Source organism: Petromyzon marinus, chromosome 38 (genome assembly GCF_048934315.1).
Source record: "Petromyzon marinus isolate PM22_M1 ecotype Great Lakes invasive population chromosome 38, UKy_Petmar_22M1.pri1.0, whole genome shotgun sequence".
NCBI lineage: Eukaryota > Metazoa > Chordata > Hyperoartia > Petromyzontiformes > Petromyzontidae > Petromyzon > Petromyzon marinus.
Window position 1 is genome coordinate 10,127,578 of NC_133704.1, and position 121,376 is coordinate 10,248,953.

A 121,376-nucleotide genomic window follows, 5' to 3' on the forward strand; every position below is an offset into this window, starting at 1 on the left:
CTTTCGGTAAAGTCACGTCGATAGGTTAAAATAAAATAATAAATTGTTATTTTCTTTCTGTTATTTTCTTTGAACCTATCTACGTGACTTTATCGAAAGACCCAGTGGATGGGGGACAGAAGGTGCAAGATCCATCCACTGCTTTCCCCAGCGGATGGTGGACAGAAGATCCATCCACTGCTGTCCCCAGCGGATGGTGGACAGAAGATCCATCCACTGCTGTGCCTAGCGGATGGTGGACAGAAGATCCATCCACTGCTGTCCCCTGTGAATGGGAGACAGAAGATCCATCCACTGCTGTCCCCAGCGGATGGTGGACAGAAGATCCATCCACTGCTGTGCCCAGCGGATGGTGGACAGAAGATCCATCCACTGCTGTCCCCTGTGGATGGTAGACAGAAGATCCATCCACTGCTGTGCCCAGCGGATGGTGGACAGAAGATCCATCCACTGCTGTCCCCTGTGGATGGGAGACAGAAGATCCATCCACTGCTGTCCCCTGTGGATGGGAGACAGAAGATCCATGCACTGCTGTCCCCAGCGGATGGTGGACAGAAGATCCATGCACTGCTGTCCCCAGCGGATGGTGGACAGAAGATCCATCCACTGCTGTACCCAGCGGATGGTGGACAGAAGATCCATCCACTGCTGTCCCCAGCGGATGGTGGACAGAACATCCATCCACTGCTGTGCCTAGTGGATGGTGGACAGAAGATTCGTAGCGCCTGTGACATTCTCACCGCGTATGTCAATCCAATACTTTGCGTAGAAATCGACGAGTTAATGTTCACGGAGGTTATAGGAGAGAACGTGAACATTACCTCTCGGCTAATGGGCACGCACGAGAAATAACTGGCCATAACAACATACGAGACGTAGAGTGAAATAAAAGAACACAGTTCTGTATATCCTTGAATCGTGATCCAGATGCTGATTTTTGAACACCCAAGCTATCGCGGAGGGTGATTAATCGTCATGGCTTCAATGGAAACCTCGTGCAGCAGAAACTGAAATCTCCACGAAACGCAATGATAAAGACAATGGACCCGTGAATGGATATCCAAGTAAATTTGGCAACATTGGTTCAACGGTTCCAAGCACATGTCAACGTTACGAATCGACCCACATCGTCACCAAAAACTCCCTCTGACCCTATGATGCACGCTCGTGTATCTCGGCGTGGAAACAAACCTAAAAATATGCTCACATGCTCGTCTCTCTGAGCAGCTCCGAACCAGCGGTGCATATCCCACGTTCCTATGACGAGGCCCAGTCCATTTGCAATATAGAGCTTGCTTATCTCCATGGGCCTTATCAGCTGAAATAAAGTGTTAAAGTCTGAGTCTGTATACAGTACTACGCTTATATAACCTACCCATTTCTAAATACCACTTCCCGAATTGGAAATCGCTATGAAGAAGAGCCATTGGCTGAAACGTCACGAATTATGTATTTTATATATATACTATATGTTTTCCTTTTATGGCAGTGTCATCGACGATTGTTCTTAAATTGTTATTTATGCTTGTGAAACCAGTGATAGTGCAATGTCACGCGAAAACTAGAGTATAGTATGCAATACCAAATGTAATTTACCCAAGACTTTGTCATGAGGGTCCTGCATCGGGATTATTGGCCAGTTTCAAGAATAACTGGGGGGGAGAGGGGGGGTTGGTGACATTGCTCCGCACAGATAGATTCAATAAGCCATTGCTGAACTGGCATTTCCTGGCATCTGTATTACCTTCACACACATACTATGATGTTACAAAGCAAGCAATCCGCCCATGGTCGAATCCGATCTGAATAGATCTCGGAAAAACAAGCAGGATTTTGAGCCTGGTTGGTGCTTTGCACCGATGAGTTATAGGCTACATGGTGGGAAGCAGAGGACGGTGTAGCAACATCAATTAATTGTATCATTGTATGTCTGTGCTCCGGCATCGGCATTTCCCGCCTTCATCCCGCTCTGGCCAGCGGGATGAGGTTTGATCACATTTTAAAAACACACGCAGGGTGTGCGTTTTGTTTGTATCCGTGTTTCATTGCTTCCTCTCTGTGTGTCACATTGTTTGGGGTGTCTACTCTCGTCTCTCTGGCCTTTCTCTCTCTCTCTCGACTCGATTGCTGCCCCCTGAGAGAGGCGGCGGGGCGACTTGATATGGAAGGAAACATAAAAACGGGAGAAGAGGCTTGTACCCTTGAGGGAAAGAACCGTGACATTTCATAAACAGCTGAGGAGAGAGAGAGGTCTGCACGACTTGCGAGTTGGCAAGAACCATCGTGCTCTGTGTGTGTTTGTGAGCGTCAAGTTGGCCAGTCTTGCAGAATGCCACGTGGCTGATGGGGTAGTTGCCCATGATCACACATGGGGGTGTGGGTGTGTTTCGCCCCCCCCCAGCTTCAAGGTCTTTATTCAAATGCACTTTTCACACGTATCCATCCATTGCTGCTGCCAGTGGATGAGGGCAGAAGATCCAACCACTGTTCGTGACTGGTTCACGAGGTGTAACTTGTAAAAAAAAAAGAGAAACTTGTCTCAATGGGCTTTGGGGCTGTCCATAAATGACGTCACGCGATTTTGGACGAATTTTGACCCCCCCCCTTTCGTCACACGGCGTTACAAAAAGTCAGACCGCCCCCCTCAAATATGACATCACAAAGCTCTGCCCCCCCCCCCAAAAAAAAATCAAACATGCTTCAAATTGCTTTAAACTATTGTCATTGTAGTGCGTATTTAATGTGGCGCTGCACTCTGATGTTGTAGGAGAAATTTTTTTAAAGTCTATTTAATTAATTAGAACGTGTTGTCTAAATTGATTTAGAGTTGCACATTTTTATGTGACGTCACATTTCTCAACCCCTCCCCCCCTCATCATCCATCGTCACAAATGTCTGACCCCCCCCTCCCCGAGGTGCGTGACGTCATTTATGGACGGCCTCTTTCCTCTGGCAGCCAATGTAAAGTTACATAACAAAAAAAGTCCACGGAACTTTATGTATGCATACGTGCACGTGGTTTACAATGTGGATTTCCACAGCTATTCGTTTTATTTGCGATATGGGAAATATAAATTTAGATAGACATATTGATATTCTTTGGGTCTTTCGGTAAAGCCACGGAGATAGAAAAAAAATAATAATATCACGACGTTTCGATCGCAACACACCTGATGACGATCGACTTCACGTCGCGTGACGTCACGCGACGTGAGTCACTCGGCGCGACGTCACCGCGCGACTTCCGCACAGCGTGACGTCACGCGGAGGAACCGCAGACCCCTCCCTCCCCCCCGCCCCACGTGTGAGGCGATCGCGCGCACGCGCACGGCGCTCGGCGTTTGTAAATCGCAGTCCGCACGCGCCGCTCGCGCCCCCCACCCCACCCCCGTCTGTGCGTCTAAGGCGAGATCACGTGCGAGACGACGGGCCAATGAAACGGCGTCGAAGCAGGGGCGCGCGCGCGCATGCCTATCCACGCTACGAGATTGGAAGGGGAGCGAGCGTGGCGGCGTCGTTGCCGCTGGGAGCGTGGAGGGAGTTCGTCGCTGCGTCCCGTGAGTGTTTGGGAGTTGTCTGGGGGGAGGGGAGGGGTTAAAGGTGGGGTGGGGGGGGGTTAAAGGTGGGGTGGGGGGGGGTTAAAGGTGGGGTGGGGGGGTTTAAAGGTGGGGTGGGGGGGGGGTAAAGGTGGGGTGGGGGGGTTTAAAGGTGGGGTGGGGGGGTTTAAAGGTGGGGGGGTTTAAAGGTGGGGGGGTTTAAAGGTGGGGGGGGGTGTGTTTAAAAGTGGGGGGGGGGGGTGTTTAAAGGTGGGGGGGAGGGGTGTTTAAAGGTGGGGGGGAGGGGTGTTTAAAGGTGGGGTGGGGGGGAGGGGTGTTTAAAGGTGGGGGGGAGGGGTGTTTAAAGGTGGGAGGGGTGTTTAAAGGTGGGGGGGGGGTGTTTAAAGGTGGGGGGAGGGGTGTTTAAAGGTGGGGTGTTTAAAGGTGGGTGGATGTTTAAAGGTGGGGGGGGGTGTTTAAAGGTGGGGGGTGTTTAAAGGTGGGGGGGTGTTTAAAGGTGGGGGGGGTGTTTAAAGGTGGGGGGGGGGTGTTTAAAGGTGGGGGGGGGTGTTTAAAGGTGGGGGGGTGTTTGAAGGTGGGGGGGTGTTTAAAGGTGGGGGGGGGGGTGTTTAAAGGTGGGAGGGGTGTTTAAAGGTGGGGGGGGGGGGGTGTTTAAAGGTGGGGGGAGGGGTGTTTAAAGGTGGGGTGTTTAAAGGTGGGTGGATGTTTAAAGGTGGGGGGGGGTGTTTAAAGGTGGGGGGTGTTTAAAGGTGGGGGGGGTGTTTAAAGGTGGGGGGGTGTTTAAAGGTGGGGGGGGTGTTTAAAGGTGGGGGGGGGTGTTTAAAGGTGGGGGGGGGTGTTTAAAGGTGGGGGGGTGTTTGAAGGTGGGGGGGTGTTTAAAGGTGGGGGGGGGTGTTTAAAGGTGGGGGGGTGTTTGAAGGTGGGGGGGTGTTTAAAGGTGGGGGGGGTGTTTAAAGGTGGGGGTGTTTAAAGGTGGGGGGGGGTGTTTAAAGGTGGGGGGGGTGTTTGAAGGTGGGGGGGTGTTGTTTAATAGTGTGGGGGTGTTTCATAGTGGGGGGGTGTTTCATAGTGGGGGGGGTGTGTTTAATAGTGTGGGGGTGTTTCATAGTAGGGGGGGTGTTTAATAGTGGGGGGGGTTAAAGGTGGGGGGGTTGTTTAAAGGGGGGGGTGTTTAAAGGGGGGGTGTTTAAAGGTGGGGGGGGGTGTTTAAAGGTGGGGGGGAGGGGTGTTTAAAGGTGGGGGGGAGGGGTGTTTAAAGGTGGGGGGGAGGGGTGTTTAAAGGTGGGGGGGAGGGGTGTTTAAAGGTGGGGGGGGGGGTGTTTAAAGGTGGGGGGAGGGGTGTTTAAAGGTGGGGTGTTTAAAGGTGGGTGGATGTTTAAAGGTGGGGGGGGGGTGTTTAAAGGTGGGGGGTGTTTAAAGGTGGGGGGGGGTGTTTAAAGGTGGGGGGGTGTTTAAAGGTGGGGGGGGTGTTTAAAGGTGGGGGGGGGTGTTTAAAGGTGGGGGGGGGGTGTTTAAAGGTGGGGGGGTGTTTAAAGGTGGGGGGGGGTGTTTAAAGGTGGGGGGGTGTTTGAAGGTGGGGGGGTGTTTAAAGGTGGGGGGGGTGTTTAAAGGTGGGGGTGTTTAAAGGTGGGGTGGGGTGTTTAAAGGTGGGGGGGGTGTTTGAAGGTGGGGGGGTGTTGTTTAATAGTGTGGGGGTGTTTCATAGTGGGGGGGTGTTTCATAGTGGGGGGGGGTGTGTTTAATAGTGTGGGGGTGTTTCATAGTAGGGGGGTGTTTAATAGTGGGGGGGGGGTGTTTAATAGTGGGGGGGTTAAAGGTGGGGGGGTTGTTTAAAGGGGGGGGTGTTTAAAGGGGGGGTGTTTAAAGGTGGGGGGGGGGTTGTTTAAAGGTGGGGGGGGGGTGTTTAAAGGTGGAGGTGTTTAAAGAGGGGTGGAGGTGCTTAAAGGGGGGATAATAATAACCCCGCACGCCGGGGCTCAGTGTTTGATGTTTCTACATCCATTGCGGCGGCGCTTGATATGTTGAGTGGTGGCGCTTGTTGTGGAATCCTGGAGAATCAAATGGCTCTGCCTGTTTTGGTTGCTGGCACCCAATCCCCTCTTGCGTGGAGGGGACGCGGCCCTGTGGCCTGTGGCCCTACCGACCGCCTGGTCCGCCGCTGGGCGTTATTGTTACGGTACTTCGTTTCTCTCTGTGGTGGTGGTGGGTGTTGTTGTTGTGAGCGCTCGCTCGCGGTGTAAATCGTCCCTGGCCCTCACCAACTCTCTTCTCCTTCGCCCTGCCCTGCCGTCTCGCGGTGTAGGGAGCGATGGCGAGCGAGGAGCGAAGAAAAATAAATTGGTGGTGGTGGTAGGGGGGGAGCTGTGGGTCCGTGTGCCGTTAAAAGGCGGAGGTGGGGAAAGGATTGAGGGCACGAAGGGGAAGTTTCTCGTCTGCCTCGCATTCATGTGGCTCCCTCCTCTCTCCGTGTGTCTCTCTGTTGTTGTTGTTGCTGCTGCTGCGTGGGACGAGAGCAATGCCATCCACGAGGCGAGGTTGCCGATGCTCGAGGTCCTCTGGCTCGCCACAACGAGAGAGAGGGCTTCTCGAGAGAGTGCCACGGGGTTTTTTGGGGTTTTTTTTGGACATTGCTCTGTTGAGGAAGGAGCAGGCTAGAGGGGGGTTTATACTCTTTGGTTCTATTCGGTAAAGTCACGTAGGTAAAAAAAAATACCTACGTGACTTTACCGAATAGAACCAAAGAGTATGGATCCTTGCAGTCACGAAAGCTTTAAATCTAGAGGGGGTTTAACTTCCGTGCGGGCCTGCAGTTTGGTTTGCATAGCCACAGTGGCACTCTTTTATTTTTAAGTTGTCACTTTGGAACCCCCGGCCACGCTTAACAATCCGGTTTTAAATACTGTGCAACAGGCCAGTACAAAGTATGAAAAACCTCTTGCAAGGAATCAAGTCCGCATTGACCACAGACAGTACTTGTTGTGAACATGCACACAAACATCGCTCTGATAATAATATATTGGCATTGTCTTTGAAACCGATTGGCCTACATCAGAGACAGCAACAGACTTATTTGGGGCCTTGTCCTCAGTACCAGTGTCAGACCAGAGAAGAACGCCAAAAGGCGAACAGCACAAAGACAGTGCCACTATCAGAGCGTATTTATAGCAGCTCCGACACGTTACCTTCTTGCCAGTATCAAAGTATAAGAATGGGTGTTTTTTTTACCCTTTATAGAAATAAAACGGGTGTTAAGATGTTCAAACACCAAAAGGTTTCTTATACTTTGATACTGGAAAGAAAGGTCCCATGTTAGGACGTAGTATAAACTCACAAGTGGTTTGAACAAATTATATATTCTTGGTTCTTTCGGTAAAGTCACGTAGAAGGGAAACAATAAAATAATATTAGAAGGGAAACAATAAAATGAAATTATTTTATTGTTTGATATTATTTTATTGTTTCCCTTCTACGTGACTTTACCGAAAGAACCAAGAATATGAATCCCTGCAGTCACGAAAGCTTTAAATCAAAATTTGACAGAATTAGTTCCTGTTTTGTGTTTACGCAACATTTTCTCAACCTTTGTTGGAGTAACGCTATTTCATTCGTAGTTGGATTTTTTTTATTGTGTACCTGATCTTAAATTAGGCCCTCACCCAGGCACTTTGCAACGTTGGTTGAGTGCCAAGATGAAAATATCCCTTCAGCCCCCAGTGTTTCAAAAGCAGAGGGCCGTTCGAGTTAACATATCTGCCTAGCCCTAATATACAGTACAGGAGATAATGGATTATATACAGTACGGTAGATCATCGATTTAATACAGTGTAGTAGATAATCGATTATCCGGCGACTTCGGGGCGGGAGGGGGCGCCGGATTTCCAAAGACGCCGGATAATCACTACATTATTTCTAGATTTGAAGCTTTCGTGACTGCATGGATTCATACTCTTTGTTTTTTTCGGTAAAGTCACGTAGGTAAAATAAAATAAATGAAAACAGCTAAATTAAATCACGACGTTTCAGAGGCAACATAAGCTTCCGTCTTCAGGTGGGACAGTCACATGATCATTGTACATACACAGCAGTGACTCCCACCTGACAGTCACAACTCCGAAACGTCGTGATTTAATTTAGTTTTCATTTATTTTATTTTACCTACGTGACTTTACCGAAAAAACCAAAGAGCACTACATTATTATTTAAAATTGCTTATTTTTGCACATTCTTGCCATGACATTTTTGTTGTTTAAAATTAGTTTACGACATGACATTGGCATAAATAAACTTACAAATGGACAAATATCCTACTGTAAAAAGTTGCTGTTTTTACTCCACCATACTCACCACTCCAATCTCTAAGACTCTGCATGGGGTGATGTATATACGTGCAGTATTTTAATTATTTAAGTTGTATGTCTGTAATATTTGACACTGAAATCAAGCGTAGCTACTTTTTTGTCACGCACACGGTGCCGATAGCCGGACTGGGTACAGCATTTCGAGTGATTTTGCCAGTTTCGCCGGATCAGCCCGGGACCACCAAATAAATGTTGGAAGCAGCCAGATAATTGCGCGGTGCCGGATAATCGATGATCATCTGTACATACTTGGTTCAAGTTAAATGTGAATTCCTGAAGTAATTGTGTCACGGTCTTCTCTTGCGCTCCTGAAATCTGTTTCGGGAGCTCTTTGTTTAAAGATAGTCTGACTCTGAAACCTCTTCCACTTTTAATATTTTCTGGGTCAGACGTCACCATTTCAATCAGTGTGGTCAGCATTCAACATAACATATGCATTTGTCTTTGCTATTTCCCCAACTTATACATTTTTAAGATGCCCTCATTGCTGATTACTAAAGCTTTTGTATGATTCTAGATTTGAAGCTTTCGTGACTGCAAGGATTCATACTCTTTGGTTTTATTCGGTAAAGTCACGTAGATAAAATAAAACAAAATAAAAGAAAACAATTGTATGATGGTGAGCCGGGAGGTGGGGGGGGCGCATGTATGTTGGCCAGAAATGTATGATTGTGGGTTAGTGGATCACTTAAATTTGCGAAACCTATTGTGTGCGTACATCATATCTCGCCAAATGTCACCATTGCATTCTTTATGGGGAAATTGTTTTCGCTCAACGCGTTTTTCACTTAACGCTGCACTTTTCAGGAACGCATCAACCACGTTAAACGAGGACTTGCTGTACTTTTAACCTATGCAGTTTGTTGCACCAATGCATGCGTCGCACAAGTTTGCCACGAGAGTTCACTACCATTGTGAGCGGCTTTCTGTGCAAAGCCTGGCTTGGTCTGAAGACCACTTTATAGTGCTGAGAAACAGCAATCCCCTTTGGTATGGGCCGTCGGTTATTCAGCATTTCATTTTCTTTGGCCTCCTTTGTCATGGAATGCTATGGCGACCTTTTGAAAAATTACAATACTGTATACCGAACCGGGTACAGCCAGCATGGTGCCGGCTCTACTGAAAAGCCTTCAGCAGCCTTAAAAGCACTGACCAAACACAGCCTCAGTGACAGAATTGAGTGGCGTGTACAGGCTACTTCAGTGTGAGATTATTCCACTTTGTCAAGGGGTTTTTTCCCCCGTAACCACTTCAGAGTATGCACAATAAACCTAAAAGGTGTACAAATTTGACACATCACGTTGATCCCCACCCCCCAGCCGCCATTTCATGTATTTGAGCTTCCTTTATAGTGGATTGCATACAAAACAACACTCCCATAGTCACGGTCATGTTAAATAAATAAATAAAGTGTCTCCAAAACATTGCCTGCTCTCCCCCACCAGCCCCTTAATGTAATGCATGTAGTTTCTTTGTGTCTGGATAAAAACCCTCTGGTCACATTACCACCTTTTGAATGCCCTTTGTTGAGCAAGGGTGGGGGGGGGGGGCATGTAAGGCGTTCAGTGTTAAACGTGGCTTCATATTTCTTTGCGATTTAAAGGTGACCTTGTTTCCTGTCTCCAGGCTTCAGCAATGGCGCTCAACAGGGATATGCACCCCCGCAACCGCTACAAGGACAAACCACCTGACTTCGCATTGCTGGCCAGCAGAAACCCCGAATTCAAGAAGCACGTGCAGACAGACCTCTCCGGCCGTGTGCGGTAATGATGCTGCGTTATCACAGCCTTAACTTTTCGTTAAACATTTCTTGTGTTTTTCTTGTTATCGCAGTTGTTACTTTTTGCCATTTGGACAACAGAGTTAAGCTTTTTTTTTCCTGCCCAATCAAAGTCCGCATTTTAAACATTTACAAGGTCACACATCGTCGGCCAATTGTCGGTTCCTCATTCCAGCACACACATGGTCAGAGTAAACTAATGATGAGGGACGAGACCCTTGGGTCAATGGTTTATAATTCATTGTGCAAAGCATGCTTCCCCGATTACTTAAGTAGTGCCTTCGCAATTGCACTAAATTATATGCCTTCCCAGCATCCAATAACGCAACATGCAGGAAATGCATGTTCCTGGGAATACAGGTTGGAGCTGTAAATCAAATGTTTATGTTGACACGGAGGATCTCTTTTTTTGCTCTAGCCACAGATAGAGCTGTTGAATGCGAGCCAATTGTAGCGACGGCACATTTGTAATGAATGTTGTTACCTCAAGTGTAGCTCATTAACACTTTACATTTTCAATGTCCATCTCTTGTAAAAAAAAGGGGACCATCTAAGTGGAAATTTACTTGATTATAAATGGAATTATTTGTTCTTTAATTAACCAGGAGACAATGATTCAAGGTGTTTAAGTTGCGTGTCGTTGAAAAAATGTGGAACTTGGAATTTGACAGCCACAAAATGGTCTATACGTGTGAGTGATGTTACAGGGTCTTTAATAGCCAGTTAAGTACAGCCTTGTTCCTATTTGTCTGCAGAAATTGTCAGCGTGCCATGAAAATGAGCAAACGAAGTGCATTCTGATGTTTGAGGGGGGAAAAAAACCCGTTTAATAAATCCATTAAACTACACATTGCAACTATAGGTGTTAAACGATAATTGGTTTGCCAGAAATCGTTTTCGGTCTCGATTACCGATTATGATGGTCAGGAATTGGCAATTTATTTCATAGGGAAGTGTTAAAACTGCTTGACCTGTAAGAGAGTGATTAATCGGTGGCAGCCGTAATAAAGTACCAGTGGCAGGCCGAAGTCATCGCATGGTACAAATGCACTTGTTTCTTAATTAAAAGGTCAAGATGCAGCCATGCAATTTATGGTTCACATCGATACTGGCGGAAGGGCTTCCATGAGTATAGGGAAGTCTAGCGGGTAATTGGTCTATTCTTTCACGTTGCCCAGGCACCTTGGAAGAGGTGGGTGTACCCCACATGTTACCCCACCACACTTGAACTACCAATTGACTAACTGTGGTTTATCCATGTATACTGCTGAGTGAATAGAGCTGGGGGGAGATTTAAGAAAATTGTCCCCATTGGTTCAACACCTTGGAGATCAAATCAGGCTGCCAACCTCTGAATTGCAAGTCCAAGTGTGTGAACCATTACACCACCGCAGCACCCTTAGTTTTTCAGTAAAAAAAATTGTTACGTTTACTGTGCGAAATCTGAATGTGCTTCAAGTCGGTAACCGTTTTTGCCTATTGTATGCGATTACCAGTAATTAAAAAAACATGTTTAACAACTGCAGTTGCAACTCTTTTTACATTTATTTTCATCGGTGGAACCAGTCACATGCGCTTACATTCACAGATAGCCGGATGCCGCACCACAGAGAATGTGCTATCTCTTCATGTCAGTTTCATTTCATGGAAAAAATTCGAATTTATAGGCTTCATTATTCAGTGACTTGTACTTTTATAAGGTTAATCAGGACTGCAAGACAGCTATTACGGTCTCTCCAACTGGTATTGTAAGGGAAATGCTTGGTGGCGGTTTCATTCCATTGGCAATCAGCTCCCATCACCAAGGGCACCTTTAACCTCACAAGGATGATAGAAATGAGCCCCCCGGGTATCATGAATGGTGTATGCCAGGTGTGGCTGATGCAGCCTCTGTAATGAAATAATTTTACATCTTCCACGCAGCTCACATTCAATTTATCTGCTACCTTCTGATGTAGACTCTCCGAGTAATCTGAGCTGTCTCATTTGGCTAATCGAGTTGGGGCTTGATTGTGCCTTGACTGCGTGTAATCGGTGTTCTCAAAGTACCATCGCATTGGCATTCATCCGTGGCTGTCAGTTTTATCAGGGTATTTTGGCATTCATTGGGACCGTACTGATTTTATATGTGCAAGCCAAACCAAAAGGGTCCCATGCTGAGATAAAATGATGAAACTCTTTTACGCGGAGTGGCAATCTTAAACACAGTGGGGCGTGTTGTACTGATGTCCTTGCAAGACACTTAATATTGTCATACAATTCTGGGATTGTTCCACAGCTCATTGTAAACACTTTTGTGCTGTGTGCACTTTTCGAGTTATTGTTTACTTTTAAGAAGGGTGTTTTATTATTAATCATTTTGGCCTGTTTTTGTCATATCACTGCTCTGATGTACTGCCTTTGAAGCATCCAATCAGGTTTATAACAGGAATAATGCCATGGGGAAGAAGTAGAACTCAAAATCGATGCGCAACATCAATGTTTTATCACAAGTGGGCAAATGTTATTATACACGAAACACCACATTCGGAGGTCGTGTAATGTCTGGCGGGTTACACTGCCATGTGTTTGATCTCGGTATTGTGGAGCGATAATGGGCTGCACGCTGGAGACGAGAAGCCGACAAGTTCCCCACTGTTTTTTTGTTAATGTAAATTGACGTGAGCGTTAATTGAAATATCATTATTCACAATATCCGTCATTTAATCAGATGAGGACTCGTTGATCTCAATATGCCCTCACATTGCCTCTAACCAAATTGTGCTAAGTTGTTACCGCCACTGCATAATGATATTTCTGAGATCATCCTTGCAAAAGAGACCAATTCACAATGGATTGTCACGTTTTTAAATGTGATCAAATGAACCTTATGGCGGGACCCCGGGGTCCCATAAGCCCCCGGCTCTCACATAAACTGTGTTGCGACGTCATTTTATGTCTGTCGAAGGCGAGCGATACGGCAATCTACTCCTCTCGACGAGCTCTACACGATGCGCTAATCAAAGTTTCAAAGTTTTGTTTCTTCTGCGCATTCGCCCTCGCTGCGCTTTGACGACACGACAACAGAATGATCCGTGGCAGGCGGGTCGCGGCGTTTATGTTGCGCGGTGGGACGGAGTCGCCAAAAATAATTAAATGAATTACGATTTAGAATTCTGCTTAATCGGGACCCTGGGGTCCCACCATAAGGTTAAAATAAGGAACACTAATGTGAATAAAAATAGCTTTAATTAAATGTATTGATGATTGAGATCACTTTATTTTCTCCATTTACAGGATTATTATTAATTAAATGCAGTGAGTATGGTTGCTCGGAGGCACGTCCAGTGTTGGTTGCATCTTGTACTCTGCCAGTGGTTTGATTTGGCACGTCTCTATCCCCTGTGCAGGTACTTCATTCCTAGGTTGCTACGATATGGTGATACTAAGATATGTCAATACTAAGATATGTCGTACGATGTACAATCCATGACCGTTTAAAATCCATTTTACTGAATATTGTTATATCATTACAGTATTTTATCAAATTTTTAACTCCTTACAACTGATTTGAAATGACAAATTAAATTATTGTAAATCAATTCCTATTAATCATGCAATTAGTCCTTTGCGATTGTTTTTCTGAACAATTAATGGCTTGACAATTGTATGACAGATATTTTTGGTTGATTCGAATTTTAATAACTTTTAGTGCAAGTAACTATGCATGATAATAATTAAATGTACTCATTATAATACTCGGGAGCAGACTTGGGTTGAGTGAACTGCAGTTGGTGAACTTTATTTACACTTAGTGAGAGTGCAGCAAACCACAAAAACAATACAATAAACATTTGACGTACAAATACAATTTCATAGGAAACTGATCATTGTTGTATCATGATATCGAATATCGTTTCGTCATGAAAAATGTAGATCACGGTAACCATAAGCTTTTCTTACTGTGTACGCATGAGGGTGTTTTTTTTCTGTGTGTGTGTATAAATGTAGTTTCTGCAGGGGGTGTCTGTACATTGAACTCCTTTCACACCGTACGCAGCCAACCGTGCTAATCGGAGGTGTGGATGAGAGAAGTTGTACCACGGAATATATTTGGAGGCCGCTTATTTGGTTCGCGAGAGGCTGGCGCCGGCTCGCGAGCTCGGGGTTGTTTGGCGCAGTGGTTAGTGCACTGCTACCAATCCGTTCGCCTGGGTTCAATTGTTGCTCATGAATAAAATAAGTGGCAATCGCTACCTAAGTCTAATCGGGGGGCCTCTCCAAGGTCAACCGAGGCTTAAATGATACCCTAGTGCGTTGTGCACACATCAGCCCCCCTAGAGAGACAAAAAATGTTCCATTTGTGATGGTGCTGGCCACATCACCCGTTGTGCGCAGAGCCCTTGTAGGTGCTCATTAACCCTTCCCCATTCCGGCGACGTACGCGTACGTCGTCAGCTTTTCTACCGATTCCATTCCGATTCCATACGTTTTACGTCATTGGAACGGAATATATACTCCGAACGGATTCAAATCGATTCTGAATGTGATTGGAAGCAAAAGGGCCATGCGGAAGGACACATGGCACGGTTTGGTGCCAGCTATCATCGAGTGCGGTCGTGTCGTTAAGAGCGGTGAACGAGACCCACCCTGCAACTTGCAGATGTCTTGGAACGGGAGAGCGTTAACAGCACGTTGCCTATAACGCACTGCAGGTTTAAACAGCAAGTCTTGTATTTTTGTACTCCTCCCCCATCGCCCACCTTTTGCAGGCTGAACTTCAAGGAGCCGGAAGCTGTGCGTGCACTCACCTGCGCCCTCCTGCAGGAGGATTTTGGACTGAGCATCGAAATCCCTCTGGAGCGCCTCATCCCAACCCTGCCTCTCCGCCTCAACTATATCCACTGGGTGGAGGATCTGCTAGGCAGCAGCTTGAGCAGGGACCCCGAGAAATCAGTGCATGGCATTGACATCGGTAAGCTAAGTTGTTTATGCACACTCTCGATTGAGTCTGTGTGTGTGTATAAGCGTTCGTTTTCCTCTCCATTCGTTGCCCGGCGATTTTATTACGGACAAAGTAACCAAAGTTTTCTGACTTGTGAATCGACATTATGAAAAAAACAGGCTACAAGAGGTCATTATGTGTCACTGACTTTTCCCGGATTCCACATTTAAAATGTTATTCAGGTCAAGAATGATTTGTCCAGCATTGGTATCACTTTCTCCTCTATGCTAGAATCCCACAGCTTTTGTACAATTGAAATACAGCGCTTAAAAAAGTCCACTTACAGTATTATTTGGCGTTATCTGGCTTCAGATATTCCCCTTGGTTGTCAGCTTTAAATGCCGCTCCAATGCCTGTCTTGGTAGCCTTCCCTCCCCCATATTGGGCACACATGTCACACTTGATTGAAAATTGCACCAACTGGGATCGCTGTTTTCTTGTAAGCGTGACTACACAGGTCTCTTGATAGTTTAACGCGTATGATTGAGAAACGTCTGATGTTTCATTGATGTCCAGATGTGTGGAGGTACACGATCATCTGCACTGTTCAAGAGCGCCATATAGTGGACTTGAGTAAAAGTTAAATTGAAGACGTGTTGTGGTTTGCCTTGGCATATAAATCAATCACGCTCATTTACAGGATTAAATGAGCCTGCCGACATCTGTGGCAATGCAATGACTTGTCAGAGGCCATGAAAAGAGTTTGCTAAATTTGACTATTGCAAGTAAGATATGGTGTAAATCCTCTAGACTTTCACTACTGCATTATGGCATAATTCGTCAACCTTTAAAAACGTATTAATTTTAAGCCTGTTTTATTTAATATTGTTGCTGTGCAATTAACTATATCCACTGTTTGTTAGGCTTACATGGTATTGTTGATTTGCCGTAATGCTGTGCAGCCTTAATTATTGTTATTTTGTCTCAGCCTGCACATTAGTACAAAATGTGAAATTGATGGCGGATAATTTTCTCTCCGTTTATTTTACTCTTACAAATAAAAAAAAATAGATGCTGTTGCTTTTGGATGTAATATCTAAATGACGAGGTTGTAATGTCGCTTATGATATGGCAGAATGCCTTGTGCAGTGAACTTGATTCCATTTTTATCTCTTTAAGTAATGTTTAAACATCATGATTATGAGGATGTAACATGCATAGTCATGACCCATTTGGTAACTTCCTGCTATGCACACAATTGAACATTTTTTTATAACTTTACGCAACATTTGTATTAAATGTATTTCAATATTGATATATATTTTACATTGCAATTTCTTTATGTTCAGTTATGTATTTGGTGTCCATTTCTTGTTGGATATATCTGCTGATCTAATTTATTCTATATTGACCTCGTATATAATGGCCCTCTTACCAGGGTCCTCTTTTCAATTGGCCATCTTACCAGGGTCCCCTTTGAATTTAGATGCCAAGCTCAAGTGTTTGCCCCGCTTAAATAAATGTTATTATTAATGATTAATGAAGCCTGCTGAGCACTCGCATTTGTCCTTGGCAGGCACAGGCGCCTCGTGCATCTACCCACTACTCGGTGCCACCATGAACGGTTGGCACTTCCTGGCCACCGAGGTGGACAACGTGTGCTTCACCTACGCCACCCAGAACGTGGCGCGAAATGGTCTGCAGGGGCTCGTGCGCGGTGAGGATGTGCAGTCCACGCCCCGTGGCCCTCCACGGCCTTCGACGCGGGCGTTAACTAATGGCATTGTTGACACAAGCGCCATCTTAACACTAGTCACATTCTAGTGTGTGGAAAGTATGTGTAAATTATACATCCATGTTTTAAGTTTGCAAGGCGTGTGATAGCTTCGGGGGCAGCGAGACTCGTGCTGTCCAGTCCGTAGGAGAGCAGGCGTACTATGCAGTTGTTCGCGATGTGGTGCGTTGTTTAGTTCGGGTGTCCACAGTCCCTGCACTGGGTGGGGGGGTCATTTCTAATTCCCCACGTGTGGACAGAGGTGTGCGCAGCAGCAGCATTGAGCGGCCACCGTTCTGTAGCGGTTGATGGAAGAGCCACCAAAGTTTTCCTGGCAGAACAAAGCCGTGCGGAGCAGTGGTGGGACACTCGATGAGGATTTTATTCGGAACCTCGGCAGCACAACTCCACAGTTTGTTTGCCAGCGGCCTTCAGTTGACCCCACTTCAGCCAGTTGGTTTCTGGTATCTCAGACGTGTTCGTGGAGGGTCGAGCAAGGCCTGGTGTAACAGGGGAGGTCTCTGCTTCCTCGTATTTTTCCCTGACGGTTTGATGTTACGGCATCCCCACAGAGGTTTGCTGGCATGATGTTGGCCAGAACATCTCATTGTGATGAAAAAAAAAGTGCTTTAAAAAAAAAAAGTACAATGAATATATTCAGTTATTATTCTGGCTTAGCAATCATTGGAAGGATTTGATAAACCATTTCAGGTCTTAATTGATTGTTCACGCTTATGGTGGCTTTCAGACAGCATACATTAATTTTTTGTCTCCCCCCTCCTCTTTTCAGAACATAGATGGACTAGTCCTTCTAAATAAATTGCCAAATCGCTGCGCGTGGCACTGACGTTTTTTAAATAAATAAATACACCGTTTAAAAATAAATTAATTAATGCAAACCGACACTTTTTCAAATGTTTCTTGCCGTTGGTTTTTTCACACCTGATGACGACCGTTTGTGTTATGGTCGAAACGTCGTGAGAATTTTTATTGTTTTATATATATTTTATAATTTTATTGTTTCCCTTCAACGTGACTTTACCGAAAGAGCTAAGAATAAGAATTACTGCAGTCACGAAAGCTTTAAATCAAAATTTTATTCAGTTATTGTAATGTGCGTATTGTTCATCTCCAAACAAGCTTATACTTACAAGTAACATGAACCACTCAAACCAAGTGATTATTTCCATTGAGCTGCTTCGATATATCTCTCTGCAGTCAGTTAACAGGTGGTGGGTACACCTCACATTTCATGATAACAGTGACAGAGGCAGCCTTCGTTCCATTTAGCAAATGCAGTTAATCCGCTCCTTCACAGCCGGTTACTTTTGACGGGAGGCAATCCTCTCCCAGACGGTGGTCATTACACGCCTCGAGGTTTCCGCTGGTCTCGAAAAGCAACCCTCAATATCGGGAGATCCGCTTGCCCGCCTCTCGCCACGCTTGGCTCCCAATGCGACACGGCAAAGGGGTTGTCCTCACTGCCACATGGGCAACACCCCTGGAGATAGCTCGCTCGCTGTTCGGGCAGGAGCGGCACAGCGATGCGTGACAAATTAACAGGCGACGGTGGCGCAACCTCTGCATTGGCAGTGAGGTGTCCTTTTTATTTAAAAGGGGCATCTCGAGGATTGTATTGGACCCCTTTGACTTGAGTGTTGTTGATGTTTTCATTGGGTTTACAACAGCTGGGATAAGGCAGTTGCGAGTGCAAAATAAATTGGCGAGTTGGTCTCTTTGAGCGGTTATTGCTGCGAAGGCCCGAAACTCAAAATCTCCCTTGACTGAGAAATAATTTTACATTTGGTAGTTGGCAAGACCTTAGCTCTTAAATTCTCTCTGTGCCTGCTCTATTCTGCAACACGACTATGAACTCATCCCTGGGCAGCCTTTTCCACCTGCCATTAAACGGCGCACTTGACTTCAGGGGTTCCTCTGCTTACGGAGGAGTTAGGTTCCAGGGTTCTGTTCGTAAGTCGATTTGTTTCCTCCTGTCGATTCCAAACATGTTGTATGGCATGTACACTAAACACGGGGAATGGCTTTAAAAGTTGTATATGCTCCGGTAGATGTAGATGCCACTGGTTCTTCATGTTCTGCAGATGTTGATGCCACCACCGCCATTTTTTGCGCGGCGGTTGAACTTACAACTCTCGGTCCGAACAGGCACCTGGACATACAGACAGGTTTGTTCGTATCTCTGAAAGATCATAAGTCGAATATTCGTAAGTAGAGGAGTCCCTGTGTATCAGACTTGCACAAAATTTGCATCGGTGTGTCTGCTAAGGGGTTCTTGGCACAGACAGGTACGAGGCATGTATGCCTTGCAGCCCGGTTTGTGAACTGCTGGTCGGCACGATCGCTGTGAAGAAACGGGATGCACTCATATCAGCATGACGTTTACAGTAACTCTCATAATGAATCCCATTTCGTCAAACCTTGCGCTCTCGTGCTGTTGCAGTCATGAAGGTGCCGCAGAAGACGCTGCTGGTGGAGGCGCTGAACGAAGATCCCGAGTTGGCGTACGACTTTTGCGTGTGCAACCCGCCATTCTTTGCCAACCAGCAGGAGGCCTATGTAAGATCGGCATCGCTTGGGTTGTAATTAGAGGTGTTTGGAGAGAGTTTTTTTTGGTAGGTGTGCATTCCTGTGAACCAATTTTCACAACAGAATGGTTTGGATTCTGAAGCTGCCTGTCAATTCCTGCTTCATGAATTGCATTAGCTTTGTAAAGTGGACGTCTGCTGCCAAGTAAGCATAATGACTCCATTACATGGTTTGATGTTGTTACAGCCCATATTTAAAGCTGATATCCACAGCTAAATTACTAAAAAACAACTAGACCAGTGACATATCAATAGATGACAAAAGAGTGTTCAAGGTCAAGAGGTCACTGTGGCCATTGCTGTTGATGTCACCACATCACTTTGTAGCCATCGCTTTCTTCTGTTAGATCTCAAAGTTGTCGCAAGTTGACACCTGACCTCCACGGTCTGTTGTTAGTGTCCCACAATCTGGCTTTAGGTCACTGACCCCTGGTTACTACTCCACTGTCTGTCTTGGTAACCTGCCATCCTTTATTATGCGCACATATCCCATCCATTTAAGCCTAACCTTCCTGGATACAATCGAATAACAGTTTGTTGGCGTGCCAACTGCATCCTAAAACGGTGTTAGCATTTGAAATTTCCCTTGCAAAGGTGGCAATTCATTTTAACGGGCCAACTTGCCTACCTAGATCAAGTTTATCCTGCGTTCATGTTGGACAAATCTACTGAACCAGTATGTATAACTGCCTCTTTATATGTGCCCCCCCCCCCAGCCCATCCCTAAGAGAGATTTTTTTAAATTATCTAATCGTTGATGGTAATTTCAAACTTGGCAAATGTCCACCGTGGTAACGGCACACAAAAGTCCACTTGCGCGCGCGCCGCTGTCTGTCCGTGAAGTCCGCCAGTGGCTATTTTTTAAAATTCCTGTGCAACCACAAGAAAACGTCACACGGGTAATTCTCATCGACTCACCACGAAATGGACGGGCGGCAAATGCGGTCTACGCTCGCTCGGCTGTCATCCACCAAAGACAGTGACCGATCTTTTCACTTTGCCTTTGATGTATGTGTTCTCACTTGGTGCTCCATCTTGAGTTTTTTTCTCATTCTCCAAAACATTTAATTTTAGCCACAATTCCACAATGTCAATTTTAGGTTGTGATTTTCCTCCACCCCCCCCCCCCCCATCCACCGTCCTCACATAAAAATAAATTAAACATCAGCCAGTGGGGATCGATGGCTGTGTCATGTGGTGCAGTGATGGCTCCCTTTGTGTGCACGGCTTGCGATGGACACAATTCGAAAGTCGGCAGGTGGCTTCAGAAGGAGGTTGTAACTTGAGGGCAAAGTTAACGTACTAAGATGATGTAAACAAAAGAAAAACTTTAAAAAGCTGGATGAAAACTGCTTAAACTTAAAATTTTCATCAAAGAAATGGCATAAATTTACAAGTCAGGAAGTAAAAATCCTATTTTATTTGTTAAAATCTGTTTTTGCAGAATATTACATCATCATAAGCAATTGATTGATTAATAAAAAAATCAGTAGTCATGCTCGTGATTCACGCATTAAATTGTGTAATTAATTTTAAGATCCATGCATTATTTATGCAAAATTATGCCTTTCCGATAATGAAATAAATGTGATGGCAAACAAGGCAGGACGCATCCCAGACAAACAATACAAATGAGAGAGTGAGACAAAGAAAAGGAACACATTCTTGAATGGACTTATTGCGATAATTCCATCTAATTACGGGAGAGGTGAATTGTCGTATGCCCAATGTTGAATGTTGTACTGACGAGAGACAATGAACTTTGTGGCGATGACTAACGTGAGTATGTAATAGGCACTCGGTGCCAAATGCTTTTTTACATAAGTGGACAGCACATGGTGCCATGAACTTCATGAGATGTAACGATGCAACTTCACGATCTCATCACAACATTTTCATGCCACGCGGGTGTGAGAATGAAGACTGGCTTTCCGCTGAATGTGATGGCATGGTTGAGGGCCTGTTTGTTCCTTAGTCTGTTCGTGAAGAGTTTTGATGTCAGCAGTGTTCGCCCGTATGTTTTTTTTTTTTAAAGAGATTTGCTTAAACTAAACAATTTTTATTCGACCAGGTTAGGCCCACTGAGCTATATAGCTCCTTTCTCAGAAGTCACCTGGCCACAAATTAATAGCTCAACGAAGTTGCTTATACTGTGAAAATGTATAGCAGCCAAATACCAAAAAATGTATGTTGCTAAATGTGGAAGGAAAAACTGTAGAATCGAGTAAAAAATCCACGTAACCTCAGGGAACATGCAAACTCTAAATATACAGGCGTCAGGGTCGGAATCGAACCCACAACCTCCTGTATACCAGGCGAGGTAGTTAACATGTCACCACCGTGGTGGCTTGCTTGGTCTTACCCTCCCTGCCTCCCCACCCACCCCAGGGCGTCAACTCTCGCAACTCTCACCGGCCGCCCCCCAGCTCGGTGAATACTGGCGGCGCCACGGAGATCATGGCTGAGGGAGGCGAGTTGGAGTTCGTTCGCAAGATCATCCACGACAGCCTGCAGCTGCAGAAGAGAATCCGGTATACCAGCTGCTGTCGCGTCGTACATTGCGACACCTACACCGTGCTGCTTACGTGCCATGCACACACAAACAATGACCCATGCACCGTGGTTTGTATGCTCGCTCGTACACGCGACATGCACACTGGAGTGCCATTTGTACACTGATGCCTTACACCATGTTGTATGCGGTCACGCGTGCACGTACTTTTCCGTCATACGTTGTGGCACCTTACACCCAGTCGTGCAGTAGTGTCCATAGCTCTTATATTGAGGGCCATGTTGACTTAACAGTCACGATATGCGACGTGAGAGAGGGCGATTAGTTAGGGGACGCCGTGGTGGCGAGATGTTAACTGCCTCGGCTGCTATGCAGGAGGTCGTAGGTTCGATCCCGACCCTGACGGCTGTATATTTGGAGTGTGCATGTCTCTCTCCCTGTGGTCGCTTGGACTGTTTTCCGGGTTCTCCGGTGTCCAGAGTATTTGGTCACTATAAATTAGCACATGATAAGCCACCTCGTTGAGCTATTATTAGTGATGGCCAGGTCACTTCTTAAAAATATCCATATCGCTCAGTGGGCCTTACCTAGTGAAGTACAAAAATAGTTTAGTTTTGGTTAAAGCAGAAAGTCCGAAAGACCGGGGGGTGAGGTGAGGGGAAGGCGGGGAGTGAGGGGAGAGGGCAAGGTTCCAGGGTTTGACGATTGTGGCCTTCATGGCGTCTTATGATGCCCCCACGGTAAGTTAAAAATCAGTTGAATACCTACTCGAGGTATTCTCTCTTTGACCGAATAGTTAAAAGTGCCATTCGGTGCACCCGTCATGGTACAGTGGCATATTTGGCAAGGCCGTGTCGTGTGGACAGGGGAAACGGGTTGAGTGTGAAGAGTCGGGGCTCGTGGTTTTTTGACTTAGAAGTGTGAATTTGAATATTTTACATTCCCCCTGTTGAATGAAACACATTTTGACTAAATATCAGCAGCGACTTAGAAATTATGGATGGTTCTTTGTTCCCCAATCCACACGTTTCCTTTCTTACTTCCGATTGAATCTTGGCTCATTTCCTTTCGTACTCCGCTTTTGTGTACTTTCTGCATCGCTGTTTCCAATCCATAGCCTATTTCTGGATGTATGCATTGATTCTCGCTTTCCCTCTGCAGGCAAAATTTTTAAAACATTGAATGTCCCCCAACCCCCCCCCCCCCCCCCCCACTGTGGGCCTACGGGTTTGCACGCGTTTAATTGTCGCGGTAGATTTTGAAGGATGGGCTCACGTACGACCGTGCTGCGTTCCCACGGCCACTGAGCGCCAGGCTCGGCAACCCAGCTGTGGCCGTGGGTCCCGTCCTGGGTCGTCTTTATAGCCCTGGCTATTGGTCCCCGCTGTTTCCGGATTCTCAGCCCTTCCCACTCCATCCACCGCCATGATCGATTGTGCAGTGATTATTTAAAAAAAACTGCTTCTTTTAAATAATCTTAAATGCAGGCTGAGCTATGTTTTGAGACAGCCGAATCAAACACTTATTCGTAATTTTCAATCTTATATATATCGTGCATATGCATTGGTTCTGTAACACTTTCCAATTTGCTTAATGAGCAATAGTGATGTTTCAAGCCACAAAAACAAGTTGGTTTTGCGAGATGTTGTGATGCATCGTGATGGGAGGGGGAGGGAAGGCTTGTGCATGATGAATGGCGCAAGATGACGTCACATTTAACGACGTCAGAAAATAAAAAATACATTTTAAAAAATGGGACCAAAATTTTTCGGATCTGATATTCAAATTAAAAAAATGTAAACGCATACTTAAACATGCTATATATGAGTGGTTATTCTGTAATCATGTAGCAATTCACCTCCCTCTGTGGTGAAGCAATGATTCGGCTCAATTTGGTTTAAGAATAAATATAATTTTTGTCCCATTTTGACAGGTTTCATTCACATTCTCACCTACTAGTTTATCTCATTTGGTTAGTCTTCTTCACTCCAATAGCCTAATGAAAACATTTTAATATAAACCGACAATATAGGAAGACAAAACAATAAAGCTTCAAAAAATAATGTCTTCAAATGCTAAACAAGGCCAATGGGTAATTGTGTTCATGGTTATAGTAGTAGTAGTAATTGTAGTTTTAGTAGTAGTAGTAATTGTAGTTATAGGAGTCGCCTCTGTACTGGTGGGAAGAACCTATGGAACCTATGGTGTTGTGTTAAGAGGGGGGGGGGGGGTGAGTGGCAGACTGGTCACTGCGGGTGGGAATATCTTTGGGCACGGTGAGGGTCAGGAGGTCTTGGGAGAGACTCCCAACACTGGAACGACACCGCGCTGCACGTGAAGGGTTACGACCAGGTCGGCTGTGAGACGCTAGAATCACTCCCGACTCCCCTCCCATCACCTCCCCTCCCTTCCGCCCCCTGTGTGCACCCGACAAACAAGGTTGGCCATTATCATCGCACCGTCGAGCCGCGATGAAACTTTAATGAGGAAAAATGGAAGGGGATGTGCTACAAGTGCCGTACCCTGGCAGCTCTCCCCACACCGCCCCCCCCCCCTCCTCTCGCCGGCTTGGCACAGTTCGGCTAAGCACGCGGCGCTTATGAAGACATCTTTTAACTCCACGTAGGCTTGCCTGTCCGTTAACCCCTGCGGTGCGGAAGAACGCCGCTCCGCAAATAAAGAAAAATGCGGCCCCAAAAACACGGATAGCTTTTATCTTGTTACCTGCAAAGGCCATATCTAACATGTCGGACACGGGTCTGAAGCTCTGTCAATGAAAAAAAACGTATACTTTACTAACGAAATGCTCTCCAGTGATGTTCCAGTGGCCTCGCGCCTGTCATTTTTAATGATGACTGCAGTTGCGTCACTAGGGGGTCCTCTACTGTTATTCCACATAAAAAAAATCCAGGAGAGCCACACTTAGTCGTTGGACTCTTTGTCAACAGGGTCCAGTATTTTGAGTTTATACAAGCCGGAGGAAGCCGGAAACCCACACACACGAGGAGACAACACTCCATCCCCGTTTAGATGGAAACAGATGGCGATTAGTCCACTTGCTGTACTGCCATCTCCTGGCGGGCCAGGGAAGGGAGGTTCACGATATTTGTGTGATTCCACCAACCTTCGCATCCACAGTGCTGGAATACAGGTGTGTGCATAGCCACCACCTCCACAGTGCTGGACTACAGGTGTGTGCATAGCCACCACCTCCACAGTGCTGGACTACAGGCACGTGCATAGCCACCACCACAGTGCTGGACTACAGGCACGTGCATAGCCACCACCTCCTCAGGGCTGGACTACAGGTAAGTGCATAGCCACCACCACAGTGCTGGACTACAGGCACCTGCATGGCCACCACCTCCACAGTGCTGGACTACAGGTGTGCATAGCCACCACCTCCACAGGGCTGGACTACAGGCACGTGCATAGCCACCACCACAGTGCTGGACTAAAGGCATGTGCATAGCCACCACCTCCACAGTGCTGGACTACAGGCACGTGCATAGCCACCACCTCCACAGGGCTGGACTGCAGGCGTGTGCATAGCCACCATCTCCACAGGGCTGGAATACAGGCACGTGCATAGCCACCATCTCCACAGTGCTGGACTACAGACGCGTGCATAGTCACCACCTCCACAGTGCTGGACTACAACAACCGCCATTCGCCACTAAGTGGCGGTGACGTCACCACGACGCTTGTGCCAGACCATGTGCACCTTGAGGCCACTTGAATTGTCGAACGCCCGCTGGCAGGAGGTCACGGGGCAGGCCCAAGTGCCACAGTTCGACTGACTGAGATGACTGACATGACTGGCGGATGCACCACCTGTGCCCCCTACTGTGTCAACTTGCTGTGCTTTAGCCACCCGGCGCTCTGCTCATTGTTGTGAGCGTCGCTCCTCCGCCCTCTGTTGTTGTTGGAGGGCGACTGCCTCTAACTGCCCAGTAGCGTCCTTCACGAGCCTCCTCCACAGAGGCCGATCTTGACACCGCTGGTACCGGTCATCGGCAAGTCCACTCAGCTCCACGTCCTCCTGTACCACATCACTCCATCTCTTCTCTAGCCCGTGCCGCGCCCGTTTAGCCCCCTCGATCTGGCCGAACAAAAGCTGTTTCGGCATGCGGTGGCTGGGCATGCGGGCTACATGACCCAGCCAATGCAGCCTTGACTGCCGGAGAAGCTCACCGATGGAACCTTGTCCAGATCTTTCAAGGATTTGTGAGCTCCTCACACAATCCAGCCTGGTTAAACCCAGGATGGATCGTAGGCAGGCTAGCCTAAATGTTTCTAACCGGCGAAGAAGCTCCATTAGGGGGGTCCACGTTTTGCAAGCGTAGAGAAGGGAGGGAATGACTGTGGCTGAGAAGACCTGATACTTAGTGCGGAGCGACAAACCAGGTAGCTTCCACACAGCGTTACGCAACCGATGAAAAGATATTGCCGCTCGACTGATTCGGAGTGAGACCTCTGCTGTTAAACTGGAGCCGGTCATAAGCACACTGCCCAGGTATGGGAAACTCTCCACTGTCTCCACAACTGCCCCATCACCGATTGGGAGTTGTGGGGGTGGAGTGTCCAATGGTACAAAAATACACAGGCAAGTGCATAACCAGGCACGTGCATAGCCACCACCTCCACAGGGCTGGACTGCAGGCGTGTGCATAGCCACCATCTCCCAGAAATGGAGATCCACCTTGGAGCAGAATTCAGGCATTCGTAATTCAACTGTGCTGACAGACAGGAACAAATGACTACATTGTCCTCAGTGAGCCCCATATCTTGTTGGATCTTGGAGACTAAGGGAGCACCAAGCCTGGTTATTACTTGGATGAGTGATCATCAGTGCATAAAGGTGTTGAAGGTGTGAGGCTGTGGGCTGTGAGGTGGCCAGGACATGGTGGTACAGCAATGATTACTCTTTATTTGTGGGGCTTTTGAATATTATCCCTTGATCTATGTGGCTTTTCTCCAGGTACTCCAGTTTCATTCCACATATGTAACCATAACGCTGGTTAATGCAGTATCCTGAAAACGAAGATTGAGTCTCAATGAGGTTTACCTGGGTAAATCATTGGCATTAATTGCTGCCTATGGAAACTGGGCTCCGTTTGAGTGCTTGAGGCTAGTGTAAAGTAAGCTGCAGAGCCAAGAGCTTCGCGAGCACCCTTTACATATAACCTAACCAATATTCCTACTAGTTTACTACCCAACCCGCTCCATCCATGTGCTGCGCGGTGCATCTAGAAATAAAGGGAACGGCCATAATCGCATGCATGTATTGTGAGCCCTGCGAGAGCTGCATGGTGCGCCAAGGAGACATTGGTAGGGGCACTGCCAGCGACGCGGCGTCATTGGCATGCACCCTGGTGCAAGGAATTACATAGGGCACACACCCCCACCACCCCAGTTCAATTTACAGCCCTCTTCGTAACCTGGTGCCTTGAACTCTCCCGTCCGTAGACGCCGGTTTGCAGTGCCACCGCTTGCACACTTGATAGCCACACCAGTGGATGCTGTGTCGGGCAAAACCTGATCCTTTCCCGCACCTTCTGATGAGCACGGTTGGCTGCGTACGGTGCGAAATAAGTTCAACGTACTTGCGTACAAAACGGTGGCGTCGTGTACCTGAAGTGAGGTGCAAAAGTTCCACTGCTGGTCCGTGCCCTTGTGCACACAGCTGTTCCTCGACAAGCTGAATAGCGCACTTAAGCAGGCATATTGAATCGAAAAGGGCAGCCCAATGCATTAATTATGACCGCACCCCACTGTACTTTAAAGAGCAAAATCATTTAGCATTGGTGTGAATTATTTATTACTCATGCCGTGGGCACGTCTTGGAGCATGACGGCTGTCCGGGCAATGGAGGCGACAGTGAAATGGAAATCGATGATGGCGCTGGATCCGGCGGCTTCCTGTGCCCCACGTGCTATGCAACGTGCTGCAACAAATAAAAAAAAAATTTACGCTGATACCTGTTGCATAATCCCACGCTTTGGGGTCATGTAACAAACATGTAATAAAAATAATACTTCTTGTGGGTTTCACACCCAAAGGAGGGAGGGTGGTTGTTATTGGTCCTTGTTTTCACTTTGTCTGCAATCTATAAGCCCGCCGCAAGGCAAGCGGTGGCTATTGGCAGGTGTCTTGAGCGCCAGGCTGACGCGCATGCGTGTGCATGCGTGTGCATGCGCTGCGTGTGCACGCCAGAGAATACGCAGCATCCTGGTTGCCACGCAATGTGAACACAAAGGAAACATCTTTCCAGAGAAAATAAATTGAATGTAGCATAAATTCCATTTCGGTGTGAAATTATATTTAAAAAATTATACTGTTTGCAATTATTTAATGGGGGCAGCATACATTTTAGCATCGCCCATCATCTTTATGGATTTCATGTATTCTGTTTCTGTATACATCTCAGGTTACCTATTTTATAATGGTTTAAAATCTGTAAACAGACGTGTAATATACTCATCCAGTATCCGCCACCTTCTGAATGAGTTATTATTGTTGGTGTGCATGCCAAGAGCACTTGTGGTAATGTATCAGAACCATTTAGATATATTGCTATGTATGCATACCAAGGAAAGTCTCACTGAGCCTCGAGACTCTTTAAACATTGTCTTGCTCCAGCTGACTGGCTCGTAAATAAATTATTTTAGCATTTGGGAGTTAATGAGCATGCCTGGAGAAAACTCATGCAAACGAGGGAGATCACGTCCTTTTGTAATTCCTTGCATGTGGGGGGGGGGGGGGTGGTCAGCATTCCAGTTTGCTGTGCCGATGGGAACCCACTGGCTCAGCACCTTATAAGGGTTGTTGCACAATGGCTCATTCTGCCTTCCGTTCTATTCCTGCCTTCCAAGTGCCAGATTACAGATGTGCGCCACCACGCCCCGCGTGTCTGCTCGCTGCACATATTGCAATGTATCCCGTAGCTATAACAACCATATGGTTGGTAAAATGTACAAGTGTATGCAAACCGCACGTGCACAGTGGTTGTTAGGTGTTGTACGCTTGAGTGGCATTTTTATTTGGAAGCCTTGATTTAAATATTTGTGCCACAGCACATCAAATGTTTATTTCTGCATTATTAAACGTAGGCGGTCATGTCCTAAAGCTCCCGTCAACACTGTGACGACAGATGCGGGGGATAATAGTGCACAGTTTGTGAATCGAGCATTGTAGGATTAAAAGCGTTGTCTAGAAAAATGGCAGCATCTCTGGAAAATACAAAGCTTGCTGTGGAGGCTGCAATTCATATTGATTTATGTTATCTCCTTTCAGGTATGAGCTATATTTGCCATTTACAGGGGAGCTGTCTTCTCAGTGCCTCAAAGTCTTAACGGCAAGCAGAGCGGACAGTATACACGTCCTGTCGTGGCCTCGACTTAGCTTCTCTCTCTCTCTGCCCTATCAGTGTAAACCCCACAGCAGCAGGCAGTCCCTTGTCAATATTATTTAGGCGCATCACGCACACGGCTGTGATGAATGTTGCTTCCCTTTTTGTAACTTAGAAAAATCTTGTTGCCCTTTGCCCGTATTGTTTTGCGCACCGCGCTCTCAAACCCAGTGACCTGATTTCAATTCCCGGCCATGGCTGACGTCGGTGGCAAGTGACGTTTGAGACACACTTGCCCCTCCCGCCCCCCCCCCCCCCTTCCTGCACCTTCACCGACCCGCGCTGACGAGCGAGCCCGATTTAAAGTACTGGTCACAACGACCCTCGAAAACCGATATGGCGTGAGAAGGCCTTCATCCAGCCGTGCATTGACAGAAGGGCAATAATGATGCAGAGTACGAGCTGTTGCTGTCTGGACGAATGCTTGCGCAGGTTGAGGTGTGTGGCAGTGGCGTTGAATTCGAGCCCGTGCTGCTTTTTTTTTATTTAATTCGGCCTCATTGCTTATGCTATCAGAAAGCGTATATTTGCTGCTTTGCATCTGCAGCCTACAATATTGTGTTATGCTCGGCTTTATGTATAGGGCGCGCGACAAAGTGGGTACAATTATTTTCACTTATTGCGAAAACCAATTGGCAAAAAAAATCCACTCGGTAATTGCATGTAAATATGGCAACGATAGGCAATTTTCAGGGAATAGCGTAATCGCTGCTTACTTCGTGGTTTTCACCATACAACTAATGATGATATTAACATACAATTCTTTACATTTCATTTTTATAACAGTAATATTCCAATTGTGCGCATGAGCATAATACACGGAGTGTGGGTGGGTGGGGGGGGGGGAGACATCTTTTATATTATTTCATGAATACTTGTGTGTAATCCTTTGCCTTGCTTCCACAACCACTGGAAAGTGGAGCCTGTTTGGTGTGCGAGCCTGGCTCTCGGGCTCTGCTGCGCTCCCACAGCCAGGCCTGGCTCTCGGGCTCGACACTAAGTGAGCTCGGGAAGCGGGCCCCCGGGAGCAGCTCTTACCTGGGCCGGCTTTGGGGAACTTGTTGCGTCTTAACGGGCTCAACACAAAATCGGCGAGTGGCAGTCGGGGGCGTTCCTCACTCGGTTCAACTTCAGGCCTGCGTTTTTAGTTACAAAAAAAAAAGCACGGCCTAAAAAATAATATGTATATAAAAAAACGTGTCATCTTGGGAGAAGCCCAAGTTGAACTAAGCCTCCATTGAACATTGTTGAATGTTTAAAAAAAAGATTGCTTCACCGCCCGGCCGCAGCGAGTAGAAACTGGCAAGAGAACACGGAGCCTTGTGGTCCTCAGAGATAGGGACCCGAATCCATGCCACACTGCTAATCCCAGAGTGCTAAATGGGCTGCTTGTGGGTCGCCACGCCTCACCCCCCCGGTGGTAATGCAAAACAGGAGCATTGGGTTCTACAAGAAATCTGTCGTTTATGATATGAAACTTACGTTTGGCAGCTCCCTTGGTTTAATCGTTGAACAAGCGCACATGAAAAAAAACAATCTGCAACTATCGTAAGAGGAAAATGAGGGTCATTCAAGTTTAAACTGCAGTTTCATTTCTAGAAAATATAAAAGGAATTGAACAATGAATCTTGCCCTAGTTTTCAAGGTATTCCCGTGCTGCATTTATGAATCTGTCCCGTCGGTCGTTTTCACGCCTTGATGCCCGAAGCGTAGAATACTTTCGGACGTGTATGCAGTCATTTGAGGACATCTGCTTTCACATTCTCTGTTTACCAACCCACATCTATTTTTAAACGATTAACTCCACTCCAACACACGTCCTCGTGAAACATATTTTGCCTCACTGTACAGTTAACCAGTACGTTTCAGCTGCACCTACATTCTTTTTTCACCAGAATCTTCATTACACAATGCCTCGCTGCAGCAGATGATGCACTTTTACTCCATCTTTGCAATACCCAGACTGCTTTGCGCAGCCGAGCTGTCATTTTACGCAAAAAGAGTGTTCAAATGTCAGCATTTAGAGCTCCACAAATGTTTAGCTCTTTTGGGCATTGGCATGAATTGTAGCGCCTCCAGTGGCTGAGGGAGTCAGGTGAACCTATAGCAGACACCGTGTATTAATCCTTAGGCGCACAATTCCATGCATGTGTAGAGACGGTGCGTGGGCGGAGACAGTGCGAGTACAGGAACAGTACGTGGCCCAGTGGTCAAGAGGGGTAATTGCGGAAGGGGAACCATCAGGGAAGTTCGGGAACGGGCTAGAGAGTTCGAGAAAGGGGGCGTGGCCGGGGGTGGAGTGAGGCCACGCCGGGGGATAAAAGGGGGCGAGCGGCGAGGCTCGGGGCTGCCGTGGGATCGGGGTCGACTGTCTTCGCGTCGTCGCTGTCTTCGCGTCGTCGCTGTCTTCGCGTTGTTGCTGTTGCGTGCCATCCCTGGCCCAAGTGACCTGTGCGCTATCTCTGTCCTCGTCAAGTTACCTGCGTGGAGCGTCCTAAATAATAAATAAAGAAACCTCTCCAGTTGTTCAAGAGTCACGACACATGTGTAGTGACATAGAATCGGTCACGTAGCAGCATAGCGCTGGCTGCTGGCAAGGAAGGCGATCTGCAGCTTACAGCAGCCCTGACTGACAGCAGGTCACGTGATAGACCAGAGAGGGATGTAGGGGAAAGGTTACGGAAGGGGCATATCGAGAACCCGCTAGTAGGTTTCAGAAGATGGCGTGGCCGGGGGCGGAGCCAGGCCACGCTGACAGTATAAGAGGGGCCCTGGGAGGGTAGCTCGTGGCTGTCGTGTGGAGTGGGATCACCGTCGTGCTGCTGCCGGAGTCTTTACCGTCGTCTCAGTCTTCACCATCTCGGCGTTGCCAGTCAGGCAGTCTACCAGCTGTCCTGACTGGGAACCGTAGTTACCAAGTGTTAACTATTAAGGCTGTTTTAATAAACAGTGCCTCTTACTCTTAGTGTCTCTGAGTGTATTGTGAGCAAAAGGCTCCTGTGAACTGATTAATTTATGTCTTGATACATCCGTTTACAACTTGAAATATGTTCATTTTAAATTGTGCATCGGTAAATCAGCTTGGAAGACGTATATTGTTTTCACATATATTAACGATCTTCAGTATATTATTATTATTTGCTGCCAGTGTTACTAGGGGCTATAAGCATAGCGTATAGTATTGGTAAGAAGATACCATCCTCGGCCAATAGGATTTGGCATAAATCTGGGAGAGGTCAAGCTGGCCTTGAAGTAGCTGCCTCGGCTCATGCTTGCGAAACCCGATCGCTTGTGGGTTGTATCAGGAGCCCCTATTTATCGGATCAATAGCAATTGGGTTTCTGGGAAGTGCAGCCCTCTCAAGGTTAGCATTCCCTGAACTGTGGTGCGCACATACAGTTAAGTGATGGATTATGCATTATATTTCAACCAGTTATACAACATTGGGGCCCGGTCTTGTTGTGTTGTGGTGTGTACCTAAGTACAGGATGCAATATCTATCCATCCCACAAGCCCCCTACAGACATCAGTGGGCTTTGCCTGGCAGGATGGGGATGGTTTAGTTTTATTTGTATGTGTGTTGGGTACTTTGTTTACCTTTCTTGTACTTTGCACTACTTTAATTTTTTGGCCTGTTTGTTGTTGTAACGTTCTTACCCGCTGCTGCTAGACATCTGTGAAAAAGAGTTTTCAAGTTCATTATATTTGTCCAGTATAAATAAATATTCTGGTTTGGCAGTTCTTTTTTCGTGAAACCAATGCTCAAATGGCATTCGTAGACCTTTGCCTCTATCACTTCTCGAACTCGCTGCGTGCCAAGCCGGAAAACGACTGGTTCCCCTTCTGCCTGCCAATTTAAACATTTTATAAATACAGCCTCTGGCGGCCTGGTCTAAGCCCAGTTTTAAGTATAGAAACAACATTTTTTACAGGTCCACAGCGATTCACATTGTCTGGACAGGGTTACAAGTTCATGATAAAGTTTTTTTTTGGGTTAGATCGCGTAAGTATAAATGTGTCGTTAACCCGCCACCACCCGACGCAGCCAATTAGTAATGTTGTCGCGTAAACAAAACGTGCCAATAATGAGTTATTACTTCAACCCACCGTTGTGTTGGAGAGTAAAGCCACAACATTAACAATTTGAGTAGCGTGTCGTTGCGCTGGTAATTACATCCCAGCATCATCAGGCAATGTTGCCCGAATTGTGATGAGATCCACCTGCTTACGGTCTTAAATAGAGCAAGGAAACGTCATCACGGTGAGCCTAACAGGTGCGGAGAGCAGAGGGGGTTTATTGTGGTTATATAACAAGATATTTCTATACTCTTTGGTTCTTTCGGTAAAGTCACGTAGGTTTAAAATAACATAAATTAAATCACGACGTTTCGGGCACAACATAAGCATCCATCATCAGGTGGGACAACCACAGCAAGAAACAATTGCTGAAGTGGGAAAAAGGGCTGCTGTGACAAGAGGCTATATAGGTAAGAGAGGGGGGAGGAGCCAGGGAGGAGAGATAGAGAGGGGGGTGTGGGGTAGGGGGAGTGGAGCAGTTAATTAGTATGCGATGCCTTTACGGGGCATACAATTGTGAGGTGTATTACTTTAATAACACGATTCCAAGCAGCACAGGGTTACAAGCTTAGTCGACTCTGGCTTTTTCACGTAGTCAATCAGGATTAAACGACGTCGTCGCCCCCCCTGGCTCGGCAATTTCTAACGTAGGCGCTTATCTGGACGGGTGATGCCCTGGTTAGAACGGTTGACTGTGAAACCTTGCGAGCTGGAGGTTTTGTTGAGCATGCGGGTCCTGATAAAAAAAATGGGTTTCCACCTCGTGGCAAAGTCGTCACAACTGTGACCCCTATGGGGAGAGGCTGTCTACCCGGTTGACTTTTGCAAATTTAGACTATTCTTGTCTCTTGACTTCTTACCTGGTTATACAAAAAATAAACTTCAGCCGACTTACTGCAATGGACATGTGGACTTTTACATCGCTGGCTCAGAACGGAGAGGAACGCCGTATCTGCGAGCAGAGGAAGAATCTCAACTCGACGTCACGGATTGAAGGCCTCCCCCCCACGCCTTTGCCGGCGTGGCCACAATCCACCTAGCATTTGCATAGCGGATAATTCTGTTGCTCCATCTCCACGGTGGACGTGTGTACTCCCTGTCGCGTTTTCTCCCTCGGCCGCCCAGCTTTTGTTAATTGATTAATGTTGGCTCCCTTCCTTAGCCATCCTTGGTAATGCGTAGAAGGTTCAGTATCCATGTATCTTAGAGTATTCAGCCGCCCTTATGGGAGACCCAAGCCCAGGTCAGACGTGGCCTGTTGTTGCTTAATTCACACCCTATAGATCTTGCTTTGTGAGCTGCCTAAAGGGCAACCAATTTTAAGGTACAGGCCATTCACCCTCCACACCGAAATTTATGCTCCGCAGTATACGGCACACAAAGAACACGCCACAAAAGCCTGAAGCGGCACAGAGCAGTGTGAAAAGATGCACGCCTGGAATGGCTTCAAGAGACCATTAGGAGGAGCACATGTAGGACAAACAAGAACCTGACACATTGTAACCACGATTCGTAACATAAATAAATGCATCAAAAAATAATGAATGCAGGGCGGGTGAGGCTACCAGAGGGGCAGGTCTTGGGCGACTGAACGGGTCAGTGCAGCGGGACCTGTAGAATGCGTGCACAGCCCCATTTTTTTTGTTTTGCTGTTCTCTACTCCGCCGGTGGGAAGTCTTAACTCCGGATGGTTTCACAAGCGTTTGCAGAATGCTGCCTGCACTCAGCAATACAGGAAACGATGCCCTTTTTTTAATTTAAAGCGTGGGTTTGTTTTTCTTTTTCATCTACGGGGGAGTAAAGTGCCACTTCAGGCATTAGCTGTGTGCCCGCGTCTTCCTTGCCCAGTCCGCATTAATTGAAAGATGTTTTGCTGTGGAGTGCTCATTAATTTTCAAGTCCTACGACTGTACACATATATGGCTCTTATCAACCAGATTTTGTAACTGTATTACCATTACGATTAATAATACATGACACAGCGCACACATTAACAACAACAGAATCTCAACGCATTCATTATTAACACTGCCTTGTATCGTAAAAATGTATATTATATTAGCTTAATCTTAAGAAAGCCATTGGCCTCCAATGTTAGCCTATTAAATGCATTACCATTCCGTTCGGGCAGCGATGTTCAGGACAAATGTGGCGTGCCTTGTGCGTGTTCGTGCATCGCCGCCGACAGCAAGTGCCCTAAGACGCACGACCCGTGTGGCGTCGCTGCAGAGCTGGCGAGACTCGGGCCACGTGGTCGTTCTCCCCCTCGCAGCAGTAGACGGCTTCCAGGCCTCATTTCCAGGCGTGGAAATCGAAACTTGGTGAACAGTAACTGCGCCCCCCCCCCCCCACACACACATTTCGCCCGCTGGGCGATATCATGAGCTTGCCCATCTCGAGGGCTGCAGCTGGAGTCCTGATTAAAGTAATCAATTCATTTTTTCCTGATTTGAAGCTTTTGTGACTGCAGGAATCCATACTCTTTGGTTCTTTCGGTAAAGTCACGTAGGTAGAAATAAAATGAAATAAATCACGACGTTTCGGGCGCAACACAAGCGTCCGTCATCAGGTGGAACAACCACAGCAAGAAACAATTGCTGAAGTGGGCAAAACAAGAGACTATATAGGTAAGAGAGGGGGGAGCAGCCAGGGAGGAGAGATGGGGGGGGGGGGTGTGGGTTAGGGGAGTGCTGCAAGCTAGAGGGAACTCATTTTTTGCTTAAGGTAATCGAATAAAATATATACTTAATTGCATATTGCTTGGACTAATAAACTGACCATATATCACCACTTATCACGAGTCATCACTTACCACGAGCCACCGTGTCACACCGAGTGTGCACTTCGTTGAGTGAACCGCAGTCTGGAGGCAGCATACCTAGTGGCCTCATATTTTTAAAATAGTTGCCGATTTAACTGATCAATAATTTTAGCATTTACTCATCTCCAAACTTGAGATCGCTTCTCTGTATAGTTATGCACTTGCACTATTTGGACCAGACATTGCGTACAGATAACCTGCTAAATAAAGCCTGTCAACACGTAGGCTTTCGCGACCTCGAAAATCCATAAGAGGTTTTTGGGTTGTATCGCGTGAATATAAAAGTGTCGTTAAACCTGTCACCACCCGACACAGCCAATGTAGTCAGGTTTGTCACGTAAACAAAACCTGCCAATTCGTTATTGTTTTATATATATTTTATTATTTTAGTGTTTCCCTTCAACGTGACTTTACCGAAAGAACCAAGAATATGAATCACTGCAGTCACGAAAGCTTTAAATCAAAATTCGTTAGTAGTTCAGCATAATAATAATAGGGGTTTTCCCCTTTTATCTGGCAACAAAACTGAAACCTTTTTACGAGGATTAACCGTAATACTTGCAGTCAAAATGCAAACAAAAAACACACTTTTGATTTAAAGCTTTCGTGACTGCAGTAATTCATATTCTTAGCTCTTTCGGTAAAGTCACGTTGAAGGGAAAAAATAAAATATATATAAAACAATAAAAATTCTCACGACGTTTCGACCATAACACAAACGGTCGTCATCAGGTGTGTCGGTTTGCATACATTTATTTATTTTTAAACGGTGTATTTATTTATAAAAAAAACGTCAGCGCCACGCGCAACGATTTGGCAGTTTATTTAGAAGGACTAGTCCATCTATGTTCTGAAAAGAGGAGGGGGGAGACGAAAAATTAATGTATGCTGTCTGAAAGCCACTGTAAGCATGAACAATCAATTAAGACCTGAAATGGTTTATCAAATCTTTCCAATGATTGCTAAGCCAGAATCCATCTTCTCGGTTGAAATTGTCTCTGTGCTTGTATATGTGGATAGCCTCATGAACGAATCTCTCATGGTAACCAGATGGCTTACAAAGAACCTCTGTCTTGGAAAAGTCAATGTCATGTGAGCCCACTGAATTATAACAATGATCTGCCACGGCCGAGGTGTTGGTCCTACATTGTTTAAGGTCTGCTTTGTGTTCACGAATGCGGTCCGAGACATGGCGTTTGGTTTCTCCAATGTAACTACTACCACAGAGGCAACTTAGTTTGTAGACACCAGGGTACTGTATGTCCGGAATCACATCTTTTACAGACGGAACCAGATCACGGATTTTATGTAATGTGTTGAAACGGACCTGGATCTTGTGTTTATTCAAGATTTTGGAGATCTTTTTTGTGATCCCCGCAATGTAGGGTAAAGTGATGGTTTTGAAAGGCTCCTCAAGAGGGTCCTTCTTCATGGTTTGAGTGATAGCTTTGCGGATTGTATAGTCGGAGTAACCATTAGCCTTAAGAGCTTGGTGTACGTGCTTGAGTTCACTGCCTATGTGTTCCTGGTCGGATATGCATTGGGCTCTATGGTACAGTCTTGATGAGAGAATTCTTCTGTGATGGATGGTGGTGTGAATCCGGTTTCAGATAAGCATCCGTATGGGTAGCTTTCCTGTAGACAGAGTGGCTCATTGAACCATCAGGTCTCTTTTTAATTAGGACATCCAAAAAAGGTAGCTTGCCATCTTTTTCGACTTCCATGGTAAATCTGATGGCTGGGTGTATGGAATTGATGTGGTCGAAGAATTGGTCTAGAGCAGGCCGGCCATGTGGCCAGATGACAAAAGTGTCATCCACGTACCTCTTCCATAAGGTTGGGCGCAGAGTGGCAGTCTGGATGGCGTCAGTCTGAAATCCTGCGTCCTTTCACTGGAAAAACCACCTCTGCGGTACAAAATTCTACTCACCTGGTATCGACAATCAAGGGTATTTCCCTGTCCCCAAACGACCTGCTTGTCAGTTTTGATGTAGTTTCCTTATTCACCAAGGTTCCTGTACCTGACACCATCGCAATCATTGAAGACTTGGTTCATCAAGGACTAAACACTGAGGTACTCCCCCTGGTGAGACACTGCTTAATCAATACATACTTCACTTGGAATGAAACTTTCTACAAACAAACTGAGGGCACCCCAATGGGCTCCCCCCTATCTCCGGTTATAGCTAACATTTTCATGGAGAAATTTGAGACTGACGCCATCCAGACTGCCACTCTGCGCCCAACCTTATGGAAGAGGTACGTGGATGACACTTTTGTCATCTGGCCACATGGCCGGCCTGCTCTGGACCAATTCTTCGACCACATCAATTCCATACACCCAGCCATCAGATTTACCATGGAAGTCGAAAAAGATGGCAAGCTACCTTTTTTGGATGTCCTAATTAAAAAAGAGACCTGATGGTTCAATGAGCCACTCTGTCTACAGGAAAGCTACCCATACGGATGCTTATCTAAAACCGGATTCCCACCATCATCCATCACAGAAGAATTCTCTCATCAAGACTCTGTACCATAGAGCCCAATGCATATCCGACCAGGAACACATAGGCAGTGAACTCAAGCACGTACACCAAGCTCTTAAGGCTAATGGTTACTCCGACTATACAATCCGCAAAGCTATCACTCAAACCATGAAGAAGGACCCTCTTGAGGAGCCTTTCAAAACCATCACTTTACCCTACATTGCGGGGATCACAAAAAAGATCTCCAAAATCTTGAATAAACACAAGATCCAGGTCCGTTTCAACACATTACATAAAATCCATGATCTGGTTCCGTCTGTAAAAGATGTGATTCCGGACATACAGTACCCTGGTGTCTACAAACTAAGTTGCCTCTGTGGTAGTAGTTACATTGGAGAAACGAAATGCCATGTCTCGGACCGCATTCGTGAACACAAAGCAGACCTTAAACACGGTAGGACCAACACCTCGGCCGTGGCAGATCATTGTTATAATTCAGTGGGCTCACATGACATTGACTTTTCCAAGACAGAGGTTCTTTGTAAGCCATCTGGCTACCATGAGAGATTCGTTCATGAGGCTATCCACATATACAAGCACAGAGACAATTTCAACCGAGAAGATGGATTCTGGCTTAGCAATCATTGGAAAAATTTGATAAACCATTTCAGGTCTTAATTGATTGTTCACGCTTACAGTGGCTTTCAGACAGCATACATTAATTTTTCGTCTCCCCCCTCCTCTTTTCAGAACATAGATGGACTAGTCCTTCTAAATAAACTGCCAAATCGCTGCGCGTGGCGCTGACGTTTTTTATACATAAATAAATACACCGTTTAAAAATAAATAAATTTATGCAAACCGACACACCTGATGATGACCGTTTGTGTTATGGTCGAAACGTCGTGACAATTTTTATTGTTTATATATATTTTATTATTTTATTTTTTCCCTTCAACGTGACTTTACCGAAAGAGCTAAGATTATAAAAAAACACACTGATAATATGATGCATTGTCCTTGAAACTGATTGGTCCACACCAGCGACAGCTTTCTTTAGAGCCTCGTCTCAATTGGTGCTAGACCAGAGGACGCCAAAAGGCCAAAAGGCGTCATCTGGTCGAGCACCAATTGAGACGAGGCTCTAAAGAAAGCTGCCTCTGGTGTGGACCAATCAGTTTCAAGGGCAATGCATATATTATAGTGTGTTTTTTGTTTGCATTTTGACTGCAAGTATTGTGGTTAATGCAGACATGAATCCTCGTAAAAAGGTTTCAGTTTTGTTGCCAGATAAAAGGGGAAAAACCATATTATATTTTGGTACTGGCAAAGGAGGTCGAACGAGATAGTTCAGCACACCCGACGTGTTGGAAGGTAAACCCACAACATCGACAATTCGAGTACAGTGACGTTTCGCCCGTAATTGCAACCGGTATCAGGCGGCAGCCAGAGTTGTCAGAGAAATCCCCCTTCAGCCAAAGCCTCACGAGGTCAGCTCGTATCTAGAAGAGTGTTCCCATGCTGCACACGGATATGCTTTTCTCTTGCCATCGCTGATTTTTGCATCAAAGGAAAACGTCAAAAGGCGTGGAATCCTGGCTTTCACTAATAGTCAAAATCACGATTGGTTACACGTGCTCACGTGACTGTATTCCTCGCATTCCTGCGCTGGCCGCTTCTGTTAAACGGATATGCGTAATAGCGCAGCCGTTAAATGAGCTTCTTTCCTGCGGTCTGAAACCCAGCGTGCTCTGTGACAGCCACGTGTGCCACACGTCCGCTGCTCTCCCATTGCTACTGTGCATGAAGGAAACACGATTCTGGATTCAAATTAAAATATATATTTGTGCAGGGTCTTTTGTTTGAGGGCACAGCCAGTTCAATGAAGTCTTGAGTGCACGCATATAAATGGTATAAACCCCCTAGACATGCGCGTACGTTTTCAACGGCATTCTTTTTACAAAAAATGCATTAACATTTCAATGTCACTTTTTTTCCCAAGCAAAGATTATAAAAGCAGTAATACAAAAAGAAAATAAGAAACCCTTTTCTTGAGTGTTGTCGAGTGCCTCAAGCTTTACTTCGAAAGGCACACTTACAATTGAGAAATCGTAAAAGTTCCAACCGAATGTGGAGCACGGAAGCACCTCGGGCAGCTTTTTAAGCGACGGTATTCTTGTTAAGGAGAGCCGGGGTACGTTCATCATGTCGGTGCCAGGGAATTAAATTGGCAGATGGATAACGAATTCTGCACGGCGTTCCGACATGCTTCATCCGCTGATGGGAGCCATTGCATTTGCGGGAAATAGTTGCGTTTGTTATTTGGTAGGTACCTTTGTGTGTGTGTGTGTGCACCGGTCAAGTACGCCGGTACACTGCATTGTGTTTGTATAAATAGCAGTTGATACATTTTTGGCCATTGTGAAGGCGTTTGAGAACACATTTTAACATTGAAAAATACGTTTGCCTATGAATCCACGGTCGACAAAAACAACCAAGGGACGGTGTGCTGCCGAGTGCCGAGAGGACGAATCTAGTCAATGAAAATATCTCAAGCTCCCCGTTCGCCTGAAGAAAGTTGCCTTTTGTTCAGAAAACACGTCCAACCCTGGCAGACAATGACACGGGATCTGTAGTTGCTTGCATTGCAACAGCGGCGGGGTAAATCCACTTCAAAATTTTATCTGGCAGCTGTGGGAATTGCACCCCTGGACTCTGTCCCAGCAGCCTTTCCGTTGAGCACACCGCGCTGCATGTTGGTGCACGGGTCAATCGGCAAAGCGGCGTGCGTGGCGTGAGCTGGGGTCAGGGATGTCGAGATGGGTTTTTTTTTAAGGGGTTAACGCGGTGGCCATTATAAAGCGCCAAAGGCGGGAAGCTTTTAATTAAAGAAATAAAATAATAAAAGAGACGGACGCAGCTGTGACGGCTGACGTGGCACAGCGGGGCTATGGCTGGTGACCGGATTATGCAGACGGCGTCTGGAGGAGCCCTCCCCACCACCGCCCCCCCCCACCTTCTAGACAGTTGCCTCCCCCCCACTACCCACTCCGAATCCCCCCCCCCCGTCGCGTCAATCCGCAGGCTGCTCGGCATTGCACGCAGCCGCCCCGCTCCCACCCCCCCCCCCCGCGCCGCACGGGCAACGTGACATTATCTTGCTGTGGATTTCCTCGTTCTGCCCCTGAACCCTCAGGTGTATTGCCTCTTTCTTGCACTTGTTTAATCTATCTACTTTTTTTTTTACAATTGTCAATTTGCATAGTCCATTGTCCGTTAATAACAAATATTCGTTTTTCTTTTAATCTCGCGCCCTTTACGCCCGAGCGTCCCGCCGCGCTTTGCTCACAAATCGAGAGTCCGAATTGTTCTTTTGGGGGGGGGGGGGGTGGGGGGCACTGCATTTCTGCCAAAATTCGGTGGAGAAATGGCCAAATTTGTTGCTTGACGACAGTGACTTGGTCGTTTTATCGCTGATACATTTCAACAAACACCGACCTTTGTTTATTGTTTTCCCCCCTACCTGCTGAGTGTCATTTTCAGTGTCTTTTATACACAGCAGGGTCACTGCCCCCCCCCCCCCCCCCCTTAACTAAAGATCTTGCCAAAAGGCCACAGAATCGTGCGGTTTGCCACACCATACCGCCCACCCCTCCTCTCCCCCCGCGTATCTCACACTCCGCCACTTACCACTGTGTGAAGAACGCGACACTTGCCCGCGCTCAATGTTTGTACCCCTGGCGCCGCTGATTCACGGGGGGGGGGGGGGGAGCACATTCTCAGCCATGCATAGCTACAGATGTCGTCGGCCATGCTAGAAAGCGTACATTTGTAAGAGGGGAAAACATTCGCAAGTCAGAGACGTTATGTTGGCCGCGAAGACAAGTCGTTGGACGGGATGACGGCGAGTGATCGAGGCTAACAAACGAGTGACAGCGAAAGGCGCAAACTCGCCCCAAAGGATATCCACCGCAGAGGTGGAGCAATGAAATCGGCTCGCGTGCAGCAGCTGATGCCACTTCAGCTTGACGGTTTAGGTGCGATACATCGATGAACACCACCATCATTGTCATCATCAGAGATGCTACACCCACTGCTGGATAAAGGTCCTCGCCGTGCCGACGGCATCCCCCCTCGCGGTCCTGCCAAGCCACGATCCATCTCACTCGTGCGCACGAGCTGACCCCATCGGTCTCTGTGATGGGCATCATCTTGGGCACGTTCTTTCCATTGGCTGTTATTCAATCGCCAGTTTCATCCATTGGCCAGCATATCCCATCCAGTAATGTTCCCTGCCCAGGCCCATTTACTAACCTTAACAATAAATGTATGTTAATTTGCATTTGTTCTCCGATTCACGTGCACCTCTTTCTGCGTCTCGGTATAATTCGAAGCTTCCTTGGACGCTTAAGCTTTGAATGCATCTTCCTTGTCGGTGTCCACGTTCCCGGTCCGTACGCTATCGCGAGTGCTCCGAACAGCGTGGGGCGAACTCTGTAAGCGAAGCAGTTCAATTGAGCAGGGCATAAATCTGCCCAACATAGACGGCTCCCTGCTGGGAGAGTGCACTGTCGCGTCCGTGTGGAACCGCAGGTGCTGCACGTCGGCGCCAGGCGAGATGTCGCCAGCGCGTTCTGCGAATTGCGCCAGCGGTCTTTGTGCATTTGTTGGAGGTGTCGCGCGTGTCGGGTGAAATGTGCGGCCAGCAACCCCGCTGATTTTTAGAGTGCACTCTCCCGTCTCTCTTTTATACCCAGGTGGTACACGTGCATGCTGGGTAAAAAGTGCAGTCTGGCGCCGTTGAAGGAGGAGCTGCGGAGATGTGGGGTGAGTGTTTAAAAAAAAAAATGCGCAGAATAACAAGTGTTGTCTTCATTCGTTAAGCACCTCATTTGCATCGCCTATCTGCGGTCCGCTCTCCGGCGGGTTGCTCTCATTACCGCTTTGTTGTCCTCACGCTACTGCCCAAAGACGGACGTGCTCTCGAGTCATCGCTCTGCCGCTTGTCTCGCACATTTTACGCGATTGCAGAACCCTTTAAGAACTTTATCTTTGCCGAGCTCTGGCATTGCAATCGCGCACAAATTAAAAAAAAACACGCGTCTATTTGATCGTAATTTCATCCAGCAGCGCGGCCAAACGAAGATTAGTTTTTTCCTTAAACGCTCGGGCGGTTACCATCGCTGGATGCAACCGCAAGTATTGCACACAACACATGGAACAGTCTCACGCCTCCTTACTTTACCTGCCCGTGCTTTCATTATTATTCCAAGTTTGAATTGAGCATTAAAGACCCAATGTGTCACGCAGCATATATGATAATTGCTGCACACGACGGAACGCGCTGCTGTTGTTCTTTAGGCCGTACTCCCTAAGAGCAAAATCAATTCGTACATAAAGTATAGATTTGGCGACCAGGGCCGTGTCATTGTTGGTGGCTGTCACGGGGGTGGGTGGGGGGGGGCGAGGAGGGGGGGGGGTAGTGCAGGTAAGGGCAGAGGCAGCTGCACTTCGATAGGAGCCTGCTGAGGGATATGAGAAATCAAACTGTGACCACCAGCTGCTCTGCACCCTTTAGAAGTCTCTTCATGCCCTTTTTTCAATCGCCCCATTCTACTTCACCATAACCATTGGCCGTGATCCATCTACTGTTGGATGAAGGCCTCCCTGATCTTGTGATACGCCGGTGCATCCAGCTCCTGCCCGCCTCTCACTGCTTTATCATTGCATTGAGGATGTCCCCCACAGAGGTTTTAGATTTCCCCCCCCCCCTTTGGCCGCCACTCCCATCTTTTAGTATCGACCAACGGGAATCGTCCTTTCTAGCCATGTGGCCTACCCAAGCCCGTGCACTTTTTGCATATCAATAAATCAATGAAGTCTTTATTTCTATAGCATTATTTCGTGCAAAGGATGCCATTCAAAGTGATGTACAGATTTAAAAAAAAAACATTTTGAAAGGCCTCCGATCCATGTGGTCCTTTTTGTCGTGCTGTGCAGTTTCAAGGCTGCACCGCTCCGTAGTTCATTGGGCGCTTTTGGCACCAGGAGCTCTGACTCAAGTGCACCATCAGGAACTGATTTCTCTTCGCCTGAAAAACAGTGTTTTGCCTGGGATGCGTGAATTATTTTGGAATAGAGATCTGCATTTTGCAGGACTGTGAGGGATGGCGATGGCTTTCGGGGGGCCATCGTGCAGCAGTGGATCGATCTTGGCTGATGATGTGGTGAAATAGATATGCAGAACATTCCTTCGCTAAATTTAAGCTTCCATCTCTGTCATGTGTTACGCTTTCATCTTCTTCTCCAAGGGCTCACATTTATCAATTGCCAATCTACCTTTTTGCTTCTTTCATGTCCCCAGTTGCTTGCTTATGACATCTTTAATCGTGCACGTGTTGCATTCTCTGATTGCTCTGGATATTTATCCTTTTAATATTGTGTGCTTTCACCTAATTTGTTCTCTGCTTTTTAACCTTTCCCTCACTTTCAATGGCCTATCTAGTACTGTGCTCGTAATTGAATCAATGAAAGTGGGCATATCCATTTTGTCCCGTTGTTCCTCTTGGAATTTGCATATTTTGCTGACCCACATGTAGACACGTGGTTTTCAATCCACTCCTGGATGCGGCCCTGCCCATTCTGTGTGGGATTATTTTGGGGGTTTGTTTAACTTTGCTTCACCACGCTGGTCCGTGCTGGTTGGTGAAGGTGGGCAGCATCGACGCAATAGCATAGAAGCACGGTACAGCGCTGGATTTTGCTGCACTATCACCTGCTGCCTTACAGCGTAGCCCGGCAAGCCCTACTACAATCTGTGCATGGTGTTCCCCCATCCAAGCACGATCCAGGCTCTCAACCCTGCTCGGCTTCCGCGGTCTGATGGGATTTGGGTGCGTTCCGGCTGATTTCGGCATAGTCGGTCGAAAGTTGGCTACTTCTTCACCTTGATTTTTTGAAGTCACATACCGTTCACTTTATTCTATTCACTTTTTAAAAATTTTATTCTTATTTTTACAATTAACGTGACTTTACCGAAAGAGCCAAAGAATTTGAATTCCCGCAGTCACGAAAGTTTTAAGTCAAAACGTTACGTACCATGTTTTTTGCCTGTAATTAGCTTCTACCTCTCTGGCTAATGCTGCGGCCCACTGCCTGTGCTCATTTCGTCTAGAGCAGAGACGTCTCTCGCAGCTGAGGTTTGGCTGTTTAGTTTTCTCACGCTACACAAGCTGTGTAGGTATTTGTGAAATTTTCTCTGCTTTCCCCCCCCCGCCCCCCCCTTCTATCAAAATCTGATTTAAAATACGGATGTTGTCGGTGTTCGAGAAACCTTTTCTTAAATCGGCCTTGCTCGTGAACACATTTACAATGAGGATATTAAGAAATTGATGTGGAATTCTATTCAAGGGTGCAAAAAACAGCACAATCCTTTCTTCAAACCTGGCAGTGTGCGTGAACTGTTACGATTGCGGTGTTATTGCATCCGTCTTGTCAAATTGCCTCTGTGAATAGTTAATCTAAAGCAAAGTTATGAGAATCAGTTTTAATGCGGCTTTTGATTGCTCTGGTTGCAAGTCACTGCATGCGCTATTGATAGCCCCTGTGTGAGTCTTGTGAAGGTTGCTCCTGTCCTCATCTGAGTCAAAGCCAATTCCCAGCCCCGTAGCCCGGAATGGGTTTTTTGCAGGATTTTTGAAGGTTAGGCATAACTCAAAGATTAGTGCCAGTGTTAAATATCTTATAGCACTCATCACATGGTTTATATGATCGTATGCCAGTGTATAGGCTAAATTCAGAGTAATGTATTCATTTGTTACATTACCTGCGTTCCTAAATGCTTGACAATGCTGTGGACACCTTTAACGAAGCTTGCGGGACATCCCTCTGTGTACAATTCCACAACCAATTTCACCACTTTGAGATTTATTCATTATTGAATCATTACTATTTACATAAATAATAAATCCTACGGTTACCACGACTACATTTCATAAAATTCCCGACTTTTCTCATAATTCTAGACACCCTTAACGAAGCCTGTGGGAGATTCCTCTGTGTAAAATTGCCATAACGGCCAGACAACGATATACTTTACAGCACACGCAATATCCTTGACGCTGTTACTCCAATTTTGATTTGAGCACTGTTACTCCATTCTGTAGCCGTGCCATGTTGACCGGCTTCGATTGCGATCGGAATTTTACCCCAGTTGTGATTTTGGTTTGCAAAAGTGGCGAACAGCACCGATGGCCAGACGACTCGCGGGCGCACGGAGGCAGAGTGACAAAATCAATAATGGGGGGATGCAGCGAGATAAGGAAGCTCTCTCTCTCTGCCGCGTCGTCACACTCGGGGATATTTTAAAATCTGTTGTTAGGTGGCTGGGCCCCACAAGCGGTTCGCTTCGTAGCCTTTTAGTGTGTGAATGGCTGTCGGTGTGGTCGCAAGGCATGCATTGGCTGATGAATCTTCTGGTCATCTCAGCCAACCCATGGCACCTAGGTCTGTCCCGTGACCGCCTGTCAACGAGCCTTCGACACTTCACGTGGCCTCAAAGTGCACATAGCCTGGCACAAGCGCCATGGTGATGTCATCACCACGTAATGACGAATGGCAGTTGTTGTAAGGCATGTACTGGTTTGACCCCCTTCTCCAGCGGCGATTCAATGAATTTTCATAATTTAAGGGTCATTTGTATTCTCATATGACCTATTTTGTTCGTACAGTCTTCTTTTTTTTATTGCTCCCTTAGTCTAATTGTAACAATCGTAAAATTTAGTTAATTGATGCTTGTATCATAAGTGTAATAATCAGTTTTAATCGACAAATTAATCAATCGTGAACCAGTAGAAGTCGACGCCTAATCAAGTGGCAGTGTACATTTGGACGCACTTCTCTCGCGAAAATTAGGCCCAAGTATTTAATTCTCGTGTGTGTGTTTTTTCATTTAAATATTTTCACTCTAAGGTTGTTGGTTTCAATCGATCCGTCAAATCCTTTGCGGCGGGTGAGAAAGGCCACCATTGCAAAATTTCTTTTTAGCAGGGAGGATCTGGTGAAAAACGTGGTGTGGTGGGAGCTTTACGTGCACATTGTGTTGATATTTGCACTTAGGGGATTTTGCTTAAACAATTGCCTATGGGTTCGCCAGTCCATACGCTGCCCCTGGTGAGGTCGCGAATGCACACCCGCAGGCGCACTTTGTATGGAATCTCTGCGCAGGCAGAGCCAATTTGAGATCTGGCTGTGCTACGATACTGGCACGACAAAAGGTGCGTTCACTAAGAACACCTCCTAAAAGTTAATCTTCTCTTAATCATTGCATGTGTGTGTGGCCACGGTTAATGTCGGTGGAAAGCAATATCTGAACTGATTTGGGGCCTTTCCATGGTTCACTTTGCTTTAAACCTGGTCCAGCATTCCCAGCAGCATTTGTGAGAGGCTGAATGTGGGCGGTGGGGGGGAAATCTCTGTTAATGTGTGTGCATCCTTACCAGATGTTTTTGTGTTAGATGGCATAAATATAAATGTGGTGTTAAACGCGCCACCAACCGGCCAAAAGCCAATTAGTAAGGTCTGTCACGTAAACAAACATGCTAGTACTACTAGTAAATAATTGGCATGTTTTGCTTACATACTAGTAGTACTAGTAACAAATTGGCATGTTTTGTTTACGTGACAAACCTTGCTAATTGGCTGTCAGGTGGTGGCGCGCTTAACGACACATGTACATTCACGCGATCTAACCCAAAAAACTATTGGTCGCGAAAGCCTAAGTGTTAAACTTGTGTGGATGTTTGCGTGTGTGCGTGCATGTTTTGTGCGTGTAATTGTGTGCTTGTTTGTACGTGTTTTTTTTTTCCGTGTCATGCTTGTGTGTTTTGTTTGGGCAGGTGCCACGAACAACCACCACCACATTCTGCCAAGGTCGCACTATGCGTTGGGCCCTCGCCTGGAGCTTCCACCACAACCTCGCTGTGCCGGTCAGAGCCTTCCCACCTCCTCCTCCTCCTCCCCCTTCACACACCCCCTCACTCAAGCTTTTATTTGTTCTCCCTTTGGGTTGAGAACATTCGCTAGGGCAGGACCCCCCCCCCCCCCCCCCCCCGGTGTGGAGCTGTTGGGGGATCTCTTTGCTCACATTTCAGCTGTCATTTTTTGCGTGTGGATTTTGAGTTCTCTCCGTTGCGACCTGCTGCGGAAGCACGGCGGTTTTGCCAAGGTGCGTCGACGTCGTTGTTCCTTGTGACCCCGTGGTCACGAAGCCGAGGTTTAATCGTGGCTACGTGCTGCTGTCCCCACGCACAGTCACCCCCCGCCAAGCGGCGGAAGCTGGACAATCAGAAAAAGCCGATCACGTTCTTTGTTGCCGCCGCCGCCGCCACCGGCGGCGACACGGGGCAGCAGCTGCCCACTCGCGACGTGCCGCCCCCTAGTCCGGTGGAGCGTGTCTCCGTGCATCTCGAGACGCTCCTCGCCGAGTTGAAGGTAACGTCGTTCGCCGGGTGTTGAACCTGCGGGGTTTTTTTTTTGTCGTCGTCGGCGAACGTATTAGTATTCATCCTTTTTAGCATATTGAATATTTTGGAAGTTTCAGGTACGTCTGTTCTGGGCTCGTCGTGATGTGCACAACTCACTAATGTGCAGCATATATGTTCAGACAGCTGCTGGATTTTTAACCCTCAACTTTGTTTGATACTGACTCTGTAGTTGGTGTACTGCCCGCATAGAATATCCAGTACCCTAAAAGAGAGTTGAAAAGTGGTTGCAGCGATGGATCTTTCATTTGGACAATTTTCATTTTATTTTAAACGATCTCTTCCGGTGATATTTAAAATCTGGTAAAGAAAATGCTTCCGGTGTGCTCAGGTGCAACACAGACGTGTGCCGTGCGGGACGGGTGAAGTCAGCCTCATGCTCACGGCTCCAGAGAACACGTGGATCCACTTGCGTCGCAAACGCCGGCAGTCGCTGCAGACCAACGATGCGCCGGAGCCCCCCGAGAGCTGTTCCACGCAGGCCCCGACACTCAAACAAGACAGCCGCTCGCCCGCAAAACACAGCAGTTCCGACGAATCTGATCCAAAAGCACCCTCGTCAACATCGCCGCAACCACCACCACCACAACTGTTGTCGGCACAGCAGCCAGACCAGGACGAGCAGAGCAGTGGTCAGGGGTCCTCGAGGGATGGTGGGACGGAGCCGCACAAGAATGGGAAATGCATGGCTGCTTGGAAGCTCACGGAGGCCAACGAACCAAGGGAAGGCCGCGTCGCCGCAAGTGACGACGCGGCGGACTTGAGCGTCGGCGAAAAGGCGGTCGGCGTAAGTGGGGCGCCGCAGGGAACGCCGCCGGGTGGATTCGTGCTCAAATGCCAGGTGGTTGTGCGGGATGAGAGCAGGATGGTGCCTGCGGGTGGCGGCGGCGGCGGCCATGGCCGTAGTGACGACGTGGCGGTTGATATGTACTGGATAGACGGGCAACATCGTGAACTGCTTAACCAGCTGTCGTGCACTCTTCGCAACAAAATGCTCCGGCTCGGAGGGCAGCAGGCATTGTAAGGTGGCCTGCAACACCATCTTCACGTGTGGACTGTCCCCACCACCCATTATCATCCGTTAACCCCCCCCCACACCCCTGCTCTCGACATGAAGCAAACTTATACCAGCATTTTTGCACGGGTCACATTATGGGTAAAGTATTCGAAATCATTCTCTTTGTAGGAGCCTTCAAGACATAATTTTGCAGCATCATTTCAAAATAAATTGAAGCAAAAAAACTAATGATAATATACTGAAACAATTTTAATAGTGAAGTTAATGCTGGTGATGAAAGTTAATATTTTATTTAATCGGCTATAATAAATTACATATTCCCCAATGATAAAAGTTATTTTTAAAAAAAGAGGCATGTATGGAGGCAGAGGGTGTCTGTACCTACGCAAAAATATTAATTCAGACGGCCGATAGATTTTTTTTCCATCACTTTCCTATCCATGCACATTGAATTTAAACGCATACAGGCATCGCATCCACCTGTCTGTCAGTGACCTGCAGGTCATCCGTAACAGTGAAACAAAATGTCAGAAAAGAAACATACCAGACTGGAACAGCATGTTTGTGCCATGCCATGTGTGTGCCATGTTGGGGTAGCGTAGTGGCTTGTGTCCTCACTATTATAGGGCCAGTTTTCATGCAATCGGACGATGCATTTTATTTTGCCTGTTAATGTCTGTAGATGCCAGCATCTCCTTGGATAGTGGATGTTTCGAGACTTAATTTGTAATTTTAATTCAGAATTGGCGAAGCGATGTCAAATCCTACATCAAAAACGATGTTTTACTTGCAAATACACCTCAACAAATGATCATCTTCCGTTGACAACTGTAGTTGCCAAAGGGTGCCGTGGTTTTTTTTCACGAGTGCTAATTCTCCGTTTGCGTCTCACTTGCTGCATATTTATTTTTTAAATTCTGGTGTTGTCGGAATGTAGTTAAAGGAGGAGTAAGGGGGGGCATTTACTTCAAGGACTAGAGTAAGCGGGGGAGGCTCCTTATCAAGGTGAAGGCTCAGGAAAGGATTTGAGACATCTGGCACGCGGTCCAAGGCGTGAAGCTGCTTAACGCCAAAAGCTCGAGGAGATTGCATAAAGCAAAGTCGCAGCCTCTTCAATGCCACGGTTACTATTTCTGATGTAAGGCTCAAGGCCCAGGAAACACGAGACCACTTTGTCTTGTCCAAGCAAATATCAAATTGGCGTCAGGCACCAGAACAAGACGACGAACTCCCTTCTGTCTGGAATGCGTTTTGTTTGTTCCGATGTCACCAGACCTTCCTGGCTCGTTGTGTGAAGTGTATCGACAGCTTGGTCTGAATGAGACTTTTTTTTTTCCTTGTAAACTTCAAATAATAAAACCAATATCATCGGAAGTAGTCCACAACAAAGGGATCATTGTTGAAACAAATAATTCGTGTATTTACCCTTGTTAAGGCATTGTTCTTTTGATGACAATGCAGTGGCACGTTCCAGACATGGGCCTGGAAACCTGACGCCGTGCTTCACTTGGTTATCCAATGTAACGGATCACGCAGGTAAAGGACCCAATTTATTATTGGCTGCATTGACCTGACATCTATTCCAATACGGTAAAACCTTGGATTGCGAGTAACTTGGTCTGCGCGAGTGTTTTGCAAGACGAGCAAAAAATGTAAGTAAATATTTTTGTTGATAAACGAGCGAGGTCTTGCCAATATGAGCAGCACGTCGACGCTTTGTCCACCGAGCGTCACGTGATCACGACTGATATACGAGTGCTTTGGATTACAAACACGTTTCCGGAACGAATTATGCTCGCACTCCAAGGCTTTACTGTGTATGCCACCTGCCTGATATCGAGTCTCTTGGTCCTTAGTTTTAAACTGCATGGTGGCCTCATGTCCTCAGGGCTCGAGAGGCCACTTGCCCCCAGGGCACCCTGATGGCCTCGCCGACTGCCACTCGGCATTTGATTCGTGTAAGGATTTTTTTTTTTTTGCTGGGCCAGGTCGTGGAAGAGTGAGTGGTGGCTTGGCCACATTTAACTTTGCGTTTCCGTGAAGCCAGTGTTCGAACAAGCAAAAATGTTAAACATTTGTTACGCGACTTTTACAAAATGCTAATTATGCTTCGTTTATCCATACAGTGGTCACCGACAAGCACTGATCATCGACTTTAGAACACCATTCCAGTGCCTAGCACTTGGAGAATTTAGCCAATGCGGGGGGGGGGGGGGGGGTTGAGTCCCTCGTCTATAATGACTAATTAAGCTGATATTAAATGCGCCTTTTGTACGTCATGCTAGGCATCACCGCCCCCACACTCTCCCCCTGACAACATCTCTGCTACATGCCCCCCACCAGGGCAATCCACACGCACACACCAATACCAACAGCCGCCATTCGCTGTTAAGTGACGGTGACGTCACCACGGCGCCCGTGCCAGGCTGGGTGCACTTTGAGGTCACGTGACGTGTCGAAGGCTCGCTGACAGGAGGAGGTCACGGGACAGACCCAGGTGCCATGGGTTGGCTGAGATGACCAGAAGATGCATCGGCCGGTACCCCCCGACTGTGCCAGCTTTTGCTGCATTTTGGCCGCCCGGCGCTCCGCTCCTTGTGAGCGTCTCTCCTCTGCCCTCAGTTGTTGCTGCTGGAGGGCGACTGCCTCCCAACCGCTCAGCAGCGTCCTTCACGAGCCTCCTCCACACACACACCGATCACCACCCCCATGAGTCCCCACGGCACAACCCTCAAAGCATCGCCGCCTCGACCGTTGTCTCTCTCCCACCTAAAAAGTTCACCCCCCCGCCGTGTGTGGTGTGGGGGAGATCCGACCGCGCTTGTTGGTGGTTTTCCATTAACGCTTTTACCCCTCGCGTTCTGCCCCCCACCCAACCTCGTTCGATCTTACGCTTTTACCCCTTTTAAATTAAGCATGCATCGGCCAAGTTTCCCGAGTTCTGGCCACTGAAATGGTGTCTTCATTGATGGGAGCGTGTATCGTCAAGTGACCATTACGCATGCAAGATTGAAAATGAACTTTTATTTGTTATTAATGCTTTTGCTACGGATGTATTTAGAATGCGAATGTTCAGTAAAGCGGGCATCCGTTTTGCTGTTATGCCTGAATTTAGCATTTGGTCTATTGAGTGTACAACGTTAATTATGAACTGTTACCTCTTGAAAATGTGTTTTTGCAGAAACACTGACGGGTGCGCGACCCTGCACTCAAACACGTTCACCGTGCATCTGCTCATCAAAGGCAATATCTATCCCCAGGATGTGTCAGTGGGAGAGTGTGGTGTTGGGGCTAGAGGGCTACCTGCTGCTGCTGCGAGTGGGTTGTCAACTCTCAGCCTTTCACCCAGAGCCAAGCCCGCTCATGATTATCAAAACTATCATTGGGCGTGTCACACACGCACGTGTGTGTGGTGTGTCTTGGCTTGGCCACTCCGGACACGATGCAGTAAATTTACGGAGAACTCCACGCACACCTCCGTTGGGTGGCGCATGAGGACTGTGGTCTCAAAATCTTGGTATTGTTGTCATCGGGTGAAACTTTAACACTTTAAAAAGTTTTATGCACCATTTCTAAAACGTCGTTTTGTATTTGCGCTATTTTTGTTGGGGTTTAGCCGAAGGCTAATGCAGTGGCGTCAACGGCAAATTACCCACGATGCATCGGTGTCCTTTTTATTGTTCACCAAGTTGCATGTGTCGACGCTTCTTTTGACGTTGAAATGTGACGAGTGAAACGAGAACAAAAACGGCTTGTGAGCAAGAGATTCCCCTCCCCCCCCCCAATGCTGTGCGAACAGCCCTTGCCATATCGATCATCCCGTCTAGGAAACTTCATTGTCGTTCGGATGCTCGGTTGTTACGCGCTACGTTAACACCTTGCTGCGCGGCAGTGTTCTTGTTACCGTTTCCGAGTGCTTCCTATTTTTTTATTATTAATTGTTGTGGCTCGGTGGTGGTGTTTTTAAACGAGTAGGGGCCTGCCTCTGTGCGAGTCCTTACAGTCAGGTTCTTACACTGCAGTAGAGGCCGACCGAAAGTGAATTTCTGGTTTCGGCCGAAACCGAAAGTAAAAAATTTACTTCGGCCGAAAACGAAACTATGCCGAAATAGGCAATTTGCCAACTTTGGGCGCCGAAACCGAATTTCAGTCGGCCTCTACACTGCAGGTTGCGCCCTTGGCAGGTTCAGAACTTCAGCTGGGTCGAATGTGTGTGTGTACAAGTGTCTGTTCATTGCCTGTACAGGCAATATTTTCATTAGCGTGGCATTGCTTATATGTCTAAATATATAGTATATATTTTGTTCATGTATGTATTTTATAATAATATAATGTACACCAACCACTGACCATTGTCACAGCAGACTCCCCTGACTTTAAAGATCTCGACACATTCGACAAGAAACACTGTGGCCTTGAGAAGGGGAAAAAAAAACTCATTACACGTGGCGTTTCTGACAAATGGCTCTTCATCGCTTTTGAGCAATCGGCCCTAGCAAAGAAAGGAACGGCCACTGCCTAAAACGACATTTGGAAATTAACCTCGGCCCCGCTCCTTTGCTGGACAACAAGAACTACAGATCAAGTGAGCATGGTTTAAACTGGGTGGTGTTTTTGTTTGTTGTCTCCGTAAGACAAGGAGGTAGAGTTTACATCTTCGCATGGGGGGTGGGGGGTAGGTGCCCGTTGGCCATGGCGGATTTTTGCGGAAACAAAAAAAAGAACCCCGCGAAACTTCGGGCGCTGGAGAAAGAGCTGTTTTTTTTTCCAGGTGCGCGTTGGGTGTGCAGCAAGCAAGGGCCACCAGCGATGGAAACGTTTTCCCAGAGCCAGGCGTGGGGTTTGAATATGCCTGCGACGGAGTGAATATTGGCTGCAGTGTTTGTGACCTATTGCAAAGCCAGAGGTGTCCTCGAAATGCACCATTTTCGCTCGCTTTTTAATTGCCATTGGCTGTTTTGCTTAAAAATATATTTGCTACGTTGACAATTAATTTTAGTCCTTTATCACTAAGTTATGTACAATTGGTAAAAAAAAAAAATTCGTCCGGGTTTTGGTCGTTAAAAGTTATCAGCCAGCTTTTTTAGTAAAAAAAAAATGTTACGATGTTTCTTTTACACTAATACTTGCTGTTATCGTGTCACATTCAAGCACACTCGTGCACATTGCCTTTCACCAAATGGATGACTTGTTATTTTCAAATACAATTTAGAGTTTAAAAAAAACTATGCATTCTGTACGCTGATTCTCACGTTATTTATTTATACACATACATGGGTTTTCGCAGCCAAAATTAATCCCAATTGATGTTTCGGGTGTTGGCCACAATGATCTGACCAAACTTGTGACGTGAAGATCCTCTGCTACTCTACAGGTAAACGTATCGTCACGTGCACGAGCGTTTGATGTGCCAATTGTGTGTTGTTGTTTTGCCTACTTTTAACACATCACATTGAGATACGGAAAAATAGAATAACTGAATCAGGCCAATACAGTTGTTATTAACTAAGTGTTGCTTGACAACATTAAAACAAGTAGATGATAAGTCAACAATCCAAAAGATATTCCGAATACTTCGTTTTACGTGTTCAGTCTAATGCTGCGGCGGAGGGCTCACGAGCAGCACAGATTTGGTCTGATCGTCATACGGCCTAACCGGGGGAGTACAAAGCTGGCCTCTAAACTAAGGCTGTCGGTCTAGAGCAGTGGTGCTTAACCTCAGGGTGCAATACAGGTTATAAGAACCAAATGGTGTGCAGACTGCATCGCCAGCTGTCACCACGGTAGTCAAGCAAAGGTCGCCTTCGCATGTTCCGTCGGACGTGACGATGCAAGGCCGGACAACTGGGAAGCCCCTACCGAGCTTTTGCCCAGACCGCTGGTGTCGGAGTTGCACTTGTGGCCCCTCACCCGGCAATCCAGCTCGAGTACATTTAGTAAATGTGCTAACTGAAAGAACGTCCTGTGGACGGTGACATCGACTCGACAAAAAACGACTGATTTTCACCTCGGTTACAAAGCCAGATTTTGCATGAGCAACAAGACCACACCCCTTACTAGACTGTTGAAACGAGTGCTCAGAGATAAGCATACGTTGATGATTACAATTTAACGTAGTGTGATGCAGTTATCACAAATGCACACCCGGCTTTACCTTGAGTTTGCAATGATGCTGGCCGTTCCAGAAATAGACGGTGGGCGTTATAAAGACCTCGTGATACAATGTGCAACAGTCTGTTAATGGTTAAGCGGCCTTGTCATTGTGCGAGTTAAGAGTTTAGAACATTGATCTGTAACATCTTCCCAGGCCTTACCGATAAAACTGTAATTATTTGCTTTTGTTCTTGGGTCGTGTTATTTGCTAATTGCTTATGCCTCAAAAGTACAGAAAATGGCTATTATTAGAAATCTACCTATTTTCCAGAACATTCCAGATAGATTCAGTGCTGAGTAAACTTGGAGTAACTTCTAGAACATTCTAGAACTTTCCAGTAATATAATAGTATAAGTACAGGGGCCTTAAGCCCACCAGTTCAGTTTAGTTCCAGCTGCCTAAGTGGATACATATCTGCATTTTTCTGAGATGGCATCAAGAGGCTGCAAGCATCCGGCAGACGCATTTTGCTATGTCTGCAGCCAATTTATCAAGACAAGAGCAAAAAAGTACTCTGTGGAAGCGTCTGCTAAGATGTGTGAGGCCTCCAAGGTATATATCGGCATGCCTGTTGGGGATCAAGACAAATCCTGGGCACCTCATTTCACCTGCGAGCAATGCAAACAAACTCTGGAAGGTAAGATGGACAATTGTCGCTCGGAATTTTATGTTATACAATTTTGTTTAATTGTAAACGTTTTTCATTTTCAAATGTTTTACAATTTTCAATGTTATTGAGAAAAATATATTTGAAAAATGTTGCGAGAATCTCTTACACATTAGTCATGGGTGAAATAAATGTATGTTTGGAGGATGGTACAGCGGGGAAAAGAGAGCCATGAAATTCGCTTTCACAAGAATTTGGTGGGAACCCACTGATCACTCAAGCAACTGCTACTTCTGCATGGTGGACCCTTCCAAACGGCGGACTGGCAAGAATGCACCTGCTATCACGTATCGGGACCTTCCTTCATTGCCCCGGTGCCACACTGCCATGAGCTCCCCGTACCCACTCCTTCAGAGAGAGAGAGCAAGTCAGAGAGCGAGGAAGACATTGTAGATCCAGATGACAATTTCAGAGGTAGAGCTGAGGAGAGAAACCCAACTACCCCAACCAAAAAGACCTCAACGACTTGATCAGAGATCTTGGTCTCACCGAGTCCAATGCCGAGCTTTTGACGTCTAGGCTCAAGCAGTGGAACTTGTTGGATAAAAGTGTGCAATTCGCAGATCAGAGGAAGCGTCACCAACCTTTTTGCAGCTTCTTCACCCGTAAAGATGGGCTCTGCGTGTGCCACAGTGTGACCAGTCTGTTCGAGGCAATTGAATCGTCTATAACCAGAATGAGTGACGCCTCTTCATTGACAGCTCATCCAGGTGCCTCAAAGCCGTGCTGCTCCATAATGGTAACAAGCACCCGTCTCTTCCCTGGCTCACTCGGTGCACCTCAAAGAGGATTACAACAGCGTCAAGACCTTGCTGGACGCCTTAAAGTATGATGAGTACGACTGGGAAGTTATCGGAGACTTCAAAATGGTGGCATTCCTGATGGGTCTCCAAGGCGGTTTTACCAAGTTTCCCTGCTATCTTTGCCTTTGGGACAGCAGGGACACCAAGGCGCACTACCACAGGCAGGACTGACCACAGCAGACCGAGTTCTCTGTGGGGAGGAACAACGTAAATTGAGAGCCACTGGTGGACCCCCGGAAGGTGCTGATGCCACCACTGCACATCAAATTGGGGCTTATGAAACAATTTGTCAGAGCTGTCAGAGCTGTAGATGAAAGTGATTAACAGTATAATTATCAATCTCGAAAAACTACTCACTTCTAAATCTGTTCATAATAAAGGTTTTTGGGTTAGATCGCGTTTATTTATAAATGTGTCGTAACCCTCCACCACCCGACACGGCCAATCAGCAAAAAAGTGTCACGTTGACAAAAGACAAATAATTCACTACTTCAGCCCACCGGTGTGTTGAAGAGCTAATCCACATTTACAGTTTGAGTACGACGTTTCGCTGGTAAATACTTCCAGCATCATCGGGCAATTCGCCAGAATGGTAAAGCCCTCGCTTGCTCCCGGTTTTATATAGAGCAGCAGGGTGACGTCATCACTCAACTCATCAGGTGCAGTGATTAGAGGCGGAGGGGGGGGTAATGTAATTATATAATCGATTAGTAATCAGTCATTGGTTATGATTAGCAATGAGTTGTAGATTAGTAATTCTTTAAATCAAAATGTAATGTGTATTATTTAATAATACGCTTCCAGGCCGCACTAAGCCGGTAGCTGTCAGAGCGATTAAAGTTATTCTTGTTCCTCTCAATTTCAATGGATTCTCTAATTAGTCTTTGCCAGTAATAATTAGTTTTACACACCACTGCAACATTGTCAAAATCAATTGAGTGTCCTTGTTGACAAGCATGTTCTGCCACTGCCGACAGTTGTGTTTGAGATAATTTAATATTTCTCTGATGTTCTTTTAGTCTTACGCTGATGTTACGTCCCGTCTGCCCAATGTAGCAGCTGCCACATGAACAATTAATCCGATATACACCTTCTGTTGATAGTTTAGGTAATGCGTCTTTAGTGCAAGATACTAGTTTTTGAATTTTGTGTACTGTACCAAATCTTACTGTAATGTTTTGCTTTTGCAAAACGCGGGCTAATTTGTCAGTTACCGGCTTAGTGCGGCCTGGAAGCGTATTATTAAATAATACACATTACATTTTGATTTAAAGAATTACTAATCTACAACTCATTGCTAATCATAACCAATGACTGATTACTAATCGATTATATAATTACATTACCCCCCCCTCCGCCTCTAATCACTGCACCTGATGAGTTGAGTGATGACGTCACCCTGCTGCTCTATATAAAACCGGGAGCAAGCGAGGGCTTTACCATTCTGGCGAATTGCCCGATGATGCTGGAAGTATTTACCAGCGAAACGTCGTACTCAAACTGTAAATGTGGATTAGCTCTTCAACACACCGGTGGGCTGAAGTAGTGAATTATTTGTCTTTTGTCAACGTGACACTTTTTTGCTGATTGGCTGTGTCGGGTGGTGGAGGGTTACGACACATTTATAAATAAACGCGATCTAACCCAAAAACCTTTATTATGAATAATATTGGTCGCGAAAGCCTACGTGTTATTCTAAATCTGTTGTAGTCATTTTGTATTACTTTAGTATAAATACATGTTAATTTTGATTCATGTTGTTTTTTTTACTTTGTGAACGAAAAGACAAATTCGCCAGTTTTCTCATTGAAAATAGATAAAGTTCTAAATATCACTGTCCTGGTCATAAAAGCAAAGTTTGTGGGGAATAATAGTCATTTTCTATACTTTTTAGGCATAAGCAATTATGAAATAACACTTCCTACCCAGGAACAAAAATTGTTACATAGTGTAATTCATAGATCTCGGTGGGTTCCTAACCTGGTTATATAAAGGCTAACGTTTCAGGCAACTACTCTTCATTGACATAGGGACAGAAAGATGACAAGCATTTCCAAGTACAGATAATTATTTTACTGTGTTCATGGTATTTTGATCACATTCAAATACAGCACTAGCAATTGCTCTAATTACACCATTAAATGCAAAAAAAGCATTATGCAACAACGCAAATGATTAACAAGTGAAAGTGTTCTGCAAAGGTTATGATTTGAAAGGCCACTTGCAAAGGGAATGATGCATGTACGTCGTATAACCTTTAACACTATTTTGAAAAGCCACTTAGCAAATTAGTTCTTCCCTTAATTTTAGATGTACTATCTTTTACCAAGTATTTTTTAATTGTGCTACTTGCATCTAGCAGCACCTCAAAGGTTGCCTTTCACAATCCCCACGACCGCCTTCTATTAAAGGCAACAGTCTTGACTTTAGAATGTGCCCAACATCCACGAAGGAGCTTTCTAATGCGAGCAATTTCAACCCTCGCTTCATCTGTGCTCGTGTGCCAAGTGAAGTCCTCTCGTCGGTTTTGTAAATAAATAAATTGAAAAACTGAAACTCGCTGACTCACACATCATACACTCACTACCATTGACTCACTCGCACATCATACACGGGGAGTGTCATGCCGACAGATATGGCTGCAAGTTTGTTCGTACATTTTATGCATATCGTTTATTGTTAAATTTGAATCAAAGTCCCTATGATTACTTTTGTTACATTGTATTTTATAGCTTAATTTTGGTGATTTCTAAAACATATGGTTAAGCCATGTTTCTTGCGGAAGTGCTGAGCTGGCCTGATAACTTGAATCTAAATTGTCTTATGGTTGTTATTGTTTGTCTTGCATCACACTGGGATTTTTGCACACAGCGTTGTAATAAAGTGTTTTTTCTGGAAGATTTGCTGGTTTATCCAGGATGTTTCTGTTGCGCGTCGTCGCTTTAAGATGTTCTCTTCATATTTTGTTTGTTGCGGTTGCACCCGACTCAAGAGCCGCATGGCTCACAGGGCTATACCTAATAAATGAAACTTGTAGAGAAATCCGGGTTTCATTTCTGGTGGAACGTGTGGCATTTGAAACCGGAATCTCAACGGCACCAGTTCCAGTGGCTCTCCTTCCATGGGTGGGGGACGCCATTTCGTCTTCACGAGCCATTCCCCGTTCCTCAAATTGAGGTTTTCCCTCACATTGTTGCAGGATCGGTTTGTGCAATGTCACGTGAATGCATCGAACCTATTTCTACCAAAAAAAAATCGCTTCATGCGGTTTGAATTCCTTCGTACGCGGCTGGACATGGAAAAACCATTGTGTGCGTGTGTGCTCTGTATTTGCTACTCAGCAGGCAACTATCTCGTGAGGTTTTCCTTTGTGCACCATTTTCTTGGAATGCATCTACTACCGCATAAAGTGACGTAAACCTGCATCTAAAAATCTAATTTCCACGCACGTGGTCTTGCACTCCCCCAACCCGTTTAATCGGCATCAAACTTGAACCATCTTTGTTTCCAATCCTTAGTAGCGTTGGACTGATGTTCACCACATACCAGCCGCCTTTCCACCTGACCAATGAAAATCAGTACTCTGGGCACGGAGCTCACACAAAAGCCATATGCCCGAGCCGTTGACCACTGCCTCAAGCCAAGCCCCCCACGATAATCGGCACCTCTCTCAACCTTTTTAATTCCACGACACATTTCCCAGCCATCTCGATCTTTACGGCATACCAAACCAAAAAAACTATCACTGCGGTGGGCCTGGATAGGTGTTGAGAGGGCCAGTGGTGGGGGCTTGACGGCTGTCTCGTGCCGTACTGCGCCGTGACCAGTGGAGTGCGCAGAGACGGTGGGAGGTGATGGGTGGGGGAGGCTGGATAGGCCACTGAACGGCACGGAGAGGTCGTCTGTCCCAATTTGCAAACAAGATATATTATTTTCACCCCTATAATTCCGAAAATACCACAGGCACAACCTGGGACTTTTCCGCAGTACGCCGGTTGCAAAGCACTCTTAATGTACAGCGTGCAGAGCAAAGGGCTGCTGCTGCCTTTGCCACAATACACCAGCTTTAACTCACAAACTTAGCTGCGGTAGACTTTTGGTCATTATTTTAATCAAACATTTTCCACGTTTTATTCGTTGCGAAGGCAGCATGGCCTAGGTTATGTCACGTGCCCCACTTGAATGGGATCGAGTTGCAGTTTTAATGAGACATCTACAAATGGTGGGGCCCCCTATGTTGGCCCGTGAGCAATTCTGGTGTCTTGACAAACTCAATTCACTGTTTTGATTAACCTTTTTGCTCAAATAAGTACCTGTTCATCAATTAAGACTTCTTTGAAAATTCAAAGAATGAATAAGGAAGTGTGTACATCCTTCATATATCATACACTGCTCAAGACTAGCGAATAAATAATCTGCACATGACAATTCCAATCCAATCAGACGGCTCGAATCAGGATGCAACTGTGGAACCCACGTTGATAAATCATATTGGCGACAGTGTGATGTTAAAGAACACCAACTACGCTATGGAATATGGGAAGTTTTTAAAATGTGGAAATATTTATTTTAATAAGTTATTGTTTCCAAATCATTCGTGGAATCTCGGTGATTTACAAGTGACTTTTGTAAGTGACAAAACCCAGGCTATACCGATCTCACACAGACTGGGGTCTGGCTGGCTGGTGGAATAACCCCCAACCGGTACCGTTTGTCCCAAATTATTATCAAGAGAGAGCGAGAGTTAAAGATTAGATTTGTTTCAACACAACCCAGCGCCCACCTCGATCCGACACAATAACCTTACACCTGACAGTGACCCATAAGTGCCTGATTATTATTATTCATATTTACACGTTAACACCAATGTTTGATGATGTACCTTTGAACGCATTTAGGAGCATTTCCTCTCAACGGTGCTAAGACAGAGTGCTGTGTGTAAACTCATGCCAGTCGCCTGACACCCGTGCAGCAAAGGCTGCCGGGGTAGCTTTTGAGTGTGCGCAGAGGTGGTGTTCACACATTCTGTTGTTTTACAACCCCCGCGCGATTTTACCCCCCAAAGTGAATGGTGGTGGACGGTGTAAACAAAGACGGGTAAACATATATCACAAAATAATAGAGAATTTTGGGTGAGATCGCTTAAATATAAATGTGTCATTAAACCCGAAACGCAACTGTACTCGAATTGTAAATGTTGTGGGTTGACTCTCCAACACACCTGTGTGCTGTACTAGTAACGAATGGCATGTTTTGTCTACGTGACAAACATCACTAATTGGCTGCGTCGGGTGGTGGCGGGTTTAACGACACATTTATATATACGCGAACTAACCCAAAAAAAAACCTGTATTATGGATACTATTGGTCGCGAAAGCCTACGTGTTAAATATCACGCAACATTAGCAATGTCTATGGCGACGAATCTCAAATATACAGCTTGCATATACAGTGCTTGAACAATGATCGTCATGGCTAGACAAAGTCACAACGTTATTTAATATACGCTACGTACACTAACAATGACCTCTGCCTTGAGCGTTACCAACGGCACCGTTGTACATGCGTACAGGTGACTCGTATCGATGGCAAGTTAACAAATCAATGAAACACAACTTTTCGAAAAAGAAAATCCTGAGAAGAAACGATTCACATACGCGTGTTCCCCTAGCACACCGTGAGGAGGAGGTGTTGTAAAAAAATAAAACAGAGGTGGCTCTGCACTCCAGGTTTTATTCGCGCAGAGCGGCATATTCCTGGTCGGCCGCTCGAGGCTGAGTGATCGGATTCCTGCTCTCACACATGGAGCCCGATGGGCAACGCATTCGGGCGCAATTCCCAGACAGCCCTCCAATGAGGGGCAAAGCTAAATTAAGGGGAGAGTTTTTAGTGATTTTTCATCGTTTTCCAAAAAACCTAATGCCAACAATTCAGTGCCGGATGATCCTAGTAGCAAAAGTAGATACAAATGTAGTAGCTACGGGCCCCGAACTTTCAAGGGCCCCGCGCTATAAATGCTTTCAAGCTATCAATTCCGGTTCAGTAATTCTGCACTTGCTCTATTACTATAGTACTATACCGCCTTCAACTTTTACGAACGACTGGGTGTTTAAGGTTAGCAATTAGTCGTATTATCTGGCTGTATAGCAAATGAAAGAATACAATTACTTTACTATGCAAGTAAAAAATGTTTTAATGTGTTTTTTTGAATTTAGGGCCCCTCTATAACATATCCTACAGGCCCCGCACTTGCTTAATCCGGCACTGCAACAATTGCAATTCAACAAAAGTGCACCATTTAATACTGAATCGATAACTTTGTTACAACACAAACGGGAAGCTATCTTCTGCGAGGCCGATCTCAATGCATACGCCATACGCACAAACCTCTCACTTCTTGAGACCTCACTGCAGCTTAACTCCTCTTACGCCTCCTGCTTAGCACCTTGCTGGCTTTGGTCATGTGGCCCACATGGTCAAGCTACAGTGCATATGGATGCGGTGACAGTTCAGAACATGGCTCAAAATATTAAACCGGATTCTGAATCGTCCCATTCATAATCATTTGGTCATAAGATACCGAAAATGTTGGCTGCAATGACCAATGACCAGATTTTCCAATCCCTGCATGGTGCTTACTGTTGGGGATGGTTGCTCTTGGGCAGCACTCGTCAGGTAGCTCTGCTGCTGGTAGTTGTGTTGGTGCTAATGCCGGTAGTGTTGATGTTGTTGCTGGAGGTTGTGGTGCTAGTACTGGTGGTGTTGATGCCGATGGCAGAGATCGTGCTCGTGTTAGTTGTTGAAAAGTGCTGGTGGTGCTGCTTGTGCCGATCGTTGGTAGTGCAGGAGGTAGTAGTGCTAGTGGTGGAGGTTGTGGTAGTGCTGATGGCGTTGGCAGCCCTAATAGGTGGTTGGCAGTGGTGCCGGTGGTGGTCAAAGCGGTGGCGCTGGTGTTATTTGTTGGCAGTGGTGCCGGTGGTGGTGAGAGTGGTGTGCGCCGGTATTATTTGTTGGCAGTGGTGGCGAGAGCGGCGAGGGGCTACGGCGCCGCTTTGGGGCCACGCGTCGTCAGGGCAGGTTGATGCCGTGCTGCTGCAGTTTGGAGCGAGCGGCGCCCGGGAGCCGGTAGGTGCCGTCCGCGAAACCGGGCCCGACCATGCCGCTCCGCTGGGACGGGCTCACCTGGAAAAACACCTCCTGCGCCGGCGTCTGGGCGCCGTACACGCACGCCGTGCTGCTCCTGGGTCACAGTGCGCCCAACCGGGAGGGGGGTGGGGGCGTGCATCGTTTAACGTTTCATTCTCATGGCAGCACGTGACGGCAAAGGTGCAGCCCTGTAATTACTTGGTCTCGGCCACTGCTGGCAGAAGGGTCTCCACTAGGGGGAGCTCTAGAAGGGATATTGACCCACTCTTCCACACTGGCCAGACGTCTTGAAAGAGGTCGGAGTACCCACATTTTACCCCATCGCACAGTTTTTGCCATATGAATATACTTGCCCCAGGCACAGGGATGTGGAATTTCCGCCACTGCCTCAGTGTGAAAAATGAGACTAGCACCATCCCACACTTGTTTTGAGTGACAAACCATTTTGTGCTTTTGATATAGAGTAACTTGCGATTACTTCCCAACATTTAACTGCTCGGGCTAGCTGCCCAAACCAGTTCTTAATGCCAGCTCAGTGGCATGAATTTCACGCACCCCAGAGCACAATGCCCCAACTACTACCTGAGTGTTATCTCCGTGATGGCTGGAGAACGTCGGAACTCGGAATGCATGAGGGAGGCAGCACGGCACAGCTCACGCTCTGGCGTGGACGCACCTGTACAGACACAAGCAGAGCAGAGGGAAAGATCACCTGTGTAGCCAAGTGCTGTTCGCGAGCACCAATGAAGGCTGGAACAGCACACAATGGGGTGGGGGAGGCGAGCACCATGTCCAGCCACCTTTGTCTCCACGGTGGTGATGCTTATTACACACCGCACATTTCAGGCTCAGTCAACCTAGGGGAGGCCCACGATCGGTTCACATATCACCTCGGGTCGCCGGGTTCATATGGCAGTGCGCTGACACTACGGCTACTGCTTCGCACACGTAAATACATATATATGCGTACACTCACACACACCCCCCTAGTGGCCACTTCTATGGTAAATTAGACTCCCATGGTAAACTAGACTTGTAAAATGGACTTCCATGGTAAACTGATATTCTATTGTAAACTGGACTTCCATGGTAAACTGGACTTTCAAAGTAAATTGAGATATCATGGTAAACTGACATTCCATAGTAAACTGGACTCCCATGGTAAACTGCAGATGCCTGGTTATCGCACGCACATGCGTACACAGGCATCAACAGATGAACGCGCACGGCCGAGTGTGAGCACACACAGGCGCGCACGGGCAAACACAAACGCATCCATTTCGCCGATGTCTGCGCGTTGTCATTTTGACGAAACGTCACGCGTGCGAGCGTGCGAGCGTGCGAGCGTGCGAGCGTGCGCGCAGCCTCTGCCGGTCTGCGTGATCGGTGGTGACGTGACCCCCCGCGTGGCTCGGACGCCACCCCCGATGCGTGCGACGCGTCGACTCGGACGTGCACCCCCCCCCCCCCCCCCCATGCAGGAGATAAAATTGGCAAATAAAATCTGAATAAATAAATGCAGATGCACGGCGATCACACGTCAGCAGCGGACGCGGCGATGGCAGATGACATTTCACACGCCGTACAGTGTCACGTACTCTACATTTTCACACGGCGTCTTGAAATTTAGTTGCATTTGCACGCCATTTAAATCCAAATCGGATTGGATTTTTTTAATCATATTTTTACTGCAAGCTTGCTCATAGATAATAAACACAATGCATGTACAGTTGCGTATAATTCAATACCGTAACAGCCCACTGAGACACAAGATCATTTGCAAAGATGATCCCGGTAAAAAAATATTCATTTTTCTAAGCTATTCGTGTTTAAGTCAAATACAAAATGTGAAACTTAATATTTACTCTGCTATGTCTAGTATTTTGTAAAAAGAGACTTGCAGTGAAGGCATTCTAAAAAATATATCTTTCTATGGAATAATTGCAATCAGTGGCTTAGCTGCCTCCTCGTTAATTGCATGATAATCCAATTACAATGCAAAATGCAAATGGCTGACAAAAATGTTAATTGCTCAGCATTAGAATGGATATGTTATACAAAACTGGCATGGAACAACAATGCATCAATTATTTGATTAAAATAGATAAGTATATGCATGATACACATATGGAAGAGTACGAATCTATTATTTACGATTCATGCAAAGTTTATGCAAATAATGTGCAAATGCACCTGAGGGCTAAGGCAACGATTGAGACCGAAAACGAGAGGCAGTGCACAAAAAAAAGAGGCAAAGAATATAAACGCAAACAATACAGACAAGACAAAACGGAGACAAATAATAGATTTTGGGGTGTGCACACTGTCACAACACCTACGGGCATTGTGACCGGTAGAAATGTTGCACCCGTGGCCGTACACCACGAGGGGAAGGGCAGTAGAATGGAGCACGTCGTGCATGGGGAAATAAGCAAGGACCGGGAGAGGGATTACCGGGATGGAAGTCTCCAGGAAGGACAAGATGAGCGGGAGGAAGTGGAGGAGGAGAGCTGGGCAGGCAGGCAGGCAGGAGGAGGGGGGAAGGAATGAGCAGGCCAAGATGTTGGGGGATGAGAGGGTGATGATGATCATCAGAATCAGTATTTATACTGGAGGAATTCGATGAGCAATGAAACTCTTCATCAAAGATGTCCAGTGACCTCGTGATGACAATGAGAGGGAAAGGGAAGAGAGGGAAAGAGAAGGAAGGAGCGAGCAGGAGTGAGCTTCACGGAGCAGCATCTGTTTTCTGAGGGGGTGGGTAGAGGGGAGGGGTTTAGAGTGGGGGTGGTGAGACACAAATGTCAAGTGATTTACAGAAGACTTCTTATTCAGATTTAGATATATTTTATACATAAAATGTGTAGATTATTTGATTCATCGTTGATTTTTGGCTTTAGGTCAAATTATGTTCTGGCCAAATATGGGCCATCACGACCCTCCACCAGCAAACACAGCTGAAGAAATGAAAATGTCACGTGGCGTACAAGCGTTTAACGCACAAAGTATGTAACTTGCTGACCCGCCCCCTATTGGACATCCGTGACGGAGAGCTTCAGAGGTCATCGAATTCCTCCAGGATAAACACAGATTCCGAAAGTGTTATCGTGTCAAGCTCACCGGTAAGTTGAAGAACAATTCTCACAGCCACCTGTCGCGAATGGATGGTATTGCCGTTTGTCCTTCTGTTGTCAATGCTTATTAGTGCCGGTGTTGTTCCCCATTAAAGGGAACGACGTCCGCTTCGCAGGGCACGTTGAAGATCCTGCGACGTCATTTCTAGAAGAGTAGGCCGTCGTGTGTCAGCGGCATGATCCAAATTTGCTGTTGGAAGGATTTGATAAACCATTTCGGGTCTTAATTGATTGTTCACGCTTACGGTGGCTTTCAGACCGCATCCGTTATTTTCGTCTCCCCCCTCCTCTTTTCCCAAACATAGATGGACTCGTCCATCTGAATAACTGCCAAATCGCTCTCCGTGGTGCTAACGTAAAAAAAAAGCCACTTTTTTCAAATTTTCTTGCTGTGGTTTTCACACCTGATGATGATTGCTTGTGTTGCAGTCGAAACGTCGTGATAATTGTATTGTTTTATATTTTTATTATTGTATTGTTTCCCTTCTACGTGACTTTACCGAAAGAACCAAGAATATGAATCCCTGCAGTCACGAAAGCTTTAAATCAAAATTTGTCAAGGATTACTCGCAACGTTACTCAATCGGGCAACGCGAAGCGGCTATCACCCCCACACTACGAAAAACCTAGAAGGACGCTCGGTGGGAAAAAAAATACTCGGTGAGGATTTCCTGAATTTTTGTAACCATGATAATGATAAGATAATAAGGGATTACTCCCCCCCCCTTTGTATGTTTAGAGAAATATCACTTCATAACCATAATCTATACTGAGGGAACACCCCCCCTCCCCACAGCTATTTGACCCAAATACTGCCCTCTAGCTCAGTGCAAAGGTGTTTAGTTTTGCATGGCTTCTCCATTTGTCCATATTTGGCTGGCAATGTCCTTCCATGCCAACAAAACAAAATCACGAATGCACATGGACAGGGACATACGGAGTCTGTCTTCAGGTGATGGACACAGCACTAAACCAAACAAGTCAGCCGGCAACTATCCCAAATTCAGCCGCCTTGCAGACTTGTAAGGAAAACGCTGCGAGCTGGTCTGGAACACGGAGGGGCGATTGCGGCCGAAAAACACATTCTGTACCTTGGTCTTTCCCAGTGCTGGTGTCTTACGCATTGCAAAAAGTACTCACTCAAGGCTGAGGTTCCCCAGAGGGATGACCATGGCAGGTACAGATGCCACTTTCCACGAACGATATCAAATGACCGGGAATTGAAGCGAGTGCACCGGCTTCAGAATGCATTGTGCAATCCACTGCAGTGCCGTTGAAGCACACAACAAACACGCAGATCCCCCCCCCCCCCCCATGTGACCTTTAAAAGACTGCTGGGGTGTTATTTGGGAGCACCTATGAAGGCCGGCACAGCACCACGAAGAGGTGGGGTGGCCAACATCACACTCGGTAACCTCTGTCTCCCCAGTGCTGATGTTTTACACCGCACCAGTTACTAATTTAAGGTTGAGCCGACCTAGGAGATACCCAAACCACAGTGCTGCTACACATGCTCACTTGTACAGTAAACATGGGCACCACTCCAAGAACATAGAGTACTTAAATGCATGCATAGTTATCTCGAGATACACCCTCTTAGCCATCGTAAGCCTGCATGCCAAGTACTGCTGGCACGTGCCTATTACAAATGTCACGGGACACACACGGGTAGCGGAGCCAGAGCCAATCCAGACGTGTCAGAAGCTGCTGTTGACACACGGAACCAAATATTACGTGTCCAGTAGAGCGGGCGCAGTCACACACACACAAACACACACACTCAGGTGGTGCTAAACCTAAAGGAAGACAACGACCGAACCCTGCCAAAGAGATGGACCCCTCCGCATGTCGACACCACGGCACAGACAATTTTCTACTGAGAGTCCAGGCTGGGCGGGGTGGGGGGGAACGGTGTGGGAACCTTGCATCTCTCCGCTCCCCAGACGCGGCACATTTGTTTACTTCCTCCGGTGGAAGACAACAAAAAATGTGAGATGGAACCCAAATAAATATGCTCCGTAAACAGCCCCGTACCCTCAATCCATGCTGCTCCTAAATATACGAAACGTGGATTTCATGGTGTGGAGTTCTCCCCGAGCCCTTACATTTCCAGCTTTTGATGTGCCCTTAATGAATCCATAACTGAAGAGTGCAAATTAAAGTAATTAGCACGTGCCATAAAAAAACACCCAGCGTGCATTTGTATGACATTTATCCAAACCACTTCTCTGCCTAAAATTAACAGCTTCCGTAGCTTCCAGGCAGCCAGCACTTGGCACAGGGAAACAACGGTTCAGTGTGGATTTCACGACTGGCAATGATAGTCGAGTGCCGATTGGCTGGCTCTCAGCATACTCAACCCTGAGACATGTAGCAAATCCACGACGATATACGGCCAATCTGGTGGCTCATGCTCTGACGCGCAATTCGTTGACCACGATTCATTGCGTTCGACTTAAAAGCAACATGGGTTTGCAGACATGGGGGTGCTATTTGTTGTTCATCAGGAGCATGGGGTGCAGAGTAATGATTCACCCCTTCCGCGATTTGATTAATTCTCACAATTAGGGGTAACGATTCAGTTCATTCTGTCTCATTTGTAGTCTATGCACATTTAGAGCCCTCAATCGATTGACTGATGGACAAGGGCCTACCAACGCCGTGTGGGTCAAGGCGGTTATTTGAGCGTACTTCACCGAGCCATTTATCGCGGGTCGGAGCAAGTGGGGAAGCACAGAGATGGGAGCACAGAAGCACAGTCCAACAAAAGATTTTGCTTCACTGCCCTCCACTGCCCACCACATCGCCCCACAGCCGAAATACTAAAGCTCTGCTGAGTAGACGTTTAAGACCCTTTTCAATCATTTACAAAAGTAGGTTACTGTGCGCTGCTGGTACAACAAAGAAAATCCCACTTTTTTACAATTACCTGGAAGCAAGTGAATAATTAATAACCGTATAGGCTGTTACCAAGGTAACCTTTGCAAAATAATGAATTAATCTGAAAGGGCTCTTGCGCGGCTCAAAGCGGTGCGTTGAAGAATATCGTTGATCAGACAAAACTTGCGGAATAGAGCGACGCTTTACAGAGAGCATGGCTGGAATTGCACACCTCTCTCAAACCTTGAAATTCACATCCAGTACGCAGTCATTAATTAAACCGGGGGTCACCTGGGACATGGGATATTAAAGGAAAGCGGTCTCAAGCCATCTGGATGACTGCACTTTTCCCCCTCCCTCCACCCTCCACCACTGGGATCCACATTCTGTCCGTTTCCCCCGCACCATAGGGGTTTCGATAAATAGTGATGAAGAAGCGGGTGGCTCGGATTTGAGCTTCAGTTCTTCAAAGATTTTCTGTGAAGAATTCTTGTAAATAATTCTTCTTTGGGTTTTTTTTTTCTTTTTAACATTCCACGTGGTCCACATTATTGCCAAATCACGGCAAGGCTGCTCCGTGGTAGAGAGCCAGTGGCTTATAATGGGAAAGTTGCGAGTTCCAATCCTGCTTGTGAGTTGACCGAGCTCATCCCTCTGGAGTCGATAAAATAGTACAAATTCATGGGGAAGGCAACATTAGTTGTCCTATAGAGAGACGTACATCTGCCATAGGGATGTGGACCTTACACCAAAGCTTAAGGGCTGTAAACAGGAGAAGAGCACTTCATCAATGCTCATCGAGAAAGCAAATTAGTGGTTTTACCTTCATAACTTGCTTTTTAAGTTAATGTCGCTATCCACAGGAGCGATCTTTCATATTCGCATTAGCACGACCCTGCAGGGTCACGTACGTGTGCAGAGTAGGCCTTCAAGACCGTCACCAACTGCTGGTATTGCCCATGCCGGCTATTTGAGCAGTTTCTGTACATCAGAGACCCAATGCTGTCAAGCCCAGTGTGGCAAAAGGCAAAGATCCCCCATATAGCCTTAACAGACTGTAGAGGCAAGTGCTGTTAGCGAGCACCTATGAAGGCTGGAATGGTACACGAGGGGATGGGTGGCCAGCACCACGCTCGACCGCCTTTGTCTCCCCAGTGGCGATGTTTACACACCGCACCAGGTACTCATTTGAGGCTGAGTCGACCTAGGGGAGGCCCAGTACCGGTTCAGATAATCGTCACTGGTGTTGACCGTGAGTGGGAATCGAACTCGGCTCGCCGGGTTCGCAGCGAAGCGCGCCAACCACTAAACTACCGCTCCCCAGCATGGCAATCAGCAGCACAAACGCCTTGTCCCTCCTGTTCCTGGCTATGACTCTGGGGATCAGTGCCCAAGGGAGGAAGGCATACAAGCCTGCTCTCGCCACGCGGCATCATCGCAAAGGCATCCGCCGGCAGTGCCCCGATGCTGCAGCGGCACGCGCAGGAGAACGCGGCAGCTGGCTGCTGTCGACCAACGTAAAGACGCCGGACCTCTTAACGAACCGAGGCGACGCCGCACGAGGCCGATCCTCCCGAGGTGCAGCCGCCGTTCTCCTGGGCCGATCCACCTGCGGCCGAGTGCATCGGCGACCGCGTGGTCCGGTCCCGGCCAGGGGAGTCACTCGCAGCGTTACGTGCCGTGGACTCCGCCCGGCTCAGCGGACCCCGACATGCTTCCTTCACCATCGCCACTGCCATCATTCTTGCAGCGGATCGTCATGGATTTATCCTGGGGTTTCTCTTGAAGGTGCCGAAGGGCTATAGATGAATGGGCTGAAGCACGAGCAGGTTTATGCCGCCCTTGCCGAGGCTTGGCCATCTGCCTCTGGACTTGAATCCCGTCCAGATGGGCGCTCCGCCCGCACAAGCTGGCATCTGTCTCCAGGATGAGGTTCGAGGGTGGGTCTCCCACTCGGAGGCCCCTAAGTGCAGGTTCTACTTTGCCGGTTCTCGCTCTGTGTGAAGCACCTCACATGGGTTTGGAGCCTCTTAAATTCGACACCACATGCGCGGTGCCCGTTTAAGGGCCACGCCACATTTTTTTATGTATTTAGCCCAGCGCTAATATCTAAAACGCACAAAACAAGGAGACGGGAAGGTGAGCAGAAGAATACCTTTACAGCTTTGGTCTTACGTCTCATTCTCTCTCTGCTGTCCTGATTGAAGGTGACCTTAAACCAACGCTGCACCCATCGCGGTGCAGCAATCAAAGTGAGGATTGTGGGTAGAGAGTGGAGAGTACATCAGGTGACGGGCACTTGATGCCCATCTCGAGGACTACTCTACACATGCCGATTAGTCTCTGCAGGAGCCTTCTCTATGATATGTATGAAAAAAGAAAGTTCCTCTGGATGGTGGCAATGACACAGAAACATCACTTATGTTTTAAATTAACAATATGGTAAGACTGACTTTTTTTTGCCAGTTCACAAGGCCCTTTGTGGCCATTCTCGTGGCTTCCAAAGGAAGGCTAGGAAGATGCTTCTGCAGATTTCTATGGCTTGCGGCAACCGCTGCCGGAGGGCTGTGTGTGTAACCCTGCTGAATTATTTCTGGTCAAGGCTGTGCTACTTATTTACTGCTGCAGGTTGCACAAGCAGGGTAAGGACAGCTCAACGTAGTAATCGCAGCACCCGCCTATCTGTGCGTCCGTCCACCCGCCCGCCCCGTTACTTACTTATCCTTTAATCCACACGGCCACGTTACGCACTAATCCATTACTGCTCCTCACCGCCTATAAACGGACACATTTATCTGGAGTTCCGCACATTATCTATTCAATTATCCATAAGGCCATTAATCTATTAATCCACTCCTCTCATAATCCTATTTATTCATGAACCCATATACCATATGCGTGACATGTAACCACGCATCACATCACTCAACCTGTTCATCCACTCGGTTGCCAACTCGCATTGTAAAGATGCAAATCTGAGAAGAAACTCCTTATCGCTCGCCTTCCGAAGATGAAATCTATCTTGTTTGACGTCGGTGCTGTGAACACATTCATTGAAATGTGTTCACTTCCGACTTCCGACGGCCGCCCCCCCCCCCCCCCCCCCCCGAGCGCTATCGCTGCTGGAGCAGTCCGCGGCGAGTCATGCAGCAAACACGTTCTTCTGTCCCGTTCACACACCGGCGTGTCTTGGAAGGCTGTGCCATTTGCATGCCGGTGTCCAGCAACATTACTCATCACCAGCAGCGCGCTCTACGCGTTGCACGTTTATCGAATTGAGCTCCGGTGTAGTTTGTGATTTATTCCTGAAGGAGCTCTCGACCCTGCAGAAATCAAGACGTATTCAAATTAAATGATCACATGCATCTCACCAAAAGAAAATACAGGGGCTTTACATCCGAGCCAAGTGCAATCCACCCGTTCCCCGGTGATCTCGTTAATCATCCCGATTGGGATCATACTTCAATTGAAATATCGGATCCTCGTTCATTTTCATTGTCTCGTCTGTACTGCCACCGTCGCTTTATCTGCTTCGTTCGTTCCATTTTTCTGAAGGTGGGGACAATACGTCCCCCCCTGCCATTCAAAAGCAACAAACACTCCGTGCATTACAAGATTTAATTATTGTCCTTATTGTTATTACTCAGATGAAACTCGATATCTTGGTAAGTGTGCTGAACTTCTTTTGCACTGTACAGAGCCAACCATGCTAATCGGAGGTGCGGGGGTAAGGACAATACAATTTCCATCCATCCTCGTCTTGGTCCATTTCAACTTTACTGTGCCGAGCTGTTGGTACATATATGTGTGTACACATGTGTGCTTGTGTAAACGTTTGTGAATATGCACGCATGTTTATGCGTGTCGATGCTCATTCATTCACTCGAAGTAGAACTCATACAAATGATTGCCCGTCAGCAGTTAGGTCCAGTGGGCTCCCCTCCAGAGTAATTCACTTCTTACCCCAATGAAAGAATTATTTTTGAAAAATGTAACCATAAATTTAGTAAAGTAAATCGGAGAGAATTTTCCAATGTGATCCTCGGTAATGGAGCACAATGGAACACGCTCGCTCGTGACATTTCCAACGTCCTTTCTGAACAGATGGTTTGCTTCATTAATGCCACGAAGGAGCGCCAGACTGAGGTGTGATTCACGGCGCCAAACCTTCGCACGATGCCACCTTGGTGCCGCCACACATTCGCTGATCGACTCGGCTTCCCAGCCTATTTCATATTTGTGAAATGATTAATGGCTTACGCTGTGGCGCATTTCTTTTCTTGGAAACCAAAGTAAGAAAAGGTTTAAGAAAAAAAAAGATTAGCTACTAAATCACGTAACATACGACGGTGCACCTTTGCGCGGAGTTAACGCTTTGCGCCGGCGCCGCGTTCTTTGTCTGGGCTCGTCCGAAACGGGAGAAGCGTAATGTGACGTGCAGACGGCGAGACCCAGACGGAACGGCCCTGGATGGCCAGGAGGCGAGAGCCACACATCTCTAAACTACGTAAAGCTATAACTCAACACCCCCCCCACCACCACACGTCTGCAGACTGTCAGCCACAGGGAAGCATTTTATCCAATTTATGGCTTAGCGTATTGCCCGTTTTGCGTGCGCACCTGCACACTACACACACCTCTGTGCAGTATTATGATGCACACCTAAATTCAATGCACGCACGAACCACATCTGTATCAAGTGCTGCACTGAAGCATTTGTGCTTGTACCACGCACAGGTGTTGTGTTTTATACCTGTGTATCAATCTTAAGAATGAATTTATTACAATGATAAAAACAGAGATCACATACAGCCGTGCTATTGTAATTTTAAAAAAATATAGTCAATCCCCCCCTGATGGATTAAGACCTCTCCGCGATTTGGCATCTATTCGGGGAGGGGTGGTTGGTTCACCTTACCTCACCACCCTGGTCCATGTGGGTTGACGAAGGGTGGCCTAAGGCCAGTTGAGATGTCGGCTGTCCACGGACGTGAACCATCACACAGATCGATCTCGTCGCTGGGCTCAATTGCATTGTGTGCAGACCGCCGCACTACTGTCCCAACTCCATTTCGAAGAATGCGTGTCCGTTATTCCAGAAGCATTGCATTCACGACAGCTGTAGTCAACTGTGTTTATATTCAGCAGGGAACGACCACAGTCCGCGATCTTGCTGTCAACGGCCGTGAAAACCCACTTTTGCATCCTTTGTGTGAGCCGGCCATTGCATGATTACTGGACATCTGTGAAAAAGAGCTTCATAGCTCATCGCATTCTGTGCCGGTCTCAAAACCCACAACTGCTACGCGTGACATCTAGACTGCATCACGCGTGATAAAGATTTATGACATTAAGCATACGAGGTGGAGTGTGTTCACATCAGAAGGTGCTCGGAGGTCTTTTCCACCACGACATAAACCAGGGGTGGGGAACCTTTTTTTCCTGCCAAGGGCCATTTGGATATTTATAACATCATTCACGGGCTATACAAAATTATCAACTTCAAAATTAGCCTGTTATAATTGGTCAAACATTTAATTAACTCACCCCTAATGTGATGGCTGGAACTGCTTCTCTTTGGTGAGGCGTGTGATGTTAGCTGGTGTTGATGATGTTGCTACTCGCAACTGCTTTTCCAGGTTTGCTCCTAGATTCATTGAATTTCAAGTCCCGCCTGCAGTCCCCACCCCTGACATCAACAGAAGTAACGGACGTGACCAAATGTCTACTGCGCGTCTCTTCCCTCCCGCAGGGACACCAGGAAAGGTCACGCCAAACAACTGCGGGTATCTTCGGTCACATTATTCAAGTTATGTGTGGATTGCTTCCATTGTTTGTGCAACTTTTAGCAAGGGAATTTCCCACCTCAGATCTCACGTGGAGATACTACGGGAGACGACACTTCTGAACAGGTGACTGTCCTCAGTATTTACATTACTCCAGCAGGGAGGGGGGATTCCAGCACAAAATATCAGGAATTAAAGGGACCCCCTTTCCCCTACCCCTGTAACTCACGTGGAGATGACATCATCCCAGCGCCATTGTGGTTTTGATTACATTTTTTTCCCTCCTCCCACCACCTTCGTCTGTGCATTCACGAACGTCCGCAAGGATTACCAGGTGTTGCCGGCCATCGCAGGTAAGGGCTCCAAGAGGGTGAATGAAATGATAAGGAAATCTGCTTATTTTTGTGCATATTCCATGGACACAGAAACCTGAGACAAAATGTCAAGCCTACCTCGCAGACTAATGCCTGGTTAGCACTGCCCTGCACTGTCCGGAGTACGCACCACACTTTAATCAAACCTAAATTGGGTACATTTAGTTACGCTGCTCAGATGGCACCCGCTTCGTGCAACACGATACAGAGTGATGCAATTTAGTGCCACATTTATTACACACGCGATGATAATCAATTTTGAAATAAACCCATTATAATTTTAATGACGCAACTACAGCACATTGGGGCTAATCACACGTGCAGCGCCATTGGCTCACGAGCACCACAAAACCCAATTCCAACCGCCGGCGCAGGTGCTACAAAAGCAACAACTGCACTCGCCCACACCCCCGGCCTACCCCAACCCACAGCCGCTCACCCCCCCCCCCCCTGCACAAGACCACAAATCGGATGGCAATTTGCACTCAATAATGAATGCTCACAAGATGAGAGGGCCTTTATCACGTTGCGAACGATCCACATTCACACATCGGCCACACCCCCCCCACTCACAGCTCAATCAAAGCCATCGCACTTGAAGGCAACTCGACTTGCTGGCTCATCCGACCCAACAATTTGACGTGAATTAAAATGGCTTTGCACTGCCTGCTGCTTATTGTAAGAATTATCGCAGACACAAAGCAAGGCCCTTTGTAGACTCATTGTGTAAGCCTCAGGGGTTGTTAAAGAAAGCCAGCGATAATTGTCGTGTATCAACACGCATGCGCGAGCAATCCAATTGCATTTCGATTGTTTAAAATTTAATTGCTTTCATTTTTGTGTGGCCCTTTCAAATCAACAGCTACCACAATGTGGGTGCGTGGGGTAGAGAATCGGGGAAAGGGCTGGGTGGAAGGTGTGCATGTACGTGTGCGTGCTTCACGCGCAAGCGCACATGTGCGCGTGTGCGCACTTCACACAATGTCTCCCAGTGTTTAGTGAAAAGTGGCGCAGTGATGCTTGCTTGCACTGTGCTATTATATCGGTATTAGTGGGTCTGATACCAGACCGTGCATAATATCAGTGTAAATATCGTCTAAACCTGCCCAGGGGCTTCCTTAGGTCGACTCGGCCTGAACCGAGTACCTGGTATGGCGTTTAAACACCAGGATTGGGGAGCCATGGGGTCACACCACTCCTGGCCCCACACATAAAACATCTCCACCTCAGTTGACAGCCTCCATTAAATACCAAGAATGGGGTCATCATCGCTTTGTCTCTAGGTATGTTTTGGGGAGCAATAGTGGAGCAGTTGAGCGCACTGTGCGACCAACCCGGCGACCAGTTTGATTCCCGCTTACGGCTAACACCAGTGACCGCTCCTGGGCCTCCTCCCTTAGGTCAACTCAGCCTTAAGTGAGTATCTGATGCGGTATGTAAAAACATCAGCACCGGGGAGTCAAAAGGCGGCCGGGAGTGGTGCTGGCCACCCACCCCTTGTGTGCTGTGCTGGCCTTCATTGGAGCTCGCAAACTGCACTTGCCCCAATACGGGGGATCTTTGCCTTTGTATTTGTGTCGCGTGCGTGGTTGGAGGAGATGGGCCAAGGCAGTCATAAGTAATGGTTTAACATGCATCATACATTAACGTATACAGCACGCAGCACAAGTCCAAGTGTCTCCCCCTGGTCAAACAAACACGGGGTCATCTCTATTGCCGGACCTAAGTGAGCAAATGTGGCTATTATTTGCCCAGTGATGAGAACGGTCAACTTCCTTCCAGGGTTGATCATTTGATCATTTGATCAACCCTGGAAGGATGGTAGGCCTAGTCGACCTCCAACCGAATTCTATTCCGTCTGATTTTATTAGTTGAGAGCGTTCTTCCCCATTGCTTACTTGGGTGGATCGAACACGACATTTCATATCATGCGCACAAAGTATATACAATACGTGTATATATATATACCACAATGGACACCGTTTTCGTCTTTGTTAACCTGTTCCCGTGGGACGACTGCGTAAACATAAGCCTGCCTCGTTAAAATTAATAGAACAAATATTTCAGACATTCCAAGATTACCTGCTAAAATGTTCGTGAACACGGTGGGAATTGCTCCCTTGGGGAAGAGGGGTGGCTTTGCCCAGGCAACGCAACACATCGCGGAGGTGAAGCCTTGGCCATGTCGGGTCGTGGGTTACGTGACCTCAGATAATTTTTTTTATTTTGCTCGTCTCGTTTGTAGCATCTCATTTGTTTGTGTCCATTTCGTTTTTTTTATTCGGTTAGCCTAAAGATAACCAGTAATAATACTTTAAAATATATTTTTTTACAACCAAAATTCCGCGCATCGTTCCATGGGCATTATGATTGCTACGAATCGATGCATTTGAATATCGCTACTGGATAGATTAACAGTCATTGTGCACGTTGAGTATATACATAGTCAATGGCTTAAACTTCAAAATGTCTTAGTGTTCCTGAATAATATGAATGTAACAATATTCATCATTTATGATTCATCAGACACTGATATTGACAGTATCATCATCAAAATCAGCACTTTCACAACGTAGTAATAGGCTCCTAGAAAGCCAGCTTTACAAAACCATTGATCTTGGAATGCTTAGAACCCACATGCTACCTTAGAAAGGATCTCTTTGCTTGTCTAATTAAGTTGAGTAGTCATTACGGGCCACGTTGTTGATGCCACCACACCTTGACATCGTTTCCTTCCTTCTGCCGGATCCTGCAAATGTTGTCCAACTTGCAGCTGACCTGGGGCACCGTGATGGCGAGATGTTAAGTAGCTCGCCCAGTATACAGGAGGTCGTGTGCTCGAGCCCAACACTGCCGCTTGTATATTCTGAGTTTGCATGCTCTCCCCGTGGTCGTGTGTATTCTTCTCTGGCTCCTCCGGTTTTTCCCTCCACATTTTGAAACATGCGTTTCGAGTATTTGGCTGCTATAACATTTCCACACGATACGCCAAAACACTAAGATATAATTTGTGGCCAGGTCGCTTCTGAAAGAAAGCTATATAGCTCAGTGGGCCTTACTTGGTAAAATAAAAATAATTAATTGGTTTCGTTTCAAAGTCACCTATTAAAATATTTCCCATCTGCCATTAAGTGGCAGATGGTTACCTGCCTCTGGGTAACACTCCAATGTATGTTTTGGGAACCTGCCCTCTGGAATTTTGCACATATGCCTCACCAATCAGCCTCCCCTCTTCCCGATTCCATAAATGCTTTATTTCCTCGCTCTAAATTACATACAAAGCCATGATAAAGGCGTGTAGATTCATGTTCAGATCCATGATTTCTGTAAAATAGCAAAAATAGCAATAAAACCATTGTCCGAATTTACTGTTGCTATCAATGCATATTATCGCAAGCCACTATTTATCCGCTGCTGGATGATTGTCTCTACCTGTTCCATTACCATCCCATGCCGTTCTGCAATACTAACAATCTACCTCACTCCTGCAGCACGCATCTATTTCATCGCTTCATCTTAGGGGATGTCGTCTTCTCCCTTGGCTGCCATTCCACCGCCAGTCCTTGACCACTGACCGTTAATCACCTCAAACGATGTGTCCTCGCCAAGCCCACTTACTTTTTATTTTAAACCGTCAGCGTAATATTTCAAATGTTTGCATTTGTTTTCTTGACACTAGTGCTCTTTTAAATCTAGTTGTGTATTTTTTATTCTACTACTACAACTGCATTACAACTGAGTAAATAACAATAGTAATGATATTCTCTGTAATGCATGATTTAACAAGTAATCGATGTCTCTGTCGGCATCAGCAGCGGGATTTACCACATGCACACACGACGCGAAGCGACAATACTGTTGGGCCTCCGGCCTTCATCCTCCAACCCTGGGCCCTCGTGGGACCTAGGAAGGAGGTGGGGCGGAGGGCAGAGGAGTAAAGGCCACCAAGCCACGCTGTCGCTTTAAAGAAGCACATGGCTTTCCCATCCGCGATCGCAACACTGGATCATTCTCTCGGCAGGCAAGCACATTATCAAGCCTGGAAAAGACATTTCAAGTGAGGACACCACATCGATTTTTGCAACCGCTTCAACCCCACGACCGCTCATTACCGCACGGTTGTGCTCTCATGGCATCAAGACCCAACGGTGCATCCTGAGGGGGAATCGCGACCGGTGATGGCATTTTACGCAATCAGGCAGCACAAGCCGGCTAGACATTACAAATGAAAAAAATGAGGATGGCAACAGCATGACCATACTCTAATTGCCAAGTCAAGTTAAACAAAACCAAAATCAAACGGTGCAAAATTACTAAATCACATCTTTTGCCAACCACCGCAAAATTATTTGCCACCCTGGCAGAATATTTACACAGCAAGGGACAATTAATCATGCTCCGATAAACTTACACAGAAATAGGGGCATTCATCAGAGAATTATGATGTGTACACCTGATTCCACATGCAAGGGTAACACCCACCCCCATCCTGAAAGTGAAGAGTATCAAATCTTTAATTAGGGAATTGTTGTTTTTCCGTTAACCCGTTGAGAGATCTAAAATGCTTGTCTGATCTGCTTGCCTATCTGCTAAACAAGTTTCTCTGTCAAGTCCTCATATGATGAGATTAAAAAAAACTCAATAAACAAATGTAGTGAGAAGACTTTAAATTACAAAGGCACTTTTAGAGGAGTAGCAGCTTTAAAAAAAAACACTTCCAGTAAACCACAAGTCTCGGCGTTGACATATCAAGATGGATGCCATTAGAAATATAATACGCTTCAGCCAACGTCTTCCCATGGATTAGTCACGTCTCCTGCCGTGAGACCAGTTGCCAACGTGGCATCGGCGGCACAATATACACCATGCAAACCTTGCGCTGGCTTACTAAATATAAACAACTGGCAGCTTGATATAAATTGACCACGTTTGACTTATCGTCCAAAATGCTCAAAAGATAGCGGATTTTACGTAGACGACGGGGAACTCGAAGCAGTTTATTTCTAGATTTGAAGCTTCCGTGACTGCAAGGATTCATACTCTTTGGTTTTTCGGTAAAGTCGCGTAGGTACTCGTGCATGTACACGTGCATCTCTTCCCCCGAACCCCCTGCATCATAACAAAAGGTGGCTTAACTTAGCCCTCCCCCCCACCCACGTCCCTTCCTGGCCCCCCCCTCCCCTTAACCTGTATATAATCTCGGGTGTCTCAGAGCTCTTCACCATGATACAGCTATTCTGCTGCGACTGTTCCACCTGAAGACGGAAGCTTGTGTTGCCTCCAAAACGTCGTGATTTAATTTAGTTGTTTTCATTTTGTTACCTACATGACTTTACCGAAAAACCAAAGAGTTCGAAGCAGTTTCTTTCACACCGGTCCTCTTTTGAGCGGCAAGAATGCAGTTCTCTGCACTTAAGCCTCAAACCCATAAACTATAGAATCCACAGCCAAGACCACAAACAATGTATCACATTTCATAATAATTAATAAATAAAGCAACTTGGTACGTTTGACAGTAAAGCCTCAACGTATGAATTTTCACGAGGGAGGCATCATCCCGTTGGTCACGGTGTGGCTTTGATGGTTTTATCGTGCTGTAGCGAAACCAGACGTGATGGGTTCATGCCTGCCATGCCTTCCGTATCGGCAGAATGGTGTTACCTGCCAGCCAATCAAGGAGAAACCTGCTTTTGTGTACCACGGGCTGCGGCAGGCCATCGCGCATTCGTCATAGGATTAGACAGCTGACAGGGTTAATTCCAAGTCCCATAATACCACACTGCCGTCTCAGCCCACCGACAACGCTCATTTCAGCGATTAAATATTAAAGTGGCGCGATGCGGTGATCTAACATCGGGATGGCGCGGGGATAATGGTGACCCTGCATGGAAAAGCACATGAGTGACCGACGTCAATCTGCTCTTGCCCAACAAAATGGCTTCCAGCATTAAATTCTCAAGGCTGACTGCCCGGGGAGCAAGAGGACGCAAATACTCAGGATGAGTGGCTTGAACTTCGCGCAGGGGGAGCCCTCAGTTGCAGGCTGCTTTTGAAATTGTCGTAAAAATGTATGATTGACATTGCCGTGAGGTATGTAAGGCTCAACTGAAGGATGAGGATTCCATTATGTGTCAGGATTGTGAGATAAATACAACAATGATAATTGGCACGCGATAAGTCGAACAATTACGATTCTTATGAATCAACACAATCTTCCTAATATTTCATTTGTGAACTGTATTTTGAGCATTTCGATATTTTTTAAAAAAGTTTATTTTATTTGAAATAAAATAGTTGTCTGAATATTCTTTAACACACTTCTGAAAAAGTGACTCGATGTCCATTCATCATGTCTGGGCCACACGAGACACAATGAGTCGTGACGTAGCCAACATGGTGGCATGTAGCGTGGTATCAACGAGGCTCGATTATTGCAACTCTATGGGATGTCTGGAAAAAATATTTACCAAGCTGCAGCGTGTACAAAATTCTCTGACACATGTCATGATGGGTACTGCAAGATCCGACAATGTCCGTGCAGTGCTCGCCGAGCTGCATTGGCTTCCGGTTGCCAAACAAATACACAAGGTCGCACTCGTTAAACACAAAGTGCTTGCCACAAATGACCCACAGCACCTTGCTGATCTCGTCAAGGAGCTAAAACCATCACGCAAACTTCAGCCATCCTTGCAGAGGCTTTTGGCAAGCCATCGAACAAAGATGGTCACTGCATCGTGCGCTTTCAGATGCGCTCCTCCGGCCGTCTGGAATGCTCTTTCTTCTGATATTAGGAAGCCACTGGAGCTATGCAATTTGAAATTTGGATTGAAAACGAATTTCTTGAAATGTTTAGTTTGTTATCCTTGCCCTGCACCTCTGATTAGCGACGGTTGGTTATGTACGTTGCGAAATAAGCTCAACATGCAAACATATAAAATCTCGCCAAATTTAAAAGTGCAAGAGCACAGGCGCTATGATGCAGCTGTTTTTCAAATGACCCATACTCCTGAAATTAAAGAGCAGGATTGCGTGTCAAATGGTGTCTCCTGCTACAGATCAAAACAGACACCACTCAGTGTAATAATACAGAGAGTAAGCCTCTAGCTGCTTTAATGCTCATGTCTTCGGAAGACCTGACAGAAGATTCCCCAAGGTCAAAGCAGTCAGTGCAATCGGAGGCACGGATAGCGGTGTAGTCCACAATGCAGGCAGCAAGACCTTTTTTAGGATGTATTTCAGAATGCCATGCTCACGTGACTATTGACAAGCTGGTGTCCACATTGTTCCAGGTTACGTTGATAAAGGGCAGTGTAAAAAATACAACATGCCGTCATGCCTGTCTGTTGCACGGGCCAATTCCTCAAACTCTGAGTTTAACAGGAAGTAAAAAAAGGAAACAGGGGCCATTTTACAGCTTGAGAGTGTAATAAAAATAGCATATCTTGCCTTCGCTTTCCAATACGAACTGTATAATTCAACATCTTAACCCAGGTACGCCCACTCTGCGAATCTCGTCGAGTACCACGGTAACCAATCTCCATCACCACCAATGATTAGAAAAGGATAACCAAATCCCGGACCTCCATTTTGTTGAATCACACACACGATGCTTCTGGTTATCGTCACGACAATCTAACTAATTTTGAGCCACAAATGGGCCCGAAGCTCAGTCTGCCCTCCAAATGCGTTTCAATGTCGTCTTGTGAAAAAGTTGCTTTTTGTTCGCAGGGATTTCCACTGTCAGCCTCCAAGTCACGTTTAAACGGATGTGTGGATGCTTTAGAGCACACAGAGAGAGGGATTTTCCCCCCTATTCTGATTGGACTGACAAGCACAGAAGCAAGGCTGCTTAAAAGACAAAGTGAAGCCACCCCACAACTCTCCTGGATCAATCATCCTGTCTTGATAAATGCTGACGACGACATTGATCCGGTTTACTATCATGCATGGGATGGAGATAGGGCAGAGGGATTCCTTCCCTACTCCGGCAAATGTCAATCTTGTTGTAAAGTGGGACAAGGCGAGGATGGCAGAGGTGCGTGCCTTATCCCCCCGGCACCGAAGCCAACGAGCCAGTCAAAGTTCAACGAAGGAGGCAATCCTGAAATGTTAATCATGCCTTAACATCATTCAAGAGGAATGAGATAACGAGGGAGATCGATGCAGTATTAGCATGCCAAATCAACACGACTCAATAAGCACCAATGAGTAAGCTCTTGCATTGTTATGACTGGGCAGGCACTAGACCTATTTGTATCTTACGGCGATTCAACCAACTCCTTCTCGGCAACAATGTGGCTGTTAAAACCGATGCCCCCATGTCACCTTGGTGGGCCGGTAGATAGCACCCTCTAATTATACACCCAGTAGTGTGTCAATTTGTGCATCTGTGCATAACCGTCTGAGTGTCTCGGGGTGCGCATGTCACCTTTTTAGAGAATCTTGTGCCGATGCGTCCCTGTATGTGCGTCGGTGTGCCTGTGCTTACTAACAGCACTTGTCCTCAACAGTCTATGTAGGCTAGATGGGTGGTCTTTGTCTTTGTGTGTGTCAGTATGCATGTGTATGGCACAGTGGGGAGCAGCAGTTTAGTGGTCAGTGTGCTGCACTACGAACCCAGTGACCCCACTTTGAGTTCCCGCTCATGGCAGTGATGAATATCTGAGCCAGTCCTGGGCCTCCCCTAGGTTGACGCTGCCTCAAATGAGAACGTAGTGCAGTGTGCAAACATAGCCACGAAGAAGACAAAGGTGGCCAGGCATGGTGCTGGTTACCCACCCGCTTTGTGTGTTGTGCCAGCCTTCATAAATGATCACAAACAGCACTTGCCCCAAGTCTGCTCAAGGCTATATGGGGGATCACTAGCACAGAGGGGAGTACAGGTGGTGAATCTGCCAGCCATCTCAGTCAGTAAAACCATAACACTTGGGTCTGTCATGTGACTTCCTGCCAGTCAGCCTTCAACACTTCACATGGCCTCGGCATGCACCTGACCTGGCACAGGCGCCGTAGTGACGTCACCAATACTTAGTGGCAAACGGAAGTTGTTGTTGTGCATGTCACTTGCTACAGGTCATTTTCTGTGTTTGCATCGTAATATCACCTCGTCCAAGCACAATACATTTTAATGCCATCCTATCAACAGGACAATTAAACTCTTATTAGACCTTCAACAAATGCTCCTACACGCTTCATGTTTAACAAATCCTATTAGTCAACAACGGGAAGCTCCGACCACTGCCAATGATTCCCCTGCACCGAATGCTAATGCACACCTTCCACCGACACCTTCTCATTGGTCGAGCTATGACAGCCATTGTTTATTATAATCGGGGCCTCTGCATGAATTTATCCACATAGGGTTTTGTCCAACGGAAATATGTATTTATTTCTAATAAATTAACTTGAATGAAACCTCACAAATTCCAACTCTCACTCTTCAAATCCATAAACGACTTATAACGATATTTGAAGATTAAATAAGGCATTTATGATGTAGCGGCCTAAAGATGAATGATAACATCTGGGGCAAGCTGAGAATAATTTGCATTATTTCAATCAACTTCACTACGCTTTACCGTTTCTTTTGCACCGCTGATGTAATTTCGGTGCTGAAATATTACCATCTCAACGCGAATAATAAAGTATAATTTAATGTTACTATTTATATTCAGCTTTGAGGATTTTCTCCTGACCTTGTGCATGAAGATATTAAGGAATTCTGTTATGCGTAATGACGTTCATTAATATTTTAACGGTAAGGCACATTGGTCTTCCATTGTCTTAATGGTGGCATTTATAACACATATACGGTTAAGTGAGAGCTATTGTCTTAACTATGTTAACGTCTTGCATTATGCGCAAAGACAGAAAAATGTACGGTTTAAATTCCATGTGAAAATGTAGCATACTGCACTGTAATGGTGTGCACAATGAGAAGCTATTGTTGATTATTCAGAATCTTGTTTTGTTGGGATTTAATTCAAATACCCACACACAGCTCTGCACAAGGCATGTGCACGCACAACACAAAGACACACGTGCAGCCTACACAGGCTGTTGGGGCAAGTGCTGTTAGGGAGAAGCACCTAGCTCGGTAAACGAAGGGTCAGTGGGGCCAGAACCATTCCTGGCCACATTAGTCTCCCTAGTACTGATGCTTACACATCATACCAGATACCCATTTGAGGCTGAGTCTACCTAGGGGATGCCCAGAATCGTTTCAGATAATCACCACTTAGCCATAGCCAGAAATCTAACTCGGGCCGCCTGATTCGTAAAGAAGTGCGCTAGTCATTACGCACACGTGCACCCACACCACACACAGACACAAGTTACGTGTATGTATGTAAATGTTTGTGTGTGTGCATATGCATGCACACACATAAACACTAATTAATGGGCACTTTTTATTCATACATTTTTCAAATGAAGACCACCATAACAGCATGTTCTGCAGCTTACAAAAATGTGCATCTATCTAACACTCACACATAACGTTCGGAAAAATATAATTTAAAAATATATATCGGGTGAGGGTGGGAATCAAACCGCTGACCGTGCACAAGCTGATGCAATCACAAATCGGCTCACCAGCAGGTAGCCCAAAAAGTCGCGTGCACAGACAGCACGGCAGACACTAAGAGCCAGACACAGACACACACGGCTCATCACAGTTCTCCCGCCCAGCAAAGGCGACAGTGTAATTAAAGTAGTCTGGCTTGAACGCAGTGACAGGAGCTCAATAGCCATTGATGGGTTGTGATAACACATCCACAACTCGGATAAGGGGACCACGATGCTCTCCCCAATGCACACACACCGTTCATTTCGGACGGCGCTCATTACCCAACACTTTCATTCCAGACGCTCGTATTTCCAGACGCTCGTATTTTCAATTATTTTCTTTGTTACAATTTTTTCTCGCGCTTTTTATTTCTCAAGGAGGCGCGCGTTGGATATATTGTGCTTTCTGAACTGCAATTGGTTATCTTAAAATTGTAATTTATACACTCGCAGTGTGTGCGCGCATGACAATGCGTGCGTATAAATATGGGCACACGCACACACACAGAAAGACAAATTCCCTACATTAATATTGGCGACACTCATGATTTGCGTTGCGAGTTACCACATGTAGTGAATGTGTGAATAAATACAGCAATTCCATGTTTTTGCACAGACAAGGTGTTTAAACAAATGTACACCCACACTATAAATGTTTGTGTGTATATATAAAAGCATAAACTATACCGATGGTGGAATTAAGCTGCTGTTACCTGTACAGGGCTCTGTATAAGAACATATTAAAGCAATAGAAGCTGCCATTATCTTGTGTTGATAGCTACATAATGTGAACAGACTTCCTTCCTGTACAACAGTTAACAGATGAGTCACGCATGGTCATTATGAGTGCATGTACACATGACGGAGCTGGCACAATTAACGCGTTGAATTTCAAACCTTGGTATTTTAGTCTCACAAATAATTATGATTTCTTTCATATTTCGTTCATCCTACGATGTTGCAGGTCCTTATCTGGTTTATTTTACCGTCACGTGGATCTATCATTTACGCAGGTCCTGATCTGGTCTCTTTTGCCGTCACCTGGATCTATCATTCACTCATTCATTCACACTGACCGTGCGTGTGGCTGTCACGGAGAATATCCGGCGTTGTCAGTGCCAGAACCCTCTTGCTACCTGCAGCAGGGAAGACACCACAGGGACCAGTCACATCCATGCACAGTCAGAAGCCAGAGGCACCTCCAGAGACCAATCCAAGCAGTGCTCTTCAACAGAGGCTGCTCCTGTTGATTTACACAAGCAGGCTACAAATAATACATTAAAACAATGCAACATCTCCATCATTCACCATTTTATAACAAAAACCAGTATCCGTGAGCCTAACATTTTCCAAAAACATTTTAGGCTAATACAAATGTTTGGCTGATATGTGTTTGCCATGACCCTGGGGCATGACTCGAAACAAAAAAACAATCAAGGCACAGCACTGGCAGGGGCGCCAAAAGCACAAATCAAACGCCCTAACCCTGCGAGCCATTAACACTGCTTCATCGTGTAAACAACACGGCAAAAGTTTCAGACAATGGAGACATGGCAAGAAAGACGTTAATCAGCCACTTTTAAAGTTCGTGGCTCACCATTGCGTAAAATAAAATGTCCATCTGTAAGTCATACGCAATCGATGCACTCTCTCGTGACTATCGTAGAAAATTTCTGAAGGAGAATCGCCCCATGCTTGACGGAGACTGTACGCAACGCAAGCGTCCTGTACTGTATTCTCCTTCGCAGTTTGTACTGTATTTGCACAGCCCCTTTGTCAATTCACTGCTGGATCAAGGCCTCCCGTGGGGGTTGTTTGACCATACCTCACCATGCTGGTGAGTGCAAGTTTGTGAAGCGGAGACGATGGGGGGGGGAGTCGAGGACCAATTCATAAATCACACACCATGACCTGGAATCAAACTCACGTCGCCAGATCTGTAGCAGAATGCACTAACCATCGTACCAAAACGCTCATTCGTTCCAGTTGACTATCCATGACAATTATAAGGCCCATGCGGGAGCAGCAAAGACAAAGGTACAAGCACACAAAGGCTGCGACCCCACTCTTAGCATCCCTGCCCACTCTCCAGGAGTCAAGTGCAGTTGGCAAGCACCCGTTCTTCCCACCGCGTGCGAGACAACCAATTGAACCCGGGTCAACGAGGCTGATTTGTACCGATCAATGATACATCGCTGGTTGAGAGGGGCACCAGGTTTATAAGCGCGGTCTATTCTTTGACACTGGGTATTGATGGCAATGGGAGCCTGAATATTTAACAAAGATCATAATTGGAATGGGCACTTCATTTTTTTTACCTGGGCTGTGACAACAATCGGTTTCCGGTTCATTAACTTGAGCACTGACGATAATCAATGTCCCGTTTTGTAAACATTACTGGTAACTGGTGCTGTATTCTTTAAACGCTGTAAACTGGGACTTATCTTTAATAGAGTAATCGATACCCTGTTGTTTAATATGGGCATCAGTGCACGTGACTTGTTTTTACCACAGCAATGATGGCAATAGCTTCATTTTCAAGGTGAAAGTCAAAAGGCTATGCTGAGGCTTTTGCTTACTGTTGACGCTTACGACTAATCTGGGGATAGAATCACATTCACTGGAATTAAACTGCACAGGGAGGAGTCGAAACGTGGTTTGCTAGGATCACAAGAGTAACGGAGCCCACGACTGAACACGGCTTCTCCATGAACTCCTCCACACACATGCACAACATACAAAGACAGGCTGACCATTTAACACTGTAGGCTTGCTGCAGACTTGCTGCAGCACCTGGTTAAGTAAGGCCATTGAGGAGTGTCACACACAATTGGCCACCCACACCAGGTAAAACGTTTCATTGTCGAGTTTATCTCAGAGATGTGTAGGACTGAACCACACTCGAATTTTTACTCATGTCCAGAAATAGAACCCAAAGACCTTCTGTATAGCCTACAGTCAATGTTGGGGGGGGGGAGGGGGAGCAGCAGGTGCTGTTAGTGAGCAACTGTGAAGGCCAGCACGAAGGTGCACAATGGGGTGGTGTGGCCAGGACTACGATGATATTTACACACTGCACAAGGAACTTATTTTATGATTGCATTGGCCTAGGGAAGGCCCACGACTGACTGGTTGGCATATCACTCGTCGCTGATGTTCGCCATGGCCGGGGATTGAAGCCAGGTCATCGGGCCCACGGTGCAGTGCGCTAACCACGACACCACCGCTTCCCAAAGTGCACACAGACACATGCACACACATGAATAAACAGCACACATACCTTGCAGCGAGCGGAGAACGCGGTCGTAGCAGAGGAAACTGTAACTGTGTTTGCGCTTGTCTGATGGGGTCTGTGCGAACACCTCCTTCAGATGCACATCCAGGCCGTTGAGCGATGCGAGGTTGGAAGTGAACTGGGCATAGCGCACACACGCACAGCAGGTGTGGGATGAACTCTACTCACAGGGCTGCGTTTATTCCGAGGCCCCGTGTGTTGCGGCGCACACCCACCAGTTCATCCTGGGCAGAGCCGTCGTTCCGCAGCGCATCCTCTGCCAGCAGCACCAGAGTGATCTCGGGCTTGGCCTGCACGTACAGCGCCAGCCGCACAAACCCGCGCGGCGCCTGCGCCGGGAACTCACGCGAGCGAGCGCTCTCCTCCCCGCGAGCTCCTCCACCACTCTCGACCTCCGATGGCGACGACGACGAGAATGACGGCAACGACGCCGATGGCGATGGCGAGGGGAGGCTGGAGTCAGACTCGCTCGCCACACTCACAAAGTGTGCCTGGTCCTCGCCTTGGTCTGCGTCGGGAGAGACGGGCGCTCGCTCGGGCAGAGCGAGGCGCGAGACCCCCGCTGCCCCCGTTTCAGAACCGATGCTGGCAGCTGCCCCTCGCCCACTGCTGCGATTACGCGAGGTTAAAGGTTGCAGCTCAGGTGAAGTCTCCGTGGAATCCAGGAGCATCGGTGCGTCGGAGTCCAGGTGCTGCCTGCCTTCGGACAGCATGACCCCACTAACCTTGTCACTACACTGCGGCAGGCCTCCTCTTCTTGTCTCGATGCTGGGAGCAACATCGCTGCTTACGCTGTCTTCGGAGCTTCCAACCCCCTTATTGCTTCTCTCTTCCTCGTGACCTTTGGCGTCTCGGTGGCATACCACCCCTGCCACGACTCCTCTACTTTTGTGCCATCCGAAGGTCCCCAATGCCTTCCCATCTTCGTGACTTGTGGCTCTGTCATGACCTCCAGGAGTCGCAGGCCCTTGGTCTCCCCGCGCGCGCGCCCTCGCGTTGGTGCTAGTGCCGGCCTCCTCTGCCTCGGAGATGCTCTCCAGGGTGTCGGCCATGGCCACGCTCGCCTCCGAGGCCTGGAACTCCGACACGGAGTTGGTGAGGTCAGCCTTCCACTGCCCGAGCGGGCTGCCAAGGCTGTCTGCGAGCAGCGGCTGGAAGAGGAGCGCTCCGCAGCCCGGGACACGGCGCTTGGTGCACTTGGAGCCGGAGCTGCCCTCATCCGAGCTGGAGCTGTCGGATTCCGTGTCCGTGGTGTCGGAAAGGGTGACGGACAGGCGAGGGCGGCCATCGGCACCGCAGGTTCTGCTGACGAGGTCTGACCCTGTGCTGCTGAACCTGCAACCACCGGAGCACACCTCCAATTAGCACGGTTGGCGACGTATGGTACGAAAAAAGCTGTAAAAAAAACTATTTTTTATTTTACCAGGTAAGCTATATTGCTCTTTATCAGAAGCGACCTGGCCACAAATGATAGCTCAACGAAGTGGCTTATCATGTGGAAATGTATAGCAGCCAAATACTCGAAATACATTTTTTTTAATGTGGAAGGAAAAACCGCAGGACCTGTAGAAAAGTCCACGCGACTACAGGGAGAGAGACACGCAGACTCCAAATATACAGGCGTCAGGGTCGGGATCGAACAGCAAATTAACATTTCGTCACCGTGGCGTCTAGTTCAACATACATATAGTTCAACATACATACAGGCCAGGGTGTTATACCAGCAGGTGATGCTATCCATCCCAGTGAACCTGCGACTGCAGTGAAGGTCAAAGCCTAATGACTTGGGCTAATAATGAACACGACTTGGGCTACATTACCATATTTATACAGTGGCTGTGGAAAAGCTCCCTCCAGCCGTGTGAGCATATTGACCCCATGTACTTTACACTTCCCCTGGACAACGTGGTGTCGGCAATCCTGGCACCAAAAACAAATCCCTGTGTTCGATTTCCCCTTTTCCCCTCGCCTAACAGGTAGATGGGGCAGCACAAGGCCGTATTGGCGAAAAAGAAAAAGTTTGAAATTAGTTTTCATTAAAGACAAAGGCTTGTTGCATTGACGGGAATCACCCTAATTACGGCAGAGCAAGTTATTTTATCTGCACTCCTGCTGAATGAGAGAGTCGATTTGTAAACATGCGTGAGGATACATTCGTTTGAGATCATGTGAGGCTCTCTGTGTTGTATGGACTCGCTGCGATGAACACGTGCTTCCTTTATGGAAATGAACAGTCACAAGGAAATAATTAATTCCCGTTCTAACACTTCAAACGGCACCTCTTAGCCGAAAATTAATGCAGTGAAAATTTTACGTGTCGCACTAACAGCGTTCACATGTTTAATAAGATAAAAAAAAATAAACCTGACACAAACTCGTTATGTGTTGATGTGAAGCATCATGGGTAAAATAAAATATAAGCAGCGCTCCACTCTTTCCCTTCATATATAAATACAAACAATGTTTTAGTCCAACGGCTGATTAGCATTCCACACCAATATTATAATTTAAAGCTGTTCCAGTTCAAGTTATAATAGCATATATATGCATGTGGTACTACAAAAAAAAGTCCATTTACCATGTGAATAAAACGTATGAAAATGAAAATAAAGGCTAAACTAGTGCTAAATCTAGCATGAAATTAAATTATTGTAGTCACCTGTACATCTTTCTGCTGTTGGCCAAGACGGTTTTCCTGTTCAATGAAAATCACTTTTTTGCATTAAATTTCATCAACCGGACGGTGCATAACCACTGGAGCAGAAACAATTTATTTATGGATATTTTATGTGTAGGTATGTTCATTCAAATGCAACGATTGGGTGGGAGTAAAGCTATTTTTTTTTAATATGGCCTCCAAATAATGAGTGGGATGGCTGCCCTATAGAGCAGTCGAACACACAAGTTCAGCGCTGGTCAGTCGGGGCGTATATATTCGTCAAGAGCAAGAAATCCTCACAATAATGGTACATGCGTGGAATTGTGTGCAAGAACTGCATACGCTTTTACGCAAAACGTTATGAAAACGATGAGAAAATGTTACACCGGGGCTATTTATTGAAGCGAACAAGACAGAAGCAGACAGAACATATTAGACAAACAATATAAAGGAGACGGTCAAAACAAAACGAAAAAAAAGAGGATCGGTCGGATATTTAAAAAATTCCCATGTGACCACGGCCCTCCCCCACCCCCCAGTCGCGACAATTCATCCAATCACGGTGGGGATGAACCCGTCACATGGCTACTCTCAAGCAGGGGCGTCAATAAGCGATGGCCGCCAATAGGTGTGAAATTGGTCAATGGTAGTCATGGTGCTTTCATTGCTAAGAATACTTTAAAGATCACGATGCCGTACCTACCCCGGGGGGCCCCTTATCGCAATCTGCTAAGATTTACAAGTGTCACAGAGGCCGTCTACCCTACAGGCACGTGCCACAGAGCCAGTTTCAATAGAGTATGTGGTGCGAGGCCTGCTGCTGATCAGTAATTTCTAACTGGTAACTGCCAAAGCATGCAGTACGTTATTGAAGTCGATAACAAAGACTCTGCGCCATTATTTTCGAGAGTAGGCCACTGCATGCCATTGCAACGGCCTAAACTCTATATATTTCTAAATGACACACTACAGAATTACAAAATTTGAATAGACGAATTGCATCAATTGAATGACAATCAGCCCAGTGTCACTGCATTTTGCAATCACTGTGTAGTCGCGAGGGTATCTGGATACTAGAGGGACTGCACCAAGAAATCCAGAAAATGAATCTTAATGGGTGCTCACATGCATGCAAGTCAGAGATTGGAAGACAAAGAAAATATAATCACTCTGCAAAATATATATGGAAAAAAATGCTACAAAATCTCTAAAAACTAAAATCACAACTATGCCCCAAAATAACTGCACCGTAGCCTCCGGGAAGTATGCATGTGGCTAATCCCGCACGGACTATCTGGCTGCTTGGGAAGGGGCCCGATGTGATGGATAACATCGTCATTACGGTTAAGGATGAGGTGCCGGGGGCACGCTGATCCACAGGCTGCGGTGGGGTAGGGGACGAGGTGGGAGCAGTCGCCTTGGTCAATAGGCAAGTCGTGTTAAACGGCAACAGTGCAGGTCACGGATAACCTGGCAATCGCAGAGGTCAAACCTGCCATTTCAATGCCCTCAGCGGACACGCCACCGTTAACGCTTCAGTGTGCCAAATTAACTCATTTATAACGTTTCCTTATCCATACAAAAGCCTGTTTAAAATTCCTTTGTGAAACGTGACTCTGAATGAGCACGACGAATGGCAGAGCTCTCCGCGTGGTCTCTGTAGGTGGCACGTCGCCGCAGATAGACCCAAACTAATTTTCATCGTCAAACGCGAGGACAATGCGTGGATATGCAACTCGCGAATTGTGCTCGTGCAGATAATGAACGCTGGGCGCCGTGGCCGTGCGGAGCGAGAATTCTCATCACCACCACGCACGGGGGAGGGCGGCTGCTTCCACTCCACCCCATCTGGCAATGCACACACGGGTGCCTTCAGCACTGCCGAGTGAAACAGAAACACAGAAGTGTACACCGCGATCACCTTCAGGCATCGCTGAATGCAGATTCTATTTAAATTAAAAACACTAATTGTCTACCTTTTTTAAACGCTGCGCTGCGGTCCCAGCAAGTAGGAATGGCCAATTGTGCAAGCCGCTATTTGGCGTGGAGCTAGTTTGCACTGTGTGCCTCGGGTATCACTCATTAACGTGGAGACTGGGAGGCTTCAGAATACAGAGGGCGAGTTTCAAAGTGCAATGTACATGACGCAATGGGCGGATTCGTGTCGGTGGGGAGTGGTAGTGTAGTGGTTCGTGCGCTGCACTACGAACCCGGTGACCCGAGTTCGATTCCTGCTCACGGCTACTAACACCAGTGGCAATTATCTGAAGTGGTACTGGATCTCTCCTAGGTAGACTCAGCCTCAAATGAGTACCTGGTTCGTGTGTGTAAACATCACCACTAGGGAGACGCAGGCGGCTGGGCGTGGTGCTGGCCACCCACACCCTCGTGTACCATGCTGGCCTTCATAGGTCTTCGCGAACAGCACTTGCCCCGTCTGTTAAGGCTATACGGGGGATCTTTGTCTTTGTTCTGCATGCATGTAAACGGCGCAGTGTGCCAAGTGGGGTGTAGCGCGCAAGCAGATGCTGCACCCTTCAATCTGTGCGAAGGGTACACGTAGCAGGCTTTCGCGCTCAACATTATGATTCATAACAGATTGTTTGGGTCAGATCGCGTAAATAAAATGTGTGTCGTAGACCCTCCTCTACCTGACACAGTCAATGAATAAAGTGGTCACGTGAACAAACGTACCAATTTATTACTGCTTCAGCAGCAGCACCACCGGTGTGTTGGTGGGCAACCCCCCAACATTGAAATGGTTACGTATGACGTTTTGCTGATAGTTACAACTAAGAGTAGAGGTTTGCAGTGAGCAGGAGCAGGCATGGTGTGCAACATGTGCCGCCTAAAGGGAGAGGTTCCAGTAGCTATGGTCCATCGTGTTGTGTTGTGTGTGCAGTAGCTGAGTGCACAGGGTGTAGTGCGTTCAAAGTGTTAGAATTCAGCGTGCACTGTGCGGTGTTATTCCTCTTCTTCAGCCTCTCCTTCCTCACTCCCTTGCCGTTTCTCACCAGGCGGCTCTTTCCATCGCACTCTCCCCCCTCTCCTTCGTTTATAATTCTGTCTTCATCTCCGAAAATAACGCTGGCACCAACAAAACTGGGCCACCAACACGATCAAGCCACTGCCTTCTGAATAATAAATACTTGCAAGCATCACGTTGCAGCCCAACGCAGACGAATCGCGGCGCGAGCCTAACTCAATAGCAAAAACACAAAAGGTAGGTCAACGAACGCGTTTTCATTTGACAAACGCAACGTAGTTTTGTGCAAACCGATGACATTTGGTGAAATTGCTTGACCTGGTCGTTGCGCACTCGGCTTTCCGTGACTGCGGCGAGCGCCACGTTTCAATGATGGGTTGGTCTAAGATTTGCGCCAGATTGCAAACAAAAGCTTCATTTACACATGACGCCGTATTTGTAGGATTTTTCGAGGCATTTTCTCAGAACGCAGACCCTGGGGTCGCGCCCCACATTCCCTCCGTTCAAGATTCTGTGCCGAGCATCGACAGGTCCGTTCAAAACTGGCTCACGTCTCTCTCCTAAACCACGGAGCCTGATGACGAAATAAAAACGACCATCACACACAAAAACACACATCCACCTTCACTTTGTACCTGCCAAATTAATTACCTCCTTCCGCTCTGTCACCACATAGCAGAACAAACATTTTCACTTTGTTCTTTTGTTATTATATTTTTTTGTTGCTTTGTTCTGAGAATAATTTTCAAAACAAAGATTCAGAACTGGAAACTTTCATCACATTGGCAGGGAGTAGCTCCAGATGAAGATGCAACAGGGGCCTCCCTGCCATATCTATTTACCAGACTTTGATTACCTGCACAAATGATACATTGTCCTCAGCTGCTCAAGGCACATCATAGGTTGTACTCCCATCTCTGGCCACGCTTTTAATACTGACAGCCAATCACATTTATCATCAATTGTAATTTGGTTTCAAATGTTTGCAGGGTAAGGTGCCTATATATTTTATCTGGCACGATTTCGATCGCACTGCTGCACGCAGCTTAGCAATGTCACCCCATGTATTATGATCTGGCTTGGGGGATAAATGGTAACTAATACCTTGGCCACTGGACCAGTTCCATGGCGTGAACTTTATGATTCCGGTCAACAATTTTTGCAAAGATCTGCAAAGAAATATCAAGCATGCCCCCTTCTGCTGGGACTATTGCCAACTGTGCATTTTTATTTTGGTACTACTGGTGGTGCAATGGTAAGTACATTATACTATGAACCCAGGTACCTAAGTTCGACACCTGACTATAATTAACAACAGCGGCCAGGGATATTTAACGGGCCCCGAGCTTTCCCGCCCCCGCCGCACCCTTCACCAATCCACACTGACGAGCATGGTGAAGTATGGTCAAACAAACCCCAAGGCCAATACAGTGAGACCTTCAGCCAGCAGTGAATTGACAAGAGCTCTGTAAAAAAATTACTCCAATGCTACAAAGTACATCGTCAGTAATGTTGCAATAATAACAGCGATAAAACACATATACGTATTTTCCAAGCAGAAGGAGCCTGCTTAGCTTCATTATTCCTTAAGCATAGGACATTACGGGAGGAAACATCGATATCGTCGCTTTTTGTTGTTGCTTAATCCCTTTTAAGTTGGATATGTGGTTTGTTTGGCTTGAGGGATGAGAGGCAATGGTGCATGCTGGGCTGCAATAATTACAAGTGTATGGGATTTGAAGGACACCAGCCGCCGCGTTTCGACGACGCCGATGCGTGCCGCCGTTAATGCTGCCTCATCGCGCTCTAGCCGGGTTTCCACTGCGAGGAACGTGACTTGGGATGACGGATGCATGGCCCCCGCGAGCCGCCTGACCCATATTCATCCGAGGCTATGCGGAGCAAAGGCATCCCGTGTACCCTCAACGGACTGTTGGGGCAAGTGCCGTTATGGAGTACCTATGAAGGGCGGCACGGCACACGGAGGGGGTGGGTGGGTGGCCAGCACCCGCGCCCGGCCGCCTTTGTATCCCTCGTGGCGACGTTTACCACACCTCACCAGGTACTCATTCGAGGCTGAGTCGACCTAGGGGAGACCCAGGACCGGTTCAGATAAACGTCACTGGTGTTGACCGTGAGCGGGAATGGAACTCGGGTCGCCCGGGTCAGTAGTGCAGCGGCGCTAACCACTACACTAACGCTACGCGGAGCACACACGCACAAACATACGCAACATAAGCTGCTGTGCACAAAGAGAGGGATAGCCTTTACCAGACTGTTGAGGAAATTGCTGTTAAGCGAGCACCAATGAAGGCTGGCTTGGTGTACAAGGGGGTGGTGGCCAAAACCACACCCGGGGCACCTTTTGTCTCCCCAATGCCATTGTTTACACAACGCACCAAGTACTCAATTAAGGCTGAGTGAGACAAGGAAGGCCCAGGACCGGTTCAAATATTCGCCACTTGTTATTGCCCGTGAGCGGCTGTTGAACTCGCGTCTCCCGGGGTCGCAGCGCAGTGCGCTTATCACTGCACTACCACTCCTCCTGTGTACAACATGACAAAGATCCCCCCCCCCCATATAGCCAAAACAAACTTTCGGGGCAAGTGCTGATAGCGAGCACCTATGAAGACTGGCATGGCACACGAGGGGGTGTGTGGCCAACGCCACGGCCGGCTGCCTTTGTAGACAAGTACGGTACTCACACATACACGCATAACTCGTGGCCATCTCTTTCTCGTTACTGCTGACGATCACACCACGCAGGGTATGCCGCCGATATTTTAGGCCGAGTAAACCTCCTGGAGGTGTGACGATATTCAAACAACAACAACATCAAATTGCATTTGTGTGCGCTCTGCCCGAAATGACACCTGGGAGATTGGAATGGTAGCATGGAGCAACAACCGCCGTTCCACACCGCTTCGTGCAATGGGATTCAGAATATACGGATTCACACACGTACACACACTTGCACATAGTAAACGGAATTGTTGAAGCACTCGCAACCGAGCGTGCAGGCTTAGGGGCATATACCCTGGAGAATAATGCTCAGAACACACAATTGTAAAAACCCCATACCTGTTGAAATTGGTCACAATTGGTGAAATAATATTCAAGTTGCAACAACCACTGACAACCCTTTGCCCCTAAAATTGCCCCCCAATAATATAAAGGCAATATATGCTCCATTATATGACATTCTGTTTAATAATGTCCATACTGTATGGCCTAATTATGGATATGCAGTATCGTGGTGTGTAATAGATCCCAATATATTTGTGTGCGCACACACACATACACAATATATTACATGAAAACTAAAACACACATACACAAAGGCAGAGTTCTATATTGTTGCCTGGCGAGAATGCCGGGGCAAGTGGTGTCGTAGATATTCTTAGTTCTTTCGGTAAAGTCACGTTATTTTGTTGTTTCCCTTCAACGTGACTTTACCGAAAGAAATAAGAATATGGTGTCGTAGATAGTTTCAGTTTTTATTTATTTGGTATAGTCCTGTGAGCCATTCGGCTCTTGAATCATGGAGAAATAATATGCAAGATAATCTGGTGAATGCTGGTGGAGCACCCTCAGAGTGGTGTGACAAGCCCTGTGCACGTACAAGTACCTCTGTCTCCACAGTGCAGATGCTAATCCGGTACATAATTTATACCAGTCGACTTGCGAGAGACATGGGCCACATTTAGATATTAATTTCCACTGGAATAAAACCTGGGGTCGCTGAGATCACAAGGAAGTGCTTGAAACAAAACAGCACCAACCATCTCCTTCAACAAGGCATTGTCGAGCGAGCACCTGCGCTGACGTTCACACACCATGCCTAGTAGTCATTTAAAGCCAAGTCAGATTATGGTTAGAGGCCAAGGGCAGCTTCAGACACTGCGCTCATCATTGTCATTGTGCAGGAGCAGGAGACGGACCCAGGTGGTTGTGATTGTTACACTGTGTGCTAATCACTGAGCCACTGCTCCCCAAATGCACGCACAGGATATTGGGGTCTCCCACACGGCGAGTTGCATCCGGAATGGAATTCTTAATTCGGTGGACGTGTACACGCGGAGGTGTGATGGGCCCCTCCGAATCCCGCCCCACAGTAAGTGATCTGCCACACATTTCAGGACTATTACCACAAAACCCTTTCACTGCAACGAGCAGATTTCCCGCATCGTTGCTTCGACACTGCCAGCCCACACTCAGGCCTCGGGCCATCCATTTTAATAATTATTTTATTTAAAAAATGTTTTACATGTGCTCTGCCACAGAAAAGAGGAAAAAAGCATAATTTGAGCAGTATAATGAAATCAGGCATTCAGGTGAAGGCGTGATGAATTAAATGACTGTAATCGAAAAGTACGAAGCATTAAACGGAAAAAAAGTTAATAAAGTTGACCAAATGTATCATACCAATTAACATTTTATTAAAGAAAATCATAATTGTCAGTGGGTGGCTCAGGAGGCTAATTATCCTGTGACGGCACAGACCCGTAAAATGTTGGGTTCTGGAACTCCGGTGGGACAAGGCTTGAACATTTCCCTTGTGGTCTGATAATTCTTGAAGCAGCGAGTTCTACTGTCTCAGCCCAATCTCGGTTTACCTCCGAAGATGCCCATGATGAAAATTGGAATTTGTACTTGAGGTGTCAAGTAACGCTGCGACAGACGAAGTGTGGAAATTACCAATGGGCTCAGTGTAAGCATAAAGAAAAAATTCTATCACATTTTCATAATTTTGAAAATAATGGGTTCATGCTGTAAACACTTGCCAACATGAATGCATTTTTTTACAGGGGAAAGCCCCACTCCCAAAACGAGCATGTTTATTATTAAAACTCAGTTGTGTAAAATAAAATTTAACCTGCCAGATATTTTACAGGACCGCAATAAAACATTTAATTCGTGACACTATGATAACTCAGGCTTCTTCTAATCTAAAAGGGCTACAGGATTTTTTTTTTAATCGCCAACCAAGATAACTAGGACCTCGGTTTCAGTTTAAATACGGTGACCACCTACAAAGCAAAGCAATCAATTGAAATTGAACCGTGTACCGTTTTTGTTTGAGCTTGAGCAAAAGAGGACACATGAGCAATTGAGCACAGAGGTGAAGAGTGCCCCCTACTGAGCCTGTAGTGTAGCTGCCATAATGTGAAAATTCAAACAAATTATTGAATGGTATTTCCCAGAGGAGGGCTTCCAAAACGCCGTTCCTGATTGCACCACACGCCCAACCTTGGCACACTTGTTATTTGTCTCCAACTAAATGCAAATTAACCCTTTCCCGTTCCGAGACGTCTGCAAGATGCAGGGTATGGGATCCGTTCGCCGCTGGATCTAGGAACGCATCAGCAGTTAGTGTTAATTTTATATAGGGAGGTACAGCGTCGTTGCTTTTAAAGACATTGTACTCGCCGAAGAAAACTGTAGCGACACGACCGCACTCTATGATAGCTGAAACCAAACTGTGTCACACGCCCTACCGCATTACCTTGTGGGAGCCTCGGTACGTCTTCCGACCTGAAGATGTATCGACAAAAGTTATTTTATCTTAGTTTTTTTTCCGATTTCTTCCGATTCCAGAAGAAAAACTGATGACGTATATGTACATCGTCAGTCCGATGACGTACACATACGTCATTGGAATGGGAAAAGGGTTAAGTTATTTCACAGTGCGCTCAACATGATGGTTGGTTAAACTGGAAATCTGCGATGACCGCTGGCGGTAGTGAGAGGACTGCAGCCAGTTCTGTACAATGACTGAAGTGGAATGTTCCTTTAATTTGCCATTTAAAGAAATACAATGCCAAAGGAAACGTGTGGTTAACGAAGCCCCCTATCCCAGAGTAACTTCCTGTTGGCTGTATGGCCACAACCCACGTAATGTCCTTGCTAAATCCAGCTTAGTGCCTTATCTGATGCGAGCAGGATTTAGCAAGCCGTGGGAGAGGCGCAGTGATGCCTCGATTTGTAGCAAGACTTGCCTGGCAGCTGTGCTTATTAATGCTGTGACTTGGTAGCTTCCCAGAGACAGATGCTTCTGCCACTTTGAGGACGATTTGGCCAGATGGTGCAGTGATTAGACCGCTTGGGCTCACAATCAAGACGGTTCCCAAGTTCAAACCACAGTGGGAGGTTAATTTCAACCTTTCATCCCATCCCCGTGTATGGGGCAATGGGTTAGTGTTTCCAACTCATACGTGTGGGTTTTTTTATACCTGGTTTCCTCCGACACATAAAAGCACTCGTCAATTCGGAAGAAATATCTGAATATTGTGCAGCATTGTGAGATGTAGTTTTTTAGCCTATATAACGTCACTCACATATAACACGAACTGAAAAGAATAGACAAAATATATACAATAGGTGACATTATGGCCTATGGACCTTCTACATAGCACGTATATACGTGCTATGAAGAAGGGCCGTTGCCCCAAAACATAATTCAAGGCCAGTGTCATTGACAAATGTGTTGCGTTTTTTTCGTTGTACTGCACACCACTACCAACACAGCATCACCACATAATAACTATCCGTGCGATTCTTTACCGTCATTATTATTGTGAGAATTTCCACCATCGGCTCAAGGCTGTAAAAGAAACACAGGACGTGAGCACCGCCCAGCACTCCATTGAGCTGGAAATCAGCTTGACTGCTGATGATCGTAATGCTCGTTATCTTTCTATAAACTCACGCAATGCAACATCGCTGCTGGAACAATAAGAATAACACACATCCTAAGCTTCCTATGGATAGACTTGCACGTAGAAACACGTACAGACCCATCACACGCATACGCACAATACAAATATGTACGCGCATACATTTACTGCCAAACGAGAACAATTCACGTATCCTAATTTTTCCCCGGTTAGAACGCGGAAGCAGTTGTTAGTGTCTCGGTACAAGCCAATTACACGCGAAATGGGAACCGAAGGCATTTCACATTACCGTCCACACAGACCACTTAAGATAAAATAAATAAATAACATGACGCACACATCTGAGATGCCCAAACTCATTAGCAGGGACGGCTTATGAAGAACACACATGAGCCTCAGCCCCTCAAGAGGCCACAGCGCCAATCTTAATAACTCAATATAAATAAGCAGGCAATGCATCTCCTTCATCTGTCCCTCATGAGAAAAAAATACATTTGTTTACACTTCCCATGAACCACAAAGGCCTTCTGGGAGGTGCATATGTTCTCGCAGCATTGGTTCGATACCAGCAAACTTTATGGAACCGGTTCCAACACAGTGTCATCAACAGTCATGTTTCTTGAAATTATGCACTCCCATAAGGCCTTGTGGTTTAAGTATTAACGATACTTTTATATTCTATGTGGAGGCACAGATGTGTGGATGGGTATTGCATGCTTATTTATTGTTACTCATATTCTCCGCAACTACAAAAAATAATTGTTTTGTTTAAATCTGAATAATAATACAGACTTTCACAGCCACCTTCCTGAGACGGCTGGAGAATCTACCAGGAACCATGGTGTGGTAATTTTACCAGTGTGCTTGAGATGAAGGCACAGCTGCTGTGAAATATGGCAGTAGAGTCAGTCTCTCAAGCATGGTGCAGAGTGAGTGTCCCCTCTGCTCATTGTTGGTAGAACAATGCATCGACTTGGAGACTCTTAAGCTCACAATACACACATCGAATCATGCGTGCAAAAATCCAAGTTTTTTTCCTTGTGTGTGAGCATATATAGTGTACAATGGGCCCACGTCACCCCAATTAGTACGGTTGGCTATGTATGGTGCGAAATAATTTAAACATGCATACCCCTTCTAAAGGAGCTATTATTTACTCCATTGCAAAATAAATATTATAGATATTTGCATCGAACCGTGACCCTGAATCGCAATAATACATAAAATTGTCATCTCACCAGCCACAAATGCGGCTGTGTTTGTAGGTAATCGCTCACTGTGGGACAGAACTTAGATAAATGCCACTGTAATAAATGGCATAAAGATGCCAAGAATCACTCAGCCCCTAGGCAGTCCCATCCATATTTGGCCAACCCCATTCACCAGTGCATTGTGTATGGGAGGAATACTTGGGGAAAACCTACCACCATGCAAACACTCCTCCATACGAGCGAGGGCATATTATTCGATTCTTGTGCATGGCAATACAGTGAGGGGAAAAAAGTATTTGATCCCATGCTGATTTTGTACGTTTGCCCACTGACAAAGAAATGATCAGTCTATAATTTTAATGGTAGGTTTATTTGAACAGTGAGAGACAGAATAGCAACAAAAAAATTCAGAAAAACGCAAGTCAAAAATGTTATAAATATATTTGCATTTTAATGAGGGAAATAAGTATTTGACCCCCTCTCAATCAGAAAGATTTCTGGCTCCCAGGTGTCTTTTATACAGGTAACGAGCTGAGATTAGGAGCACACTCTTAAAGGGAGTGCTCCTAATCTCAGCTTGTTACCTGTATAAAAGACACCTGTCCACAGAAGCAATCAATCAATCAGATTCCAAACTCTCCACCATGGCCAAGACCAAAGAGCTCTCAAAGGATGTCAGGGACAAGATTGTAGACCTACACAAGGCTGGAATGGGCTACAAGACCATTGCCAAGCAGCTTGGTGAGGTGACAAGAGTTGGTGCGATTATTCGCAAATGGAAGAAACACAAAAGAACTGTCAATCTCCCTCGGCCTGGGGCTCCATGCAAGATCTCACCTCATGGAGTTGCAATGATCATGAGAACGGTGAGGAATCAGCCCAGAACTACACAGGAGGATCTTGTCAATGATCTCAAGGCAGCTGGGACCATAGTCACCAATGAAAACAATTGGTAACACACTACGCCGTGAAGGACTGAAATCCTGCAGCACCAGCAAGGTCCCCCTGCTCAAGAAAGCACATACACATGCCCGTCTGAAGTTTGCCAGTGATCATCTGAATGATTCAGAGGACAACTTGGTGAAAGTGTTGTGGTCAGATGAGACCAAAATGGAGCTCTTTGGCATCAACTCAACTCGCCGTGTTTGGAGGAGGAGGAATGCTGCCTATGACCCCAACAACACCATCACCACCGTCAAACATGGAGGTGGAAACATTATGCTTTGGGGGTGTTTTTCTGCTAAGGGGACTTGACAACTTCACCGCATCAAAGGGACGATGGATGGGGCCATGTACCGTCAAATCTAGGGTGAGAACCTCCTTCCCTCAGCCAGGGCATTGAAAATGGGTCGTGGATGTGTATTCCAGCATGACAATGACCCAAAACACACGGCCAAGGCAACAAAGGAGTGGCTCAAGAATAGGCACATTAAGGTCCTGGAGTGGCCTAGCCAGTCTCCAGACCTTAATCCCATAGAAAATCTGCGGAGGGAGCTGAAGCTTCGAGTTGCCAAACGTCAGTCTCGAAACCTTAATGACTGGGAGAAGATCTGCAAAAAGGAGTGGGACAAAATCCCTCCTGAGATGTGTGCAAACCTGGTGGCCAACTACAAGAAACGTCTGACCTCTGTGATTGCCAACAAGAGTTTTGCCACCAAGTACTAAGTCATGCTTTGCAGAGGGGTCAAATACTTATTTCCCTCATTAAAATGCAAATCAATTTATAACATTTTTGACATGCGTTTTTCTGGATTTTTTTGTTGTTATTCTGTTTCTCACTGTTCAAATAAACCTACCATTAAAATTTTCGACTGATCATTTCTTTGTCAGTGGGCAAACGTACAAAACCAGCAGGGGATCAAATACTTTTTTCCCTCACTGTACGTCCAGGAGCTAAATGCCAATGTCGAGGTCTACTGGCCACAAGAGGGATTTAGGAAAAAGTTCGTGTAGTTTTTCCAATCTTCCATTGAAGGAGTGCAGACTATAATGGATTACTATACGGTCCATAGTTTGAATTGCAAGGCCACAATCGCACTGTGGCTTGTCTTTAATTTTTAATTTATAAAGCGCGCATCGACCTATTGATGTTCTGACGTGGTTGCGATAACACCAGTGCCTTCGAGTGAGAGCATGAAACCACTTGATGTTATGCCCCACTCCTCGTCATCCTCACAGGTTTTAGAGATTCACAATTTTTTCCGATCCACCAGCCATTGCCTCTAAATTGCTAAAGAACAGGAATGAGCCCACCCCTGCCCGCCAACTAAACTCATTGCATCTCGAGATGGGAGGATTGTTGCATAAAAATTGCAGATTTCATGATCATTACCCCCCCCCCAACCCCTACCCCACCCGCCACCACCCTACCTCAATGCAAACTGGGGCACGACTTCCTAAGTATACGCAGGAATCGTCTGATCGTTGCCATACAGACAGCTGACAAATACGATTACATTTACGCCACATTCGAAAGGGTATTTTGTTGCGAGACGTGAACTCTGTACTTTTAGAGCCCACGGCCACAATGCAGATGGCACTTTGTGAGAACAACCGTGAAAGGCGCACTATAAAATAAAGTGATGGTGACATAACAGCCCGGCTTACAACATACAAAAAAACATGCATATATGAAAGAAAATGAAATATTTCTGACTTGGGACACATTGGCCTTTACCATTCAAGCACCCAGTGTCTCCTCTTCCCAGCCCATTGTTTCCATCTGCTGGTTTATGATTGTGAACGCAGCTTGTGTATGTCCACGGCTTTTTATTGACTATAACAATTTCAACTTATAAAGCAAACGGCATTAATTCGCTCGCCGAGAGAATGACTCGGCAGCACGAGGAACCACAGGCTAGCGGGGAAAGGCAGCAGTGGTGAGTTGGTTCCAAATTCGCTTTGTGGTCCTTCCCTATATCAAGGTGAAGGGTGGGAGTATAGAAACACAGCAGAGGAAAGGATTTTGCTGCACTATCGTCTGCTTCACACAACGTGGTACAGCGTCGAAGATGCCTGTGACAACTGCCCGTGCGTGGTGGTCACCCATCCAAGCACTATCCAGGCTCAATGCCGTGTAAGCTTCCGAGGCCTGATGAGATCGAACACATTCTGGGTTGAACTGCCCACAAGATACACCAAGCACAGGCTGTGTAAAACAACCTTCAGCAGCCAACCACCCACTGCTGGTGTGAGGTCGTCACCAATGATTACGCCGATTAGATGTACTAATGTCTGATATGGCTATTGTTCACAATTGCACCCAATAAAAAAACCTACACTGCCTTGTCGGTTCAAAGAGGCTGACATAGGTTGTCTGTGAAGCGCGATGAGGCGCACCCTCGCAATGGCCCACGGCGGGGTCAGACGCGCGGCAGCGCGATGGCAGAGGGCGGGGGGCGGCACCTGTTTAGTCGTCTCGCAGAGTGGCAGTGCAGGGACGAGAACTCCTCGTCGGAGAGGTAGACTGGGATGACCGACGCCTCCCGGTCAAAGGCAGTGTCGCCACCTACAGGGGGAGAAAGCAAAGAACACCGGAGGAGTTTTACGAACAGCAGACACTCGATGCAATGTCTTCACCCACCCACTGTGAATAAATGTGAATTAAGGTTTCATTTATTGATAAATTATTTGAATTTAGGCACACGAGTATAGGTAGGTCTTTTGTGGTGTCACATCCGGGAAAGATCCAGATTTTGGAAAAGTGACAATGCTTTACAATTGTGTTAAAATGTGACTCAATGTCGTCACCACGGTCATTTTTTGGCACACTGAGAATGCGTTAAATTCAGAAAAGCATTGACTTATTTAACCCCATACAATCGGTCTTAACGAGCCCAACTGGCTAAGGGACAAACACATGTTGATGCAAGTGACCAATTTAGAAATATGCCAAACTAATTTTACCTCAATATATATTTGTGATATTTCATTGTGATTTAATTCCCTTAATATGTACGATGTATTCTGTAAGTATTTAATATCGCGTAGTGGACCACAGTTCAATTTTATTTTGTTTAACCATGTGAGAACTCAAGAGGCCAGCGATAGATAATTTGCACGAGTTATCCGAGTTACCAGAATGACAAAAGCAAAAAAACAAAAGTACAGCAAAGAAGGAATCAGAACAAAAAATAGGACGACACAATGTGGCAGTGCCTTATACCAAACACATAAAAATGTCAAATAACCCTGTGAGGTCTTGAAACAACAATTTAACTTACTTGAATACTGTGAAAGGTCCTGTTGAGATAAACAAACAAAAAAGCTACGAGTTATACAAATGACTTACATCTTTGGCTTCCAATGCAAGGGTTATCCATTATAAAGGCGAGATAAAGGAATAACCTCATATGAACACACATTACATCAATGTTACACCGTGCGCATCGAACCTAAATGTGTGGATACTCTTTGGTTCTTTCCTGCAGTCCACGAAAGCTTCAAATCAAAACTAAATGTGTGGAGGTCCAACAAAATTAAATACTTGTTGAAAAAATATATATAACACTCTGATGCGAGTGAAAATATAGGGAAGGTCTAGCATGCATATGATGATTTTGAATTATCCATAAAAGCAGGTTTTCAGGCCAACACCAAGAGGAAAGACCCTTCCAGAGGAGAGCTCATCCTTCATGTGAAGGTTCGTGGGCAGCTGAGAAACGAGATGTTCTGAACAATTCTATGCTAATTCCTTTGTCAAGGGGTGCCTCTGCGGATGTGTATGCTTTAACTTAGCTATTTCAATGCTAAATTCTATGCTAATTCCTTTGTCAAGGGGTGCCTCTGTGGATGTGTATGCTTTAACTTAGCTATTTCAATGCTAAATTCTATGCTAATTCCTTTGTCAAGGGGTGCCTCTGCGGATGTGTATGCTTTAACTTTAACATAGCCATTTCTGTGACCAGTCACAAGCTAATCACTCGGCCATTTCAATGCTAAATTATATGCTAATTCCTTTGTCAAGGCGCTTTGTTTCTTCTCACACAGCTTAAAGGTCGTGATCTGAGCGTGGCTTTTTCACTCCAGCGCTGTCCTACCAGACAATCTCGTCCCTTCCCCTGATGAAGGCCGCTTGTGTTGTGGCCGAAACGTCGTGAGAATATTATTGAGTTATTTTATCAATTTATTATTTTATTCTCATTCTACGTGACTTTACCGAAAGAACCAAAGAAGAAGAGGAAGCACATTGACGAAACAAATGTGTCTGTGTGTGTGCCGTGGCGGTCTTCATAGGTGCTCGCTAACAACGCTTGGCCCAACAGTCTGTTAAGGCTATACACAGGGGGTCTCTTTTTGTGTCTGTTTGAACGTCGGCGAGCATCAAGAGGAGCACCTTCAGAGCACGGTGAACGTTCCGCGCAGCGAGGAGATGAGCCGTCACCTGAGGGGTCAGCTGGCTGCTCACCACTCTGCCAGTGATAACAATGTCGTTTGTCAACTTGCAAGGAGAAAATTAAAACCCAAAGTGGTACGAAACAAAATGTATATTTGGTGAGAGAAAAGAAACTCTCTTGTCTTTTTACAATGATCTTTGTATTCCCCACGAAATCTTCCAATGTTGTCATAAAACAAACACAAAATTTCACTTGGAACTCTTATACAGGGCAATGCTGCACTCTGTGTCAGAGAATGGCCATAGAAGGTAACGTCACAGAACCGCTTCTGAAGTCACCTCAATTTAGTCCCTATCCACTCACCTGTAACTTGCCTTAAAAAAAGTGTTTGTTGTCAAATTATAATGCATAATTTTCAGAGCTGGAATATTCCGAACAGCATGGAAATATTATTTAATTATATATATATTTTTTGTGCAGACATTAATGACAACGCAAAACCAATTTGCCATATTTCACCACAGTTTAATCAGGGTTGATCGAATGGATTTGAAACCAGGATCACACCATTTTCGGCTCACAACTCTGACACTGTATCAGGCCACTCAGGCACCTGGCCACCTCTGAATAATATATATTGTTATGGCCACTGGGTAACTTGTACCAAAGGCAACAATGCAGCATAACACGAGAGTAGGCAGGTCAAAGCGAATGGGAGACGGGTGTGGTTTACGAGCCAAAGTGTCGTGGGCCCCATGACAGCGCTGATGAATCAGCCTTTTAGGGTAGGAATGGGGAACACTTTTCCAAGTGTAAAATATTATTTGAGAGTCAAATCGCGATATAAACACATGGCCTATCCAAACAATTGCTGTTTAAGCAACCATTATAAAAAGATAAGGTTATGTACATCGCACCTCCGATTAGCACGACTGGCTATGTACATCAGCTGCGAATCAGTTTACGCGTCTGTGGCTGTATGCCTACACACGGTTACACCGTGGGACCCGTAGCTGTATGCAAGGGACGTACCCGTGTGGGTGTGCATCTTGCATGGCGGTACGAGTGCGTGCGAGCGGCCGTACGTGAGGTTGTGCAGGATGCAGCCGGCCAACACGTGGGGGCAGCGCTGGCAGCTCTGCAGGATAAGCGCTGCCTTCAGCAGCAGCAATGGGTCCACCTGCCCGCAAAAACACAGGAACGTCAGGCATCCCACCAGCCTTTCTACCTCCCCTCCCGCCTCGTCAGGTGCCCCTCCTCTTTCCCTCATCGCCCCATGCCCCCCCCCGACCAATGCCCCAAAATGCTTTGAGGTGAATAGGCCCTGTGCAATATTTCTTAAGGACCCTGTACTCGTTCTCTGCAATATTGATGGTTTTTGCCCTTGTTTTGTTGTTGCTGTGGTCACACACCACGGACCACTCTCGTAAAATATCCAGACAACTGGATTAAACGGGATCGTCTGTGTAACAAATAAAATAAACTTAAACGCATATTTCCCCCTCCCCTCCAAGGTAATGAACTAGCTCCTTTGTGGCTGCCTCATCCATGCGAGGTTTGTGCGGTCAGCGTACCTCCCGCTTGTTGAGGTAGCGCACGGTGGAAAATAGCCCGGGCAGGTATCTGACTGCTCGTTGCACATGGTCCAGGAAGGGCTCCCAGATGGGCCACGGAGGTCCAGATCCCTGCTGATATGGGGAGCGGCAGTGTAGCGGTTAGCGCACTGTGCGACGAACATGGTGACCCCGAGTTCGATTCCCGCTTATGGCCAACACCAGTGATGATTATCTGAACCGGTCCTGGGCCTCCGCTAGGTCGACTCAGCCTCAAATGGGTACCTGGTGCGGTGTGAGACAAAGGTGGTCGGGCATGGTGCTGGCCACCCACCCCCTCGTGTACCTAGCCGGCCTTCATAAGTGCTCGCTAACAGCACTTTCCCCAACAGTTTGTTCAAGGCTATAAGGGAGATCTTTGTCTTCTTGATATATATACACACACGCGCGTACAGGCACATGGAGACACAGTCGCTCAGGTGTACAAAAATTCACTATATCGCCTTCAACAGACTGTTGGAGCAAGTGCTGCTAGCGAGTGCCTATGAAGGCTGGCACGGCACACGAGGGGGTGGGTGTGCCATTCCCATGCCCATTGTCTCCACAGGCACTAATTTAAAGCCGAGTCGACCTAGCGGAGGCCGGGGACCGGTTCAGTTAAATGTTGACCATGACCGGGAAATTAACTTGGGTCACCGGTTTCGTAAAGTAGTGCATGAACGGCTACACTACCCTGCTCCCCACAAATACACACACGGACACAAAAGCACACACATGCGCACAGAAATGCACAACTACAAATACACACATACACATGAACAAAGGAAACGATCAACTTTTAAGTTTATGGACGGTCAGGGCGAGTACTGCTGGCAAGCACTATTCAAGGCTGGTGCAGAAACAAGGTGGCGTTTTGGTCAACATGACCTTGAGGGCACGGATTCTAATTGCCACCGGTGGGTCACAGAATGAGGACTTCTGGCCTGACAGATCAGATTGCTCAGGTTGTTATGTGGAGACAGATTTTGGCGTGTTTTTACAATGCACTACCAGGGTTTTCAGTGAACAATTGTAAACACCAACAATAGCCTACTTTAACAAACCGAGGTCTCGTAATGCTTGACTTAAAACGGATGGCGACAGGTAATCATTTCCTGCAGTGTTCTTCTTTAAATGGCCAATGTTGATATAGAACAACAAGAATAATTTTTCGTTGAAGTGGTTGAGCCAGATAATTGCATCAAGAGTAGTAGCAGAGTGTATCGCTTTGATGATGCCTCCTTCATATTTGTGAAATGGGCATTGAATCGTTGTATGTTCTTTGGTCCATTCTGGGTGATCAGTCACAAACAAGAGATGTTTTAAAAAAAAATTCCTTTTGTGCATCAAGTATCTGCATCTTCGATGGTTTGTACAGTAACCAGTAAAAAAACAGACCCCACCAAAAAGTAACACCGAGTCCATCGGTTAACAGGACATCAGTTAACAGGCCATACTGGTGAATGTTTTTTCCATGTGCATATGTTTAAAACTACTAAAACTAAAAACTATATTTTATTTTACCAGGTAAGGCCCACTTAGAGCTATATAGCTCTTTTTCAGAAGCGATCTGGCCCCAAATTATAGCTCAACGAAGTGGCTTATCATGTGGAAATTTATAGCAACAAAATACTCGCATGTTTCTAAATGTGGAGGGAAAAACTAGAGAACCCGAAGAAAAATCCACACGACCACGGGGTGAACATGCAAACTCCAAATATACACGTGTCAGGGTTGGGATTCAACCCACAACCTCCTGTATACCAAGCGGGGTAGTTAACATCTCACTACCGCGGCTCCACAAGGTAACCACAGATAACTGTGACACTTTACGGGAAAAGCTGATAAACGTTTTTCATGCTGCATGTATTATACAACTATCACTTTGTCATATTGGTGACCCAGGTTTACAATTGCATGTTAGACTATCCTGGTCTCTTAAGTTTTTCACTGGTTAAGCAAAACTAACTGAAGTTTGTGTCAGACCTCTGACTAAAGTAGGTCTTATGTATAGGGGAATTTGTTTCAGCAAGAATACGCAAAACCAAATATTTGGTTTCAAGTTTAAAGTTAATTTTGTTTAGCTAGAGGAGAACCCAAGAGACCACGAACATTTCAAATCCAATAGTGAGATGGGGTTCAGCAAAGTGACAAAAGAAAAAGCAATAATATAAAGCACAGCAATAAAGCAAAGATAAAATGGAGCAAACACAACTAGGTCACATGAGAAAATTCACAGTTGAAGCAGCATGCGTTGCGGGTGCCAGCACCTGGTACGCAAGCATCAGCGGGCCACGGTAGCACGTGAACAGCACCAGCAGTCGATCCAACATGTGGCGGCAGCAGCCATCCGGCAAGGACGTTATGCAGCCCAGAGCCTGCCCCCAAGACAAAGATTACCTGTTATAGCCTAAACAGACTTTTGGGGAAAGCAATGCGAGCGAGCTCCTCCGAGGGCGGTACGGCACACGAGGGGGGTAGGTGGCCAGCACCGAGCCCGGCCGTCTTTGTCTTCCTTGTACCGATGTTTACACAATGCACAAGATACCCATTTGTGGCCGAGCAGACCTAGGGGAGGCCCATGACCGGTTTAGATAATTGTCACTGGTGTTGGCAGCGAGCGAGAATCAAACTCGGGTAGCCGGGTTTGTACGTGACTTTTGTTTTGCTCATTTATCTTTGGCCACACTTGTCAGAAATCCTAAAATTCTTAAATAATTTCATAGATTTCATTGCCACTGGTTGTTGAAATAACTACATCATCAACTGAATGGTGAATACTTCATTTCTCCAATGTATGAGTGACACTGTGATAGAATAGCTCCTTGCATGATTCTTCCTGATCTGCATTTTGCTACTTTCTTCATTTTATATTAGTGAAGCTGCTCCATCTTCGAAAATGGGTGTTGGCAATTGCAATTTATTTTTTATTTACGCCTTCGTTTGTGTGATCTTAAAAAGAGAGCGGCAGTTTACACTGAACCAAACATCCTTTGATAATCTCTCAATGCTTGAGAATGGCATTTAACATTAATTTGCCTTTTATAGCATCTGATTGACATATATTTTTAATAAATTGTAAATTATATATTATTCAATGAAAATGAAGAGCAAGACTTTATTTTACACAGTGAATCACTGTAACGTTAGAGACTTCAATATTAAAGGAAGGGTTTATGAATTTAAATACGTCTGTATATATATCACTGCTCATATTTTTTTCCATATCACATGTCAGCTCTGAGAACGTCATAGTTCTGGAAAGAGCGATTATACTTAAAAATCCCATTTCCCATGCATCCACGTCCTTTCGAATCTGTCTGTGCCCTACTGGGATGAATATTGGAAAATGAAAAATAACCAAAATGATGTAACTGAAAAATGCACTGTTGAACCAAGTAATTTGAACAATCCTTCCATCACCGGTGCGGAAAGAACATTCGTCCCATTTCAAAGTTGCTTCTCACAAGTTGTGATCCCACATGTGCTTGTGTTTGGGTCAAGCTATTACACCACCATACGGATACAAATGCCTTGAGTGACATTTGAAACCACCAAGAACTTTAAAAACGCAATCACAAAGGTCTCTGGTTGATGTGCACCATTGCCTTGATATTTTCTTCTTTTTTAACTTGGTCTTTAACTTTGTGCACAGACATAAATTTGACTTAAAGCTTTCGTGACTGCAGGATATCTACGTGACTTTACCGAAAGACCCAAAGAATATAGACAAACTTATTTATATGTAAAACTCCATAAGTAGTTGCCACTGCTAGAATGGAAAATGTACAAGATCTGCAGCACACTGACATACCCATTAAACAATGTGTGCATCATTATCCACCAGTTACCTCTACTTGGATACCCCAAATCAATATTCTTTACTTTTGTGTGGACTACACCATTAAAAAAAATCTGATTTTTGTTTTGCTCTACACAATCTTATTCCAACCATACATGCAACAAAGAATATTGGAATTGTAATGTACACCAATGTTTGAACTCAGGACTTTATAGATGACAACACTTGCACACAATCGCCTAAACTTGGTAAATGCATCACATCCCTTTAACTTACAATTGAAATATATACAGCACCACATTTCATGAACATCTCAAGCCATTTGGAAGCAATACATTTCAAATAATTCGAGGAATAAGAGATGTGGCGTTACAAAAAAAAATCACAAATAAAAAATAGACATTAACAATACCAACAGTAAAAAGCAATTAACGACAGGAGAAAATGGAGGTTCTTGAGTCATATCTTGAACACAGGGAGAGAACACGGGTAATATGGAAAGAATGTGTCTTTTACTATAGATGACACACTTTAGTAAATAATTACATTAGGGGACTGCAGCGGTTAGCGTACTGGCCATTTCATACAAATGGCTGTAATTACATCAAAGTTTTTTTTACATAGTAGCAGTTTTAACACGGCAGACTTTAAAATTACAACACTGTAACAGAGCTCTTGATAATTGCATCACAAGGGTTTTTTTCATTTCCAGTGGTGTTCATGTGATGACATGTCACGTTGCAGCCGTTGTGAAGGCATTTCCGAGGGTGTGGATCCCACTCTGGGGGCTTAGTGCTCACCAGAAAGAAGGGGCCTTGAGTGCGCAGCGCAAACTTGACGTGACGAAGGCGCAGCATGAACGGAGGGCGGCAGGTGATTTCGGCGACACACCGCGCCACGCCTGGGAACTGACTGCACAGCAAGCGCTGCTCGTCCTCGTCCGTCTGCAAAATCCGGCACGGGTGGCTCAACGGATTGTTACATACGTGTGCGTTATTAACCTGGCGTGAATGCGACCAAGGAGGGATCCGCGCAGGTTCACTGAACTCAACATGGCCAAGTCCTGTCCAGCCTATGAGATGTCCCATCAAATAAAAGAAACAACGAATGCAGGATTTTTTGTTTTTCGATTTAAAAGCTGTTGCCACTGCTTTCGTGACTGCAGGCTAAGATAAAGCATCATCATACACGAGACTACAATATCAGGGGTGCAGAACATTATAGAAAAATGGCAACATGACACGTAAGTCCAACAAAGGTGTGTACATCAGCGAGTTACATCTACACGTATGTTGAACTTCTTTCTCACTCTATATAGTCAACCATGCTAATTAGAGGTGCAAATGTAAAGGCCATTTTTAATTCACTGCTAGGCAAGGGCCTCCCCAATACCGTGAGGATTACTTGACCATACTTCACCTTAATGGTCAGTGTGTGGGCTGGTGCAGGATGGATTTTGCTGCACTGCCCTCGACTGCACACAATGTGTACACCACCTGTTTTGTGCATGGTAGACACCAATCCAATCATTATCCAGGCTCAAGCCTGCTTCCAAAGTCTGACAGCAGGATTGGCTGCATTCTGAGTTATTCGGTCATAAGCCCACAAGCAAAGATGGTAAACAACATCTAGCAGTCTTAAAAGGTTTAAGAAGCAGCATCTATTGCACAGGATGCGCGCAGTAGATGAAGGGCGTTAAAACAAAAACCCTGCACGTACAAGAGATCACGTTTTTTTACATTATATCGGTGAAAGTAAAAGAAAACAAGGCAACCTTCCATTACTTGTGTGCATCATGTCATGATAGCAAACAATTTGAAAGTCTCACAGAGCAGTGCGTCCTCAATGTTAGACCAAAGTCTGTGAAAGCATACATCATATAAAAGCGTCTGCGACCTTCGTTAAAGTGGCCTCTTATTCACTCTAGGGGGCTGCACTTCCCCACACAGCAACGTTTGTTGCATGACCAATATTCTTCATTCTCAGATCTAGAATGTAACCTTTAAAGTGCAAAACCAAATTGAATGTGATAGATTTTTTTTTTCAAACAGGCATTGGCGACTGGGATGAGACTGGCGACTGGGATGAGACCATCGACTCGCTGCATTTGAGAACCCGGTATAAATTACGGGCAGCGGCCTGGATTTAAACCCATAATTTCTGGTGGTGCCAAGCTAAGTGTTCTTACAATCTGAGCGACGCAGCCAATTCCTTCAACTACCTGAGAAGGCAGCAATTACACAATAGACAATATGCTTTCACTGTGTAATGTTTCCGGTGGCACACCAACCTCGGGCGGGTAAAAATAGCGGATGCCTTTATCAGTGCTGTCATCTTCTCGCGTCACCTGTGACGTGTCGTACACAAAAAAATACCTACACCTGGGGACAGGGGGAGGAATGGAGGTAAAGGTGGAGGGGGGTGTCCATTGACGTACAAACATGTGAAGCTTGCACACATTATTCTCAGCTGCTACATCACAGCAGTAGACGTCTCGCACACTCATGACAAGGTTCGAATGCATATCAAATCGTCAATTAGCCACAGCGACTCTACGTGTTGTGTGTTGCGCACATTATTACACATACCTACACGTGCAGACGTTAATATTTTGACTGCCTTGAGCATGGTGGCGAGTGTGCCCAGCGACAGACCCCTGTATTAGTTACACTTGCACAGTTGCAGCCCATTGTCAATCCAATGCTGGATGAAGGCCTTCCCATGCCATATTTTTCACAAGGGTTGTGTGATCATACTCTACCACTCTGGTTAGTGCAGGTTGAAGGAGGTGGGGGGGGCAGGACCAGTTCAGATGCTCTCTACGGATGTCAGTCGTGACAAAACTCACATCGCCAGGTTCATAGAGTAGTGATCCATAATTAGTGTATTTTGGGTCGGATCGCGTAGTTATGATGTCAATGTTTTAAACTATAACCCTCCACCACCCAACAGCCAATGAAATCAAGTCATGTGGGCAAATATGCTCATTGACTGGGTTTATTAGCAAAACCAGAGGAGGAATGTTGAAAATCAAGCACAATTCTGACAAAATACGAACATTTCACTGAAGATTACATCCAGCATCATCAGTGTTTAACAACAGCTCATCTCCACACTTAAGAGTCGAGTTGATTGAATAGCGAGTTACCCACTCTGCCAAAGATCTACCCCAATATTTATACAGAATGACAACACACTTAGTTGAGGTGTTCATTCACAACCCTATAAAGGGGCATCACAAAGTTAAGTATAAAGATTTTCCTGTAATTTAACTGCGGAAAATGTCATATTTTAACCAGGTGAGAACCCAATTTAAATGTTGTGTTAATGTATAAACGTGAGATCTACGCAAATTAGTGGGAAATAAACAGTTACACCAGTCAGTTGAAATATTCTTGCAAAATGTAGGTTTTGTAGAGAGCGGATTTACCAGTGTTTAATTATTAGTCGAACAGCTCAAAGATATTTAGACTTCTTCACAGCCAATCTTTTTTCTTCGTCGTTGTGAAATGTATCTGTGCAGTATTTCTTGCTTGGAGTATTGCACTGTTTACCCGAGCACGTGAAGCTAATTGAGATGTTCAGTTCAAATCGTACTTCTTCTCAAGGACCACGTGAGCCCACATTTCTCTGCTAGTTCGGCACACATTGGTGGACATCTCTCATGGGACGCAATGGCTTGACAATGGAGACCACCACATTCCTTCAACAAAGGGCCAATTTGACCACTTTTTTTCACAGTAATAATTACATTTTAGCTCGCTTGTCTAATGCAATTCGTTCTATTAAATGATATATGATTTCATAGTTTTTTAAATAAGTATGAGACAAAATTACTGCTGTAAAATCAATTATTTGCTCATGAATAGGTTTCGATTAATGCTCCCAAATGATTGGATACACACATTTGGTATTATTCTCTAATTAAGTTGCTGGTGGAAGAGGCACGAGATAGATTGTAATGCAAGGCCATGAAATAGCGATGGCTTGGGGAGGCCTTCATCCAGCAGTGGATTGATCATAGCTGTTGATAAGGCCTTCTACTAAATAGTTTTATGCAGTTTTACGAGATATGTCACGACAGTTTTTTTTTAATCAATCCATCTATCACTCAACTTTCCCAAACAGCCTTTTCAAGGCAACACAGGCGCTCTTTATATTTGTGTTGCTGTCAGGCTGACTGTCTGTTTCAGTGTCATTGTCTGTCTGTGCCAGTGTCCGTCTCTGTGTCCGCTGCGTGTGTCTTTGCAGAGGTTGACGCATTGCGCTACAGACATCTGGCGACCCAAGTTCGATTACCGTTCACGACCAACAGTGACAAATATTTGAACCGGTCTTGGGCCTCCCCGAGGTCGACTCAGCCTTAAATGAGTACCGTACTTGGAGCGTTGTATAAACATCAGCGCTGAGGGAGACAAAGACAGCCGGGCGTGGCTCCGGCCACCAAACCCTTCGTCCACCGTTGCCGGCCTTCGTAGGTGCTCGTTAAACAGCACTTGTCGCAACATTCGCTTAAAGCTACACGTGGGATCTGTGTCCCTGTGTTTGCGTTTCTCCGTGCGTCTGCACAACAACTTGTCTGACAGTGTCTGTCTCTACGTCCTTGTCTGTCCTTCTCGTCTTTCTGTCTAACCTCGCAACTGATCACAACCAACCAAACGCCACCGACACCCGCTTGCTACAACACCCAACTACTACTGGACATCTGTAGAAGAGCGCTTTATAGCTCATCGGATTCCTCCAGTTTTTTTTTTACTGAACTGCCACCGGGCATCCTAAACGCGTCCGATGTATCTCAATCGGGTGGCCTGTGCTAGACACGCCTATTCAGACTTGCCTTCTTCCCATGACATCTGAAACTTAATAAAAACCCGTCTCTTTACTTGATGTATTATTTGTTCAATGCTATTCGTTCAGTCCGGTTGTTAGTCGCTGAGGTAGCGATGGGTTTTTTTATCGTTGTTGGCATGCCTGTCGCCGTGTGCGCCCCGTTCCCGTTCTGCTGCAAATGTGCACAGATTGCCTACACTTTTATCGAGGGCGATATCGGCACGTAAAATAAAGATCCATCGATTGAACTACAACAGCACTCGCACGGCAAGTTGCCCGTGACTATTTGATCATTACCCGCGTTGGCGACTGTTCAATGTTAATGTGGCATTGTATTACGGGGACTACTGTTGCGTGGCGTTATCTAGCTGACTTGCCCAATGTTGTTAAGCCACACTTTAATAATTAACGCATTTCAGCATGTACGTTTAGTAACTTGCTTGCCATTTCTTAAAATCTATTTTGCACTCCTATCGTTTGTTTTGAACTTCTCCTGCAGTGTTTGCTGCTGCAACTTGCTGACCCGCCCATACTGGATATCTGTGGCGGCGGCGGGAAGAGCTTCTTAGCTCATCGGATTAACTGCGAGTCTGGAAATAAAGATTCCAGGACTCGCCCGCCTGTGCGATTCCTCACCAGCTCGCGTCGACGCCCGACATCGTCGAATGCCGGAGAATGCCCCTCACCACCTCTTCCTCCTCCTCCTCACCACCACCTCCTCCTCCTCTCCGTCTCCTCACGCAACGCGGTCGACGGGAGTCGCGAGAGGGGGGGGGGAGCAATCCGCCTACAACAACAACAACAACGACTCCTCACGACGACTACGACGACAAAGTTGTTCGCGGGTGCCCGCCAAAAAAAAAGTTGCTAGCGACTGGCGCGCGCCAAATACAGCGGGGGGCGCGCGACCCGGAAGCGACTCGCCCCACCCCCTTAGGCTTCACGCGTGAGATCCTTAGGCTTCAAGCGCTAGATCCTTAGGCTTCACGAGCGAGATCCTTAGGCTTCACACGCGAGATCCTTAGGCTTCAAGCGTGAGATTCTTAGGCTTCACGCCCCACCCCCTTAGGCTTCACGCGCGAGATCTTTAGGCTTCACGCGCGAGATCCTTAGGCTTCACGCGTGAGATCCTTAGGCTTCACGCGTGAGATCCTTAGGCTTCACGCGCGAGATCCTTAGGTTTCTCGCGCGAGATCCTTAGGCTTCACGCGCGAGACCCTTAGGCTTCACGCGCGAGATCCTTAGGCTTCACGCGCGAGATCCTTAGGCTTCACGCGCGAGATCCTGAGGCTTCACGCGCGAGATCCTTAGGCTTCGCGCGCGAGATCCTTAGGCTTCACGCGCGAGATCCTGAGGCTTCACGCGCGAGATCCTTAGGCTTCAAGCGCGAGATCCTTAGGTTTCTCGCGTCAGATCCTTAGGCTTCACGCGCGAGATCCTTAGGCTTCACGCGTGAGATCCTTAGGTTTCTCGCGCCAGACTCGGCCTTGCCAACTCAGAGGGAGGTTTTTTTTGTTAACTTTCTTGATTTTTTTCTTCAGAAAACAAAAAAAACATGGCCTCAATGTGTGTTATGAACAAGGGCCATTGTCCGAAACGTCGCCTGCTGCATA

The 121,376-nt window shown here is 46.3% G+C and overlaps 2 protein-coding genes across 4 annotated transcripts; one reads left to right on the forward strand and one right to left on the reverse strand.

Moving 5' to 3' along the window:
• Positions 1–3,409: 3,409 nt before the first annotated feature.
• Positions 3,410–51,258, forward strand: METTL16 (methyltransferase 16, RNA N6-adenosine). 2 transcript variants are annotated; one of them, XM_032967637.2, is made up of 10 exons: positions 3,410–3,557; positions 9,542–9,678; positions 14,447–14,649; positions 16,196–16,336; positions 18,855–18,970; positions 21,388–21,530; positions 43,064–43,133; positions 48,203–48,292; positions 48,618–48,797; positions 49,179–51,258. In XM_032967637.2, exons 1-10 carry the CDS (start codon positions 3,468–3,470, stop codon positions 49,869–49,871), a joined length of 1,863 nt encoding a protein of 620 aa, XP_032823528.2. In that variant the 5' UTR covers positions 3,410–3,467; the 3' UTR covers positions 49,872–51,258. The 2 variants fall into 2 exon arrangements, with proteins under 2 accessions (XP_032823528.2, XP_032823530.2); XM_032967639.2 differs by lacking the exon at positions 3,410–3,557 and adding an exon at positions 5,532–5,733.
• Positions 51,259–59,547: 8,289 nt separating this feature from the next.
• HPS4 (HPS4 biogenesis of lysosomal organelles complex 3 subunit 2) lies at positions 59,548–120,761 on the reverse strand. Of its 2 annotated transcripts, none has more exons than XM_032967636.2 (14): positions 120,400–120,761; positions 117,224–117,314; positions 115,734–115,877; positions 113,402–113,509; positions 111,114–111,224; positions 110,625–110,719; positions 109,539–109,614; positions 108,427–108,445; positions 107,609–107,711; positions 90,886–92,005; positions 90,656–90,788; positions 88,452–88,511; positions 65,218–65,311; positions 59,548–64,729 (listed from the first exon to the last, which is right to left on the reverse strand). In XM_032967636.2, exons 1-14 carry the CDS (start codon positions 120,420–120,422, stop codon positions 64,558–64,560), a joined length of 2,349 nt encoding a protein of 782 aa, XP_032823527.2. In that variant the 5' UTR covers positions 120,423–120,761; the 3' UTR covers positions 59,548–64,557. The 2 variants fall into 2 exon arrangements, with proteins under 2 accessions (XP_032823527.2, XP_032823526.2); XM_032967635.2 differs by having other exon boundaries at positions 111,114–111,227; positions 120,400–120,758.
• Between the last annotated feature and the right edge of the window lie 615 nt (positions 120,762–121,376).

What these genes read in the sequence shown, in the direction of transcription:
- HPS4 (XM_032967635.2), bottom strand. Translation starts at nt 120,422, where the DNA reads ATGTCGGGCGTCGACGCGAGCTG. An exon ending in CTCAAGGCCCCTTCTTTCTG is followed by an intron (nt 113,510 to 115,733) that starts GTGAGCACTAAG and finishes TCTTGGGGGCAG; the next exon opens with GCTCTGGGCTGCATAACGTC. An exon ending in CCGTGACAGCCACACGCACG is followed by an intron (nt 65,312 to 88,451) that starts GTCAGTGTGAAT and finishes GTGTCTGTACAG; the next exon opens with GTGCGTCCACGCCAGAGCGT.
- METTL16 (XM_032967637.2), top strand. Translation starts at nt 3,468, where the DNA reads ATGCCTATCCACGCTACGAGATTGGAAGGGGAGCGAGCGTGGCGGCGT. An exon ending in GACCTCTCCGGCCGTGTGCG is followed by an intron (nt 9,679 to 14,446) that starts GTAATGATGCTG and finishes CACCTTTTGCAG; the next exon opens with GCTGAACTTCAAGGAGCCGG. An exon ending in CGCTCCTCGCCGAGTTGAAG is followed by an intron (nt 48,798 to 49,178) that starts GTAACGTCGTTC and finishes CGGTGTGCTCAG; the next exon opens with GTGCAACACAGACGTGTGCC.